Source organism: Cucurbita pepo, chromosome 16 (assembly GCF_057944985.1).
Source record: "Cucurbita pepo subsp. pepo isolate OVF chromosome 16, ASM5794498v1, whole genome shotgun sequence".
Lineage (NCBI taxonomy): Eukaryota > Viridiplantae > Streptophyta > Magnoliopsida > Cucurbitales > Cucurbitaceae > Cucurbita > Cucurbita pepo.
Genome location: NC_141813.1, coordinates 8,826,101 through 8,950,676, shown reverse-complemented (window position 1 = coordinate 8,950,676; position 124,576 = coordinate 8,826,101). Strand labels below are relative to the sequence as shown.

General features: G+C 40.1%; 60 non-coding genes and 1 pseudogene across 60 annotated transcripts; 27 read left to right on the top strand and 34 right to left on the bottom strand.

Annotated features, from left to right (window-relative positions):
- Nucleotides 1-19,547: 19,547 nt before the first annotated feature.
- Nucleotides 19,548-19,628, top strand: TRNAN-AUU (transfer RNA asparagine (anticodon AUU)). Its single transcript has one exon. It is a non-coding gene; the product is annotated as a tRNA-Asn (tRNA).
- Nucleotides 19,629-20,996: 1,368 nt separating this feature from the next.
- Nucleotides 20,997-21,082, bottom strand: TRNAL-CAA (transfer RNA leucine (anticodon CAA)). The gene has a single exon. It is a non-coding gene; the product is annotated as a tRNA-Leu (tRNA).
- Nucleotides 21,083-21,601: 519 nt separating this feature from the next.
- TRNAN-GUU (transfer RNA asparagine (anticodon GUU)) lies at nt 21,602-21,675 on the top strand. Its single transcript has one exon. It is a non-coding gene; the product is annotated as a tRNA-Asn (tRNA).
- Nucleotides 21,676-21,901: 226 nt separating this feature from the next.
- On the bottom strand, nt 21,902-21,985 carry TRNAL-UAA (transfer RNA leucine (anticodon UAA)). The gene has a single exon. It is a non-coding gene; the product is annotated as a tRNA-Leu (tRNA).
- Nucleotides 21,986-22,912: 927 nt separating this feature from the next.
- On the bottom strand, nt 22,913-22,996 carry TRNAL-CAA (transfer RNA leucine (anticodon CAA)). The gene has a single exon. It is a non-coding gene; the product is annotated as a tRNA-Leu (tRNA).
- A 520-nt stretch (nt 22,997-23,516) lies between these two features.
- Nucleotides 23,517-23,590, top strand: TRNAN-GUU (transfer RNA asparagine (anticodon GUU)). Its single transcript has one exon. It is a non-coding gene; the product is annotated as a tRNA-Asn (tRNA).
- Nucleotides 23,591-23,842: 252 nt separating this feature from the next.
- TRNAL-CAA (transfer RNA leucine (anticodon CAA)) lies at nt 23,843-23,926 on the bottom strand. The gene has a single exon. It is a non-coding gene; the product is annotated as a tRNA-Leu (tRNA).
- Nucleotides 23,927-24,791: 865 nt separating this feature from the next.
- On the bottom strand, nt 24,792-24,875 carry TRNAL-CAA (transfer RNA leucine (anticodon CAA)). The gene has a single exon. It is a non-coding gene; the product is annotated as a tRNA-Leu (tRNA).
- Nucleotides 24,876-25,395: 520 nt separating this feature from the next.
- On the top strand, nt 25,396-25,469 carry TRNAN-GUU (transfer RNA asparagine (anticodon GUU)). The gene has a single exon. It is a non-coding gene; the product is annotated as a tRNA-Asn (tRNA).
- Nucleotides 25,470-25,802: 333 nt separating this feature from the next.
- Nucleotides 25,803-25,886, bottom strand: TRNAL-CAA (transfer RNA leucine (anticodon CAA)). The gene has a single exon. It is a non-coding gene; the product is annotated as a tRNA-Leu (tRNA).
- A 520-nt stretch (nt 25,887-26,406) lies between these two features.
- TRNAN-GUU (transfer RNA asparagine (anticodon GUU)) lies at nt 26,407-26,480 on the top strand. The gene has a single exon. It is a non-coding gene; the product is annotated as a tRNA-Asn (tRNA).
- A 333-nt stretch (nt 26,481-26,813) lies between these two features.
- TRNAL-CAA (transfer RNA leucine (anticodon CAA)) lies at nt 26,814-26,897 on the bottom strand. The gene has a single exon. It is a non-coding gene; the product is annotated as a tRNA-Leu (tRNA).
- Nucleotides 26,898-27,417: 520 nt separating this feature from the next.
- Nucleotides 27,418-27,491, top strand: TRNAN-GUU (transfer RNA asparagine (anticodon GUU)). Its single transcript has one exon. It is a non-coding gene; the product is annotated as a tRNA-Asn (tRNA).
- Nucleotides 27,492-27,782: 291 nt separating this feature from the next.
- Nucleotides 27,783-27,866, bottom strand: TRNAL-CAA (transfer RNA leucine (anticodon CAA)). Its single transcript has one exon. It is a non-coding gene; the product is annotated as a tRNA-Leu (tRNA).
- Nucleotides 27,867-28,383: 517 nt separating this feature from the next.
- TRNAN-GUU (transfer RNA asparagine (anticodon GUU)) lies at nt 28,384-28,457 on the top strand. Its single transcript has one exon. It is a non-coding gene; the product is annotated as a tRNA-Asn (tRNA).
- A 446-nt stretch (nt 28,458-28,903) lies between these two features.
- TRNAL-CAA (transfer RNA leucine (anticodon CAA)) lies at nt 28,904-28,987 on the bottom strand. Its single transcript has one exon. It is a non-coding gene; the product is annotated as a tRNA-Leu (tRNA).
- A 520-nt stretch (nt 28,988-29,507) lies between these two features.
- TRNAN-GUU (transfer RNA asparagine (anticodon GUU)) lies at nt 29,508-29,581 on the top strand. The gene has a single exon. It is a non-coding gene; the product is annotated as a tRNA-Asn (tRNA).
- Nucleotides 29,582-30,068: 487 nt separating this feature from the next.
- On the bottom strand, nt 30,069-30,152 carry TRNAL-CAA (transfer RNA leucine (anticodon CAA)). Its single transcript has one exon. It is a non-coding gene; the product is annotated as a tRNA-Leu (tRNA).
- A 517-nt stretch (nt 30,153-30,669) lies between these two features.
- On the top strand, nt 30,670-30,743 carry TRNAN-GUU (transfer RNA asparagine (anticodon GUU)). Its single transcript has one exon. It is a non-coding gene; the product is annotated as a tRNA-Asn (tRNA).
- A 331-nt stretch (nt 30,744-31,074) lies between these two features.
- On the bottom strand, nt 31,075-31,158 carry TRNAL-CAA (transfer RNA leucine (anticodon CAA)). The gene has a single exon. It is a non-coding gene; the product is annotated as a tRNA-Leu (tRNA).
- A 520-nt stretch (nt 31,159-31,678) lies between these two features.
- Nucleotides 31,679-31,752, top strand: TRNAN-GUU (transfer RNA asparagine (anticodon GUU)). The gene has a single exon. It is a non-coding gene; the product is annotated as a tRNA-Asn (tRNA).
- Nucleotides 31,753-32,006: 254 nt separating this feature from the next.
- On the bottom strand, nt 32,007-32,090 carry TRNAL-CAA (transfer RNA leucine (anticodon CAA)). Its single transcript has one exon. It is a non-coding gene; the product is annotated as a tRNA-Leu (tRNA).
- Nucleotides 32,091-32,955: 865 nt separating this feature from the next.
- Nucleotides 32,956-33,039, bottom strand: TRNAL-CAA (transfer RNA leucine (anticodon CAA)). The gene has a single exon. It is a non-coding gene; the product is annotated as a tRNA-Leu (tRNA).
- A 520-nt stretch (nt 33,040-33,559) lies between these two features.
- On the top strand, nt 33,560-33,633 carry TRNAN-GUU (transfer RNA asparagine (anticodon GUU)). The gene has a single exon. It is a non-coding gene; the product is annotated as a tRNA-Asn (tRNA).
- Nucleotides 33,634-33,966: 333 nt separating this feature from the next.
- Nucleotides 33,967-34,050, bottom strand: TRNAL-CAA (transfer RNA leucine (anticodon CAA)). The gene has a single exon. It is a non-coding gene; the product is annotated as a tRNA-Leu (tRNA).
- Nucleotides 34,051-34,570: 520 nt separating this feature from the next.
- TRNAN-GUU (transfer RNA asparagine (anticodon GUU)) lies at nt 34,571-34,644 on the top strand. The gene has a single exon. It is a non-coding gene; the product is annotated as a tRNA-Asn (tRNA).
- A 252-nt stretch (nt 34,645-34,896) lies between these two features.
- Nucleotides 34,897-34,980, bottom strand: TRNAL-CAA (transfer RNA leucine (anticodon CAA)). The gene has a single exon. It is a non-coding gene; the product is annotated as a tRNA-Leu (tRNA).
- Nucleotides 34,981-35,845: 865 nt separating this feature from the next.
- On the bottom strand, nt 35,846-35,929 carry TRNAL-UAA (transfer RNA leucine (anticodon UAA)). The gene has a single exon. It is a non-coding gene; the product is annotated as a tRNA-Leu (tRNA).
- Nucleotides 35,930-36,449: 520 nt separating this feature from the next.
- TRNAN-GUU (transfer RNA asparagine (anticodon GUU)) lies at nt 36,450-36,523 on the top strand. The gene has a single exon. It is a non-coding gene; the product is annotated as a tRNA-Asn (tRNA).
- A 291-nt stretch (nt 36,524-36,814) lies between these two features.
- On the bottom strand, nt 36,815-36,898 carry TRNAL-CAA (transfer RNA leucine (anticodon CAA)). Its single transcript has one exon. It is a non-coding gene; the product is annotated as a tRNA-Leu (tRNA).
- Nucleotides 36,899-37,904: 1,006 nt separating this feature from the next.
- On the bottom strand, nt 37,905-37,988 carry TRNAL-CAA (transfer RNA leucine (anticodon CAA)). Its single transcript has one exon. It is a non-coding gene; the product is annotated as a tRNA-Leu (tRNA).
- Nucleotides 37,989-38,508: 520 nt separating this feature from the next.
- On the top strand, nt 38,509-38,582 carry TRNAN-GUU (transfer RNA asparagine (anticodon GUU)). Its single transcript has one exon. It is a non-coding gene; the product is annotated as a tRNA-Asn (tRNA).
- A 331-nt stretch (nt 38,583-38,913) lies between these two features.
- TRNAL-CAA (transfer RNA leucine (anticodon CAA)) lies at nt 38,914-38,997 on the bottom strand. The gene has a single exon. It is a non-coding gene; the product is annotated as a tRNA-Leu (tRNA).
- A 520-nt stretch (nt 38,998-39,517) lies between these two features.
- On the top strand, nt 39,518-39,591 carry TRNAN-GUU (transfer RNA asparagine (anticodon GUU)). The gene has a single exon. It is a non-coding gene; the product is annotated as a tRNA-Asn (tRNA).
- A 333-nt stretch (nt 39,592-39,924) lies between these two features.
- Nucleotides 39,925-40,008, bottom strand: TRNAL-CAA (transfer RNA leucine (anticodon CAA)). The gene has a single exon. It is a non-coding gene; the product is annotated as a tRNA-Leu (tRNA).
- A 520-nt stretch (nt 40,009-40,528) lies between these two features.
- On the top strand, nt 40,529-40,602 carry TRNAN-GUU (transfer RNA asparagine (anticodon GUU)). The gene has a single exon. It is a non-coding gene; the product is annotated as a tRNA-Asn (tRNA).
- Nucleotides 40,603-40,896: 294 nt separating this feature from the next.
- Nucleotides 40,897-40,980, bottom strand: TRNAL-CAA (transfer RNA leucine (anticodon CAA)). Its single transcript has one exon. It is a non-coding gene; the product is annotated as a tRNA-Leu (tRNA).
- A 520-nt stretch (nt 40,981-41,500) lies between these two features.
- On the top strand, nt 41,501-41,574 carry TRNAN-GUU (transfer RNA asparagine (anticodon GUU)). Its single transcript has one exon. It is a non-coding gene; the product is annotated as a tRNA-Asn (tRNA).
- A 291-nt stretch (nt 41,575-41,865) lies between these two features.
- TRNAL-CAA (transfer RNA leucine (anticodon CAA)) lies at nt 41,866-41,949 on the bottom strand. Its single transcript has one exon. It is a non-coding gene; the product is annotated as a tRNA-Leu (tRNA).
- A 517-nt stretch (nt 41,950-42,466) lies between these two features.
- TRNAN-GUU (transfer RNA asparagine (anticodon GUU)) lies at nt 42,467-42,540 on the top strand. The gene has a single exon. It is a non-coding gene; the product is annotated as a tRNA-Asn (tRNA).
- A 347-nt stretch (nt 42,541-42,887) lies between these two features.
- On the bottom strand, nt 42,888-42,971 carry TRNAL-CAA (transfer RNA leucine (anticodon CAA)). The gene has a single exon. It is a non-coding gene; the product is annotated as a tRNA-Leu (tRNA).
- A 520-nt stretch (nt 42,972-43,491) lies between these two features.
- TRNAN-GUU (transfer RNA asparagine (anticodon GUU)) lies at nt 43,492-43,565 on the top strand. Its single transcript has one exon. It is a non-coding gene; the product is annotated as a tRNA-Asn (tRNA).
- A 252-nt stretch (nt 43,566-43,817) lies between these two features.
- On the bottom strand, nt 43,818-43,901 carry TRNAL-CAA (transfer RNA leucine (anticodon CAA)). The gene has a single exon. It is a non-coding gene; the product is annotated as a tRNA-Leu (tRNA).
- Nucleotides 43,902-44,766: 865 nt separating this feature from the next.
- On the bottom strand, nt 44,767-44,850 carry TRNAL-CAA (transfer RNA leucine (anticodon CAA)). Its single transcript has one exon. It is a non-coding gene; the product is annotated as a tRNA-Leu (tRNA).
- A 520-nt stretch (nt 44,851-45,370) lies between these two features.
- TRNAN-GUU (transfer RNA asparagine (anticodon GUU)) lies at nt 45,371-45,444 on the top strand. Its single transcript has one exon. It is a non-coding gene; the product is annotated as a tRNA-Asn (tRNA).
- A 291-nt stretch (nt 45,445-45,735) lies between these two features.
- On the bottom strand, nt 45,736-45,819 carry TRNAL-CAA (transfer RNA leucine (anticodon CAA)). Its single transcript has one exon. It is a non-coding gene; the product is annotated as a tRNA-Leu (tRNA).
- A 517-nt stretch (nt 45,820-46,336) lies between these two features.
- On the top strand, nt 46,337-46,410 carry TRNAN-GUU (transfer RNA asparagine (anticodon GUU)). Its single transcript has one exon. It is a non-coding gene; the product is annotated as a tRNA-Asn (tRNA).
- A 333-nt stretch (nt 46,411-46,743) lies between these two features.
- On the bottom strand, nt 46,744-46,827 carry TRNAL-CAA (transfer RNA leucine (anticodon CAA)). The gene has a single exon. It is a non-coding gene; the product is annotated as a tRNA-Leu (tRNA).
- Nucleotides 46,828-47,347: 520 nt separating this feature from the next.
- TRNAN-GUU (transfer RNA asparagine (anticodon GUU)) lies at nt 47,348-47,421 on the top strand. The gene has a single exon. It is a non-coding gene; the product is annotated as a tRNA-Asn (tRNA).
- Nucleotides 47,422-47,752: 331 nt separating this feature from the next.
- TRNAL-CAA (transfer RNA leucine (anticodon CAA)) lies at nt 47,753-47,836 on the bottom strand. The gene has a single exon. It is a non-coding gene; the product is annotated as a tRNA-Leu (tRNA).
- A 520-nt stretch (nt 47,837-48,356) lies between these two features.
- Nucleotides 48,357-48,430, top strand: TRNAN-GUU (transfer RNA asparagine (anticodon GUU)). The gene has a single exon. It is a non-coding gene; the product is annotated as a tRNA-Asn (tRNA).
- A 333-nt stretch (nt 48,431-48,763) lies between these two features.
- Nucleotides 48,764-48,847, bottom strand: TRNAL-CAA (transfer RNA leucine (anticodon CAA)). The gene has a single exon. It is a non-coding gene; the product is annotated as a tRNA-Leu (tRNA).
- A 520-nt stretch (nt 48,848-49,367) lies between these two features.
- On the top strand, nt 49,368-49,441 carry TRNAN-GUU (transfer RNA asparagine (anticodon GUU)). Its single transcript has one exon. It is a non-coding gene; the product is annotated as a tRNA-Asn (tRNA).
- Nucleotides 49,442-49,735: 294 nt separating this feature from the next.
- On the bottom strand, nt 49,736-49,819 carry TRNAL-CAA (transfer RNA leucine (anticodon CAA)). Its single transcript has one exon. It is a non-coding gene; the product is annotated as a tRNA-Leu (tRNA).
- Nucleotides 49,820-50,339: 520 nt separating this feature from the next.
- Nucleotides 50,340-50,413, top strand: TRNAN-GUU (transfer RNA asparagine (anticodon GUU)). The gene has a single exon. It is a non-coding gene; the product is annotated as a tRNA-Asn (tRNA).
- Nucleotides 50,414-50,704: 291 nt separating this feature from the next.
- On the bottom strand, nt 50,705-50,788 carry TRNAL-CAA (transfer RNA leucine (anticodon CAA)). The gene has a single exon. It is a non-coding gene; the product is annotated as a tRNA-Leu (tRNA).
- A 517-nt stretch (nt 50,789-51,305) lies between these two features.
- TRNAN-GUU (transfer RNA asparagine (anticodon GUU)) lies at nt 51,306-51,379 on the top strand. The gene has a single exon. It is a non-coding gene; the product is annotated as a tRNA-Asn (tRNA).
- A 342-nt stretch (nt 51,380-51,721) lies between these two features.
- TRNAL-CAA (transfer RNA leucine (anticodon CAA)) lies at nt 51,722-51,805 on the bottom strand. The gene has a single exon. It is a non-coding gene; the product is annotated as a tRNA-Leu (tRNA).
- Nucleotides 51,806-80,551: 28,746 nt separating this feature from the next.
- Nucleotides 80,552-80,625, top strand: TRNAK-CUU (transfer RNA lysine (anticodon CUU)). Its single transcript has one exon. It is a non-coding gene; the product is annotated as a tRNA-Lys (tRNA).
- Nucleotides 80,626-89,064: 8,439 nt separating this feature from the next.
- Nucleotides 89,065-89,148, bottom strand: TRNAL-CAA (transfer RNA leucine (anticodon CAA)). The gene has a single exon. It is a non-coding gene; the product is annotated as a tRNA-Leu (tRNA).
- A 4,570-nt stretch (nt 89,149-93,718) lies between these two features.
- Nucleotides 93,719-96,735, bottom strand: LOC147789000 (beta-galactosidase-like; annotated as a pseudogene).
- Between the last annotated feature and the right edge of the window lie 27,841 nt (nt 96,736-124,576).

Here is a 124,576-nt window from a genome sequence, read left to right as displayed (position 1 = left end):
CTTATTGAGGATCACAAAAAATCAAATCTTTGGAATGAGATAATAATAACTTGGAAGTGGATGAAAAATCTTCAATTCTTTTTATTTAAGCTGGATTTTTTACTTCAAAGAATTTCCTTACCTTGGATATGGACAACTAAATCAGGGTTACAAATAGATTCATGTGAAACATTATTAATAGATTCATGTGAAACATTATTACCATATTCATCAACTATCGCATGCATAGATTCTTCAATTAAATTCTTTATTCAAAACTTTATAAACTTTCCTCGTACATGAATAACCAAAAAAAATATCAATATCAATCAAAATTTTCAAATTTTTACTTGTTCAAAGATAAAACATTTGCCACTAAAAACTTTAAAATATCTCATATTGAAAATTTTCTATGGAAAGAAATTCTAATTAGAGCTCTATTTAAAATATAACCTGCCCGTGCCCGTATTAATTCGCAAATTTTTAGGTAAATTATACTCCAATAACATTGATCTAACAAATTTGTATATAGTATGGTTCTTTCTTTCAACTACACTATCCAATTGTCTTTCTCGGTCACTTTTAATTTTAATAATTAGAAAAATCATTTTGAACTCTTTCTTACAAAATTGAAAAGACTTTTCAAAACATCATTATAATGTTTTAGGGTTAAAACCTAAGTAAATTTTAAAAAATCATCAACTATCATAGTTGTTTCTCCCAAAATTAACTATTTTAGAAGGGTCAAATAAGTAGATATGTAATAGTTGAAGATCTAGCAATAGAAATCACATTTTTAGATTGGGAGAGGACTATGTTTGCTTGCCCATTTGATAAACGTCACAAACTTTATCTTATTCAAATTTAAATTTAGAAAAACCTCTTACTAATGATTTTTTTAAAATATTTGAAATCAAGTGCATAATCGAATGTCCTAATCTTCTATGCCATAATCAAGAATTACACCTGCAAAGTCGAATATATTTATCATTTATAGGACAATCATTTAAATTAATAGCATGCACATTATTACTCTATTTCCAACAAATAAAATTTTTCTACCTCTACCGTTTTTAATTATGCAATTATTTTTATCCAATACAACTTTAAAACCTTTACCACATAATTGACTAGTGCTGAGTAAGTATGGAGCAACTAAAAGCACATTTTCAATGGGAGTAAAGATTCATTACCTAAAGTACTTTTACCAATTATTGTATACTTCCGTTATCACCAAAAGTTACTAAGTCACCCTTCTCGCAGAGATTCACAAATTTAGATTGGTTTTCCATCATGAGCAACCACTATGATTATATTAATAGTAAACATTGTTAATGTATAGTATACATATTTGTATCAAAAGAGTTTGTTGAGCTAGGGACGTGCCCTAGGTGCATGTTATATCCAGTGCTATCAAGTTGTTATACAAAAACACCTCATAGCAGTTTTAGGGCCTTCAAGACTAACATTTCTATATGATTTCTGTTGTCCCTTCCTTCTAATGGGTTTTGAATATAAAAAATAGTTTTTTAGTCCAACCTAAATAAATATTATGAACTGAATACAACAAATAAGAGTATCGTTCTTGTCTCAATTTTTTTCACGTTGTTCGAACAAAAATTGAATGTGTATCAATATGTTAATATTTGGTACATAGAGTCGCTATTTGACATACAGTCTATCTTCTATTTTTTTTTTTATAGATAGAAAACATCATATTTATAGAGATAGAATTTATTACCTCCAAGAAGTTCCTTATCTTATCGATCGATCTCTGTAGTCAAGAAGTTCCTTCGAGCTATTGCCTAAGATTCATGCAAATTGTTACCTCCATCGAGCAGTTCGACGACCTTAAGAACATGTTAGTTGAGAAGGTTTTTGTTCGTCTTAAGGTCAGACAATTTTTGGTTATGAATACAAAAAGGAGGAGAAACACCTCTTACTCACATGTATGGCGTGGCTCGCACAAACGAAAAGGAATGATGTGGTTGACTCTTCTTTTTCAAGTACGAGGGGATGTGGTAGCCATAACAAGAAAAACAAAGATCGTGGGAGTGGTCGTAGACATGGATGTGGACGTGGTGGCAAAGTCGGCTGTGACAATGGCTCATAAACCCACGATAATTTCAACCCTTAGAAGGACAATAGTATAATCAAGTGTTACTCTTGTAGAAAATATGGGCACTATGCAGTAGAGCGCCGCAAGAAGAAGCACGATGTGGAGGGAACCCTCACACTCACCAGGATCAACAGCCCGCACTGATGTTAGTCGAGAAGATGCCTAACATGTTGATGCTCAACGAAGAGAAGGTTACGGTGAACCTTCTCACAAAAGGAGAAGACCGAGTGGAGACCAACATGTGGTACCTTGACAATGGAGCAAGCAACCACTTGACCGGAGATCGAACAAAGTTCAAGGAGCCTGATGAGAAGTCATTGAAAATGTGAAGTTTGGCGATGGATCAATTGTACTGATCTAAGGAAAATGATCCATCTTGTCCCAGTGCAAGAATGATGACCAATGTTTACTGACCAAGGTATACTATATCCCAAACATGAAGAGTAAAATTATCAATCTTGGTCAGAGGACGGAAGGAGGAAGCAGAGTGGAGTTAGCTAGCTCGTCCCTCAAGATGTTCGACAGAAATGGAACCTTGTTGGTGAAGGTAATACGATCGCATAACCGCTTCTATAGGATACTATTGGAGATCAGCCAACCCACCTCTCTACTGATGAAACTTGCAGACCCAGCTTGGCTATGACTATGGGAGAGAAGAAGATGGTTATGGGGCTACCCAAAATCATACATCCGAACAAGCTATGTGCACGTTGCCTAGTCTCCAAAGAAGTAAGACCGTTTATCCCAACTCAAACAAGTTTCCGTACTGAGTGACCACTGCAACTGGTTCATGCAAATTTGTGTGGTTAAATCACCCCATCATCATTGGGGGTAATAAGTATTTTCTTGTACTTGTCGATGATTATAGTCGTTGGATGTGGATGTACATGCTCAGAGAAAAAGAAGAATCTATGTTAAAGAAATTCAAAAGATTCGTTGAAAAGGGGTATGATCTCAAGTTGAAAACCTTGCGCACAAACCGAGATGACGAGTTCTTATCCCAGAACTTCTCAAATTTTTGCGAGGAAGGTCTCAAATGTCAACTCACTGCTCTGTACACTCTACAACAAAACGATGTGGTCGAACGAAGAAATCGCACTATAATGAACATTGCAAGAAGCTTACTTAAGAGCCTGCAAGTCCTGGCGATTTTTTGGGGAGAGGCAATACGACATGTGGTTTATCTTCTAAATCATTTACCGACAAAGGCACTACACACTTGCATCCCCTAGAAGCATGGTTCGACAAGACACCTCACTTCGAGTACCTAAGATTCTTTGGTTGTATAACATATGTTAAGACTACAAAGCCATATATAAAAAAGCTTGATAACATAAGCCAAAAGATGGTGTACTTTGGCATAGAGAATGGAACCAAGACACATAGGTTATATGGTCCACAAAATGAGAAAATTCATGGAAGTAGAGATGTCGTATTCGAAGAAGAGAAGAAGTGGGATTGGTGCAGCGTTAGCGATAACAAGCAGACAGTTACAGAGTTCATTTCTCTCTTAGAAGAGGGAGACGCAACAAACCGAGAAAGTGCCCCTAAAGCAACACCATCAAATCTACACATGTCATCATTGGTGACATCTGCTATCTTTTGACTGAGCAGCTCGCCGCCGGTGAGAACAAGAAGAAAATAACAAAAAGCGCAAGAGAACGAAAACCTTGGATTTTGTTGTTGCTAAAACCGGTACATTTATTCTTCATTTGATTGCAATATTTAAATAACAAACCTAGACTAAAAATGGCAAAAGTGGCCAACTGAATTTACGTCACTCTACCCTCTAAAAATGGTCGAAGTGGCCAACTGATTTTTCGTCATTCCACTGGACAGGGGCAAGTTCTTCGCACAGGCTTTATTTAACAATCTCCTCCTAAAACCTGTGGTCTACCTTATTGTTTGAACTCCTATCTTTGAGTGTAGTTCCTCAAATTTCCCCCGCGCTAGAGACTTGGTCAGGATGTCTCCAAGCTGTTCCTCTGTTCGGATGAAGTCAATCTTGATAAGTCTTCGATCTGCAAACTCCCGGATGTAGTGGAATCTGATCTCTATGTGCTTTTTCCAGTCGTGCAAAATTGGGTTTTTGATCAAGGAAATCGTAGCCTTGTTGTCCACGTACAGTATTGGTGGATCGCCTTCTCTTTCGATCAGCTCCTCCACTAGCCGCGCAAGCCAGACCCCCTATGTCGCCGCCGTCGAAGCGGCGATGTACCCTTCTTCGCAAGAAGACAGAGCAACTACCTTCTGTTTAGTTGATTGCCAGCAAATCGCTGCCTGAGAGGAAGTAAATCATCCCACTGGTTCTCTTACAATCATCAACGTCATCGGCCATGTCACTATCACTGTAGCCGAGCAGCTCAAGCTTCTCTCTTCCTCAACCTGCACAATATCTCGCACCCCAGGCTCTTGTTCTGGCCACATAGCGCAAGATGCGCTTGATAGCCCCAAGATCCTCCTCCCTTAGTGCTTCCATAAACCTACTCACGTATCCAATGAAATAGGTGAAGTCAGGGCGTGTGTTTACCAGATAGCGCACAGACTCTCGACAATGCTGCGTAATTGGTGGTGTCGACCGCCGGCATAGTGCCGGCCTTCCTTAGCAGGAGTCAGGCCTCCATTGACGTCCTTCTAGGGTTACTATCTGCTAGCCCAGTTGTGTCCAGTAGCTTCTTCGCGTACGCACCTTGACAAATGGTGATGCCGGTAGTACTCTGCTGCACTTCGATGTCGAGGTAGTAGCTGAGGGCACCAAGGTCGCTCATCTTGAAGGTCTTTAACATCTCTCTCTTGAATCTTCCTAGAACTTCCATGTCGCCTCCAGTGATTATGAGATAGTCGACGTACACTCTGTTAGATAAAACCTGAGTCTGTGAGTTTTTCCTTATTCATACGATTTCATAATACCTCCGTTTGACCATTTGACAAACACGTCGAATGGATCACCAAAGTTTTAGATGACAATTTTGTAGGGAGTGGCACAAATGAAGATTTAATAACCTGATTTTAAGCGTAGTCAAAATTTCAGCCATTTTCTCTCTTTGTTAACGCATTTTATTTTTCTTCCAACAACCTCCTGTCGACGATTTCCTCTCACCGAAAAGAAAGGATTTCCCTGGCCGATTATCGAAAAACAACAAGGGGTATCAGAGCCAAGTTGAAGCCATCGGTGTATATCATTGCGGAGGAGCCAACCTATCAACAATCAAGTTGAATAGCTCAAGTGGTTAGAGTGTTGACCTAACAACACACAGGTCTCAGGTTTGAGTAGAAGAAAATGCAAAGCGCGAAAATAAACACATCGTGGGGTCCATCTCGAGCGGGCTCGCTCACTACTCCATGCCGCCGCCAAGTGCCGACATCTCCATCACCACCACGAAGAGGCCGACGCTGAGCGAGTGATCAGGGAGACAATGACCGCCGTCGTTCAGTATCCGATATTGACGAGGTCTCCAACTATAACGAGTGGACCTTGTTGATGCGCGTCAACCTACAGGAATGAATGCCACGTTGAGCGAGTGATCAGGGAGACAATGACCGCCGTCGTTCAGTATCCGATATTGACGAGGTCCAACTATAACGAGTGGACCTTGTTGATGCGCGTCAACCTACAGGAATGAATGAGAATTCCGAAGTGAAATTGCTTCTTTGCCTGTGGGAGGATCCGCTGGCGTTTGCCGCCATATTACGATCTGTGCCCCCACCAAGCGAACCGAAGTGAAATTGCTTCTTTGCCTGTGGGAGGATCCGCTGGCGTTCGCCGCCATATTACGATCTGTGCCCCCACCAAGCGAACCGCGCAATCGGCCTGGGAGGGAATCAAATCCCGTCGGGTCGGTGTACAGCGAGTGTGGGAATTCAACATCAAGCAGCTGCAAAAGGAAAGGAGCTCTCAGAGATCCGCTTTAAGGACGGCGAATCCGTCGATGATTTTTCAATGCAGATCACGGGGCTCGCCAACAGCATCACCACACTCGGTGGCAGCATCAGCGAGGTAGTTGAGCAAGTCGCGGTTTCAATCGAGACATTGCTTGACGTTTACGACCTAACGGTGGAAGAGGTGACCGGAAGACTGCGTAACGTAGAGCAGCGGAAGAAAAATACCGTTTCAGCTGTCGACAAGGAGGGTCGTCTACTCCTCACTGAGGAGGAATGGCTTGCACGCCTAAAGCTCCGTGACGGCACCGACGAGAGCAATGGGCCCTCCAGCCGCAAAGGCGGTAAGAAGCCATGTAAATCTCGCCGGCGCATGTACGGGAAAGAGGCGGATCAAAAGAAGGAGGAGCCAACTGATGACGGGCCAATCCAGTGCTCGTAGTGGGAAAAGAGGTCACCTGAGCAAGCTCAGGAACAAGGAGACGGCCGAGAAGGCCCATGTGGCTCAATCCGAGGAGGATGAACCGGCCATTTTCATGGTGACTGCATCAGTCCTACTTGATGTCCCTAATCCCGAGGAAGAGCTCCCCAAATCCACAAAGGTAATCGACAACGGCATAATTGTTCCAATTGTGCATAACAAAGGTACTGGCTGGGGAGCCAATTCAACTGAAGGAGGAGCGAGTGTTCGCTCAAATTAGTGAAAGAGGTGAGCAGCAAGAGCACCGACAATGGGTCCTCGACACGGGGGCAACAAACCATGTGATTGGGGCCAAGTCTGCGTTCTCCGAGCTTGGCTCGGGGATTTGCGGGACGGTGAAATTCGGCGACGGCTCCGTCGTCAAGATCGAAGGGCACGACACCATCCTGTTCGTCGGCAAGGGAGGCAAACATCACAAGCTGACCGGCGTCTACTTCATCCCGAGACTCAAGGCTAATATTGTGAGCCTAGGTCAACTCGATAAGGTCGGCTGCCACATTTCCATCTAGTGTGGGCTACTTAGGATCCGTGATGATCGACGACGGTTGCTCACGCAAGTTCGGTGCACGGGAAACCCCCTTTACATCCTAAAGTTGGAGATAGAGCAACCAGTCAACCTCTCGGCCAGGTACTGGAAGATGGAAGACCTATTAGGAAGAGGTGAACCACCTGGACTGGTGGCGCACCAACTCGAAGAAGAGGCGGCCAGGTACCAGAGGATGGAATACCTATGAGGAAGAGGTGAACCACGTGGGCTGGTGGCGCGCCAACTCGAAGAAGAGGCGGCCAGGTACGAGAGGATGGAAGACCTATTAGGAAGAGGTGAACCACCTGGACTGGCGGCGCGCCAACTCGAAGAAGAGGTGGCCGAACAAGACGTGGAGTCTGAGGACATGCCGCCAGGGACACCGAGCCATAGGGCTCAAATCGGAGTTCAAACAAAATAAGGTAGATATACCCCAGGTTTTAGGAGGAGAATGTTAGATAAAACCTGAGTTTTTGAGTTTTTCCTTATTTAGATTCACATGATTTCAGAATACCTATGTTTCCCCATTTGACAAACACGTCGAATACATTACCAAAGTTTTAGACGGCAATTTTGTAGGGGTGGCACAAATTTAGTTGGCCACTCTCGAGCCATTTTTAGGATAGGTTATATTTAGATAAGAAATCTGTTTAGAAGATTTAATAACGTGATTTGAAGGGCAGTCAAAATTTCAGCCATTCTCTCTCTTTTTTATTTTACTCATTTTATTTTTCTTCCAACAACCTCTTGTCGACGATTTCCTCTCACCGAAAAGAAAGGATTTCCCTGGCCGATTATCGAAAAACAACACACTCCCATGATCAGCCACTGCTCGCCGTGCTCGCGCGTCTACATCCTATGCTCTGAAGCACAACGCTTGAACTTTAGCGACAACAAGGTACTATTGAGCTTCTTTTTTTAGGGTCGTGGTGCTTGCCAAAGCCCATAGAATGCCTTGTGCAGATGCAGTACCTTGCTGAGGTTGTCGTTATCGATGAAGCCAAGTGGTTATGGGACGTAGACGGTCTCCTTCAGCTCTCTGTTGAGAAAAACGGATTTCACGTCCATGTGGTGGACCTCCTAGGAGTGATGTCCCACGATCGCCAGCAACAGGTCGATGGATTCCAACCTTGCTACTGGCGTGAACACCTCTTCGAAGTCCACCCCTTGCTTCTGGACGTAGCCCTTCGCCACCAGACGGGTCTTGTGCTTCCTAACTTCTCCCTCTTCGTTACGCTTCAGCTTGAACACCCATTTGAGCCCTATGGCTCGATGTCCTGACGACATATTCTCCAGACTCCACATCTTGTTGTCAGTGATGGATGTCATCTCTTCCTGCATTGCCTTCAGCCAGCACGGATTCTTCCCTACTTCAGGGAAAGAGTTCGGTTCATCCGCGCTGATGGCATGCAATTCGACACCTCTTCTTTGAACTCGCGCGCCGCTAAACCATCATCGTGATCGGCATCTAGTGGGAATCCACAGTATGCGGTGCTACGAACTCCACTAGTTCAGGGGGTGCATCAGGAGTTGCGGCCGGTGTTGGTGTAGGCGTGCCCAGTGCAGCTGTTGGCGGCGTTCAGAGTGCCCTGTGCTGTGCTCCTCCTTCTCTTGGCTCGGTGATGAAGTAGTCCATTGTGAATTGTTCTGGGTTCTGGTATACCTCGATCACGTCGTTCCACTACCAGAAGGTGTTCTCGTCGAAGACAACATCGCGCGACACGTGAGCTTGTTCACCCGCAGGATCATAGAGCTTGTATGTCCTTCTCCTGGGTTCGTAGCCGATGAAGACGACCTTCAGCCCCCTGGGATCGAGCTTGGCAAGGTGGGGATGCATGATCTTCATGTAAGCGATGCAGTTGAGCCTCGCAAAACAACGAAATCATGTCGATGATGTGTTGAAGTCCGGTCGAGATCACACGCATGCATGCGCCGAGGACAACACGACTGTCGACTCACAAACTCAGGTTATGGTTCGCGTGTATGGGTTGCATGACATTAAAGAAGATTGGACTGGACTGCAGATTGGGCTTGGTACTTGTGAGCCGAGGCTGATGTCGTGGGTTTGAAACATGAATATGAATCCAAATAACTGGCCCTTAACCCATCTTCTTCACCGGAAAACAGATTGAAAATCCTTGCGATTCCCTTCTCTTTTTTCGGCAAGAATACTAATGATTCCGATGACATTCTTCCATGCCTCCCTTCTGAAGGTACCCTTATGTTTTTAACCCACATTGAATACAAAGATCTTTGCGAAATAGAAATCCACGATTTTCTTCTCAAAACCCTCTTTGTTTTCTTTCTCGATCTCGGTTGAAAAGTACAGAAAGACAAAACGATCAAATGACAGTTGGGAGGTTTGAGCATAGAGAAATTTAAAGGGTTTGGGGATTAGTTTTGAATATAAAATAAATGCCTAGCCCAAAATCACATGATTTTAGGTGAGATTAAATGCTATTTTTTTTTCTCAAAAATCGAATTGTTACCGTCATAACTTCTCATAAAAACTCAGATCGGCTTGGTTCCTTCACCAAAATCGTAGATTTTTACTCATTCTATAAAAAGACATTTTTCTTATAATTTTAAATCAATCACATACAAATATATTCACAACTAAAATTGGACGGTTACATGTTCTTACCGTAACATGAGGCTCCACTGATACTCCAACTTTCAGCTTGAATCTTTTCAAAGTTTCTTCATAAAACTTGCATAGCATCACTTAAAGATCAACATATCAAAAAACTCAGACCGAAACACCCAAATAATCTCATAGATCTTTTAAAATATCGCAACTAAAAAGTTAGAAAACCTACCACATGTTCTTCCACGATTCTTGATTGTCTTAGACGATTCAAGAATCCAGAGTGCTTCTCCACAAGGTTCTGTGAAGATTTGGTAAAGAAAACCTAGCTAGAATCAGACTCCTCGAGGTTGAATAAGAATGTATCTAATAGTTACTTCTCTTTCTATCCTCGGTTTCCTTTTCTCCCATGTCCTTTATTTTTCTTTCAATTTCTTTGTTTCTTTTAATTTTTGCCAATTAACTCTATTATTTTATTTAGTTTAGGTTCCATAATGAGCTAGGCACATAATGACTAAAATATCCTTCAAAGTTGAATTTGATCACTTTTCTCATCTATTATTATTATTATTTATATCTTTTTGGAGTTTTTGAGATTTTTTTGGATACTCTCTTCTTCTCCACTATCTTGAAGTTCAGCCTCTAAAATTCTTAATAAAATCTTGGAAGTTTAATTTGAAAAGGATAAATTGAAAAACTCAACCCTCAGTTGAAACTTGAGTGTATTTAATAAACTTAATTTGGTGCATTTAATATTGTCGTGGGAAGGTGTGCCTCACTTTAGCAACTTTGTCAAGATTGACCAAGACAAGACTTTTGGGCTCAAATTGATCCTTTCAACTTTGTTTTTGTCTTTGTTTTTGTCTTAAAGCCTGGTAATAAATGTCTTATTGTTTAAAACTAATTGAATTATATTCTATTTAGAACTTTAGATTATTCCCTATTTGAATTGATTAGTGTTATGTTTTCACAACACAAATTTTGAGGCCTTGAAAATTCGAATGTGACGAAAAGATGAAAGAAAAAGCAAATAAAAAAACAAATAAAAGTACGGTAAATATTAAATTACGTTGCACCATACTCTTGAGGCAACCAGTATGAGTGAACTACCTATGTAGTTCTAAGTCCCGTTTTAGAACTTGCTTGCGGTGTCGCGAGCTTAACCTTTGACTCATCCCTACATTAGAAACACACATCTTAACAACTACCCGTGTAATCCCAAGTCTATTCCCAAGACCGGTTTACGGGATCGAAACATTAGTCTTGACCTATTTCTACACACAATAAAAGAGTTAACCTTTCGTGTAGTCTTAAATTCCTACTCACTACTTGTTTACAGAATTACGAGGTCACCTTTAACCCGTTTCTGCATGCAAAAGAAATACTCGAGTAGTCTTAGAGGTTTTCATGACGTCGTTCACATTACTATTAAGCCTGTTAGGCTTTCTTTGTAATCCTTTTCGTCAAGGTTTACTAGGTTCTTAAGGCATCTAGGTGGTTTAGATCTCAACTCACGTTTCTAGGATGCTCAAGACCAGCTTCTCAAGGCTAATTCAATATTTGGGGCTCTCAAGTCTAGACCTCTGATTGTCAAGAGTAAAGAAAACTCGTTTCTAAACTCGTGATTCGAATCACTCTACAAGAGGTTTGATCAATACCACTTGAATGACTCTAGCATGCAAGTTCTAAATACAAAAATACAAAAATTTGCAAAAAAAAATCTTATCTCTCATCAAAGCTAAAAAATAGAAATTCTATTCTTTTTTTAATTCCAAATTGTAATGTCTCTAATCAAATAGAAATTCTATTATTTTTTTAATTCCAACATAATGTAACGACCCGGGAAAGAAAGAAAAAATATATACATATATATATATATATATATTATTAATATATATATATATATATATATTATTAATATATATATATATATATATATATATATATAATAATAATAATAAATAAATAAATAAATGAAAACGAAAAAAAAAAAAAAAAAAAAAAAAACTCAGTCGCCGGAAAACCCGCGAGTTTTCCGGCGACCGCCGAGTTTCGCGGAACCCACGTGAAACAACGGCCACAGCACGCCCACCCTCAGCCCAGCATCTTCAGAACGCCTGCAAAGGGAGAAAAGAGAGAAAATTTCGAGAGAGAGAGAGTTCGGACAAACGTCGGCGAGTGTCCAGTTTCTCCGACGAGCCCTCAAACCACCCTTAAACCGACACCAAACGACCTGTTACTACCGTAAGAGAGATCCCTAACGAAAGCACAATAACTCAGGGTGCGTTTTGTGTTATTTCGTAAGCGTCGTCGTCGGTAACCGAGGTCGGAAAATCGATTCTTAGATCTATGGCTTTTAGGAGCTTTTAGGCCGCAAAACTCCCAAAAAGGAAAGAAGAACGACGAACAAAGAGGAAAAAGGAAGGAAGAGGACCGAAATCGGCAACGGAAACGCCGCGGGAAGGAGAGAGAAAGCTCGCCGGAAAATCGGCCAAAGTCGGGTAAGGAAGACGAGATCCACGGATCCGGGTCAACCCGAACCCAGAACCCGGGAGAGCCAGCCCGTTCCTCCCTTGGCCTCTGCCTTCGGCCCAGCCCAACTACAGCGGCCCAAACCTCAAACCGGCCCAGAAGCTACGGTTCAGCTGAACCAACCCAGACTAGACCCACGGTCCAACTGAGCCGGCCTGCAAACCAAACACTTGCGGCCCAGCCCAGTAAGCCGAGGCCCAACGTTTAGCCTTGGCCCAGTAGCCTTCCACAGCCCGCAACCCGAACCACGACCCGAACTGGACTCCGACCCGCGCTTCGACCCGACACTACCGCCCGACGTGGCTTTCTCTGCTGCTGCCACGTGTCACACAGCGGCGCGGCAGTCCTCGGCTCGGCTCGGCGCAAACGGCTCGGGCTCCCTCCGGTGACGCTCCGGCGGCTCCTCCGGCGGCTCCAGCGGCTGTTCGGCTCGGCTCACCTGTTTTCAGCCCGGTTTCCACTGTTTCGACCCTCCCGGATCTGTTTTCGGCCCCGATTAAGGTATCCGAGGCCGTTTTAGAGCCGTATTTCACATTTATTAAATTATAGGTAAATTAATTGTGAAATACTAACGGAAAGTGGTGAACGGCGTGATAGGAAACAAACCCAGCGAAGTAGGAAGCAGCTCTCACGGAACGGGAGCTTACGTTTAGCTATTTAGGGAGTACTTCGGCCGAGGCCAACCAAGTAAGTGGCCTTACTATAGGATAGGCTAAATAGATTGTATGATGCTTGATGATATGTGCCAGTTTATACATATTTTGTTGAGTGACGCTTAATATGTTTGACGCACGTTGTGGCATTATGATGAGCATGATGATTGCATGATTTTTACCCTAATATGATGATGTTTTCCATATTGAGCATGCTAGATGATGATGAGTGCCATATTGCATCATGTCGTTAGATCGACGTAGGACACAACCCTAAGAGCATGAAAATGATATTAATATAAATATCCACAATATGCGTTACCTAGAGTAACAAAGAGATGAGACTAGAGGGTTGTGTCAGAAGAGACATTACGATGGATTTAGAGGGACCTCATGCATTTTGTATGTTCATAAGCATAGGGCTACTTCCCCTAGAGATGATGAGTGCGGACGCGCACCTTATGATGAGCGCGAATGCGCACAGGTGCGAAAGCACACAGATGAGGGTGTTCATGAGGCGCATGACACTATGGGGTTCCGCTGACCTCCGGACGTCGCTACAGATTAGCTTGACCAGAGGGTCCAGGGGGTGTGCGAGCGCCCTGGGGACTCACACTCGCACGTGTGAGTCGTGTGTAGGGAAGTACTACACATCCAATTTGTCCGAGACTGGAGGCCACCCCTAAGATGATTAGAGATAGGTCCCTATTCATGATTGCATGTGTTTGCATTAGCATGGCCCCTATAGTGGGGTCACTTACTGAGTATTTCGAAAAATACTCAGGCCGTGTGCCATATTGTTTTTCAGGTAAAGGCAAGGCTCCCATGTACGGTTGACGGTGGCATCGTGATCAGAGACTGTGGCGTGTGCATAGGATAGTTGCATATTTTATTCCTAGTCTTGGTTAGGATAGGGCGTTTGCATTTCATTCATTTATTAATTAATTTGTAATCGTTTTATTGTATCTTTTTGAACTCCAGCACGATATTTGAAACACGTAAGTCCGGCAGTGTTTTCCAATGTTTTAATGTATTCTGAAGTTTTTAAATTTTTCCGCTAATAAAGATGAGCATGCTTAGATTTTTTTCTGCATTAGGGATGAGCATGAGACGTTAGTGGCGACTCTAGATATGTGGAAATTTAGGGTCGTTACATGATGTCTCTCCTTAAAGAAAATCAAAGAAGAGAAGGCTTTACAGAACCTTTGTCAATTAACTATGTGACACATAACTCCCCAATTAAATTGGCTATTAAATGAAAAATACCCATAACCTCCATATTAAAATTCCTACTTAACAGTCGGTTACAATATAACCTTTAACTCCTATATTAAAAACTAGCTTAAACATGACAAACAAATATATAAATTATAATTAAATAAGGCAATGAATCAAATGTGCTTATTAGTCATCCATGAACTAGTTCCATAAATTCATGAGTTCATGAAATGCAACTTAAAATGCATCTAATGCATCCCTTTCTTGAAGCTCAACTTTGCACAACATATAAGAGAGGTCTCCAACGTCTTTTAGAATTTTCTTTGATGAGTCCACCATAGCTTGAATATAAGTGTACAAGGTTTGTTGTAGCTTCTTGGCTCTCGTCCTTGTAATTGGACCTTAAGGTATGAAAATTCCTTGGTCGTGGTTCATATCATTCTCCCCCTTTTGAGAAGGATTCGTCCTCGAATCCCAACCATCACCTACATCAAAAGGACTCAAATCAACTACATTAAAAGTTGCACTAACACAATACTTACCTGGTAAATCAATTTTATAAGCATTGTCGTTGATACGCTCAAGAAGTTGAAAAGGTCCATCTCCTCGTGGTAAAAGCTTAGATTTTCTTTGAGTAGGAAATCTTTCTCTTCGAAAATGCACCCAAACCCAATCTCCTAGCTTGAAGATGACAATTTTGCGTCCTTTATTAATTCAGGTGGCAACCTTGAAATTTTGCTTCTCAATTTGTTCTTTTACTTGCTTGTGCAGTTTATGAACAAACTCAACATTGGTATTTGCATTGAAATTCACAAACTCTTTTGACGACATAGGTAACAAGTCAATGGGGGTTAAAGGATTAAACCCATAAACAATTTAAAAAGGTATGCATTTAGTAGTGCAATGGACAACCCTATTATGTGCAAATTTTATACATGATAAACAATCCTCCAAGTTTTAAGATTCTTATCAATAATAGCCCTAAGCATAGTAGTCATCGTTCTTTTAACAACTTCAGTTTGTCTATCCGTTTGAGAATGAGTAGTTGAATATACTAGCTTAGTTCCTAACTTACCCCATAAAACACGCCAAAAATGGCTTAAAAATTTTACATCACGATCACTAACAATGCTTTTAGGAATGCCATGCGATCGTACAACTTCCCTAAAGAACAAGTCAGCAATATGTTTTGCATCATCAGTTTTGTGACAAGGAATAAAATGAGCCATTTTACTAAATCGATCAACCACAACAAATATGGTATCATATCCTTTCCTAATCCTAGGTAAACCTAAAATAAAATTAATTAATATATCAATCCAAAGACCATTAGGAACATGTAATGCGTAGTATAAACCATGTGGTTGAAGCCTAGAATTAGCTTGCGTACATGCTATGCAACGAGCACAAACTTTATTAACATCATGTATCATTTTAGGCCAAAAAAAATGTTCAGAGAGCATATCATAAGATTTAGAAACTCCATGGTGTCCCATTAAACCACCTACATGAGCTTCCCTCACAAGTAGCTCACGTATGGAACAAGATGGTATGAAAGTTTGCCTTTTCAAAACAAAAATCCATCTAAAAAAAGTAATTATCCACAATGAGTCATTTTTCACAAGATTCAACAAAAGGAGCAAAGAACATGTCATGTTGAAACAACTCCTTTATGTGTTCAAAACCCAACAACTTAGCATTCAAAGTATTGAGGAGGACATACCTTCGTGATAAAGCATCTGCAACAATGTTTTCCTTACCTTGTTTATATTTGATGACATAAGGGAATGTTTTAATAAATTCTAACTACTTAGCATGTCGTCTACTGAATTTGTTTTGTGCTCTCAAATGCTTTAAACTTTCATGATTCGTATGAATAACGAACTCCTTAGGCCAAAGATAATGTTGCCATGTTTGCAATGCACGAACCAAAACATAAAACTCTTTGTCATAAGTTGGATACCTCAAAGATGCACCAGTCAACTTCTCACTAAAGAACATTAAAGGTCTTTGATTTTGCATTAATACAGCAACTATCTCGACTCCACTAGCATCACATTCAATTTCAAGTGTTAAAAGCAAGTTTTTTATCTTTTTCCCATATAAAGGATACATTTTACTTAACAAGTTCATTCAAGGGTGAAGCAATTGTACTAAAATTCTTAACGAACTACGATAGAAATTTTCAAGACCATGAAAACTTCTTACCTCACTTATACTTTTTGGTGTAGGCCAATCTTTTATAGCCTTCACTTTTCCCTCATCAACCTCAGCACCATTACATGAAACTACAAACCCAAGAAAGTTAACTTTTTCCATGCAAAAGCTACATTTCTTTAAATTTACATACAAACATTCATTTCCTAAAGTAGTCAAAACATTGCGTACATGGGTAATATGATCATCTAAATATTTAGAGTAAACAAGAATGTCATCAAAATAAACAACTACAAACTTACCTAAGTATTCTCGTAAGACATGGTTCATTAGTCTCATGAATGTACTGGTGCATTAGTTAATCCAGAAGGCATACCCAACCATTCATAAAGACCATACTTGGTTTTAAAAGTTGTTTTCCACTCATCCCCAATATGCATGTGAATTTGATGATAACCCGATTTTAAATCAATCTTAGTAAAAACACGACATCCATGCAACTCATCAAGCATATCATCTAATCTAGGAATTGGATATCTATACTTTATAGTATCTTGTTTATAGTCCTACAATCAACACACATTCGCAAGGAATCATCTTTCTTAGGTACAAGAATAACTAGAACACAACAAAGATTCAAACTTTCATGTACATACCCTTTTGCAAGGAGTTCACTTACTTTCCTTTGTATCTCTTCGGCCTCCTTTGGATTAGTCCTATATGCTGGTCGGTTTGGAATGGCTGAAGTCAATCTTGTGTTCAATCCCTCTAAATGGTGGTAAACTACTAGGCATCTCCTCAAAAAATAAATCTTCAAACTCTTGCAAAAGCACAACAAAATCACTAGGCAAAGAAGGATTAAGCGTGTTAGTAAAGTAACAAGACCCCTTGCACATAAGTACAAGAATAGTTCGGTTAGAGAGCAAAACATTCCTAGCCTCACTTGATCTAACATACAAGCTTACAGATTTGACTTTTCTCTCTTTTTTTTTTTCTCTAAGCTGAGCACTACTCTCTTGCTTTTCACTCAAGCTCTTTTTTTCACATGATTCTTTTTTAATCTCTGCTTTTGCATGAGCCTCTTGCCTTTTCTTTTCAAGTTTGCAATGAACAATAAATACATATTTTAGAGACAATGGAACAAAAGTAGTTTTTTTACCATTGTGAGTAAAAGAGTATCGATTTGCAGACCCATCATACATTACCCGACAATCAAATTGTCAAGGCCTCCTCAGTAGTATATCTCCAATATGCATGGATATAATATCACATAAAACATCATCAACATATTTTCCAATAGTAAAAGAAACAAGAGCTTGTTGAGTTACCCGTACTTCTCCATGATCACTTAACAATTGAAGCTTGTAGAGTCTTGGATGTGGTTGTGTCTTTAAATTAAGTCTTTTGACCAGAATGGAACTCACAACATTGGTGCAACTACCGCTATCAATGACAACACTACAAGGTACTGATTGAACAAGACACCGAGTTTGAAATAAGTTCTCTCGTTGGTCTAGGCCGTCCTCCTTAATGTGGGTGTTTAGAGCTCATCGAGTAACCAAAGATATATGTGTAGGGTCCTCTTCATTAAACTCCTCACTCTCATCCTTTTCCTCATTTATGTCGTCATGTGCCTCGTCTTCTGTAACAATTTCTTCCTCCTTGATGGTCATAATTCTTGCATTTGGGCAATCTCTACTATAGTGTCCTACCCCTTAAAATCTCCAACACTTTAAATCCCTGTTTCGAACATTAGACTTTTCTACTTTTTCTTTTCCTGCTCTAGATCTCTTGCCTTTTTCAAATTTAGCTTTAGGCTTCTCATTAATGTCTTGATTTTTATGCTTATAATCAATGTTCTTACTATCCTTTTTCCATGTAGAAGTAGAATTGAAAAATGTTTTAGAAGAATACCGTTGAGACCTTCGTTGGATTTGCCTCTCGACCTTAATTGCAATGTGCAACAACTCCTCGATATCAAGATGCTTATGCACGAAATTTTTGAACTCGTACAATGAATCAATTAGTGCTTCAAGATTTCTTCTCCTACTTGACATCAATTTATCCCACCAAATTTGAGCATATTGTTTAAATTGGGCAATTCAAAACAGTAACTCAGTACCTCTTTTCATCACTAAAATTATGACACTTGAACTTGGGATCGGTTTTGCCATAAAACTTGGGAAGTTTAAATTTGATGCTCCCCATGTTAGGATCAATTCTATCATCATAAGGAAACTTTTTGTGGTAAATTATGATAACTTCTTCCACGGCCTCTCCCTCGCATCAAGCCACGAAAACTTAAGATACCTTCTTCGAGGCCTCTCCCTCACATCATCAATCCATGACCAATAGCTTTTCAACTCACTTTTTGACTCACAATAATATGAGTTTTCAAAAGTGGGATTTGAACCCAAGCCCTCTTACAAGGACCAAAACTTAAGTCTGTTCAAGCCCTCTTATCATATTTTGACACTTTTTGCTTCTTCTCCCTCGTACAAATTTTCAATCAACTTCAACCAAATCATATTCTCCCTCGCAATCAACTTCAACTTCAACCAAATCATATATCATATTCTCCCTCGCACTCAACTTCAACTTCAACTTCAACCAAATCATATTTTGATTTCTTAACTTTGAAAAGTTGAAATCTACTAAGTTCAAATCGAATGATTCTTTCGACCAAAGCCCATCATCATCACATAGTTGTGATAGATATTATCCACTTTGGCACCCGTTTTGCCTAACAACAACATTTGGATGTCAGAAGGATTTGAGAACCCACGCCCTCTTACGAGGACCAAAACTTGAGTCTGGCGCCTGAGACCACTCGGCCATCTTGATTGCTTATTGTGCGTTCCAGGATTGTTTTGAGAGGGAATTTAGCATTTTGTATATGGGTGTGTAAACGTCAACCTAGTAGACGCGTTTTAAAACTGTGAGGCTGAAGACGATACTAACGGATTAAAATTGATAATATCTACTAGCTGTTGGAGAGAGGAAGGAAACAATCCTAATAAGGGTGCGAAAACCTCTCCCTAATAGGCACGTTTTTAAAAGTGTGAGGCTGATGGCAATACCCAATGACAAAAATGGACAATGTCTGCTAGCACTCGGCTTGGACTTTTACAAATAATATCAAAGCTAGTCACTAGGCGATGTGCCAGTGAGGACACTTGGCCCTCCGAAGGGGTCGATAGTGAGATCCCACATTGATTAGAGGGTGAAGAAACATTTCTTATAATGGTCTGAAAACCTCTCCTTAATAGATGTGGTTTCAAACCGTGAGGGAGATAATGGTTGGCTGGAATAGCTCAGTTGGTCTGAAAACCTCTCCTTAATAGATGTGGTTTCAAACCGTGAGGGAGATAATGGTTGGTTGGAATAGCTCAGTTGGTTAGAGCGTGTAATGTTTGGCTGGAATAGCTCAGTTGGTTAGAGCGTGTGGCTATTAACCACAAGGTCGGAGGTTCAATGAACCCCTCCTCCTTCTAGCGATGGGGACGAAGCATACCTTACAAGCGTGTGGCTATTAACCACAAGGTCGGAGGTTCAATGAACCCCTCCTCCTTCTAGCGATGGGGACGAAGCATACCTTACAATCCTGATTTTTAGTTCTTCTTCTCCCTAGTACAAATTTTCAATCAACTTCGGTTTGGTTCATGTTTTGTCACTTTTAATAAACACTAGTGAGTTCAATTGATATCCACCATGGTATGGTACGAAGTTCCATTTCTTGTTAAATTCTCATTTGATGATAAATCAACCACTTTGACACCGGTTTTGCCTAATAAAAACCTTTTGGATATCAGAAGTGGGATTTGAACCCAGGCCCTCTTACGAGGACCAGGACTTGAGTCTCGGCCTTAGACCACTCGGCCATCCTGACTGCTTATCGTGCGTTCCAAGATTGGTTTGAGAGAGGATTTAGCATTCCGTATATGGGTGTGTAAACGTCTCCCTAATTGACGCGTTTTAAAACTGTGAGGCTGAAGACAATACTAACGGATTAAAATAGATAATATCTACTAGCTGTTGGAGAGAGGAAGGAAACAATCCTAATAAGGGTGCGAAAACCTCTCCCTAATAGGCACGTTTTTAAAAGTGTGAGGCTGATGGCAATACCCAATGACAAAATGGACAATGTCTGCTAGCACTGGGCTTGGACTTATACAAATGATATCAGAGCTAGTCAATAGGCGATGTGCCAGTGAGGACACTTGGCCCTCCGAAGGGGTTGATAGTGAGATCCTACATCGATTAGATGGTGAAGAAACATTTATTATAAGGGTCTGAAAACCTCTCCCTAATAGATGTGGTTTCAAACCGTGAGGGAGATAACGAGACGTAACAAACGAAAGTAGACAATGTCAACTAATAGAGGTCTTGGATGGCAATAAAATGATTGGCTGGAATAGCTCAGTTTGTTAGAGCGTGTGGCTATTAACAACAAGGTTGGAGGCTCAACCCCTCCTTCTAGTGATGGGAACGAAGCATACCTTACAAGCCTGTATTTTTTTAGTGCTTCTTATCCCTAGTACAAACTTTCAATAAACTTCTGTTTGGTTTGTGATGGTCTTGTGTACGAGTACTAACCAAATACTGTTTTGACACTTTTAAAAAAAACTATTGAGTAAAATTGATATCCACCATGGTACGAAGTTCCACTTCTTAACATTGAAAAGTTGAAATCTACTAAGTTCAATTATCATTTGATGATAACGAATGATTCTTTCGACCCAAGCCCATCATCATCACATTGTTGTGATAGATATTATCCACTTTGGCACCGGTCCCATCATCATCACATTGTTGTGATAGATATTATCCACTTTGGCACCGGTTTTGCCTAACCAACATTTGGATGACAGAAGTGGGATTTGAACCCACGCCGTCTTACGAGGACCAGAACTTGAGTCTGGCGCCTTAGACCACACTCGGCCATCCTGACTGCTTATCGTGCGTTCTAGGATTGGTTTGAGAGGTGATTTAGTATTCTGTATATGGGTGTGTAAACGTCTCCCTAGTAGACACGTTTTAAAACTGTGAGGCTGAAGACGATACTAACGGATTAAAATAGTTATATCTACTAGCTGTTGGAGAGAGGAAGGAAACAATCCTAATAAGGGTGCGAAAACCTCCCCTTAATTGACACATTTTTAAAAGTGTGAGGCTGATGGAAATACCGAATGACAAAAATGGACAATGTCTGCTAGCACTAGGCTTGGACATTTACAAATGATATCAGAGCTAGTCAGTAAGCGATGTGCCAGTGAGGATACTTGGCCCTTCGAAGGGGTTGACAGTGAGATCCCACATCGATTAGATGGTGAAGAAACATTTATTATAAGGGTCTGAAAACCTCTCCCTAATAGATGTGGTTCCAAACCGTGAGGGAGATAACGAGACGTAACGAACGAAAGTAGACAATGTCACCTAATAGAGGTTTTGGATGGCAATAATATGATTGGCTGGAATAGCTCAGTTGGTTAGAGCGTGTGGCTGTTAACCACAAGGTCGGAGGTTCAACCCCTTCTTCTAGTGATGGGAACGAAGCATACCTTACAATCCAACTAACCACCACCAAATCATGTTTCGATACTTTTAAAAAACACTGATGAGTTCAATTGATATACACTCTTAACATTGAAATCTACTAAGTTCAATTATCATTTGATGATAACTAATAAGGACCCAAGCCCATCATCATCACATAGTTGTGATAGCTAATATCCACTTTGGCACCCGTGTTGCCTAACACACATTTGGATGTCAAAAGTGGGATTTGAACCCACACCCTCTTACGAGGACCAGAACTTAAGTCTGGCGCCTTAGACCACTCAGCCATCCTGATTGCTTATTGTGCGTTACAAGATTGGTTTGAGAGGGGATTTAGCATTCCGTATATGGGTGTGTAAATGTCTCGCTAGTAGATGCGTTTTAAAACTGTGAGGCTGAAGACGATACCAACGGATTAAAATAGATAATATCTACTCGCTGTTGGAGAGAGGAAGGAAACAATCCTAATACGGGTGCGAAAACCTCACCCTAATAGCCATGTTTTTAAAAGTGTGAGGCTAATGGCAATACCCAATGACAAAAATTGACAATGTCTGCAAGCACTGGGCTTGGACTTTTACATATGCTAACAGAGCTAGTCACTAGACGATGTGCCAGTGAGGACACTTGGCCCTCAGAAGGGGTCGATAGTGAGATCCCACATCGATTAGATGGTGAAGAAACATTTCTTATAAGGGTCTGAAAACCTCTCCCTAATAGATATGGCTTCAAACCGTGAGGATGATAACGAGACGTAACGAACCAAAGTAGACAATATCGACTAATAGAGGTCATGGATTGCGATAAAATGATTGGCTGGAATAACTAAGTTGGTTAGAGCGTGTGGCTGTTAACCACAAGGTTGGAGGTTTAACCCCTCCTTCTAGCGATGGGATTGAACCATACCTTACTACAATCCTGTTTTTAGTGCGTCTTCTCCCTAGTACAAATTTTCAATCAACTTCGGTTTGTGATGGTCTTGTGTACGAGAACTAACCAAATCATGTTTTGACGCTTCTAAAAAATACTGGTGACTTCAATTGATATCCACCATGATATGTTACGAAGTTCCATTTCGTAACTTTGAAAAGTTGAAATCTACTAAGTTCCATGATCATTATCATGATAACGAATGATTCTTTCGACCCAAGCCCATCATCATCAAAATAGTTGTGATGGATATTATACACTTTGGCACACGTTTTGCCAAATCACATTTGGATGTCAGAAGTGGGATTTGAACCCACGCCCTCTTACGAGGACCAGAACTTGAGTCTGGCGCCTTAGACCACTCGGCCATCCTGACTACTTATTGTGCATTCCAGGATTGGTTTGAGAGGGGATTTAGCATTCCGTATATGGGTGTGCAAATGTCTCGCTAGTAGACGCGTTTTAAAACTGTGAGGCTGAAGACGATACCAACGGATCAAAATAGATAATATCTACTCGCTGTTGGAGAGAGGAAGGAAACAATCCTAATACGGGTGCGAAAACCTCACCCTAATAGGCACGTTTTTAAAAGTGTGAGGCTGATGGCAATACCCAATGACAAAAATGGACAATGTCTGCAAGCACTGAGCTTGGACTTTTACAAATGCTAACAGAGCTAGTCACTAGACGATGTGCCAGTGAGGACACTTGGCCCTCAGAAGGGGTCGATAGTGAGATCCCACATCGATTAGATGGTGAAGAAACATTTCTTATAAGGGTCTGAAAACCTCTCCCTAATAGATGTGGTTTCAAACCGTGAGGATGATAACGAGACGTAACGAACCAAAGTAGACAATATCAACTAATAGAGGTCATGGATTGCGATAAAATGATCGGCTGGAATAGCTCAGTTGGTTAGAGCGTGTGGCTGTTAACCACAAGGTCGGAGGTTCAACCCCTCCTTCTAGCGATGGGATTGAACAATACCTTACTACAATCCTGTTTTTAGTGCGTCTTCTCCCTAGTACAAATTTTCAATCAACTTCGGTTTTGACGCTTCTAAAAAATACTGGTGGCTACAATTGATATCCACCATGATATGTTACGAAGTTCCATTTCGTAACTTTGAAAAGTTTAAATCTACTAAGTTCAATGGTCATTATCATGATAACGAATGATTCTTTCGACCAAAGCCCATCATCATCATGATAGTTGTGATGGATATTAGAAGTGGGATTTGAACGCACGCCCTCTTACGAGGACCAGAACTTGAGTCTGGCGCCTTAGACCACTCGGCCATCCTGACTACTCATTGTGCATTCCAGGATTGGTTTGAGAGGGGATTTAACATTCCGTATATGGGTGTGTAAATGTCTCGCTAGTAGGCGCGTTTTAAAACTGTGAGGCTGAAGACGATACCAACGAATTAAAATAGATACTATCTCGCTGTTGGAGAGAGGAAGGAAACAATCCTAATACGGGTGCGAAAACCTTACCCTAATAGGCATGTTTTTAAAAGTGTGAGGCTGATGGCAATACCCAATGACAAAAATGGACAATGTCTGCAAGCACTAGGCTTGGACTTTTACAAATGCTAACAGAGCTTGTCACTAGACGATGTGCAAGTGAGGACACTTGGCCCTCAGAAGGGGTCGATAGTGAGATCACACATCGATTAGATGGTGAAGAAACATTTCTTATAAGGGTCTGAAAACCTCTCCCTAATAGATGTGGTTTCAAACCGTGAGGATGATAACGAGACGTAACGAACCAAAGTAGACAATATCAACTAATAGAGGTCATGGATTGCGATAAAATGATTGGTTGGAATAGCTCAGTTAGTTAGAGTGTGTGGCTGTTAACCACAAGTTCGAAGGTTCAACCCCTCCTTCTAGCGATGGGGTTGAACAATACCTTACTACAATCCTGTTTTTAGTGCGTCTTACCAAATCATGTTTTGACGCTTCTAAAAAATACTGGTGACTTCAATTGATATCCACCATGATATGTTACGAAGTTCCATTTCGTAACTTTGAAAAGGTGAAATCTACTAAGTTCCATGATCATTATCATGATAACGAATGATTCTTTCGACCCAAGCCTATCATCATCAAAATAGTTGTGATGGATATTATCCACCTTGGCACACGTTTTGCCCAATCACATTTGGATTTCAGAAGTGGGATTTGAACCCACGCCCTCTTACGAGGACCAGAACTTGAGTCTGGCGCCTTAGACCACTCGGCCATCCTGACTACTTATTGTGCATTCCAGGATTGGTTTGAGAGGGGATTTAGCATTCCGTATATGGGTGTGCAAATGTCTCGCTAGTAGACGCGTTTTAAAACTGTGAGGCTGAAGACGATACCAACGGATCAAAATAGATAATATCTACTCGCTGTTGGAGAGAGGAAGGAAACAATCCTAATACGGGTGCGAAAACCTCACCCTAATAGGCACGTTTTTAAAAGTGTGAGGCTGATGGCAATACCCAATGACAAAAATGGACAATGTCTGCAAGCACTGGGCTTGGACTTTTACAAATGCTAACAGAGCTAGTCACTAGACGATGTGCCAGTGAGGACACTTGGCCCTCAGAAGGGGTCGATAGTGAGATCCCACATCGATTAGATGGTGAAGAAACATTTCTTATAAGGGTCTGAAAACCTCTCCCTAATAGATGTGGTTTCAAACCGTGAGGATGATAACGAGACGTAACGAACCAAAGTAGACAATATCAACTAATAGAGGTCATGGATTGCGATAAAATGATCGGCTGGAATAGCTCAGTTGGTTAGAGCGTGTGGCTGTTAACCATAAGGTCGGAGGTTCAACCCCTCCTTCTAGCGATGGGATTGAACAATACCTTACTACAATCCTGTTTTTAGTGCGTCTTCTCCCTAGTACAAATTTTCAATCAACTTCGGTTTGTGATGGTCTTGTGTACGAGAACTAACGAAATCATGTTTTGACGCTTCTAAAAAATACTGGTGACTTCAATTGATATCCACCATGATATGTTACGAAGTTCCATTTCGTAACTTTGAAAAGTTGAAATCTACTAAGTTCCATGATCATTATCATGATAACGAATGATTCTTTCGACCCAAGCCCATCATCATCAAAATAGTTGTGATGGATATTTTCCACTTTGGCACACGTTTTGCCCAATCACATTTGGATGTCAGAAGTGGGATTTGAACCCACGCCCTCTTACGAGGACCAGAACTTGAGTCTGGCGCCTTAGACCACTCGGCCATCCTGACTAGTTATTGTGCATTCCAGGATTGGTTTGAGAGGGGATTTAGCATTCCGTATATGGGTGTGCAAATGTCTCGCTAGTAGACGCGTTTTAAAACTGTGAGGCTGAAGACGATACCAACGGATCAAAATAGATAATATCTACTCGCTGTTGGAGAGAGGAAGGAAACAATCCTAATACGGGTGCGAAAACCTCACCCTAATAGGCACGTTTTTAAAAGTGTGAGGCTGATGGCAATACCCAATGACAAAAATGGACAATGTCTGCAAGCACTGGGCTTGGACTTTTACAAATGCTAACAGAGCTAGTCACTAGACGATGTGCCAGTGAGGACACTTGGCCCTCAGAAGGGGTCGATAGTGAGATCCCACATCGATTAGATGGTGAAGAAACATTTCTTATAAGGGTCTGAAAACCTCTCCCTAATAGATGTGGTTTCAAACCGTGAGGATGATAACGAGACGTAACGAACCAAAGTAGACAATATCAACTAACAGAGGTCATGGATTGCGATAAAATGATCGGCTGGAATAGCTCAGTTGGTTAGAGCGTGTGGCTGTTAACCACAAGGTCGGAGGTTCAACCCCTCCTTCTAGCGATGGGATTGAACAATACCTTACTACAATCCTGTTTTTAGTGCGTCTTCTCCCTAGTACAAATTTTCAATCAACTTCGGTTTGTGATGGTCTTGTGTACGAGAACTAACCAAATCATGTTTTGACGCTTCTAAAAAATACTGGTGACTTCAATTGATATCCACCATGATATGTTACGAAGTTCCATTTCGTAACTTTGAAAAGGTGAAATCTACTAAGTTCCATGATCATTATCATGATAACGAATGATTCTTTCGACCCAAGCCCATCATCATCAAAATAGTTGTGATGGATATTATCCACTTTGGCACACGTTTTGCCCAATCACATTTGGATGTCAGAAGTGGGATTTGAACCCACGCCCTCTTACGAGGACCAGAACTTGAGTCTGGCGCCTTAGACCACTCGGCCATCCTGACTACTTATTGTGCATTCGAGGATTGGTTTGAGAGGGGATTTAGCATTCCGTATATGGGTGTGCAAATGTCTCGCTAGTAGACGCGTTTTAAAACTGTGAGGCTGAAGACGATACCAACGGATCAAAATAGATAATATCTACTCGCTGTTGGAGAGAGGAAGGAAACAATCCTAATACGGGTGCGAAAACCTCACCCTAATAGGCACGTTTTTAAAAGTGTGAGGCTGATGGCAATACCCAATGACAAAAATGGACAATGTCTGCAAGCACTGGGCTTGGACTTTTACAAATGCTAACAGAGCTAGTCACTAGACGATGTGCCAGTGAGGACACTTGGCCCTCAGAAGGGGTCGATAGTGAGATCCCACATCGATTAGATGGTGAAGAAACATTTCTTATAAGGGTCTGAAAACCTCTCCCTAATAGATGTGGTTTCAAACCGTGAGGATGATAACGAGACGTAACGAACCAAAGTAGACAATATCAACTAATAGAGGTCATGGAGTGCGATAAAATGATCGGCTGGAATAGCTCAGTTGGTTAGAGCGTGTGGCTGTTAACCACGAGGTCGGAGGTTCAACCCCTCCTTCTAGCGATGGGATTGAACAATACCTTACTACAATCCTGTTTTTAGTGCGTCTTCTCCCTAGTACAAATTTTCAATCAACTTCGATTTGTGATGGTCTTGTATACGAGAACTAACCAAATCATGTTTTGACGCTTCTAAAAAATACTGGTGACTACAATTGATATCCACCATGATATGTTACGAAGTTCCATTTCGTAACTTTGAAAAGTTTAAATCTACTAAGTTCAATGGTCATTATCATGATAACGAATGATTCTTTCGACCAAAGCCCATCATCATCATGATAGTTGTGATGGATATTAGAAGTGGGATTTGAACGCACGCCCTCTTACGAGGACCAGAACTTGAGTCTGGCGCCTTAGACCACTCGGCCATCCTGACTACTCATTGTGCATTCCAGGATTGGTTTGAGAGGGGATTTAACATTCCATATATGGGTGTGTAAATGTCTCGCTAGTAGGCGCGTTTTAAAACTGTGAGGCTGAAGACGATACCAACGAATTAAAATAGATAATATCTCGCTGTTGGAGAGAGGAAGGAAACAATCCTAATACGGGTGCGTAAACCTTAACCTAATAGGCACGTTTTTAAAAGTGTGAGGCTGATGGCAATACCCAATGACAAAAATGGACAATGTCTGCAAGCACTGGGCTTGGACTTTTACAAATGCTAACAGAGCTTGTCACTAGACGATGTGCAAGTGAGGACACTTGGCCCTCAGAAGGGGTCGATCATGAGATCTCACATCGATTAGATGGTGAAGAAACATTTCTTATAAGGGTCTGAAAACCTCTCCCTAATAGATGTGGTTTCAAACCGTGAGGATGATAACGAGACGTAACGAACCAAAGTAGACAATATCAACTAATAGAGGTCATGGATTGCGATAAAATGATCGGCTGGAATAGCTCAGTTGGTTAGAGCGTGTAGCTGTTAACAACAAGGTCGGAGGTTCAACCCCTCCTTCTAGCGATGGGATTGAACAATACCTTACTACAATCCTGTTTTTAGTGCGTCTTCTCCCTAGTACAAATTTTCAATCAACTTCGGTTTGTGATGGTCTTGTGTACGAGAACTAACCAAATCATGTTTTGACGCTTCTAAAAAATACTGGTGACTTCAATTGATATCCACCATGATATGTTACGAAGTTCCATTTCGTAACTTTGAAAAGTTGAAATCTAGTAAGTTCCATGATCATGTTTTGACGCTTCTAAAAAATACTGGTGACTTCAATTGATATCCACCATGATATCTTACGAAGTTCCATTTCGTAACTTTGAAAAGTTGAAATCTACTAAGTTCCATGATCATTATCATGATAACGAATGATTCTTTCGACCCAAGCCCATCATCATCAAAATAGTTGTGATGGATATTATCCACTTTGGCACACGTTTTGCCCAATCACATTTGGATGTCAGAAGTGGGATTTGAACCCACGCCCTCTTACGGGGACCAGAACTTGAGTCTGGCGCCTTAGACCACTCGGCCATCCTGACTACTTATTGTGCATTCCAGGATTGGTTTGAGAGGGGATTTAGCATTCCGTATATGGGTGTGCAAATGTCTCGCTAGTAGACGCGTTTTAAAACTGTGAGGCTGAAGACGATACCAACGGATCAAAATAGATAATATCTACTCGCTGTTAGAGAGAGGAAGGAAACAATCCTAATACGGGTGCGAAAACCTCACCCTAATAGGCACGTTTTTAAAAGTGTGAGGCTGATGGCAATACCCAATGACAAAAATGGACAATGTCTGCAAGCACTGGGCTTGGACTTTTACAAATGCTAACAGAGCTAGTCACTAGACGATGTGCCAGTGAGGACACTTGGCCCTCAGAAGGGGTCGATAGTGAGATCCCACATCGATTAGATGGTGAAGAAACATTTCTTATAAGGGTCTGAAAACCTCTCCCTAATAGATGTGGTTTCAAACCGTGAGGATGATAACGAGACGTAACGAACCAAAGTAGACAATATCAACTAATAGAGGTCATGGATTGCGATAAAATGATCGGCTGGAATAGCTCAGTTGGTTAGAGCGTGTGGCTGTTAACCACAAGGTCGGAGGTTCAACCCCTCCTTCTAGCGATGGGATTGAACAATACCTTACTACAATCCTGTTTTTAGTGCGTCTTCTCCCTAGTACAAATTTTCAATCAACTTCGGTTTGTGATGGTCTTGTGTACGAGAACTAACCAAATCATGTTTTGACGCTTCTAAAAAATACTGGTGACTTCAATTGATATCCACCATGATATGTTACGAAGTTCCATTTCGTAACTTTGAAAAGTTGAAATCTACTAAGTTCAATCAACTTCGGTTTGTGATGGTCTTGTGTACGAGAACTAACCAAATCATGTTTTGACGCTTCTAAAAAATACTGGTGACTTCAATTGATATCCACCATGATATGTTACGAAGTTCCATTTCGTAACTTTGAAAAGTTGAAATCTACTAAGTTCCATGATCATTATCATGATAACGAATGATTCTTTCGACCCAAGCCCATCATCATCAAAATAGTTGTGATGGATATTATCCACTTTGGCACACGTTTTGCCCAATCACATTTGGATGTCAGAAGTGGGATTTGAACCCACGCCCTCTTACGAGGACCAGAACTTGAGTCTGTCGCCTTAGACCACTCGGCCATCCTGACTACTTATTGTGCATTCCAGGATTGGTTTGAGAGGGGATTTAGCATTCCGTATATGGGTGTGTAAATGTCTCGCTAGTAGGCACGTTTTAAAACTGTGAGGCTGAAGACGATACCAACGAATTAAAATAGATAATATCTCGCTGTTGGAGAGAGGAAGGAAACAATCCTAATACGGGTGCGTAAACCTTACCCTAATAGGCACGTTTTTAAAAGTGTGAGGCTGATGGCAATACCGAATGACAAAAATGGACAATGTTTGCAAGCACTGGGCTTGGACTTTTACAAATGCTAACAGAGCTAGTCACTAGACGATGTGCCAGTGAGGACACTTGGCCCTCAGAAGGGGTCGATAGTGAGATCCCACATCGATTAGATGGTGAAGAAACATTTCTTATAAGGGTCTGAAAACCTCTCCCTAATAGATGTGGTTTCAAACCGTGAGGATGATAACGAGACGTAACGAACCAAAGTAGACAATATCAACTAATAGAGGTCATGGATTGCGATAAAATGATTGGCTGGAATAGCTCAGTTGGTTAGAGCGTGTGGCTGTTAACCACAAGGTCGAAGGTTCAACCCCTCCTTCTAGCGATGGGATTGAACAATACCTTACTACAATCCTGTTTTTAGTGCGTCTTCTCCCTAGTACAAATTTTCAATCAACTTCGGTTTGTGATGGTCTTGTGTACGAGAACTAACCAAATCATGTTTTGACGCTTCTAAAAAATACTGGTGACTTCAATTGATATCCACCATGATATGTTACGAAGTTCCATTTCGTAACTTTGAAAAGTTGAAATCTACTAAGTTCAATGATCATTATCATGATAACGAATGACTCTTTCGACCCAAGCCCATCATCATCAAAGAGTTGTGATGAATATTATCCACTTGGCACACGTTTTGCCCAATCACATTTGGATGTCAGAAGTGGGATTTGAACCCACGCCCTCTTACGAGGACCAGAACTTGAGTCTGGCGCCTTAGACCACTCGGCCATCCTGACTACTTATTGTGCATTTCAGGATTGGTTTGAGAGGGGATTTAGCATTCCGTATATGGGTGTGCAAATGTCTCGCTAGTAGACGCGTTTTAAAACTGTGAGGCTGAAGACGATACCAACGGATCAAAATAGATAATATCTACTCGCTGTTGGAGAGAGGAAGGAAACAATCCTAATACGGGTGCGAAAACCTCACCCTAATAGGCACGTTTTTAAAAGTGTGAGGCTGATGGCAATACCCAATGACAAAAATGGACAATGTCTGCAAGCACTGAGCTTGGACTTTTACAAATGCTAACAGAGCTAGTCACTAGACGATGTGCCAGTGAGGACACTTGGCCCTCAGAAGGGGTCGATAGTGAGATCCCACAACGATTAGATGGTGAAGAAACATTTCTTATAAGGGTCTGAAAACCTCTCCCTAATAGATGTGGTTTCAAACCGTGAGGATGATAACGAGACGTAACGAACCAAAGTAGACAATATCAACTAATAGAGGTCATGGATTGCGATAAAATGATCGGCTGGAATAGCTCAGTTGGTTAGAGCGTGTGGCTGTTAACCACAAGGTCGGAGGTTTAACCCCTCCTTCTAGCGATGGGATTGAACAATACCTTACTACAATCCTGTTTTTAGTGCGTCTTCTCCCTAGTACAAATTTTCAATCAACTTCGGTTTTGACGCTTCTAAAAAATACTGGTGACTACAATTGATATCCACCATGATATGTTACGAAGTTCCATTTCGTAACTTTGAAAAGTTTAAATCTACTAAGTTCAATGGTCATTATCATGATAACGAATGATTCTTTCGACCAAAGCCCATCATCATCACATGATAGTTGTGATGGATATTAGAAGTGGGATTTGAACGCACGCCCTCTTACGAGGACCAGAACTTGAGTCTGGCGCCTTAGACCACTCGGCCATCCTGACTACTCATTGTGCATTCCAGGATTGGTTTGAGAGGGGATTTAACATTCCGTATATGGGTGTGTAAATGTCTCGCTAGTAGGCGCGTTTTAAAACTGTGAGGCTGAAGACGATACCAACGAATTAAAATAGATAATATCTCGCTGTTGGAGAGAGGAAGGAAACAATCCTAATACGGGTGCGAAAACCTTACCCTAATAGGCATGTTTTTAAAAGTGTGAGGCTGATGGCAATACCCAATGACAAAAATGGACAATGTCTGCAAGCACTGGGCTTGGACTTTTACAAATGCTAACAGAGCTTGTCACTAGACGATGTGCAAGTGAGGACACTTGGCCCTTAGAAGGGGTCGATCATGAGATCTCACATCGATTAGATGGTAAAGAAACATTTCTTATAAGGGTCTGAAAACCTCTCCCTAATAGATGTGGTTTCAAACCGTGAGGATGATAACGAGACGTAACGAACCAAAGTAGACAATATCAACTAATAGAGGTCATGGATTGCGATAAAATGATTGGTTGGAATAGCTCAGTTAGTTAGAGTGTGTGGCTGTTAACCACAAGTTCGAAGGTTCAACCCCTCCTTCTAGCGATGGGGTTGAACAATACCTTACTACAATCCTGTTTTTAGTGCGTCTTACCAAATCATGTTTTGACGCTTCTAAAAAATACTGGTGACTTCAATTGATATCCACCATGATATGTTACGAAGTTCCATTTCGTAACTTTGAAAAGGTGAAATCTACTAAGTTCCATGATCATTATCATGATAACGAATGATTCTTTCGACCCAAGCCCATCATCATCAAAATAGTTGTGATGGATATTATCCACCTTGGCACACGTTTTGCCCAATCACATTTGGATGTCAGAAGTGGGATTTGAACCCACGCCCTCTTACGAGGACCAGAACTTGAGTCTGGCGCCTTAGACCACTCGGCCATCCTGACTACTTATTGTGCATTCCAGGATTGGTTTGAGAGGGGATTTAGCATTCCGTATATGGGTGTGCAAATGTCTCGCTAGTAGACGCGTTTTAAAACTGTGAGGCTGAAGACGATACCAACGGATCAAAATAGATAATATCTACTCGCTGTTGGAGAGAGGAAGGAAACAATCCTAATACGGGTGCGAAAACCTCACCCTAATAGGCACGTTTTTAAAAGTGTGAGGCTGATGGCAATACCCAATGACAAAAATGGACAATGTCTGCAAGCACTGGGCTTGGACTTTTACAAATGCTAACAGAGCTAGTCACTAGACGATGTGCCAGTGAGGACACTTGGCCCTCAGAAGGGGTCGATAGTGAGATCCCACATCGATTAGATGGTGAAGAAACATTTCTTATAAGGGTCTGAAAACCTCTCCCTAATAGATGTGGTTTCAAACCGTGAGGATGATAACGAGACGTAACGAACCAAAGTAGACAATATCAACTAATAGAGGTCATGGATTGCGATAAAATGATCGGCTGGAATAGCTCAGTTGGTTAGAGCGTGTGGCTGTTAACCACAAGGTCGGAGGTTCAACCCCTCCTTCTAGCGATGGGATTGAACAATACCTTACTACAATCCTGTTTTTAGTGCGTCTTCTCCCTAGTACAAATTTTCAATCAACTTCGGTTTGTGATGGTCTTGTGTACGAGAACTAACGAAATCATGTTTTGACGCTTCTAAAAAATACTGGTGACTTCAATTGATATCCACCATGATATGTTACGAAGTTCCATTTCGTAACTTTGAAAAGTTGAAATCTACTAAGTTCCATGATCATTATCATGATAACGAATGATTCTTTCGACCCAAGCCCATCATCATCAAAATAGTTGTGATGGATATTATCCACCTTGGCACACGTTTTGCCCAATCACATTTGGATGTCAGAAGTGGGATTTGAACCCACGCCCTCTTACGAGGACCAAAACTTGAGTCTGGCGCCTTAGACCACTCGGCCATCCTGACTACTTATTGTGCATTCCAGGATTGGTTTGAGAGGGGATTTAGCATTCCGTATATGGGTGTGCAAATGTCTCGCTAGTAGACGCGTTTTAAAACTGTGAGGCTGAAGACGATACCAACGGATCAAAATAGATAATATCTACTCGCTGTTGGAGAGAGGAAGGAAACAATCCTAATACGGGTGCGAAAACCTCACCCTAATAGGCACGTTTTTAAAAGTGTGAGGCTGATGGCAATACCCAATGACAAAAATGGACAATGTCTGCAAGCACTGAGCTTGGACTTTTACAAATGCTAACAGAGCTAGTCACTAGACGATGTGCCAGTGAGGACACTTGGCCCTCAGAAGGGGTCGATAGTGAGATCCCACATCGATTAGATGGTGAAGAAACATTTCTTATAAGGGTCTGAAAACCTCTCCCTAATAGATGTGGTTTCAAACCGTGAGGATGATAACGAGACGTAACGAACCAAAGTAGACAATATCAACTAATAGAGGTCATGGATTGCGATAAAATGATCGGCTGGAATAGCTCAGTTGGTTAGAGCGTGTGGCTGTTAACCACAAGGTCGGAGGTTCAACCCCTCCTTCTAGCGATGGGATTGAACAATACCTTACTACAATCCTGTTTTTAGTGCGTCTTCTCCCTAGTACAAATTTTCAATCAACTTCGGTTTTGACGCTTCTAAAAAATACTGGTGACTACAATTGATATCCACCATGATATGTTACGAAGTTCCATTTCGTAACTTTGAAAAGTTTAAATCTACTAAGTTCAATGGTCATTATCATGATAACGAATGATTCTTTCGACCAAAGCCCATCATCATCATGATAGTTGTGATGGATATTAGAAGTGGGATTTGAACGCACGCCCTCTTACGAGGACCAGAACTTGAGTCTGGCGCCTTAGACCACTCGGCCATCCTGACTACTCATTGTGCATTCCAAGATTGGTTTGAGAGGGGATTTAACATTCCGTATATGGGTGTGTAAATGTCTCGCTAGTAGGCGCGTTTTAAAACTGTGAGGCTGAAGACGATACCAACGAATTAAAATAGATAATATCTCGCTGTTGGAGAGAGGAAGGAAACAATCCTAATACGGGTGCGAAAACCTTACCCTAATAGGCATGTTTTTAAAAGTGTGAGGCTGATGGCAATACCCAATGACAAAAATGGACAATGTCTGCAAGCACTGGGCTTGGACTTTTACAAATGCTAACAGAGCTTGTCACTAGACGATGTGCAAGTGAGGACACTTGGCCCTCAGAAGGGGTCGATCATGAGATCTCACATCGATTAGATGGTAAAGAAACATTTCTTATAAGGGTCTGAAAACCTCTCCCTAATAGATGTGGTTTCAAACCGTGAGGATGATAACGAGACGTAACGAACCAAAGTAGACAATATCAACTAATAGAGGTCATGGATTGCGATAAAATGATTGGTTGGAATAGCTCAGTTAGTTAGAGTGTGTGGCTGTTAACCACAAGTTCGAAGGTTCAACCCCTCCTTCTAGCGATGGGGTTGAACAATACCTTACTACAATCCTGTTTTTAGTGCGTCTTACCAAATCATGTTTTGACGCTTCTAAAAAATACTGGTGACTTCAATTGATATCCACCATGATATGTTACGAAGTTCCATTTCGTAACTTTGAAAAGGTGAAATCTACTAAGTTCCATGATCATTATCATGATAACGAATGATTCTTTCGACCCAAGCCCATCATCATCAAAATAGTTGTGATGGATATTATCCACCTTGGCACACGTTTTGCCCAATCACATTTGGATGTCAGAAGTGGGATTTGAACCCACGCCCTCTTACGAGGACCAGAACTTGAGTCTGGCGCCTTAGACCACTCGGCCATCCTGACTACTTATTGTGCATTCCAGGATTGGTTTGAGAGGGGATTTAGCATTCCGTATATGGGTGTGCAAATGTCTCGCTAGTAGACGCGTTTTAAAACTGTGAGGCTGAAGACGATACCAACGGATCAAAATAGATAATATCTACTCGCTGTTGGAGAGAGGAAGGAAACAATCCTAATACGGGTGCGAAAACCTCACCCTAATAGGCACGTTTTTAAAAGTGTGAGGCTGATGGCAATACCCAATGACAAAAATGGACAATGTCTGCAAGCACTGGGCTTGGACTTTTACAAATGCTAACAGAGCTAGTCACTAGACGATGTGCCAGTGAGGACACTTGGCCCTCAGAAGGGGTCGATAGTGAGATCCCACATCGATTAGATGGTGAAGAAACATTTCTTATAAGGGTCTGAAAACCTCTCCCTAATAGATGTGGTTTCAAACCGTGAGGATGATAACGAGACGTAACGAACCAAAGTAGACAATATCAACTAATAGAGGTCATGGATTGCGATAAAATGATCGGCTGGAATAGCTCAGTTGGTTAGAGCGTGTGGCTGTTAACCACAAGGTCGGAGGTTCAACCCCTCCTTCTAGCGATGGGATTGAACAATACCTTACTACAATCCTGTTTTTAGTGCGTCTTCTCCCTAGTACAAATTTTCAATCAACTTCGATTTGTGATGGTCTTGTATACGAGAACTAACCAAATCATGTTTTGACGCTTCTAAAAAATACTGGTGACTACAATTGATATCCACCATGATATGTTACGAAGTTCCATTTCGTAACTTTGAAAAGTTTAAATCTACTAAGTTCAATGGTCATTATCATGATAACGAATGATTCTTTCGACCAAAGCCCATCATCATCATGATAGTTGTGATGGATATTAGAAGTGGGATTTGAACGCACGCCCTCTTACGAGGACCAGAACTTGAGTCTGGCGCCTTAGACCACTCGGCCATCCTGACTACTCATTGTGCATTCCAGGATTGGTTTGAGAGGGGATTTAACATTCCATATATGGGTGTGTAAATGTCTCGCTAGTAGGCGCGTTTTAAAACTGTGAGGCTGAAGACGATACCAACGAATTAAAATAGATAATATCTCGCTGTTGGAGAGAGGAAGGAAACAATCCTAATACGGGTGCGTAAACCTTAACCTAATAGGCACGTTTTTAAAAGTGTGAGGCTGATGGCAATACCCAATGACAAAAATGGACAATGTCTGCAAGCACTGGGCTTGGACTTTTACAAATGCTAACAGAGCTTGTCACTAGACGATGTGCAAGTGAGGACACTTGGCCCTCAGAAGGGGTCGATCATGAGATCTCACATCGATTAGATGGTGAAGAAACATTTCTTATAAGGGTCTGAAAACCTCTCCCTAATAGATGTGGTTTCAAACCGTGAGGATGATAACGAGACGTAACGAACCAAAGTAGACAATATCAACTAATAGAGGTCATGGATTGTGATAAAATGATTGGTTGGAATAGCTCAGTTGGTTAGAGTGTGTGGCTGTTAACCACAAGTTCGGAGGTTCAACCCCTCCTTCTAGCGATGGGATTGAACAATACCTTACTACAATCCTGTTTTTAGTGCGTCTTCTCCCTAGTACAAATTTTCAATCAACTTCGGTTTGTGATGGTCTTGTGTACGAGAACTAACCAAATGTTTTTAGTGCGTCTTCTCCCTAGTACAAATTTTCAATCAACTTCGGTTTGTGATGGTCTTGTGTACGAGAACTAACCAAATCATGTTTTGACGCTTCTAAAAAATACTGGTGACTTCAATTGATATCCACCATGATATGTTACGAAGTTCCATTTTGTAACTTTGAAAAGTTGAAATCTACTAAGTTCCATGATCATTATCATGATAACGAATGATTCTTTCGACCCAAGCCCATCATCATCAAAATAGTTGTGATGGATATTATCCACTTTGGCACACGTTTTGCCCAATCACATTTGGATGTCAGAAGTGGGATTTGAACCCACGCCCTCTTACGAGGACCAGAACTTGAGTCTGGCGCCTTAGACCACTCGGCCATCCTGACTACTTATTGTGCATTCCAGGATTGGTTTGAGAGGGGATTTAGCATTCCGTATATGGGTGTGCAAATGTCTCGCTAGTAGACGCGTTTTAAAACTGTGAGGCTGAAGACGATACCAACGGATCAAAATAGATAATATCTACTCGCTGTTGGAGAGAGGAAGGAAACAATCCTAATACGGGTGCGAAAACCTCACCCTAATAGGCACGTTTTTAAAAGTGTGAGGCTGATGGCAATACCCAATGACAAAAATGGACAATGTCTGCAAGCACTGGGCTTGGACTTTTACAAATGCTAACAGAGCTAGTCACTAGACGATGTGCCAGTGAGGATACTTGGCCCTCAGAAGGGGTCGATCATGAGATCCCACATCGATTAGATGGTGAAGAAACATTTCTTATAAGGGTCTGAAAACCTCTCCCTAATAGATGTGGTTTCAAACCGTGAGGATGATAACGAGACGTAACGAACCAAAGTAGACAATATCAACTAATAGAGGTCATGGATTGCGATAAAATGATCGGCTGGAATAGCTCAGTTGGTTAGAGCGTGTGGCTGTTAACCACAAGGTCGGAGGTTCAACCCCTCCTTCTAGTGATGGGATTGAACAATACCTTACTACAATCCTGTTTTTAGTGCGTCTTCTCCCTAGTACAAATTTTCAATCAACTTCGGTTTGTGATGGTCTTGTGTACGAGAACTAACCAAATCATGTTTTGACGCTTCTAAAAAATACTGGTGACTACAATTGATATCCACCATGATATGTTACGAAGTTCCATTTCGTAACTTTGAAAAGTTGAAATCTACTAAGTTCAATGATCATTATCATGATAACGAATGATTCTTTCGACCCAAGCCCATCATCATCAAAGAGTTGTGATGAATATTATCCACTTGGCACACGTTTTGCCCAATCACATTTGGATGTCAGAAGTGGGATTTGAACCCACGCCCTCTTACGAGGACCTGAACTTGAGTCTGGCGCCTTAGACCACTCGGCCATCCTGACTACTTATTGTGCATTCCAGGATTGGTTTGAGAGGGGATTTAGCATTCCGTATATGGGTGTGCAAATGTCTCGCTAGTAGCCGCGTTTTAAAACTGTGAGGCTGAAGACGATACCAACGGATCAAAATAGATAATATCTACTCGCTGTTGGAGAGAGGAAGGAAACAATCCTAATACGGGTGCGAAAACCTCACCCTAATAGGCACGTTTTTAAAAGTGTGAGGCTGATGGCAATACCCAATGACAAAAATGGACAATGTCTGCAAGCACTAGGCTTGGACTTTTACAAATGCTAACAGAGCTAGTCACTAGACGATGTGCCAGTGAGGACACTTGGCCCTCAGAAGGGGTCGATAGTGAGATCCCACATCGATTAGATGGTGAAGAAACATTTCTTATAAGGGTCTGAAAACCTCTCCCTAATAGATGTGGTTTCAAACCGTGAGGATGATAACGAGACGTAACGAACCAAAGTAGACAATATCAACTAATAGAGGTCATGGATTGCGATAAAATGATTGGCTGGAATAGCTCAGTTGGTTAGAGCATGTGGCTGTTAACCACAAAGTCGGAGGTTCAACCCCTCCTTCTAGTGATGGGATTGAACAATACCTTACTACAATCCTGTTTTTAGTGCGTCTTCTCCCTAGTACAAATTTTCAATCAACTTCGGTTTGTGATGGTCTTGTGTCCGAGAACTAACCAAATCATGTTTTGACGCTTCTAAAAAATACTGGTGACTTCAATTGATATCCACCATGATATGTTACGAAGTTCCATTTCGTAACTTTGAAAAGTTGAAATCTACTAAGTTCCATGATCATTATCATGATAACGAATGATTCTTTCGACCCAAGCCCATCATCATCAAAATAGTTGTGATAGATATTATCCACTTTGGCACACGTTTTGCCCAATCACATTTGGATGTCAGAAGTGGGATTTGAACCCACGCCCTCTTACGAGGACCAGAACTTGAGTCTGGCGCCTTAGACCACTCGGCCATCCTGACTACTTATTGTGCATTCCAGGATTGGTTTGAGAGGGGATTTAGCATTCCGTATATGGGTGTGCAAATGTCTCGCTAGTAGACGCGTTTTAAAACTGTGAGGCTGAAGACGATACCAACGGATCAAAATAGATAATATCTACTCGCTGTTGGAGAGAGGAAGGAAACAATCCTAATACGGGTGCGAAAACCTCACCCTAATAGGCACGTTTTTAAAAGTGTGAGGCTGATGGCAATACCCAATGACAAAAATGGACAATGTCTGCAAGCACTGGGCTTGGACTTTTACAAATGCTAACAGAGCTAGTCACTAGACGATGTGCCAGTGAGGACACTTGGCCCTCAGAAGGGGTCGATAGTGAGATCCCACATCGATTAGATGGTGAAGAAACATTTCTTATAAGGGTCTGAAAACCTCTCCCTAATAGATGTGGTTTCAAACCGTGAGGATGATAACGAGACGTAACGAACCAAAGTAGACAATATCAACTAATAGAGGTCATGGATTGCAATAAAATGATCGGCTGGAATAGCTCAGTTGGTTAGAGCGTGTGGCTGTTAACCACAAGGTCGGAGGTTCAACCCCTCCTTCTAGCGATGGGATTGAACAATACCTTACTACAATCCTGTTTTTAGTGCGTCTTCTCCCTAGTACAAATTTTCAATCAACTTTGGTCTTGTGTACGAGAACACTAACCAAATCATGTTTTGACGCTTCTAAAAAATACTGGTGACTTCAATTGATATCCACCATGATATGTTACGAAGTTCCATTTCGTAACTTTGAAAAGTTGATAACGAATGATTCTTTCGACCCAAGCCCATCATCATCAAAATAGTTGTGATGGATATTATCCACTTTGGCACACGTTTTGCCCAATCACATTTGGATGTCAGAAGTGGGATTTGAACCCACGCCCTCTTACGAGGACCAGAACTTGAGTCTGGCGCCTTAGACCACTCGGCCATCCTGACTACTTATTGTGCATTCCAGGATTGGTTTGAGAGGGGATTTAGCATTCCGTATATGGGTGTGCAAATGTCTCGCTAGTAGCCGCGTTTTAAAACTGTGAGGCTGAAGACGATACCAACGGATCAAAATAGATAATATCTACTCGCTGTTGGAGAGAGGAAGGAAACAATCCTAATACGGGTGCGAAAACCTCACCCTAATAGGCACGTTTTTAAAAGTGTGAGGCTGATGGCAATACCGAATGACAAAAATGGACAATGTTTGCAAGCACTGGGCTTGGACTTTTACAAATGCTAACAGAGCTAGTCACTAGACGATGTGCCAGTGAGGACACTTGGCCCTCAGAAGGGGTCGATAGTGAGATCCCACATCGATTAGATGGTGAAGAAACATTTCTTATAAGGGTCTGAAAACCTCTCCCTAATAGATGTGGTTTCAAACCGTGAGGATGATAACGAGACGTAACGAACCAAAGTAGACAATATCAACTAATAGAGGTCATGGATTGCGATAAAATGATTGGCTGGAATAGCTCAGTTGGTTAGAGCGTGTGGCTGTTAACCACAAGGTCGAAGGTTCAACCCCTCCTTCTAGCGATGGGATTGAACAATACCTTACTACAATCCTGTTTTTAGTGCGTCTTCTCCCTAGTACAAATTTTCAATCAACTTCGGTTTGTGATGGTCTTGTGTACGAGAACTAACCAAATCATGTTTTGACGCTTCTAAAAAATACTGGTGACTACAATTGATATCCACCATGATATGTTACGAAGTTCCATTTCGTAACTTTGAAAAGTTTAAATCTACTAAGTTCAATGGTCATTATCATGATAACGAATGATTCTTTCGACCAAAGCCCATCATCATCATGATAGTTGTGATGGATATTAGAAGTGGGATTCGAACGCACGCCCTCTTACGAGGACCAGAACTTGAGTCTGGCGCCTTAGACCACTCGGCCATCCTGACTACTCATTGTGCATTCCAGGATTGGTTTGAGAGGGGATTTAGCATTCCGTATATGGGTGTGTAAATGTCTCGCTAGTAGGCGCGTTTTAAAACTGTGAGGCTGAAGACGATACCAACGAATTAAAATAGATAATATCTCGCTGTTGGAGAGAGGAAGGAAACAATCCTAATACGGGTGCGAAAACCTTACCCTAATAGGCACGTTTTTAAAAGTGTGAGGCTGATGGCAATACCCAATGACAAAAATGGACAATGTCTGCAAGCACTGGGCTTGGACTTTTACAAATGCTAACAGAGCTTGTCACTAGACGATGTGCAAGTGAGGACACTTGGCCCTCAGAAGGGGTCGATCATGAGATCTCACATCGATTAGATGGTGAAGAAACATTTCTTATAAGGGTCTGAAAACCTCTCCCTAATAGATGTGGTTTCAAACCGTGAGGATGATAACGAGACGTAACGAACCAAAGTAGACAATATCAACTAATAGAGGTCATGGATTGCGATAAAATGATTGGTTGGAATAGCTCAGTTGGTTAGAGTGTGTGGCTGTTAACCACAAGTTCGGAGGTTCAACCCCTCCTTCTAGCGATGGGATTGAACGAACAATACCTTACTACAATCCTGTTTTTAGTGTGTCTTCTCCCTAGTACAAATTTTCAATCAACTTCGGTTTGTGATGGTCTTGTGTACGAGAACTAACCAAATCATGTTTTGACGCTTCTAAAAAATACTAGTAACTTCAATTGATATCCACCATGATATGTTACGAAGTTCCATTTCGTAACTTTGAAAAGTTGAAATCTACTAAGTTCAATGGTCATTTTCATGAGAACGAATGATTCTTTTGACCCAAGCCCATCATCATCCCATCATCATCAAATAATGATGATGGATATTATCCACTTTGGCAAACGTTTTGCCCAATCACATTTGGATGTCAAAAGTGGGATTTGAACCCACGCCCTCTTACGAGGACCAGAACTTGAGTCTGGCGCCTTAGACCACTCGGCCATCCTGACTACTTATTGTGCATTCCAGGATTGGTTTGAGAGGGGATTTAGGATTCCGTATATAGGTGTGTAAATGTCTCGCTAGTAGGCACGTTTTAAAACTGTGAGGCTGAAGACGATACGAACGGATCAAAATAGATAATATCTACTCGCTGTTGGAGAGAGGAAGGAAACAATCCTAATACGGGTGCGAAAACCTCACCCTAATAGGCACGTTTTTAAAAGTGTGAGGCTGATGGCAATACCCAATGACAAAAATGGACAATGTCTGCAAGCACTGAGCTTGGACTTTTACAAATGCTAACAGAGCTAGTCACTAGACGATGTGCCAGTGAGGACACTTGGCCCTCAGAAGGGGTCGATAGTGAGATCCCACATCGATTAGATGGTGAAGAAACATTTCTTATAAGGGTCTGAAAACCTCTCCCTAATAGATGTGGTTTCAAACCGTGAGGATGATAACGAGACGTAACGAACCAAAGTAGACAATATCAACTAATAGAGGTCATGGATTGCGATAAAATGATCGGCTGGAATAGCTCAGTTGGTTAGAGCGTGTGGCTGTTAACCACAAGGTCGGAGGTTCAACCCCTCCTTCTAGCGATGGGATTGAACAATACCTTACTACAATCCTGTTTTTAGTGCGTCTTCTCCCTAGTACAAATTTTCAATCAACTTCGGTTTTGACGCTTCTAAAAAATACTGGTGACTACAATTGATATCCACCATGATATGTTACGAAGTTCCATTTCGTAACTTTGAAAAGTTTAAATCTACTAAGTTCAATGGTCATTATCATGATAACGAATGATTCTTTCGACCAAAGCCCATCATCATCATGATAGTTGTGATGGATATTAGAAGTGGGATTTGAACGCACGCCCTCTTACGAGGACCAGAACTTGAGTCTGGCGCCTTAGACCACTCGGCCATCCTGACTACTCATTGTGCATTCCAAGATTGGTTTGAGAGGGGATTTAACATTCCGTATATGGGTGTGTAAATGTCTCGCTAGTAGGCGCGTTTTAAAACTGTGAGGCTGAAGACGATACCAACGAATTAAAATAGATAATATCTCGCTGTTGGAGAGAGGAAGGAAACAATCCTAATACGGGTGCGAAAACCTTACCCTAATAGGCATGTTTTTAAAAGTGTGAGGCTGATGGCAATACCCAATGACAAAAATGGACAATGTCTGCAAGCACTGGGCTTGGACTTTTACAAATGCTAACAGAGCTTGTCACTAGACGATGTGCAAGTGAGGACACTTGGCCCTCAGAAGGGGTCGATCATGAGATCTCACATCGATTAGATGGTAAAGAAACATTTCTTATAAGGGTCTGAAAACCTCTCCCTAATAGATGTGGTTTCAAACCGTGAGGATGATAACGAGACGTAACGAACCAAAGTAGACAATATCAACTAATAGAGGTCATGGATTGCGATAAAATGATTGGTTGGAATAGCTCAGTTAGTTAGAGTGTGTGGCTGTTAACCACAAGTTCGAAGGTTCAACCCCTCCTTCTAGCGATGGGGTTGAACAATACCTTACTACAATCCTGTTTTTAGTGCGTCTTACCAAATCATGTTTTGACGCTTCTAAAAAATACTGGTGACTTCAATTGATATCCACCATGATATGTTACGAAGTTCCATTTCGTAACTTTGAAAAGGTGAAATCTACTAAGTTCCATGATCATTATCATGATAACGAATGATTCTTTCGACCCAAGCCCATCATCATCAAAATAGTTGTGATGGATATTATCCACCTTGGCACACGTTTTGCCCAATCACATTTGGATGTCAGAAGTGGGATTTGAACCCACGCCCTCTTACGAGGACCAGAACTTGAGTCTGGCGCCTTAGACCACTCGGCCATCCTGACTACTTATTGTGCATTCCAGGATTGGTTTGAGAGGGGATTTAGCATTCCGTATATGGGTGTGCAAATGTCTCGCTAGTAGACGCGTTTTAAAACTGTGAGGCTGAAGACGATACCAACGGATCAAAATAGATAATATCTACTCGCTGTTGGAGAGAGGAAGGAAACAATCCTAATACGGGTGCGAAAACCTCACCCTAATAGGCACGTTTTTAAAAGTGTGAGGCTGATGGCAATACCCAATGACAAAAATGGACAATGTCTGCAAGCACTGGGCTTGGACTTTTACAAATGCTAACAGAGCTAGTCACTAGACGATGTGCCAGTGAGGACACTTGGCCCTCAGAAGGGGTCGATAGTGAGATCCCACATCGATTAGATGGTGAAGAAACATTTCTTATAAGGGTCTGAAAACCTCTCCCTAATAGATGTGGTTTCAAACCGTGAGGATGATAACGAGACGTAACGAACCAAAGTAGACAATATCAACTAATAGAGGTCATGGATTGCGATAAAATGATCGGCTGGAATAGCTCAGTTGGTTAGAGCGTGTGGCTGTTAACCACAAGGTCGGAGGTTCAACCCCTCCTTCTAGCGATGGGATTGAACAATACCTTACTACAATCCTGTTTTTAATGCGTCTTCTCCCTAGTACAAATTTTCAATCAACTTCGATTTGTGATGGTCTTGTATACGAGAACTAACCAAATCATGTTTTGACGCTTCTAAAAAATACTGGTGACTACAATTGATATCCACCATGATATGTTACGAAGTTCCATTTCGTAACTTTGAAAAGTTTAAATCTACTAAGTTCAATGGTCATTATCATGATAACGAATGATTCTTTCGACCAAAGCCCATCATCATCATGATAGTTGTGATGGATATTAGAAGTGGGATTTGAACGCACGCCCTCTTACGAGGACCAGAACTTGAGTCTGGCGCCTTAGACCACTCGGCCATCCTGACTACTCATTGTGCATTCCAGGATTGGTTTGAGAGGGGATTTAACATTCCATATATGGGTGTGTAAATGTCTCGCTAGTAGGCGCGTTTTAAAACTGTGAGGCTGAAGACGATACCAACGAATTAAAATAGATAATATCTCGCTGTTGGAGAGAGGAAGGAAACAATCCTAATACGGGTGCGTAAACCTTAACCTAATAGGCACGTTTTTAAAAGTGTGAGGCTGATGGCAATACCCAATGACAAAAATGGACAATGTCTGCAAGCACTGGGCTTGGACTTTTACAAATGCTAACAGAGCTTGTCACTAGACGATGTGCAAGTGAGGACACTTGGCCCTCAGAAGGGGTCGATCATGAGATCTCACATCGATTAGATGGTGAAGAAACATTTCTTATAAGGGTCTGAAAACCTCTCCCTAATAGATGTGGTTTCAAACCGTGAGGATGATAACGAGACGTAACGAACCAAAGTAGACAATATCAACTAATAGAGGTCATGGATTGTGATAAAATGATTGGTTGGAATAGCTCAGTTGGTTAGAGTGTGTGGCTGTTAACCACAAGTTCGGAGGTTCAACCCCTCCTTCTAGCGATGGGATTGAACAATACCTTACTACAATCCTGTTTTTAGTGCGTCTTCTCCCTAGTACAAATTTTCAATCAACTTCGGTTTGTGATGGTCTTGTGTACGAGAACTAACCAAATCATGTTTTGACGCTTCTAAAAAATACTGGTGACTTCAATTGATATCCACCATGATATGTTACGAAGTTCCATTTTGTAACTTTGAAAAGTTGAAATCTACTAAGTTCCATGATCATTATCATGATAACGAATGATTCTTTCGACCCAAGCCCATCATCATCAAAATAGTTGTGATGGATATTATCCACTTTTGCACACGTTTTGCCCAATCACATTTGGATGTCAGAAGTGGGATTTGAACCCACGCCCTCTTACGAGGACCAGAACTTGAGTCTGGCGCCTTAGACCACTCGGCCATCCTGACTACTTATTGTGCATTCCAGGATTGGTTTGAGAGGGGATTTAGCATTCCGTATATGGGTGTGCAAATGTCTCGCTAGTAGACGCGTTTTAAAACTGTGAGGCTGAAGACGATACCAACGGATCAAAATAGATAATATCTACTCGCTGTTGGAGAGAGGAAGGAAACAATCCTAATACGGGTGCGAAAACCTCACCCTAATAGGCACGTTTTTAAAAGTGTGAGGCTGATGGCAATACCCAATGACAAAAATGGACAATGTCTGCAAGCACTGGGCTTGGACTTTTACAAATGCTAACAGAGCTAGTCACTAGACGATGTGCCAGTGAGGATACTTGGCCCTCAGAAGGGGTCGATCATGAGATCCCACATCGATTAGATGGTGAAGAAACATTTCTTATAAGGGTCTGAAAACCTCTCCCTAATAGATGTGGTTTCAAACCGTGAGGATGATAACGAGACGTAACGAACCAAAGTAGACAATATCAACTAATAGAGGTCATGGATTGCGATAAAATGATCGGCTGGAATAGCTCAGTTGGTTAGAGCGTGTGGCTGTTAACCACAAGGTCGGAGGTTCAACCCCTCCTTCTAGCGATGGGATTGAACAATACCTTACTACAATCCTGTTTTTAGTGCGTCTTCTCCCTAGTACAAATTTTCAATCAACTTCGGTTTGTGATGGTCTTGTGTACGAGAACTAACCAAATCATGTTTTGACGCTTCTAAAAAATACTGGTGACTACAATTGATATCCACCATGATATGTTACGAAGTTCCATTTCGTAACTTTGAAAAGTTGAAATCTACTAAGTTCAATGATCATTATCATGATAACGAATGATTCTTTCGACCCAAGCCCATCATCATCAAAGAGTTGTGATGAATATTATCCACTTGGCACACGTTTTGCCCAATCACATTTGGATGTCAGAAGTGGGATTTGAACCCACGCCCTCTTACGAGGACCTGAACTTGAGTCTGGCGCCTTAGACCACTCGGCCATCCTGACTACTTATTGTGCATTCCAGGATTGGTTTGAGAGGGGATTTAGCATTCCGTATATGGGTGTGCAAATGTCTCGCTAGTAGCCGCGTTTTAAAACTGTGAGGCTGAAGACGATACCAACGGATCAAAATAGATAATATCTACTCGCTGTTGGAGAGAGGAAGGAAACAATCCTAATACGGGTGCGAAAACCTCACCCTAATAGGCACGTTTTTAAAAGTGTGAGGCTGATGGCAATACCCAATGACAAAAATGGACAATGTCTGCAAGCACTAGGCTTGGACTTTTACAAATGCTAACAGAGCTAGTCACTAGACGATGTGCCAGTGAGGACACTTGGCCCTCAGAAGGGGTCGATAGTGAGATCCCACATCGATTAGATGGTGAAGAAACATTTCTTATAAGGGTCTGAAAACCTCTCCCTAATAGATGTGGTTTCAAACCGTGAGGATGATAACGAGACGTAACGAACCAAAGTAGACAATATCAACTAATAGAGGTCATGGATTGCGATAAAATGATTGGCTGGAATAGCTCAGTTGGTTAGAGCATGTGGCTGTTAACCACAAAGTCGGAGGTTCAACCCCTCCTTCTAGTGATGGGATTGAACAATACCTTACTACAATCCTGTTTTTAGTGCGTCTTCTCCCTAGTACAAATTTTCAATCAACTTCGGTTTGTGATGGTCTTGTGTCCGAGAACTAACCAAATCATGTTTTGACGCTTCTAAAAAATACTGGTGACTTCAATTGATATCCACCATGATATGTTACGAAGTTCCATTTCGTAACTTTGAAAAGTTGAAATCTACTAAGTTCCATGATCATTATCATGATAACGAATGATTCTTTCGACCCAAGCCCATCATCATCAAAATAGTTGTGATAGATATTATCCACTTTGGCACACGTTTTGCCCAATCACATTTGGATGTCAGAAGTGGGATTTGAACCCACGCCCTCTTACGAGGACCAGAACTTGAGTCTGGCGCCTTAGACCACTCGGCCATCCTGACTACTTATTGTGCATTCCAGGATTGGTTTGAGAGGGGATTTAGCATTCCGTATATGGGTGTGCAAATGTCTCGCTAGTAGACGCGTTTTAAAACTGTGAGGCTGAAGACGATACGAACGGATCAAAATAGATAATATCTACTCGCTGTTGGAGAGAGGAAGGAAACAATCCTAATACGGGTGCGAAAACCTCACCCTAATAGGCACGTTTTTAAAAGTGTGAGGCTGATGGCAATACCCAATGACAAAAATGGACAATGTCTGCAAGCACTGGGCTTGGACTTTTACAAATGCTAACAGAGCTAGTCACTAGACGATGTGCCAGTGAGGACACTTGGCCCTCAGAAGGGGTCGATAGTGAGATCCCACATCGATTAGATGGTGAAGAAACATTTCTTATAAGGGTCTGAAAACCTCTCCCTAATAGATGTGGTTTCAAACCGTGAGGATGATAACGAGACGTAACGAACCAAAGTAGACAATATCAACTAATAGAGGTCATGGATTGCAATAAAATGATCGGCTGGAATAGCTCAGTTGGTTAGAGCGTGTGGCTGTTAACCACAAGGTCGGAGGTTCAACCCCTCCTTCTAGCGATGGGATTGAACAATACCTTACTACAATCCTGTTTTTAGTGCGTCTTCTCCCTAGTACAAATTTTCAATCAACTTTGGTCTTGTGTACGAGAACACTAACCAAATCATGTTTTGACGCTTCTAAAAAATACTGGTGACTTCAATTGATATCCACCATGATATGTTACGAAGTTCCATTTCGTAACTTTGAAAAGTTGATAACGAATGATTCTTTCGACCCAAGCCCATCATCATCAAAATAGTTGTGATGGATATTATCCACTTTGGCACACGTTTTGCCCAATCACATTTGGATGTCAGAAGTGGGATTTGAACCCACGCCCTCTTACGAGGACCAGAACTTGAGTCTGGCGCCTTAGACCACTCGGCCATCCTGACTACTTATTGTGCATTCCAGGATTGGTTTGAGAGGGGATTTAGCATTCCGTATATGGGTGTGCAAATGTCTCGCTAGTAGCCGCGTTTTAAAACTGTGAGGCTGAAGACGATACCAACGGATCAAAATAGATAATATCTACTCGCTGTTGGAGAGAGGAAGGAAACAATCCTAATACGGGTGCGAAAACCTCACCCTAATAGGCACGTTTTTAAAAGTGTGAGGCTGATGGCAATACCGAATGACAAAAATGGACAATGTTTGCAAGCACTGGGCTTGGACTTTTACAAATGCTAACAGAGCTAGTCACTAGACGATGTGCCAGTGAGGACACTTGGCCCTCAGAAGGGGTCGATAGTGAGATCCCACATCGATTAGATGGTGAAGAAACATTTCTTATAAGGGTCTGAAAACCTCTCCCTAATAGATGTGGTTTCAAACCGTGAGGATGATAACGAGACGTAACGAACCAAAGTAGACAATATCAACTAATAGAGGTCATGGATTGCGATAAAATGATTGGCTGGAATAGCTCAGTTGGTTAGAGCGTGTGGCTGTTAACCACAAGGTCGAAGGTTCAACCCCTCCTTCTAGCGATGGGATTGAACAATACCTTACTACAATCCTGTTTTTAGTGCGTCTTCTCCCTAGTACAAATTTTCAATCAACTTCGGTTTGTGATGGTCTTGTGTACGAGAACTAACCAAATCATGTTTTGACGCTTCTAAAAAATACTGGTGACTACAATTGATATCCACCATGATATGTTACGAAGTTCCATTTCGTAACTTTGAAAAGTTTAAATCTACTAAGTTCAATGGTCATTATCATGATAACGAATGATTCTTTCGACCAAAGCCCATCATCATCATGATAGTTGTGATGGATATTAGAAGTGGGATTTGAACGCACGCCCTCTTACGAGGACCAGAACTTGAGTCTGGCGCCTTAGACCACTCGGCCATCCTGACTACTCATTGTGCATTCCAGGATTGGTTTGAGAGGGGATTTAGCATTCCGTATATGGGTGTGTAAATGTCTCGCTAGTAGGCGCGTTTTAAAACTGTGAGGCTGAAGACGATACCAACGAATTAAAATAGATAATATCTCGCTGTTGGAGAGAGGAAGGAAACAATCCTAATACGGGTGCGAAAACCTTACCCTAATAGGCACGTTTTTAAAAGTGTGAGGCTGATGGCAATACCCAATGACAAAAATGGACAATGTCTGCAAGCACTGGGCTTGGACTTTTACAAATGCTAACAGAGCTTGTCACTAGACGATGTGCAAGTGAGGACACTTGGCCCTCAGAAGGGGTCGATCATGAGATCTCACATCGATTAGATGGTGAAGAAACATTTCTTATAAGGGTCTGAAAACCTCTCCCTAATAGATGTGGTTTCAAACCGTGAGGATGATAACGAGACGTAACGAACCAAAGTAGACAATATCAACTAATAGAGGTCATGGATTGCGATAAAATGATTGGTTGGAATAGCTCAGTTGGTTAGAGTGTGTGGCTGTTAACCACAAGTTCGGAGGTTCAACCCCTCCTTCTAGCGATGGGATTGAACAATACCTTACTACAATCCTGTTTTTAGTGTGTCTTCTCCCTAGTACAAATTTTCAATCAACTTCGGTTTGTGATGGTCTTGTGTACGAGAACTAACCAAATCATGTTTTGACGCTTCTAAAAAATACTAGTGACTTCAATTGATATCCACCATGATATGTTACGAAGTTCCATTTCGTAACTTTGAAAAGTTGAAATCTACTAAGTTCAATGGTCATTTTCATGAGAACGAATGATTCTTTTGACCCAAGCCCATCATCATCCCATCATCATTATTGATGATGATGGATATTATCCACTTTGGCAAACGTTTTGCCCAATCACATTTGGATGTCAAAAGTGGGATTTGAACCCACGCCCTCTTACGAGGACCAGAACTTGAGTCTGGCGCCTTAGACCACTCGGCCATCCTGACTACTTATTGTGCATTCCAGGATTGGTTTGAGAGGGGATTTAGGATTCCGTATATAGGTGTGTAAATGTCTCGCTAGTAGGCACGTTTTAAAACTGTGAGGCTGAAGACGATACGAACGGATCAAAATAGATAATATCTACTCGCTGTTGGAGAGAGGAAGGAAACAATCCTAATACGGGTGCGAAAACCTCACCCTAATAGGTACGTTTTTAAAAGTGTGAGGCTGATGGCAATACCCAATGACAAAAATGGACAATGTCTGCAAGCACTAGGCTTGGACTTTTACAAATGCTAACAGAGCTAGTCACTAGACGATGTGCCAGTGAGGACACTTGGCCCTCAGAAGGGGTCGATAGTGAGATCCCACATCGATTAGATGGTGAAGAAACATTTCTTATAAGGGTCTGAAAACCTCTCCCTAATAGATGTGGTTTCAACCCGTGAGGATGATAACGAGACGTAACGAACCAAAGTAGACAATATCAACTAATAGAGGTCATGGATTGCAATAAAATGATTGGCTGGAATAGCTCAGTTGGTTAGAGCGTGTGGCTGTTAACCACAAGGTTGGGAGGTTCAACCCCTCCTTTTAGTGATGGGATTGAAGCATAACTTACTACAATCCTATGAGAAGTAACCACCAAATCATGTTTTGACACTTTTAAAAAACACTAGCCCCCCCCCCCCCATCATCATCACATAGTTGTGATAGATATTATCCACTTTGACACCCGTTTTTCCTAACAACATATGGATGTCAGAAGTGGGATTTGAACCCACGCCCTCGTCACAATTTGTCTTCCAACATATCATGTCTTCCAACATATCATATCATAAAGCATGTCACAATTTGTATTGTATTATCAATTATATTACATAATAACATATATCATATCATTCACATATCATTTTAAGAACATGCCTTCAAGCGTACTATATCATAGCATATATCATATCATTCACATATCATATTGTAAATATATTATTTTATAACCTTTCACATATAACAAGCATATGACACGTGCAAAGCCACAGGGCACGTGTCATCAAACATGATATAATTTATAACCGAAATGATAGTAAGGCCATGTACTTGGTTGGCCTCGGCCGACATTCTCCCTAAAATAATTACTTGAACACGTCTTTCAAATTTTATTTCTGAGCATCGTTGAGATATTTCCCATAGAACATTTGATCAATTATCTTAATAACTCTAATTTCATAATCTAAGATAACTTGAATTGAGAAATTTAGCATCCTAATGACCTTAGTCGCCTTCAGTAAGATCGAAATCAGCTTCATGATGGTTGAAAAGGTGAAAACAGTGAAAGTTTCCTTATAATGAGCCGAGAAGCTTTGTTTTGAGCTATCAGAGCCGTCGAGCCAAAGTCGAGTTAAGGCGACTGAGCTGCATAAGCATAAAGAGTCGGCGTTTACATGCGCAATATGTGTCGCTGGGAGAAGGTGACGCGTGTGCAGGTTGTCGAGTTAGCTACTGTAGGCATGCGGGTCGTGAGTTTGTTGGGCCAAATGTGCTGGGTGTCTGGACCAACGGTGTAGGCGTCTGGACTAAGACTGTAGGTGGTTGGTGTAGCGCCTGAGTTAAAAAAAAAAAATAGTCATTCTGCCCTACTATTACTTGAGGAGTCTAATTGGTTGGGTCATAAGAAGAAAGAGAAAGAAAGGAGAGAGGATAAAGAAGAAAGAAAAGAGATTAGGGTTTTGAGGTTACAGGAGAAGATCTGACCGAAAATCGACGTTGGAGGTCTAAGAATCCTCAACCTAGACCTTCAGTAGTCCGAGGCAAGATGCTCTCACGAATTGCACCTTTCTATTTTGTAAAAAATGTCCAAGAACTTAAGGTTAGTCCACAAATGTCTAGATCGAGATGTTTATTGAGATTTTCGTGTGTTAGCGGCGTTTTTGTGTTGATTCTTGGACTTTTACCCTCAGAAGTGTGATCTTCGCAATTTTCGGAGAGAAGGCGGCCAAGATTCGGGTTCGACTCAGAGTTTCAAGAAAACACGATTTTTAGTAAGAACTCATGTTTTTCTCCAAATTCGAACTCGAATATTATGACCAATGATTATAAAAAAAATAAGAAAAATCATATTGAGGGAGTAGAATATGAGATCTACAATGTTCGTGTTGATTTGGATTACAGATTGGAAGATAAAAAAATTCAAAGAAAATAGATCAAAAACGCGAAACACCTAACAATTTAGAAATTGAAGCACACGAAGGAGAGAGAAGAAACATCACCACGCGTCGGCTGGCATATGGAGGAGCGCGGCGGAATCGACGAGCGACACATGGCGACTACCAACTGCAGAGACGTGTCTCACACGCTAGCAGACACACAACAATGCGCGGATTCAGGTCAACCCGTGTCTGAACCAACGACCCGCGTCACGCGACCTGATACGTATTTGAAAACTCGCCCCGATGCGACTGGTCCGACCCGACCCTCAAGACTCACGACTGCGCAGGATTGTACACGTGGGAACGCACACGTGGAAACCACGCGTAGTAACGTGTTAGTCGCGCGTGTAGGCGCGTGAGTCATCATTTTTCCTTCCATTCGACCCCCATTTGCTTGTCTTCGACCCGATGTCGCTACTGACCCTATTATTATGTGAAATAGGACATGCTAAGGAAATTCTATAATTTTTGGAACCCTCTCCGTCAAGAAACTCATGCTTGGGAAGACACACATCAAACAAGTAAGTAGCCATTTCGATTCCTACGAGCAGTACTTGTAGGAACCGCTTGGAATAAGCATGCATGCTATCATACCTATAAATTTAGCTAGCCAACCTAGCATATTAGCATGGAAATCATAGAAATGAATTAATTAAAGAAATCAATGGAATCTAGATATGCATGACTATGAGATTTGTTTAGACTGAGAATGTGACATTGTAGGTATGCATCAGGAGGAAGGGAAAACTTGTGAAATCTGCGCTCCGAGTAAAGACGGACATTATCTTCCGTTGAACATGTTTGTTAATATTGCATGAACTATTGCATGTTAACTCTAGTGCATGATTCCTTGTGTTATCTTTCTTGCTGAATAGGGAGGAACTACTAGCTTAGAATAGGGCGCTTGAGACTATGTAGGCTAGACAGAACCCTAGATTGGGATACCTTTAGAATACCGTGCATATAGACCTGCGAAATGATTAACAGTAGATCCAGAACCCAAAATTCCAAACAACGACAAGTTTGTAAGACCTTGCACGTGAATCTTAGAGATGAATGAATCCAAGTCTAAGCCACCAAGAGTCCGCCCTAGAAAGACTAGTAGGACACCACGGTAACTATAGATAGCCTGATAGAGTTGAGTAGTGTGCATAGTGTCACTAGAACCTCCACTTCCCTCTCTGCTCCAATACCGTACCGTCGAGACAGAACTCCGATACTGAGATCGTCGAGCTAGGCAGATCCGGACAGGGAAGTGTGAGAGGTGCCCTAACCTAGTGGTGATAACTAAGGGGTCTTCTAAATAGGACTCTTGGTTCGTAGAAACCTATCCCTGAGTGGGGGAACATGGAACCACGTAGGATGAATAATAGCTGACCAGCTCACAGGGGATCACAACCCTCAATTTTAGTGGATGTATGGTCTTGTGGGAGGGTTGTCAGCTAACCTCCATGGATGATGTTCAGAAAGAGTTACTTATTCAGATTCAACCATATGATCCCCTTAGATTTACTTGTGAGGTCGCGCCTCACCTCAAGACACTAATCATTCCATTGGATAAGATGGGCAAGCCTCTTAAGATACAGAAAAGAGAGTTGCAGCTTAGTTTGCACTCACTAGAACCCTGAGATAAGACCATGGATACCTGCTAAGATAAGGATGCGGAAAGAGCCTACAAGTAGATTGCTTACTGAGTATATTTTTATACTCACCCCATTTTCCCCTTTTTTTTCAGGTACAAGTTGAGATGGGGAAGTGTTCAAGAGCTGCACTATCACAGAGGGGTGTCGTTTTGGAGCATCAGTCCGTTTGTATTTGGAGTCTTTTGTATTTTTTTTTTATATTTGTATTTATCATTTGAAGAGGAATTCTTAGGCCTTAGAAAGCACTGCTTGGTGGAAGGTCATGGGTCACTTTGTACATGATTAGAGTATTACCTAGCATTCTTGAGTTTCTTAGTTTGGGACCTTAGGTCCCTCATCCTTGAGTGGTACCTAGCATTCTTCTTACATAGGTAGTTGTAAAGCTTGTGTGGTGTTGTTCTTGGTTCTAAATCTTGTAAGTTTTTAAGGTCCATAATTTCTTGAGGTGTAAGTTGTAACTTTCATTTGTAACCATATGAACCCTTCTCAGCGTGAGTCGTTCTAGAAGGTCCTAGATTCCTAGGAGTTCTTTAGAGGGTTCTAGAAGAGTCTTGATTCTTGTTGTGTTTCTTGGGTCTTGACTTGGTTTAGGTTCCAAACATGCTCCAATCAACTTGAAGTCTCAAACATATCTTCATATCCTTAAGAATAGACCTTATAAGAATTATCAAATCAAGCATGTATAGACCTCGAATTATCATAAGTAGTCCTAGGGGCATTTTGGTCATTTTACCCCTAATTCTTGGTTTTGCTACTTAACGAGTTCCAATGGTTTTCAAACTTCACCACATCATCAAGAATCATAAATAAGATCAACTTCAGAGTTTCATAGTATTTGGAGGTCATCTAGGTCATCAACCATAGGTAGATATCCTTAGGGGCATTATGGTCATTTTTCACCATTTCTTGGTTTACCTACTTATCCTTATCCAATGACCACAAAATTTCATATATAGCCTCAACAATCTATAATATGCTAAGCATTAAAGTTTCATAGTCGGCGGAGTTCATTTAGTGGGTTATTTTAGTGTTACCTAATTCTAGAGCAATTTAATCAATTTAGGGCCTTAACTCCGGTTCTTTAAGTTTTTCTTTTATATATCCTTAATTCATACTTTTTTTAGGGTTCATATGGAAATCCAAGTGATTCCTACAAGTATTTCTTAACAAAAATTCCAAGGTGGCTACTTACCTCATCATCGACGTTTGGGACCTCCGTTCTTGAGCTTTCGGTATCTGAATTACCTCAAATTTCCTTACATAGACTCCTTATTGTGTCTAGTTTCTGGAACCATAAAGAGTTTTATGAGAACAGGTCCAAAAGTGGGTTAAAATTGAAAAAGATCGAGGACATGGCCGATTCAACTAAACCGGCCATGTCATCGTCTTCTTCCTTTAGACAGGAAGAAGACATGCGCAACATATAGCGCCCCTAAAACTCGCCCTCTACAGCAATGATCATGTTGTTTCTCCCCTCGATTTCTTCATGAAACTTAAAGATGGTGTTACAAGGAAGAGCTAGGAATTGATTTTATACATTCTCGTGGATTGTAGCCTAAGATATTCGCTTCCAAAGTTCGTCCAAAATATGATTTCTCGGCAAAGCAAAAACAGAGGATTTCTTATTGGGTATCCGATTCTAAGAGTTTTCAAGTCTCGATTTCTTCATGAAACCTCTTTCTTATTCTTTCCTCAAGCAACATGAATTGGTCTGGAGGAATGAAGTTGAGTGTGTGTCCCCAATTTTTGAGAATCGTCATCGGTTTCCAAGTTGGCCGAAACGCTAGAAAATCGATCTCTTGGAAGCCTTTTCTACGATGTTTCAGCTCTCGATTCCTTCAGCAAAGTTACTCAACTTCTTCCTTTGAAGCTAGAGGAATTCTTAATTTGGAGGAAAAGGGACCGTAGATAGGAATTTGAAACTTACCCCCGATTGGAGCTCAAAATGGATTTTCTTCAATTGGGCACGTTCCTGAGGTTATTTCTCTTCGTGGTCTTCTATGGAAACATTCCTTGAAGGTGCAAAAACTTATTGGGATCGTCGTTGCTCGATGAATTCTTGTGTATCCTCAGATCGGAATTTTGAGTTTTCCTTGAAGCTCTATAATGGCGGATTGGATTGGGGAAATGGTTTCTAGGCACTTTCAACACTTTATTTCTTCATAGAACTTGTGGGTAATCTTGATTAGAAATTATAGGAGTACGTTTGAAAGGAAATGGTGGGGAATTGCTCTCAAATTTAGAAAAAATCCGAGAGTAGGAGACCCAAAATCTAAACACTTATTGCCTACGATTGGGAGCTCCACCTTGCTCGATTCTTGCTCCAAACGATTCCCCAACCTCAAAATTTAGATGGGAAGCTTAAACCGACATTGAGAGCTCCAGAATCGTCGTGAATTGGAGGTTGGATTTTCTGAAAAATCCGTCAAAAAATGTCATCTCCGATCAGTGAGCTACCGACCTTGGTTTTGAATCCTAGCCGTTAGATGTGATGATCTGTGAGTGTTCTAGAATATATTTAATTTGGGAGGAGATCCAATGGCTAAGAGTTGCGATTTGATGGATTTTGTGCAGGTGGTCACTGTTGCCAGAACGACAGTTTTGTAGTTATCCATATCTTGAGGGGTAAATTATAGTATCTTAGCTATGATTCATGGTTATAGGCTTCCTAATCAAGTTATAATGTAAGTTCTTTTAAAGGCTAGTTAAATAATCTTTAATATGAATTTGTCTCGAAGGGAAGAGATCACATAGTATCATGTAGCTGATAAAGGCACTAGATCAATTCTGATATGATTATATTGATAGGTTAAATACATGTTATAGGTAGAGGGTAACAGATAAACTTTAATAGTAAACATTGTTAATGTATAGTATACATATTTTTATCGAAAGAGTTTGTTGAGCTAGGGACGTGCCCTAGGTGTATGCTATATCCAATGCTATCAAGTTGTTATACAAAAACACCTCATTGCAGTTTTAGAGCCTTCAAGACTAACATTTCTATATGATTTTTGTTGTCTCTTCCTTATAATGGGTTTTGAATATAAAAAATAGTTTTTTAGTCTAACCTAAATAAATATTATAAATTGAATACAACAAATAAGAGTATCGTTCTCGTCTCAATTTTTTTTCGCGTCGTTCGAACAAAAATTGAATGTGTATCAATATGTTAATATTTTGTACATAGAGTCGCTATTTGATATATAATCTTCCATTTTTTTTTTATAGATAGAAAAAACCTCATCTTATAGAGATGAATTTATTACCTCCAAGAAGTTCCTTATCTTATCGATCGATCTCCGTAGTCAAGAAGTTCCTTCAAGCTATTCTCCTAAGATTCATGCAAATTGTTACCTCCATCGAGCAGTTCGGCAACCTTAAGAACATGTTAGTTGAGAAGGTCTTTATTCATCTTAAGGTTCATGAGGAGACACTTTTTGGTTATGAAGACCGAGGAGGAGAAACACCTCTTACTCACATATGTGGAGTGGCTCGCACAGATGAAAAGGAATGATGTGGTTGACTCTTCTTTTTCAAGTACGAGGGGATGTGGTAGCTATAACAAGAAAAACAAAGGACGTGGACGTGGTCGTAGACATGGATGCGGATGTGGTGGCAGAGGAGGCCTTGACAATAGCTCACAAACCCATGATAATTCCAACCCTTAGAAGAACAATAGTATGATCAAGTGTTACTCTTGTGGAAAATGTGGGCACTATGTAGTAGAGTGTTGTACGAAGATGTGCGATGTGGAGGGAAACCTCTCACACTCACCCGGATCAAGAGCCCATACTGATGTTAGTTGAGAAGATGCCCAACCTGTTGATTCTCAATGAAGAGAAGTGTTAGGTTATGGAGTCTGCTCTCTTATTTATAGCTTGGTCAACGGCTATATTCGGTAAAGCTATATTTGGTAAAGCTATATCCGGTAAAACTATATATGGTAAATAGTTATATATAGTAGATAGTTAAATCTGGTAAAGCTATATATAGTAAACAACTATATATAGTAGATGGTTAAATCTGGTAAAGCTATATATAGTAAACTGAACTATATATATATCCCGTCCGGTAGAGCTTTGAAAATGTACTTTTTCGATTCTCTCTATTCTCTCTTATACATACTCATCAATACAAATTCTTTTAGCTAGAGTTCTTCTTGCAATTTTCTCTATCCTCTTCTTTGTGTTCATCTAGATCGAGTGTGGGCGTTGTTGTGCGATCCTAACAAGAAGGTTATGGTGAACCTTCTCACAAAAGAAGAAGATTGAGTGGAGACCAACATGTGGTACCTTGACAATGGAGCAAGCTACCACTTGACCAGAGATCGAACAAAATTCAAGGAGCTTGATGAGAAGTCATTGGAAATGTGAAGTTTGGCGATGGATCAATTGTATTGATCTATGACAAAGGATCCATCTTGTTCCAGTGTAAGAATGGTGACCAATGTTTACTGACCAAGGTATACTATATCCCAAACTTGAAGAGTAACATTATCAGTCTTAGTCAGAGGACGGAAGGAGGAAGCAAAGTGGAGTTAGCTGGCTCGTCCCTCAAGATGTTCGACAGAAATGGAACCTTGTTGATGAAGATAAAACGATTGCATAACCGCTTGTATAGGATGTTATTAGAGTCCAGCCAGCCCACCTCTCTATAGATGAAACTTGCAGACCCCAGCTTGGCATGCAAGACTTGGGCACGTGAACTTTCAAACGCTCAAAATGATGGGAAAGAAGAAGATGGCTATGAGGCTACCCAAAATCATACATCCAAACAAGCTATGTGAACGTTGCCTAGTCTCCAAACAAGTAAGACCATTTTTCCCAACTCAAACAAGTTTCTGTACTGAGTGACCGCTGCAATTGGTTCATGCAGATTTGTGTGGTCTGATCACCCCATCATCATTGGGGGTAATAAGTATTTTCTTTTACTTGTTGACGATTATAGTCATTGGATGTGGGTGTACATGCTCAAAGAAAAAGGAGAATCTTTGTTAAAGAAATTCAAAAGATTCGTTGAAAAGAGGTATGATCTCAAGTTGAAAACCTTGCGCACTAACCGAGATGGCGAGTTCTTATCCCAGAAGTTCTCAAATTTTTGCGAGGAGGAAGGTATCAAATGTCAACTCACTGCCCTGTACACTCTACAACAAAACGATGTGGTCGAACGAAGAAATCACACCATAATGAACACTGCAAGAAGCTTACTCAAGAGCGTGCAAGTCTTGGCAATTTTTTGGGCGAGGCAATACGAAATGCGGTTTATCTTCTAAATCGTTTACGGACAAAGGCACTGCACACTTGCATCCCCTATGAAGCATGGTTCGACAAGACACCTCACTTCGAGTACCTAAGATTCTTTGGTTGTAAAACATATGTTAAGTCTGCAAAGCCATATATAAAAAAGCTTGATAAAGAAAGCCAAAAGATGGTGTACTTTGGCGTAGAGAATGGAACCAAGACACATAGGTTATATGGTCCGCAAAATGAGAAAATTCATGGAAGTAGAGATGTCGTATTCGAAGAAGAGAAGAAGTGGGATTGGTGCAGCGTTAGCGATAACAAGCAGACTGTTACAGAGTTCATTACTCTGGGAAGAAGAGAGAGACACGACAGAGCTAGAAAGTGCCCCTAAAGCAACACCAAAAAATCTATACATGTTATCATCGGTGACATCTGCTATCTTTTGACTAAGCAGCTCGCTGCCGGTGAGAACAAGAAGAAAATAACAAAAAGCGCAAGAGAACGAAAACCTTGGACTTTGTTGTTGCTAAAAACCGGTACATTTATTCTTCAATTGATTGCAATATTTAAATAACAAACCTAGACTAAAAATGGCAGAAGTGGCTAACTGAATTTGCGTCACTTTACCCTCTAAAAATGGCCAAAGTGGCCAACTGAATTTTCGCCACTCCACTAGACGTGGGCAAGTTCTTCGCACAGGCTTTATCTAACAATCTTCTCTTAAAACCTGTGGTATATCCTACCTTATTGTTTGCACTCCTATCTTTGAGCGTAGTTCCTCAAATTTCACCCGCGTTAGAGACTTGGTGAGGTTGTCTCCAAGCTGTTCCTCTTTTCGGATGAAGTCAATCTTGACAAGCTCTTGATCTCCAAACTCCCGGATGTAGTGGAATCTGATCTCTATGTGCTTGCTCCGGTCGTGCAAAATTAGATTTTTTATTAAGGAAATCGTAGTCTTGTTGTCCACGTACAGTATTGGTGGATCGCTTTCTCTTCCGATTAGCTCCTCCACCAGCCGCGCAAGCTAGACCCCCTATGTGGCCTCCATCGAAGCGGCGATGTACTCTACTTTGCAAGATGACAGAGCAACTACCTTCTGTTGAGTTGATTGCCAGCAAATCGGCCCGCGTGAGAGGAAGTAAATCATCCCACTGGTTCTCTTACAATCATCAACATCATCGGCCATGTCACTATCACTGTAGCTGACCAGCTCAAGCTTCTTCCTTCCTCTCCCTGCACAATATCTCGCACCCCAGGCTCTTGTTCTGGCCACATAGCACAGGATGCGCTTGACAGCCCCAAGATCCTCCTCCCTTAGTGCGTCCATAAACCTACTCACGTATCCAATGGAATAGGCGAGGTTAGGACGTGTGTTTACCAAATAACACAGACTCCCGACAATGTTGCGGTAATTGGTGGTGTCGACCGCTGGCATAGTGCCGGCCTTCATTAGCTGGAGCCAGGCTTCCATTGATGTCCTCGTTGGGTTACTATCTGCTAGCCCAGTTGTGTCCAGTAGCTTCTTCGCGTACGCACCTTGACAATGGTGATGCCGGTAGTACTCTGCTACACTTTGATGTTGAGGTAGTAGCTGAGCGCGCCAAGGTCGCTCATCTTGAAGGTCTTTAACATCTCCCTCTTGAATCTTCCACAAACTTCTATATCGCCTCCAGTGATTATGAGATTGTCAATGTACACTCTCACGATCAGCCGCTGCTCGCCGTGGTCACGCTCTACATCCCATGCTCAGAGGCATAACGCTTGAACTTGAGTGACAACAAGGTACTATCGAGCTTCTTGTTCCAGGGTCGTGGTGCTTGCCGAAACCGGTAGAGCACCTTGTGTAGATGCAGTACCTTGTCAGGGTTGTTGTTATTGATGAAGCCAGATGGTTATCAGACGTAGACGGTCTCCTTCAGCTCTCCGTTGAGGAAAGCGAACTTCACATCCATGTGGTGGACCTCCCAAGAGTGATGTCCCGCGATCGCCAGCAACAGGCCGATGGATAACAACCTTGCCACCAGCGTGAACACCTCTTCGAAGTCCATCCCTTGCTTCTAGACGTAGCCCTTCGCCACCAGACGGGTCTTGTACTTCACAACTTCTCCCTCTTCATTACGCTTCAGCTTGAACACAAATTTGAGCCCTATGGCTCGATGTCCTGACGACATTTCCTCCAGACTCTACGTCTTGTTATCAGTGATGGATGTCATCTCTTCCTACATTGCCTTCAGCTAGCACAGGTTTTTCTTTGCTTCAGGGAGAGAGTTTAGTTCATTCGTTCTGATGGCGTGCAATTCGACACCTCTTCTTCGAGCTCGCGCGCCACTAGACCATCATCGTGATCGGCATCTAGCATCGAATCCACAGTATGCGGTGCTGTGAACTCCATGGGTTTAGGGGGCGCATCAGGAGTTGCGGCCGGTGTTGGTGTAGGCGTGCCTAGTGCAGCTGTTTGCGGTGTTGAGAGTGCCCGGTGCTGTGCTCCTTCTTCTCTTGTTTCGGTAATGAAGTACTCCACTGTGAATTGTTCTGGGTTCTGGTATGCCTCGACCATGTCGTTCCACTGCCAGAAGGTGTTCTCGTTGAAGACAACATCGAGCAACACGTGAGCTCGTTCACCCGTAGGATTATAGAGCTTGTATGTCCTTCTCTTGGGTTTGTAGCCGATGAAGACGACCTTCAGCCCCCTGAGATCGAGCTTGGCAAGGTGGGGATGCATGATCTTCATGTACGCGAAGTAGTTGAGCCTCGCAAAACAATGAAATCGAGTCGATGACATGTTGAAGTCCAGTCGGGAATCGTCGAGTCGAGTAAAGATTACACGCACGCATGCGCTGAGGACTACACGGCTGTCGAGTCATAAACTTAGGTTATGGTTCGCATGTATGGGTTGCGTGACATTAGACCAAAATAAATGGTTTTGTGTTTGGGCCGTAATTTCTAAGTGGATTGGAGTGGGCTGCAGACTGGGTTTGGTACTTGTAAGCCAAGGCTGGAGTCGTGGGTTTGAAACATGAATCTGAATCCAAATAACTGGCCCGTCAACCCATCTTCTTCACCTGAAAACAGATAAAAAATCCTTGCGATTCCCTTCTCTTTTTTTCGACGAGAATACTAATGATTCCAACGACATTCTTTCATGCCTCCATAAGGGTTTGCCTTCTGAAGGTTGGTACAACACTTTCGAAATACCCTTATGTTTTTAACCCAAAAAATCAACATTGAATACAAAGATCTTTGCGAAATAGAAACCCACGATTTTCTTCTCAAAACCCTCGCTGTTTTCTTTCTCGATCTCAGTTGAAAAGTACAGAAAACCAAAACGATCAAATGACTGTTAGGAGGTTTGATCATAGCGAAATTTAAAGGGTTTGGGGAATAGTTTTGAATATGAAATAAATGCCTAGTCGAAAATCGCATGATTTTCGGCGAGATTAAATGCTATTTTTTTTTCTTAAAATAGAATCGTTAACTGTCATAACTTCTCATAAAAACTCAGATCGGCTTGGTTTCTTCACCAAAATCGTAGAGTTTTACTCCGTCTATAAAAAGACATTTTTTTTCTTGTAATTTTAAATCAACCACATACAAATATATTTACAACTAAAATTGGACGGTTACATGTTCTTACCGTAACATGAGGCTCCACCGATACTCCAACTTTCAGCTTGAATCTTTTCAAAGTTTCTTCATAAAACTTGCATAGCATCACTTATAGATCAACATATCAAAAAACTCAGACCAAAACTTGTTGTGCGCCGAAAGCGGAACAAATGTACTCACAACACCAAAGTTACTCAAGACATACAATGTGACACCCAAAACTTGATGATTTCAACAGCAGAAAGAATGACATTATTTAGCCTTCTGCTAAACCTAAAAATATAAGCTAAACTAACAAGCCTAAAAATATTAGCAAGACCTTGAGAATAGGTCCTGGTCCTAAAGAATAGGACTTATGAACAGTGTACAACAATCTCCACCTTGTCATAAGATCTCCAAGTTGATAGCTGATTTGGTTGCTATCACGTCAACACATTATTCCTTCCTTCCGATGTTGATGAAATCCAAACAATGCCAGAACTTTTCACGAGCGATCACCTTTGTCAAATAAAGTGAAAACAGACATCAATATGTTTTGTACGAGCATGATGGACTTGATTTTTTGACAAGCAAATAAAGCTCTGGCTATCACAAAACACATCTATATGTTCCTGCAAAATACCTAAGTCATTGATCAAACCATGCATCCAAATAGCTTATTTAAAAGCTTCCATTACTGCCATATACTCTGCTTCGGTGGTAGACAATGCAACAGTAGACTGCAATGTTGAACGCCAACAAACAGGTCCACCAGCCATAGTAAATAAATAACCCGTAGTAGATCGTCGCCTATCCAAATCACCAGCATAATCAGAATCCACATAACTAGCTACACAATTGTCAAGATTAAACATTTCTTGTTTTTAAAACTTAATACCAACATCAATAGTGCCAAGAATGTACCTAAGAATCCATTTGACAGCCTGCCAATGCTCTTTACCAGGATTATTCATATAACGACTCACCATGCTTACTGCGTGTGAAAGATCAGGTCGAGTACACACCATAGCATACATCAACGCACCAACAGCATTTGTATAAGGAATATTCTCCATATACCTTTTGTCATCGTCAGAACTTGGACACATGGAAGCACTAAGCTTGAAATGAGGAGCAAGTGGAGTACTAACGAGTTTGGTTGAATTATTCAAACTAAATCTTGTTAATACCTTGCGTAGATATTGAGACTGAGTCAACCAGACTGTACCTTTTTTCCGATCTCGCTCTATCTCCATTCCAAGTATTTTCTTTGCATTGCCTAAGTCTTTCATTTCAAATGTTTTAGAAAGCTGATCTTTGAGCTTATAAATCTCCACCTGTCTCTTTGAAGCAATTAACATATCATCAACATATAAGAGCAAATAGATAAACGATCCATCATCGAGACACCGATAATACACACAATGGTCAAATTGACTATGAGTATACATATGCTCTACCATGAAATGATCCAACCTTTTATACCATTGACGAGGGGATTGTTTCAGCCCATACAAAAATTTCTTCAATCTGCATACTAAATGTTGCTGTCCAACTACTCGGAAACCAACCGGTTGCGCCATATATATTTCTTCTTCCAAATCTCCATACAAAAAAGCAGTTTTTACATCGAGTTGTGCAAGCTCAAGATTAAATTGAGCAACCAAAGCCAACAAAATTCGAATGGAAGAATGTTTTACCACAGGTGAGAAAATTTCATTGTAATCAATACCTTCCTTTTGTGCGTAGCCTTTAGCCACAAGTCGAGCCTTATAACGTATACCAGAAGAGTCTTCCTTTTTTGCAAAAACCCATTTACAACCAATTTCCTTCTTACCTTTTGGAAGTTGTACCAAATCTCAAGTTTGATTTATCTCCAATGATGCTATCTCCTGATTCACAGCCTCTTGCCAGTGTAAGCTATCCGGGCTCTGAATAGCATCTTTGTAGCTGTTAGGAACTCCATCAATCAAAGAGAAAGCATATGCTATCGTATCATCAAACCTTGCAAGGTTTCGAATTACCCTTCGTGGTCTATTCTTGGCGATAGACTGAGGTTCCTCCACTCTTTCATTTGCAAGGCTTTGCTCCTCAAGGCTTGTCTCTTTCTGTTCTAAGACATCAAAGTTATTATTTACCTGATCAATAGGTTCTTCGGTAGGAGCAACCATATCAGGAGAGAACACCACCTTCTCCACCTGCTTCAATGCCTCGTCATTATTTTCAATTTTCTGCAAAAACATTCCAGACTCATCGAATGTCACATCTCGACTATTAACAATCTTACTTGTTTCTGGACACCATAACCTATAGCCCTTCACATCTTTGCTAAAGCCCATAAACTTGGCTTTTTTTGCTCTAGGATCCAGCTTTGAGTCTATCACATGATAATAAGCAGGATACCCAAACACATGCAATTTATCGTAATCACTAACAGGACTACCTGACCATACCTCAAGCGGAGTTCTCCCACCATTTCCAGAAACAGGTAAACGATTCACCAAGTGAACTGCATAACTGAGAGCCTCAGCCCAAAATGCCTTACTCAATCCTGCTTGAGACAATATGCATCAAACCTTCTCTATTAATGTATGATTCATTCTCTCAGCAACTCCATTTTGTTGTGGCTTACCAGGAACAGTGAAGTGTCGAACGATCCCTTCATCTCGGCATACTTTAAGGAATGGATCATAAGTATATTCTCCCCCATTGTCTGATCTCAGCTTTTTGATTTTCTTGTCCGTCTGATTCTCTACCATTTTCTTCCACTCTAGGAAGATTTGGAGAACCTCATTTTTGTGCCTCATGGGATACATCCATACTCTCTTCGAGTAGTCGTCAATAAAGGTGACAAACCACCTCTTTCCTCCCAATGAGACATTCTTCGTGGGACCCCATACATCAGTGTGAACATAATCCAAAATACCCTTTGTTTGGTGTATAGCTGTACCAAACTTCACATTTTTTTGTTTACCAAATATACAAGGTTCACAAAAATCAATTTTACCAGTTGTGGGACCCTTAAGGACCCCTTGGTTCACCAATGTTTGAAGCGCTTTCTCACCAGCATGCCCGAGTCGCATGTGCCATAATTTTGATATGTCTTGTTCTTTCGAACTTGCCACAGCAGCATGCCCAATTATTGTGGTTACGTTGAGGTAGTATACGCTACCTCTTCTAGTTCCTGTAATTTTCACCAAAGCTCCACGAGCTACTTTCAAATTCCCTCCTTCCAAAATGATGAGATAACCACTCACATCCAAAACGCCAAGTGAAATCAAAGTTTTCTTCAAGTCAGGGACATACCTCACATCTTTGAGTTTTCGTATAACCCCATCAAACATCTTGATTTGTACTGAGCCGATTCCCATCATCTTGCAAGTACTATCATTGCCCATATAGACAACTCCACCATTGAACTTTTTGAAGTCCAAAAACATCTCTGTTGGGACACATATGATAGGAGCACCCAGAATCAAGAATCCATTCACTCGTTTGGCTGACTGATAGGGAGATTGTCAAGGCATCATCTGTATCAGTGTCGTCATCTCTAACCACATTGGACTTCGACCCCTTCTCTTTTAAGATCGAACAATCTTTCTTCCAGTGGCCTTTCTGTCGACAATATGCACACTCATTTTTATCAAGTTTTCTCCAATTATCAGATCTACCTCTCAACTTTAATTGGGACTCTCCACATTTGTTCCTTTTCCAAGTAGAAGTCCTTCCATGAGCAGTGAGAACATTTGAGCTAGAGCCTTGATATGTCTCCTTTTCCTTCTTTCGCATCTCATTGTTTATTAAGGCATTTGAAACATCTTCAAAATCAATATTAGTGATTCCGTGTAGTAGGGTCATTACTAAAAACTCGTAGGATTCCGGCAAAGAATTAATAACAACAACGCCTTGTCCTCGTCATCAATCTTAACATCAAGATTGAGCAAATCAGTGATGATTTTGTTAAAATCATCGAAATGCTTAGCCATTGAGATACCTTCCTTGTAGTCAAAACGAAAGAGTTTCTTCTTCAAATAGAGTTTATTTTTCATACTCTTCTTCATATATTTCGCCTCAAGCTTGTCCCATAATTCTTTAGCCATGGTAACCTTCATAAATGGATATTTTTTATCCTTGCCAAGACAGGATCGAATAATTCCACAGGCTTGCAGATTTAATTTCGTTCATTCTGCTTCTGTCATGTCTTCAGGCATCTCCTCTTGGAGAGAAACATCGAGGTCTTGCATGACCAGCAAATCGCTAACTTCGCCTCGCCAAACACCAAAATTATTGGTTCCATCAAATTTCTCTACTTCGAGGTTGGAACTCCACACTCTCGATCCACGTCGTGATGATTCTGCCATTTGCAATAATTAATCTGGATGTAACTAAAAACACAATTCTTGAAAATTGATTTTCAAGAGAATAAGCACGATTGTGAGCACGTCTTTTATGACAATGTGCAACAAAACTCCCAAATAATCTCATGGATCTTTTAAAGTACGAGACTAAAAAGTTAGAAAACCTACCACATGTTCTTTCATGATTCTTGATTGTCTTGGACGATTCAAGAATCCAGAGTGCTTCTCCACAAGGTTCTGTGAAGATTTGGTAAAGAAAACCTAGCTAGAATCGAACTCCTCGAGGTTGGATAAGAATGTGTCTAATAGTTACTTCTCTTTATGTCCTCGGTTTCCTTTTCTCCCATATCCTTTATTTTTCTTTCAATTTCTTTCTTTCATTTAATTTTTGCCAATTAACTCCATTATTTTATTTAGTATAGGTTCCATAATAAGCTAGGCATATAATGACTAAAATATCCTTCAGAGTTGAATTTGATCACTTTTCTAATTTATTATTATTATTATTATTTATATCTTTTTGGAGTTTTTGAGATTTTTCTCGGTACTCTCTTCTTCTTCACTATCTTGAAGTTCAGCCTCTAAAATTCTTAATAAAATCTCGGAAGTTTAATTTAAAAAGGATAAATTGAAAAACTCAACTGTTGTTGAAATTTGGGTGTATTTAATAAAACATCATAAGACTTAATTTGGTGCATCTAATATTGTCATTTGAAGGTATGCCTACTTTGTCAAGATTGACCGAGACTTTTGGGCTCAAATTGATCCTTTGAGCTTTGTTTTTGTGTTTAAGAATGGAAATCTAAATTCATATAGGGAGTAGTGTCTTAAAGCCTTGTAATAAATGTGTTATTGTTCCAAACTAATTGAATTATACTCTATTTAGAACTTTAGATTATTCTGTATTTGAATTGATTAGTATTATGTTTTTACAACACAAATTTTGAGGCCTTGAAAACTCGAATGGTGATGAAAATATGAAAGAAAAAGCAAATAAAAAACAAATAAAAGTACGGTAAATATTAAATTACGTTCCACCATACTCTTAGGGCAACCATTATGAGTGAATTACCTGTGTACAGTCCCGTTTCAGAACTTGCTTATGGTGTCGCGAACTTAACCTTTGACTCATCCCTACATTAGAAACACACATCCTAACAACTACCTGTGTAATCCCAAGTCTATTCCCAAGATCGGTTTACGGGATCGAAACGTTAGTCTTGACCTATTTCTACACACAATAAAAGAGCTAACCACTCGTGCAGTCTTAAGTTCCTACTCAATACTTGTTTACAGAATCACGAGGTCGCCTTTAAGCCGTTTCTGCACTCCAAAGAATACTCGAGTAGTCTTTGAGGTTTTCGTGACACCGTTCACATTACTATTAAGCTTGTTAGGCCTTCTTAGTAATCCTTTTCGTTGAGGTTTACTAGGTTCTTAAGGCATCTAGGTGGTTTAGATCTCAACTCACGTTTCTAGGATGCTCAAGACCAGCTTCTCAAGGATAATTCAATATTTGGGGCTCTCAAGTCTAGACCTCTGATCGTCAAGAGTAAAGAAAACTCATTTCTAAACTCGTGATTCGAATCACTCCACAAGAGGATTGATCAATACCACTTGAATGACTCTAGCATGCAAGTTCTAAATACAATAATTTACAAAGAAAATCTTATCTCTCATCAAAGCTAAAAAAAATAGAAATTCTATTATTTTTTTTTTAATTCCAAGGTGTGATGTCTCTCATTAAAGAAAATCAAAGCAAAAAAAGGCTTTATATAGCCTTTACAATCTTAACCTACGTGGCACATAACTCCAAAATTAAATTGGCTATTCAATAAAAAATATCCATAATCTCTCTATTAAAATGATTAGTTAACAGTGGGTCACAATATACCTTTAACTCCTATATTAAAAACTAGCTTAAGTATGACAAACAAATATTTAAATTATAATTAAACAGTGCAATGAATGAAATGTGCTAATTAGTCACCCTTGGACTAGTTCCATAAATTCATGAGTTCATGAAATGCAACTTAAAATGCATCTAATGCATCTCTTTTTTGAAGCTCAACTTTGTACAACATATAAAAGAGGTCTCCAATGTCTTTTCGAATTTTCTTTGATGAGCCCACCATAGCTTGAATATAAGTGTATAAGGTTTGTTGTAGCTTCTTGGTTCCCGTCCTCGTAATTGGACCTTGAGGTATGGAAATTCCTTGGTTGTGGTTCATATCATTCTCCCCCTTTTGAGAAGGATTCGTCCTCGAATCCCAGCCATCACCTACATCAAAAGGACTCAAATCAACTACATTAAAAGTTGCACTAACACCATACTTACCTGGTAAATCAATTTTTTAAGCATTGTCGTTGTTACGCTCAAGAAGTTGAAAAGGTTCATCTCCTCGTGGTAAAAGCTTAGATTTTCTTTAAGTATGAAATCTTTCTTTTCGAAAATGCACCCAAACCCAATCTCCTGGCTTGAAGATGACAATCTTGCATCCTTTATTAATTCAGGTGGCAACCTTGGAATTTTGCTTCTCAATTTGTTCTTTTACTTGCTTGTGCAGTTTATGAACAAACTCAACCTTGGCATTTGCATTGCAATTCACAAACTCTTTTGATGGCATAGGTAACAAGTCAATGGGGTTAAAGGATTAAAGCCATAAATAATTTCAAAAGGTATGCATTCAGTAGTGCTATGAACAATCCTATTATGTGCAAATTTTATAAATGACAAGCAATCCTCCAAGTCTTAAGATTCTTATCAATAATAGCCCTAAGCATAGTAGTCATGGTTCTGTTAACAACTTCAATTTGTCTACCCGTTTGAGGATGACAAGTAGTTGAATATACTAGCTTAGTTCCTAACTTACCCCCATAAAACACGCCAAAAATGGCTTAAAAATTTTACATCACGATCACTAACAATGCTTTTAGGAATGTCATGAAATCGTACAACTTCCCTAAAGAACAAGTCAGCAATATGTTTTGCATCATCAATTTTGTGACAAGGAATAAAATGAGTCATTTTACTAAATCGATCAACCACAACAAATATGGTATCATAACCTTTCCTAGTCCTAGGTAAACCTAAAATAAAATTCATTGATATATCAATCCAAGGACCTTTAGGAACATGTAATGCGTATAAACCATGTGGTTGAAGCCTAGACTTAGCTTGTGTACATGCTATGCAACAAGCACAAACTTTATTAACATCATGTATCATTTTAGGCCAAAAAAATGTTCAGAGAGCATATCTAAGATTTAGAAACTCCATGGTGTGCCATTAAACCACCTCCATGAGCTTCCCTCACAAGTAGCTCACGTATGGAATAAGATGGTATGCAAAGTTTTCCTTTCGGAACAAAAATCCATCTAACAAAAAGTAATTATTCACAATGAGTCATTTTTCACAAGATTCAACAAAAGGAGCAAAGAACATGTTATGTTGATACAACTCCTTTATGTGTTCAAAACCCAACAACTTAGCATTCAAAGTATTGAGGAGGACATACCTCCGTGATAAAGCATCTGCAATAATGTTCTCCTTACCTTGTTTATATTTGATGACGTAAGGGAATGTTTCAATAAATTCCAACCACTTAGCATGTTGTCTACTGAATTTGTTCTGTGCTCTCAAATGCTTTAAACTTTCATGATCCGTATAAATAACGAACTCCTTAGGCCAAAGATAATGTTGCCATGTTTGCAATGCACAAACCAAAGCATAAAGCTCTTTGTAATAAGTTGGATACCTCAAAGATGCACCAGTCAACGTCTCACTAAAGAATATTAAAGGTCTTTGGTTTTGCATTAATACAACACCTATCCCTACTCTACTAGCATCACATTCAATTTTAAAAGTTGACTCAAAATTAGGTAATGCAAGCAAAGGAGCAGAACTCAATTTTTCTTTCAAAGTGTTAAAAGCAGGTTTTTGATCTTTTTCCCATATAAAGGATACATTTTACTTATCAAGTTCATTCAAGGGTGAAGCAATTGTACTAAAATTCTTAACGAACCTTTGGTAGAAACTTGCAAGACCATCAAAACTTCTTACCTCACTTATACTTTGAGATGTAGGCCCATCTTTTATAGCCTTCACTTTTTCCTCATCAACCTCAACATCATTACATGAAACTACAAACCAAGAAAGTTAACTTTTTCCATGCAAAAGCTACATTTCTTTAAATTTACATACAAATATTCATTTCTTAAAGTAGTCAAAACATTGCGTACATGGGTAATATGATCATCTAAATATTTAGAGTAAATAAGGATGTCATCAAAATAAACAACTACAAACTTACCTAAGTATTCTCGTAGGACATGGTTCATTAGTCTCATGAATGTACTAGGTGCATTAGTTAATCCAAAAGGCATAACCAACTATTCATAAAGACCATACTTGGTTTTAAAAGTTGTTTTCCACTCATCCGTAATATACATGCGAACTTGATGATAACCAGATTTTAAATGAATCTTAGTAAAAAGATGACATCGATGCAACTCATCAAGCATATCATCTAATCTAGGAATTGGATGCCTATACTTTATAGTTATCTTGTTTATAGTCCTACAATCAACATACATACGCCAAGAATTATCTTAATTAGGTACAAAAATAACTAGAACAGAACAAAGACTCAAACTTTCACGTACATACCCTTTTGCAAGGAGTTCACTTACTTTCCTTTGTATCTCTTCGGCCTCCTTTGGATTAGTCCTATATGCTGGTCGGTTTGGTGGGTGCGCCAGGAATGAAGTTAATCATGTGTTCAATCCCTCTAAGTGGTGGCAAACTACTAGGCATCTCCTCGGAGAATAAATCTTCAAACTCTTGCAAAAGCACAACAAAATTACTAGGCAAAGAAGAATTAAGCCTGTTAGTAAAGTAACAAAGCCCCTTGCACATAAGTACAAGAATAGTGCGGTTAGAGAGTAAAACATTCCTAGCCTCACTTGATCAAAACATACAAGCTTACAGATTTGGCTTTTCTCTTTTTTTTCTCCAGGCTGAGCGCTACTCTCTTGCTTTTCACTCAAGCTCTTTTTTTCACTTGATTCTTTTTTAATCTCTGCTTTTGCATCAGCCTCTTGCCTTTTCTTTTCAAGTTTGCAATGATTAATAAATACATATTTTAGAGACAAGGGAACAAAAGTAGTTTTTTTACCATTGTGAGTAAAAGAGTATCGATTTACAGACCCATCATACATTACCCGACGATCAAATTGTCAAGGCCTCCCCAGTAGTAAATCTCCAACATGCATGGATACAATATCACATAAAACATCATCAACATATTTTCAAATAGTAAAAGAAACAAGACCTTGTTGAGTTACCCGTACTTCCCCACGATTACTGAACCACTGAAGCTTGTAGGGTCTTCGATGTGGTTGTGTCTTTAAATTAAGTCTTTTGACCAAAATGGAACTCACAACATTGGTGCAACTACCGCTATCAATGACAACACTACAAGGTACTGATTGAACAAGACACTGAGTTTGAAATAAGTTCTCTCGTTGGTCTAGGCCCTCCTCCTTAATGTGGGTTTTTAGAGCTGTCGAGTAACCAAAGATATATGTGTAGGGTCCTCTTCACTAAACTCCTCACTCTCATCATTTTCCTCATTTATGTAGTCATGTGCCTCATCATCCCTAACAATTTCTCCCTCCTTGATGGTCATAATTCTTGCATTTGGGCAATCTCTATTACAGTGTATTACCCCTTGAAATCTCCAACACTTTAAATCCCTATTTCAAACATTTGTGTCGTCATGTGCCTCGTCATCCGTAACAATTTCTCCCTCCTTGATGGTCATAATTCTGGCATTTGGGCAATCTCTACTATAATGTACTACCCCTTGAAATCTCAAACGACAGAGAAAAGGATTGATCAAATTCTATTGATTCTGACTCATAGTGAGAATTTCTCAAAGAATGACCCTCGTAACCCTATTCAGTCAGTCAAAGAGGAAAAGAGAGTGAGAGTAACCCTGCATTGGACTGAATTCGACTTAACTATTGAACCTGACCGACCCGGACCCGGAACAAAGAAAGCTGAAACGAATCATTAGACTGGTTATCAAATGATTGAACAACCGGGAGTAATTGACTTACGAGACTTAGTGGACATTCATCTTTAGCAGAAAGACGGACATTCCTTGCTCATTATTAGATAATCACTTATTCACAAACCTCGTGTGTGGCTAATAGTTTGTTTGTTTGAATTTTCCATCTCATGGAAAACCTTTTTCCCTCCGCTTAGCCCTATCCCCGGGGTATTTTAGTGATAGGTTCTATAGGAATGGGACGATCCATCCTATTTGGTAAAATACCTAGCGACAAACTCCTATCTTCCTTTCATTACAGGTATTTCTGAAAAGGTTCCTGGATAACAAGCCGAGCCTAAGGGTTTGATTATTGATGATAGTGGCGATATTGATGATAGTGACGATATCGATCGTGACCTTGAGGCTGGAGCTTCTAAGATGAATGCACTGTGGATATGATGCCGTAAATAGCCCTATTTTATATCACCCTGAAATTAGAATTAGCAAAAGCAATGTCTCCTTGCCTAATATGGATTCCAAAGATGAATGATCTGGATGTGAATGAGTCGAATTAATTATCCCTTCCTTGATCTATTAGTGAACTATCTCTCCAGGGATTGTGAAAGATGTTCCACCCACAGAATCTTTCGACTGGAACGAGAATCTCGATAACCTAAACAAAAATGCAGAAGTGAGCCTAGTCCTCTCTCCCCCTTTTTTAGCCAACACCATCCCCATTCATTTTTCACCTTGAATGAGAAAGCAAAAAAATAGAAGATAAATAGAAGGAAAGGAGATCAGAAAGATACGTGACTTGACTCTCTTATAGGTCGGATGTTTCGGTGAACAGTAAGCAGTGGATCTCCCCTGATTTTGGGAAAGCTGGTGGCCGCATGTGAATTCTCTTTCAAGGCAAGGGGCCTGATCAATATTCTTGTTTACTCTGATCCGGTCGAGGTGGTTTTTGTTTACCAGCGCGTAGGTGGTCTAAGTTCCTATGACCGAGTCTTTTTGACCCTTGTGAACATCTTTTCTTAATGTATTAAAGAGGGCCTCTCTAACCGGTGAAAAGTGGTGGGTGTCCACTAACGGCCATTCCTTGGCTCGGCTCTGATAATGCAATTCTGGGAGGAGTCGGTAGTTTGGCACTGGATCCCTTCGGACCTGGAGAACGTGGGACGCTGGGTCGGGGTTTGGTGAACCAACTGTCCTCTCCTTTACAGTCTCGCTGCTTCTCTCCTATTTATTCTTTATAGAGGTAAATAAATAGGTGTTTTCATCTATCGTCCTGGAATGATTGAACAAGGTAAAGCGTCTTCGCTCCTCTCCTGTCCTTTACAGTCGAGTGTCTTCGCTCCTCTAGTTTCAGTGTCGGCCCCTTTTTCGTTGCCTAGATTACACCTTTGGAATACCCGTGAAGGGAATTTTGCTCTACTTCCCTCAATCTTCACTTTACGCCACGCCGACTGCCCTTTCGTCATAAGGCATGGAATTAGACCAAGGAGAATCTCCATAGGAACTAGTCCCTCTGATTTCGCACGTAGGAGATCGAGACACTGCCCCAGGGCTATGGACAAGTAGATCGATCGCCCTATCTCGACAACTAGATGGAGGGTCTGACCTTGTATATATGTACTTTGATTTTGTTCCCCCCGTAAGATCAATATCACAACCAATATTCTCAGAAAGGGGATTTTTAGATATCGGTAGTTGTCCGGTCGTACCCAAACAGTAAGATTCCAGAGGAAAATGCACCCAAGATCAAATATTTCGAGCCGGCTTCTGTGGAAAATTCAGACTTTCTTTTGGATGTTGCCATCACATAAAAACTTAAACTTTGAGGCTCAATAGCTAAATACATGGAAATTGAATTATGAGTCGAGATCATAAAGAGCATACTGCGAGTAGGAACTGGAATTAATACAATGAATTCAAAAGCATCAACCCTCTCTTGTTCGAAAGAATCGAAACACATCGAATTGGTACCAGCCGTACTTAATAACAGAAGGATTTGACAGAAATATATCAATTGTCCCTCCTAAAAAGATTATTCCAGAATAAATGGGCAATAGTTAGGAGAGGTGCGCCAGCGGCAAGCAGAAGCAAGGTTATTAGATACCTCAGGAAAGCCCGGCCAGAACCACACGTGCAAGTTTTCCTGCATGTGGCTCGTCCGTGATAACTTCTTCAGATATGCGTGAACTAGCGGACCGATCACTCAGTGTTGATGCTCCCTACAGCATGAGCGAACCTTTTCAGAACTGCTTAGGAATGGGGGCCACGAGACCAGCCCGAATCCAGCCAGGTTCTCTTTCTTCTCATCTACCCTTCCCAACAATTGTACCATGTCTTGGGGCTTGGCTTTACGAGAGAAAGCCCGCAAAAAAGTCTCTCTTCCCTCTCTTGTCCTGGATCATATTCAGGTGTGTCCACAGAAGAGGAAATCACAATGCATCTTGCTCAGCAGGCGTAGCTTGGAGTGGGAGTGTATGTAGTAGGGTGGGTAATAAGGTAAGGAGGCCACCAGAGAGGAAGCCAAACGACCTATTAAGCGCAGCTAAGCTAGGAGAAAGCCAGGTGCTGGAGGTAAGCTCTATTCGGGCTGGAGCATAGGCTATCTCGAGATCTCAATTGCCTATCCTGTGTTCGAGAAGGTCCCGCAGTTCCTGGGCAGCACCTCGAGGTTTGTTTCTTGTCTTACATGAGACTCGAGATATTCCTCACTCCATGGCATGGCACCTTTCGCTCATCCATTCTGCCCGTGCAAATGCCCTTTTTCTTTCATTATCATCTACCGCCCTTTCTTTCCTCCTGGCTATTCATGCATGAGGCTCGTCGTATGTATGCTCGACTTCGTTTTCCGGTGCTATAGGTAGGAGTACATTATGGCAGGATCAGTCACCGAGGCCAACACCCCTCCTCCAAGAAGAACTGTGCTATGCCCCCCCGATCCCTATAGATGGAAGGAGCTGCCTGGTGATCCCTAGGTTGCAGCACGTCTGGTCGTTAACTCCTCGCGCTGCTGCCACCATTTCTAGGACCGACCGACGCCTCACCTGCACAAGTACCTACGTAGTGTAGTGCCAGTGGCACATTCAACATAGCGTTCGGACTCATGTGCCTTCCAGAACCAGGGGTCTTCGAGCCTACTGCGTATGATTAGCCAGCCTTGCGGTGGCAAAAGGATTAGAGGTCCCCCCATGCTACGGTTCCCTGCGGCCTGAACCTGGTGCCACATTAGGTTAGGGAGTTTGGCGATAATAGCTCCTCTGCGTCCCCGCGCTGCCCTCCTAAGCGCGCAACACTAAGTAATCCAAGTCAACCCACATTACTGACTAACGGTGGATAATCATATTTCTTAAAGGTACTAAATACAACTCCATCAATGAGCAAAATGAAAGTTCCATTAATGATAAAGGTCTCTGGGGAAACTGCTAAAAAAAGATTGAACATGTGGGTGGAAGGATCGCTTTAAATCCCTATACTTTTCTACTTTTTCTTTCCGTGCTCTAGAACTCTCACCTTTTTCAAATTTAGCTTGAGGCTAAAATCTCCCACCCTTTAAAGAACATTAGATCGAACATTAGACTTTTCTACTTTTTCTTTCCGTGCTCTAGAACTCTCACTTTTTTCAAATTTAGCTTGAGGCTAAAATCTCCCACCCTTTAAATCCCTATTTCGAACATTAGACTTTTCTACTTTTTCTTTCCGTGCTCTAGAACTCTCACCTTTTTCAAATTTAGCTTGAAGCTTCTCATTAATCTCTTGATTTTTGCAATGTGCAACAACTCCTCCATATCAAAACACTTCTTCATGGACTCTTTGAACTCGACCATGAATGAATTGGTGCTTCAAGATTTCTTCTCCTTTTGCAATGTGCAACAACTCCTATCAAAACACTTCTGCATGGACTCTTTGCACTCATACCATGAATGAATTGGTGCTTCAAGATTTCTTCTCCTACTTGGTGCTTCAAGATTTCTTCTCCTTTTGCAATGTGCAACAACTCCTATCAAAACACTTCTGCATGGACTCTTTGCACTCATACCATGAATGAATTGGTGCTTCAAGATTTCTTCTCCTACTTGACAATTTCTTCTCCCTCCTACACCGATCCATTATGATACAATCGCTTTTTGTCTCACAATAATATGAGTTTTCAAAAGTGGGATTTGAACCCAAGCTATGATACAATCGCTTTTTGTCTCACAATAATATGAGTTTTCAAAAGTGAGATTTGAACCCAAGCCCTCTTACAAGTACTAGAACTTAAGTCTAGCACCTTAGACAACTCGGCCATCTTGACTGCTTATTGTGCATTTCAGGATTGGTTTAAGAGGGAATTTCGCATTCTGTATATGGGTGTGTAAACGTCTCCCAAGTAGATGCATTTTAAAACTGTGAGGCTGACGACGATACGTAACAGATTAAAATAGATAATATCTACTAGCTGTTGGAGAGAGGAAGGAAACAATCCTAATAAGGGTGTGAAAACCTCTCCCTAATAGGCGCGTTATAAAATTGTGAGGCTGATGGCAATACCCAAATACAAAAATGGACAATGTATGCTAGCAGTGGCCTTGGACTTTTACAAATGACATCAGAGCTAGTCACTAGGCGATGTGCCAGTGAGGACACTTAGCACTCAGAAGAGATCAATAGTGAGATCCCACATCGATTAGAGAGGTGAAGAAACATTTCTTATAAGAATCTAAAAACCTCTCCCTAGTAGATGCGGTTTAAAACCGTGAGAGAGATACCAAGACGTAACGAACGAAAGTAGACAATATCAACAAATAGTGGTCTTGGATTGTAACAAAATGATTGGTTGGAATAGCTCAGTCAGTTAGAGCGTGTGGACCTTATAACCACAAGGTCAAAGGTTCAAGCCCACCTTCTAGCGATGTGAATGAAGCAAAATCGTGTTTATTGCTTCTTCTCCCTAGGACAAATTTTTAGTCGATAAACACTGGTGAGTTCGATCTTATCATTTGGTAAATAATGATTCTTTTGACCCGAGCCCATCATCAATCACATAATGGTAGTAGATATTATCCACTTTGGCTCGCTTTGCCTAACAATAATATGGATGTCAAAAGTGGGATTTGAGAACCCACACCCTCTTACAAGGACAAGAACTAGAGTCTGGCGCCTTAGACCACTCGGCCATCCTGATTGCTTATTGTGCATTCCAGGATTGGTTTGAGAGGGGATTTAGCATTCCGTATATGTGTGTGTAAACGTCTCCCTAGTAGACGCGTTTTACAACTATGAGGCTGACGACGATACGTAACGGATTAAAATAGATAATATCTACTAGCTGTTGGAGAGAGGAAGGAAACAATCTTAATAAGGGTGTAAAAACCTCTCCCTAATAGGCGCGTTTTAAAACTGTGAGGCTGATGGCAATACCCAATGACGAAATGATATCAGAGCTACTCAGTAGGCGATGTGCTAGTGAGGACACTTGGCCCTCAGAAGGGGTCGATAGTGAGATCCCACATCGATTAGAGAGGTGAAAGAACATTTCTTATAAGGATCTGAAAACCTCTCCCTAGTGGATGCGGTTTAAAACCGTGAGAGAGATACCGAGACGTAACGAACGAAAGTAGACAATATCAACGAACAGTGGTCTTGGATTGTAACAAAATGACTGGCTGGAATAGCTTAGTTGGTTAGAGCGTGTGGCTCTTAACCACAAGGTCGAAGGTTCAAGCCCACCTTCTAGCGATGTGAATGAAGCACACCTTATAATCGTGTTTATTGCTTCTTCTCCCTTAGTCGATAAACACTAGTGAGTTCAATTGATATCCACAATGGTACAAAAAGTTGAAATGTACGAAGGTACAAACCACAATGGTACAAAGGTCCTTACCAAGTTCTTATCATTTGGTAAATAATGATTCTTTTGACCCAAGCCCATCATCAATCACATAATTGTAGTCGATATTATCCACTTTGCTCGCAGTGGCTCGCGTTTTGCATAACAATAATATGGATGTCAAAAGTAGGATTTGAACCCACACCCTCTTTCGAGGACCAAAGCTTGAGTTTGACTCATTAGACCACTCGGCCATCCTGACTGCTAATTGTGCATTCCAGAATTAGTTTGAGAGGGGTTTTAGCATTCCGTATATGTGTGTGTAAACGTCTTAGACGCGTTTTACAACTATGAGTCTAACGACGATACGTAACGGATTAACATAGATAATATCTACTAGCTGTTGGAGAGAGGAAGGAAACAAAATTAATAAGGGTGCGAAAACCTCTCCTTAATAGGCGCGTTTTAAAACTGTGAGGCTGATGGCAATACCTAATGATGAAAATGGACAATGTCTGCTAGCAGTGGGCTTGGACTTTTACAAATGATATCAGAGCTACTCAGTAGGCGATGTGCTAGTGAGGACACTTGGCCCTCAGAAGGGGTCGATAGTGAGATCCCACATCGATTAGAGAGGTGAAAGAACATTTCTTATTAGTTTGAGAGGGGTTTTAGCATTCCGTATATGTGTGTGTAAACGTCTTAGACGCGTTTTACAACTATGAGTCTGACGACGATACGTAACGGATTAAAATAGATAATATCTACTAGCTGTTGGAGAGAGGAAGGAAACAAAATTAATAAGGGTGCGAAAACCTCTCCTTAATAGGCGCGTTTTAAAACTGTGAGGCTGATGGCAATACCCAATGATGAAAATGGACAATGTCTGCTAGCAGTGGGCTTGGACTTTTACAAATGATATCAGAGCTACTCAGTAGGCGATGTGCTAGTGAGGACACTTGGCCCTCAGAAGGGGTCGATAGTGAGATCCCACATCGATTAGAGAGGTGAAAGAACATTTCTTATAAGGATCTGAAAACCTCTCCCTAGTGGATGCGGTTTAAAATCGTGAGAGAGATACCGAGACGTAACGAACGAAAGAAGACAATATCAACGAATAGTGGTCTTGGATTGTAACAAAATGATTGGCTGGAATAACTCAGTTGGTTAGAGCGTGTGGCTGTTAACCACAAGGTCGAAGGTTCAAGGCCCACCTTTTAGCGATGTGAATGAAGCACACCTTATAATCGTGTTTTATTCCTTCTTCTCCCTAGGACAAATTTTTAGTCATATCCACAATCGTACAAAGTTCCATTTCTTAACTTTCAAAAGTTGAAATGTACGAAGTTATTATCATTTGGTAAATAATGATTCTTCAATCACATAATGGTATTAGATATTATCCACTCTGGCTCGCATTTTGCCTAACAATAATATAGATGTCAGAAGTCGGATTTGAACCCAACCACTCGGCCATCCTGACTGCTTATTGTGCATTCCAGGATTTGTTTGGGAGGGGATTTAGCATTCCGTATATGTGTGTGTAAACGTCTCCCTAGTAGACGCGTTTTACAACTGTGAGGCTGACGACTATACGTAACGTTTTAAAATAGATAATATCTACTAGCTGTTGGAGAGAGGAAGAAAACAATCTTAATAAGGGTGCGAAAACCTCTCCCTAATAGGCGCATTTTAAAACTGTGAGGCTGATGGCAATACCCAATGAAAAAAATGGACAATGTCTGCTAGCAGTGGCCTTGGACTTTTAGAAATGATATAAGAGCTTCTCAGTAGGCGATGTGCTAGTGAGTGTTAGGATCGATACAAGTTGTTAGCTCTGATACCAATTGTTAGGATCGCACAACAACGCACACACTCGATCTAAATGAACAACAAAGAATGGGATAGTGAAAATTGCGAGGAGAACTCTGGCTAAAAGAATTTTTTTTTATTGTTGACTTCAGGTTACAACAAGAGAGTACAGAGAATAGAAAAGTACATTTTCAAAGCTCTACCGGACCAGATATATATATGGTATAGTTTACTATATATAGCTTTACCAGATTTAGCCATCTACTATATATAGCTATTTACCATATATAGCTTTACCGAATATAGCTTTACCAAATATAGCTTTACCGGATATAACCGTTGACCAAGCTATAAATAAGTATCAGGCTCCATAACCTAACAATTCTACCACTTGGAGACTGATCTAGTCAACTAAGAATTTCACTCTCAAACGACCATGAGCATCTTCACTGCACCATACCAATTGAGGTTTTGCACAACCTCAATATTCCAACATCAACACATTTTGTCAACATGTTTGCTGGATTCTTTGCACCCTCTATCTTCTCAAAACACATCACCATCTTCAACTAACCTCCGAGTGAAATGGCATCGCCTTTTGTGTTTTGAATGATAGACCGGGTTCCTCGCCAACAGCATGAGTCTCAGGAGTTTCTTGAGTATCTGCTACAACATCACTATGTGAATCTTTTAGCAACTCAACCTCAACTCCCACTTGCTTCACCTCTGGTTTCTCAGCAAGAGTCTCAGGAGTTTCTTGAGTATCCGCTACAACATCACTCTGTGAATCTTTGAGCAACTCAACCTCAACTCCCACTTGCTTCACCTCTGGTGTTTCAGCAAGGGTCTCAGAAGTTTCTTGAGTATCCGCTACAACATCGCTCTGTGAATCTTTGAGCAACTCAACCTCAACTCCCACTTGCTTCACCTCTGGTTTCTCAACAAGAGTCTCAGGAGTTTCGTGAGTATCCGCTACAACATCACTCTGTGAATCTTTGAGCAACTCAACATCAACTCCCACTTGCTTCACCTTTGGTGTTTTAGCAAGAGTCTTCCGGCCCATGCAACCTCCTCTGGAGTTTCAGCGACGCTTCCAGCCGACGCAACCCCCTCTGGAGTTTCAGCGACGCTTTCGGTCGACGCAACCCCCTCTGGAGTTTCAGCGACGCTTCCAGCCGACACAACCCCCTCTGGAGTTTCAGCGACGCTTCTGGCCGACACAACCCCCTCTGGTGTTTCAGCGATGCTTCCGGTCGACACAACCCCCTCTGGAGTTTCAGCGACGCTTCCGGCCGACACAACCCCCTCTGGAGTTTCAGCGATGCTGCTTCTGGCCGACGCAACTTCCTCTGGAGTTTTAGCGACGCTTCCGGCCGACACAACCCCCTCTGGAGTTTCAGCGACGCTTTCGGTACTTTTCTTCAATTCTCTAACAGTCTTTGTGAAGCTAACTCGTTTATGTTTGCTCATAACGCAGTTCTCACAAGGACTCATAACAATCTCCGCATCAAATACACCTTGTTCATAGCCGACGATTTTTCATACATATTTGACAGCGCCTTCATTAGATCTGACGTTGTCTTCTCCTTGATGATGTTAAACGCCACGTTTCTGGATAGCGTCAACCAGATCATCCCTAAGGCTTGTCGATCCTTGAGCTTCCACTGTTCCGTGGTCATGGTATCCGGCTTCACCCCCAACAAAGGTTCGTGAAGATCTTTCTGGTCAGATAATCTTCAATCTGCATTTTCCAGAAATCGAAATCGAATCCATCGAACTTCTCAATTCCAATCTTTGAACTTTCCATCTTCACAGATCGTGGTGAGTTTCGCCTGACTCTAACTTCCGCCTGGCTCTGGTTTCCGCCTGGCTCTGGCTTCCGCCTGGCTCTGACTTCCGCCTGGCTCTGATACCAGTTGTTAGGATCGATACTAGTTGTTAGCTATGATACCAATTGTTAGGATCGCACAACAACGCACACGCTCGATCTAGATGAACAACAAAGAATGAGATAGTGAAAATTGCAAGGAGAACTCTAGCTAAAAGGATTTTTTTTTTATTGATGACTTCAGGTTACAACAAGAGAGAGTACAAAGAATAGAAAAGTACATTTTCAAAGCTCTACCGGATCAGATATATATATGGTATAGTTTACTATATATAGCTTTACCAGATTTAGCCATCTACTATATATAGCTATTTATCATATATAGCTTTACGGATATAACCGTTGACCAAGCTATAAATTAGTATCAGGCTTCATAACCTAACAGTGAGGACACTTGGCCCTCAGAAGGGGTCGATAGTGAGATCCCAATGAGATCCCACATCGAGTAGAGAGGTGAAAGAACATTTCTTATAAGGATCTGAAAACCTCTCCATAGTGGATGCGGTTTAAAACCGTGAGAGAGATACCGAGACGTAACGAACGAAAGAAGACAATATCAACGAATAGTGGTCTTGGATTGTAACAAAATGACTGGCTGGAATAGCTCAGTTGGTTAAAGCATGTGGCTGTTGATCACAAGGTTGAAGGTTCAAGCCCACCTTTTAGCATTATGAATGAAGTTAACCACAAGGTCGAAGGTTCAAGCACACCTTATAATCGTGTTTATTGCTTCTTCTATCAAACACTAGTGATGCTTCTTCTCCCTAGGACAAATTATTTTTAGGTGATTGATGCTTCTTCGACAAATTATTTTTAGGTGATTGATGCTTCTTTTTAGTTGATAAACACTGGTGATTGATGCTTTTTCTCCCTAGGACAAATTTTTAGTTGATAAACACTGGCGATTGATGCTTCTTCTCCCTAGGACAAATTTTTAGTTGATAAACAAAAAACACTGGCAAACAATGGTGATTGATGCTTCTTCTCCCTAGGACAAATTTTTAGTTGATAAACACTGGCGATTGATGCTTCTTCTCCCTAGGACAAATTTTTAGTTGATAAACACTGGCGATTGATGCTTCTTCTCCCTAGGACAAATTTTTAGTTGATAAACAAAAAACACTGGCGATTGATGCTTCTTCTCCCTAGGACAAATTTTTAGTTGATAAACACACACTGGTGATGATTGATGCTTCTTGTCCTAGGCGATTGATGCTTCTTCTCCCTAGGACAAATTTTTAGTTGATAAACAAAAAACACTGGCGATTGATGCTTCTTCTCCCTAGGACAAAGTTTTAGTTGATAAACACACACTGGTGATGATTGATGCTTCTTCTCCCTAGGACAAATTTTTAGTTGATAAACAAAAAACACTGGCGATTGATGCTTCTTCTCCCTAGGACAAAGTTTTAGTTGATAAACACACACTGGTGATGATTGATGCTTCTTCTCCCTAGGAAAAATTTTTAGTTGATAAACAAAAAACACTGGCGATTGATGCTTCTTCTCCCTAGGACAAAGTTTTAGTTGATAAACACACACTGGTGATGATTGATGCTTCTTCTCCCTAGGACAAATTTTTAGTTGATAAACAAAAAACACTGGCGATTGATGCTTCTTCTCCCTAGGACAAATTTTTAGTTGATAAACACACACTGGTGATGATTGATGCTTCTTCTCCCTAGGACAAATTTTTAGTTGATAAACACTGGTGATGCTCTTCTCCCTAGGTCAAATTTTTAGTTGATAAACACTGGTGATGCTTCTTCTCCCTAGGACAAATTTTTAGTTGATAAACACTGTTTATGCTTCTTCTCCATAGGACAAATTTTTAAGTTAACCACAAGGTCGAAGGTTCAAGCCCACCTTGATGTGAATAAAGCACACCTTATAATCGTGTTTATTGCTTCTTCTATCAAACACTGGTGATGCTTCTTCTCCCTAGGACAAATTTTTAGTTGATGGTGATGCTTCTTCTCCCTAGGACAAATTTTTAGTTGATGGTGATGCTTCTTCTCCTGCTTCTTCTCCCTAGGACAAATTTTTAGTTGATAAAAACTGTGATGCTTCTTCTCCTGCTTCTTCTCCCTAGGACAAATTTTTAGTTGATAAACACTGGTGATGCTTCTTTTTTAGTTGATAAACACTAGTGATACTTCATTTTAGTTGATTAAGACTGGTGACAAATTTTTAGTTGATAAAGACTGGTGACAAATTTTTAGTTGCATCTCTCCGCATCTCTCCTTCTTCTCCCTAGGAGACAAACAAATTTTTAGTTGCATCTCTCCTTCTTCTCCCTAGGAGACAAACAAATTTTTAGTTGCATCTCTCCTTCTTCTCCATAGTAGACAAACAAATTTTTAGTTGCATCTCTCCTTCTCCCCAGGAGACAAACAAATTTTTAGTTGCATCTCTCCTTCTCCCCAGGAGACAAACAAATTTTTAGTTGCATCTCTCCTTGCATCATCTTCTCCGAAATGCTTAAATTTTTAGTTGCATCTCTCCTTGCATCATCTTCTCCGAAATGCTTGAATTTTTAGTTGCATCTCTCCTTCTTCTCCCGAGGAGACAAACAAATCTCTCAAATGCTTCTTTTTTAGTTGATAAAGACTATTTTTAGTTGCATCTCTCCTTCTTCTCCCCAGGAGACAAACAAATTTTTAGCAACTGAACCTAATTCCTTTGGGAGGCCCTCGCGTCCCCGCTCCTTAATGCATCTCTCCTTGCATCATCTTCTCCGAAATGCCTAAATTTTTAGTTGCATCTCTCCTTCTTCTCCTTAGGAGACAAACAAATCTCTTAAATGCTTCTTTTTTAGTTGATAAAGACTGGTGACAAATCTTTAGTTGCATCTCTCCGCATCTCTCCTTCTTCTCCCTGGGAGACAAACAAATTTTTAGTTGCATCTAACAAATTTTTAGTTGCATCTCTCCCTGCATCATCTTCTCTGAAATTTTTAGTTGCATCTCTCCGCATCTCTCCTTCTAGGCAAACAAATTTTTAGTTTAGTTCTCCCTGGTAAGTTCAACTGATATCCATGATGGTATAAAGTTACAAATTTTTAGTTGCATCTCTCCTTCTTCTCCCTAGGAGACAAAAGACTGGTGACAATCTTCTCCCTAGGAGACAAACAAATCTCTGAAATGCTTCTCTATCTCTGAAATGCTTCTCTCCCTCTCTGAAATGCTTCTCTCCTTCTTCTCCCTAGGAGACAAACAAATCTCTGAAATGCTTCTTTTTTAGTTGATAAAGACCGGTGACAATCTTCTCCCTAGGAGACAAACAAATATCTGAAATGCTTCTTTTTTAGTTGATAAAGACTGGTGACAATGTTCTCCAACAACAATCTTCTCCCTAGGAGACAAACAAATCTCTGAAATGCTTCTTTTTTAGTTGATAAAGACCGGTGACAATATCTTCTCCCTAGGAGACAAACAAATCTCTGAAATGCTTGCGCTTCTTTTTTAGTTGCATCTCTCCGCACTGTTGCGCTTCTTTTTTAGTTGATAAAGATTGGTGCGCTTCTTTTTTAGTTGATAAAGACTGGTGAGACTGGTGCGCTTCTTTTTTAGTTGATAAAGACTGGTGCGCTTCTTTTTTAGTTGATAAAGACTGGTGCGCTTCTTTTTTAGTTGATAAAGACTGGTGCGCTTCTTTTTTAGTTGATAAAGACTGGTGCGCTAAGACTGGTGCGCTTCTTTTTTAGTTGATAAAGACGGGTGCGCTTCTTTTTTAGTTGATAAAGACGGGTGCGCTTCTTTTTTAGTTGATAAAGACTGGTGCTTTTCGAAATTTTTAGTTGATAAAGACTGGTGCTTTTCGAAATTTTTAGTTGCATCTCTACTTTTCTCCCTAGGAGAGACAAACTACAAAGTTCCAGTTCCATTTACATACTAAACATACAAAGTTCCAGTTCCATTTACATACTAAACATACAAAGTTCCAGTTCCATTTCTTAACTTTGAAAAGTTGAAATGTGATATCCATGATGGGACAAAGTGTACAAAGTTTCATTCTTTTGACCCACAAAGTTCCAGTTCCATTTCTTAACTTTGAAAAGTTGAAATGTGATATCCATGATGGTACAAAGTGTTCCATTTCTTAACTTTGAAAAGTTGAAATGTGATATCCATGATGGTACAAAGTGTACAAAGTTTGCATCTCTACTTTTCTCCCTAGGAGAGACAAACTACAAAGTTCCAGTTCCATTTACATACTAAACATACAAAGTTCCAGTTCCATTTCTTAACTTTGAAAAGTTGAAATGTGATATCCATGATGGTACAAAGTGTACAAAGTTTCATTCTTTTGACCCACAAAGTTCCAGTTCCATTTCTTAACTTTGAAAAGTTGAAATGTGATATCCATGATGGTACAAAGTGTACAAAGTTTCATTCTTTTGACCCATCACATCAATCACATAATGGTAGTAGATATTATCCACTTTGGATCGCGTTTTGCCTAACAATAATATGGATGTCAGAAGTGGGATTTGATTCCACGGCCTCCATTTCTTAACTTTGAAAAGTTGAAATGTGATATCCATGAGATGGTACAAAGTTTCATTCTTTTGACCCATCACATCAATCACATAATGGTTAATATGGATGTCAGAAGTGGGATTTGAACCCACGCCGGTTAATATGGATGTCAGAAGTGGGATTTGAACCCACGCCCTCTTACGAGGACCAAAACTTGAGTCTGGCGCCTTAGACCACTCGACCATCCTAACTGCTTATTGTGCATTCCAGGATTGGTTTGAGAGGGGATTTAGCATTCTGTATATGTGTGTGTAAACGTCTCCCTAGTAGACGCATTTTACAACTGTGAGGCTGACGACGATACGTAACGGATTAAAATAGATAATATCTACTAGCTGTTGGAGAGAGGAAGGAAACAATCTTAATAAGGGTGCGAAAACCTCTCCCTAATAGGCGCGTTTTAAAACTGTGAGGCTCATACCAATACCCAATGACAAAAATGGACAATGTCTGCTAGCAGTGACCTTGGACTTTTACAAATGACATCAGAGCTAGTCACTAGGCGATGTGCCAGTGAGGACACTTAGCCCTCAGAAGAGATCAATAGTGAGATCCCACATCGATTAGAGAGGTGAAGAAACATTTCTTATAAGAATCTGAAAACCTCTCCCTAGTGGATGTGGTTTAAAACCGTGAGAGAGATAACGAGACGCAACGAACGAAAGTAGACAATATCAACTAATAGTGGTCTTGGATTGCAACAAAATGATTGGTTGGAATAGCTCAGTTGGTTAGAGCATGTGGTTGTTAACCATAAGGTTGGAGGTTCAAGCCCACCTTCTAGCATGTGATTGTCTTGTGTACGAGAACTAACCAAAATCATGTTTTGACACTTTTAAAAAACACCGGTGAGTTCAATTTATATTCTTTCAACCCAAGCCCATCATCACATAATGGTTCTTCGGCTCACGTTTTGCCTAACAATAATATGGATGTTAGAAGTGGGATTTGAACCCACGCCCTCTTATGAGGACCAAAACTTGAGTCTTGCGCCTTAGAGCACTCAACCATCCTAACTACTTGCACAAAATCCATCGAATATCGACTCTTAGCCGTTGGATATCCTCCCAAGTTGGATATATTCTAGAACACTTATTGATTATCACATCCAACGACTAGGATTCAAAACCAAGGTCGGTAGCTCATTGATTGGAGATGATATTTCCGACCGATTTTACAAAAAATCTAACCTCCAATTCACAACGATTCTGGAGCTCTCAATGTTGGTTGAAGCTTCCCCTGTAAAGTTTGAAGTTGGGGAATAGTTTGGAACAAGAATCGAGCAAGTTCGAGCTCCAAATCGTAGGCAATAAGCATTTAGATTTTAGGTCTCCTACTCTCGGGTTTCTTCCAAATTAGAGAGCAATTCCCAACTATTTCCTTTCAAACCTATTCTTATAGTTTGTAAACATGATTACCCATAAGTTCTATGAAGGAATAGAGTGCTGAAAGTGCCTAGAAATCATTCCCCCAATCCAATCCGCCATTAAAGAGCTTTAAGGAAAACTAAAATATCCGATCCGAGGATACACAAGAATTCATCGAGTTAGGACGATCCCAGTAACTTTCTACACCTTCAAGGAATGTTTCTATAGAAGGCCTCAAAGAGAAATAACCTTAGGAACGTGCTCAATTGAAGAAAATCTATTTTGGTCTCAAATTGGGGGTAAGTTTCGAATTCTTATCTACGGTCCCTTTTCCTTCAAATTAAGAATTTCTTTAGATTCGAAAGATGAATTTGAGTAACTTTGATGAAGGAATCGAGTGCTGAAACGTTGTAGAACAAGCTACCCAAGAGATCGATTTTTTGGCATTTCGCTAACTTGCAGACTGAGGATTATTCTCCAAAATTGGGGACACACACTCAACTTGGTTCCTCCAAACTAATTCATGTTGCTTTTGGAAAGAATAAGGAAGAGGTTTCGTGAAGAAATCGAGCCTTGAAAATCCCTAGAATCGGATACTCAATAAGAAATCCTCTGTTTTCGCTTCGGCAAGAAATCATATTTTGGACGAACTTTGGAAGCGAATATCTTAGGCTACAATCTAGGAGAATGTATGAAATCATTCCTAGCTCTTCCTTATAATACCGTCTTTAAGTTTCATGAAGAAATTGAGGGGAGAAACTGTTGGGTTTTATGTCCTAAAACTCATAGTTTGTAAACAAAAACATATTCTATTTTCAATAAAGTTATTATTGATGTTTATTCAATAAAGATTGTTATTGAATAAAGTAAATTTTACGATCATTAATCAAAACCCAATAAACGAAGAACACTCTGGCTATAGTATGATTACTTGAACTATATGTAGAGACATAAGAGTAGATCAAGTTCAAGTTTATAGTCAAAATGATCTATAGTACAGGGATAAGGCTGAGTACCTTATTCTGGGGACACTATAGATGCGGCCTACTTTTATATATAATATAAACAATGTGATCACTAAATTGTACATGTGGAAACATGTGAGTGGGGGCGTCCTATGCAATGAGTGTTGCATAAGATCGAACCATGAAGAAAATCACTCTCACTTTATAATGTCGTTTACTGTTGTGACTGATTTTTTCATTCGATGACCTAAGTAACTCGATCTTAATCCTGAGCTAACTATGAACTCCTGTTTATTCGAAATTATCCTTAGATTTGCATGGGTGAGAGTGGCCCGAAATTATCCTTAGATTTGCATGGGTGAGAGTGGCCCGAGTTCGCCGATTCAATCAGCCTCCCATTTAAGGGGTAAGACTGGGTGAATAGCTGGGAACATAGGGTGCAAGATGGACTTCACTCCTACCCACTTTTAGGGATAGTAGAGAGGTTGTTCCCTTAAATACTGACTCTAGGTCTTGAACAAGGGACCCTACCCTCTCATTGGCCTGAGAGAGATTTGGTTTACTGGTTGGACCACAAACCAATTGTTCATTAGAGGATCAGTGGAACATAAGGAACAAGGAGTAACTTCAGGGGTAAAACGGTAAATTGACCCAGCTCTAGTTACGAACAACCTGTGAAGGATTGACTTACTAATCATGGTTATATCAAATGGACAGAACTATATCTATAGTGAGAGGGTGCAGCTATTAGGCTATAGTGGAGTGTTCTAGTAGTTAACGAATGTTGGTAACAAGGTTAATGAGTTTAGCCGGTTAATCTCGGATCGTTGGAGCCCATGATTTATAGGCCCATTAGGTCCCCCTACTAGCTCATATCGGACTAAAGCATACAATAGTATGACCAGTGAGTTCGAAGTGTTCAAATTCAAATTAGGGAATATGCGCTAAATATATACGATATATGTAACCACATTTTTTTGTTTTATTTAGGAATTAAACAAAAAGTGAGAATCAGAGATATTTATTTAAATAAGATTTAGATATTTTAATCAAAGTGTGTCGGAATTGATTGGGATTGACATTTGAATTAATGTTAAATATTAATTAAATTGTTTAATTAATCGTTTAATATTACTTTAATTTGAAATTAATTATTTAAACTAAATATTGAAGTAAAATGGAGAAAGTCAAAATGTTGACTTCACTTCATGGAAAAATTTATGTTTGAGTTAGTGAAATATTGAGTGTCAAAATTTGGTTTAACCAAACTTGCATGCTTGTCAAATAAACCCGACAAATTTGAGTGAAATTTTGTGTGTCAAAATTTGGTTAACTCAAACTTTATGCTTGCCACATAATCCCACACATTTGAGTGGAATCTTGAGTGTCAAAATTTGGTAATCTCAAAATTGCATGAACATGTCCATGTGACTCTATAAATAGAGTGATCAAGGTAAATGGAAAGTTTCTTTAAAAAACCTTGAGAAAAACCTCACAAACTCTCTGTTCACATATACTAAATCCTTTCCAAGTTTAGTCACTCACCAGATTCCATAGTCCCCGTCCCCGTTCTAAGGTCAGAGAATAGTAGGGAAGACATTAGTGATGGTTCGAAACCGGTTCGTGAGGAAAAAGGAATTTGAACTGTAAAAGGTTAGTACTCAAACTCCTTGAATTTTAATGCATATGAACATGCTAGCTAATTTACTATAATTGATGTACTTAGAGTGCCTAAAATCCAAATTGCTTCCGCATCTGTTATAACAACACCATCAAATGATGTGACTCTATTATGATCTGCCGGCTTGATGTGACTTTAGCAATGATGTGGGTTTAGTATGAATCTGCTGGCTTGACTCTATTATGAATCTGCTAGCTTAATGACGTGGCTGTGGCTTAATGATGTGGCTCTATTATGAATCTCTTAATGATGTGGCTTTAGTATGAATCTGGCTTAATGATGTGGCTCTATTATGAATTTGTTGGCTGGCTCAATTGCGAATGTGCTGGCTTAATGATGTGGAATTAATTGAACTGTTGGGTATGGGAGAAGAAGAAAGGGAAGAAGAAGAAAGAGGCCAGTGATGGAAGGAATGAACCATTAATCCTTTGAACAGACTAAATATTAACACGCCTAACATCCTAACCTTAAAACAATAGGAAATGTTGTATCAAATCTGAAGAACATAAAAGGGAAAATTATAACGAGTCTAAAAACCTAAACTACTATAACCTTTGAACAGAATAAATATTAACAAGCCTAACATCCTAAACCTAAAACAATATGGAAAGTCGTATCAAATTTGAAGAACACAAAAGTGAAAATGATATCAAGTCTAAAAACCTAAAAACCTAGAAAGCAAAATGTTCTAACAAGTAACTTGAACAGCGAGTCGCTTACGTTTCTTGCAACCAGTTGATCCAAGATTCTATTCTAAAACATCAATGGAGCATTCCCTTTGTCCAAGACATGCCTGTAATTTCAATCAAAATTCAAACAAATTCATTACAAAAAAACCCAAAATCCAGAGTGTCATCCATTTAACAAAAAGAGATTTATACCTTCTTGATGACTGATAAGGCAGTGGAGGACTCGCAGGAACCCTTCTGGAAATTGTCACAACTGCCATGGGGTTCCCAAAGCTCACAAAATTGATATTAGAGATGGTTCGATCATGGCACGATAGCTCCAACGTGCTTCTTGCATAAGGCATTGCACATACCTTTTTCATCCTCGTTGTTTGGATATCTATATCCAATGGCGTCCCACCAAACTCTTCAAATAAAATCAGTGTATTTTCTTTCCCATAATTCATGTAAGATCTTGGGATATGGTACCTGAAAGTTAAAAAAAAACCAGACATTCACTTACGCTAAAAGTTATAGGATGTTTAATAGAGAGTTCAAAATCTAAGAACTCCTCAAGAATATACCATCTTTGAGTAGGCTTTCCACAATTAGTAGCCCCACGGAAGTCACAATTTGAAGAGAAGTCATTCTCATTAGAAAAATAACTTGGCCAATACCTTCCAATGCTGAGTCCATTAACCCAAGCATGACCCTTCCCCATGTCCATCAAATCCACTATTACTACTTCACTTCCGCTCGGAGTTTGGAAAGTGGACTATACCAAACAACCAATCATAAACTTACGAACATTTCAAATCATTATACTAACAAGAACACTTCAAAATTAGAAACGATTCAGTACCTTATACCAAACAAAATTCTGATTCAATGGGAGATTGCCATAGTTCCAGGGCTCCCTTAATTGATAATTGAGATTGAAAAATTCAGACTTTTCACCATCCAAACCAACCTTGTAATGTCATTCACTTGACAAATTCCTTATTGTTTCTCCATCAACAATCAATTCAACTAGGCAATGAACTCCTGCGTCAATATTCTCAAAGTGCGCTCCATAATTCTGTTCATCAATTCAAAATCTCAGGTTGGCATGGAAGAGTTGGAGAAGGATAGTTCATGGAAGAGTTTGAGAAGGATAGTTTTCAAATTCCATTCAAATTTTCATGTACTTACAAGCAATCCAATGCGGCACTTAGTAGAGAAATTTGGTTGAATCCATACAATAGATCACTTATTTTCTTCTCAAATACGAAACTATATTTGTTCTTTTGAGCATGTTGTGATCCTGGAGTTGAATTATGAAGCAAATTGTCATGTCATTTGATGAACATAAATGATCTAAGAGTAGTGAGTTTACCAATATGTCTCCCGTTCAAGAATGCATGAAGTATGTGGCCGTTCAAGAATGCATGAAGTATGTGGCCATTGGTCTTAACACAAAGTTTTACATTCTTGCCAAAAAGGTGGATCAGATCTAGTAAGATGGAAGCGGAAGGTAGGATTAGTCTAATCAGTATGATTAAGATTAATGAAGAGGGATTAAAGAAAAGATAAAGAGTAAATTTACCTAGTAATGTACCACAAGTAATCACTGGAATCATCTATGAGAACCTTTTTGTCAAGAAGGCGATTGGCAGTCATCGGACATCCAGAAACTTCACCTTCACGTGATACGAATTCTATTTTTTCGTTTCTCCATTGCCATTGCAATGGCTCTTTGAAGTTTGCCACCTAGTTTGAAACCTTCTCCCTTATTGTTTCTTGAGTGTTCACCTAGTATTCATAGAAATGATATTAGAGATCATTATTAAGGGTAGAGATGAATGTCAGTGAATGAGATATTGACCTCAGCAGTGTTGTAAACTTCAGTTTTGCAATCAGGAAGAATGCTTACTGACCAACCACGAACTTTGTAGGTTCTGTTTCCATAGGTGATATCTTTGTCACCATTTTTTGCATTTTCAAAGAAACAACTTGATTCCCCTTGTAGGTGTAACTTGTTGCCTGTTACAAATGTTGTAAGTGACAATTAGATTAGAGATGTCCATTTAAGTTACAAGAATCTACCTCAAATGGAAGGAGAAATTTTCGTTTAAATGGAGAATGGGGAAGGGAGTTGGAAAGCTTCCCTATCCCGTATGTCTATTTCACCTATGGGAACCAGCCTCAAATAGAGGGTAAAATTCTCGTTTAAACGGAGAATGGAGACGAGAGTGAGAAAGCTTCGCTCTCCCTCTCCCGTCTTTCGCTCACCAAATGACATATATAGGGATGGAGAGAAAGATACTTACTATTGTCAAGTGGTCCTATTCAGTGTGATTGACATCACCATAGGTCAAAACTTCCTCCATAGACTTTACAAGATCATGAAGTTGCTTCAAATGTCCCCACTTTGGCCGGGCCATATTCCCTAACTAAACACAACTCATCATCACTAAACTCAACACACCAGATATCATACTCAAATTACGATCGGGATCAAAATCTAAACAAGTCGAGAATGTACCATATTCATCGGAGAGTTGCGTTGTAGTCATACGATGTGGTGATATAAGGACCTCCCGAAGTTCTACCAAAGTTCGTTCCACCATGATACTTTTGAAGGAACAAAATATAAGAATTTGCAAAAGAAAAACTTGTTATATGATAGCCGTAGGTGTGTACCATGTAGTAATTTTGCAGGATTCCACCATATTGGAAGAAACTTCCCACAGCAAATGCAAGATCCTCAGCGGTTCTCAATGGATCTCTTGAATCCCAAGCTTTGAACCTAATTATTTTAGGGTAAAAAACTTCATTTTCTTAAAATAAATCATTAAATTAATTAAATAAAAAAATTAAATACGAGCCATCCAATTCTCAATCCACATCTTAGGAATCCACATCTTAGGACTGTTTTTGCTATTGGGTTTGAACTGGTCACAGTAAAATAAATTCATACTATAGGCTTAGGAGCATTATCCTCTTGACACATGATCCAAGGAATGCTGACATTGTAAGAAAGTGCCAAATCAGCACACCACTTCACATATTCATTTCCAGCTTGTCCATATGATCTTTTTAAGTTTCCATATTCATTTCAATCTATTAAAAAAATTAATTAATGAAAAATAAAATAAAATTTGGGCAATATGATGGGTCCTCCTTAAAAATAATAATTTATTAAAAAAAAGAGTAATATCTATATGTAAATTATTTGTCCTTGTTGAAGCTCGTGAGCATTCCAAAACACAGGAGTGCTAGGAGGATAATGGATTGAACCGGTAGAAAATAAAAAAATTTGTTATGGAGGGCTTGAACATCTAACCTTCTGGTGTTAACCACATGCTCTAACCAACTAAGTTATTCCAAGCAATCATTTGTTACAATCCAAGCCCACCACAAGTTCATATTGTCCACTTTTGTTCATTACGTATCGCCGTCAGCCTCACGGTTTTTAAACCGCATGTACTAGGAAGAGGTTTTCAAACCCTCATAAGAAATGTTTCTTCCCCTCTCCAATAGATGTGGGATCTCACAATCTTCTTTCTGAAGGCCTAGCGTTCTCACTAGCACATCATCTGGTGACCAGCTCTAATATCATTTGTAAAAGTCTAAGCTCACTACCAGTAGACATTGTTCATTTTCGCCCATTAGGTATTTCTATTGGTCTCACAGTTTTAAAACGTGCCTAGTAGGAAGAGGTTTCCGTACCCTTATAAGGATTGTTTCATTCCTCTCTCCAACAGCTAGCGGATATTGTCTATTTTAGTCCGTTACGTATCGCTGTTAGCCTCACAGTTTTAAAACGTGTCTACTAGAGAGACGTTTACACGCCCTTGTAAGGAATGTTTCATTCCCCTCTCAAACCAATGTGATATCTAACAATAAGTAGTTAGGATGGCTGAGTGGTCTAAAGTGCTAGACTCAAGTTTTGGTTCTGGTAAGAGTGTGTGGTTTCATATCCCACTTCTGACAACTCATATTATTGTGAACTAATTTTTGCAATGCGGATCTACTAGATGATGTGTGTCATCTCTAGGTTTGCATTGTCAGAATAGTGAATAGGTTGGTGCACTACTAGGAAAGGGAATAGGAATGACAGCTATCACTACAGTTTAAATGGTTCTTAGGGTATCTAGGCAGTTTAAATCACATCTCATATTTCTACGTCGCTCAGGACTAGCTTTTTAAGGCTAATCCAATTCATGGGAACACAAAGGTCTCAGGACTAGCTTTTTAAGGCTAATCCAATTCATGGGAGCACAAAGGTCTACGTAACTAATTGTCGCTCACGATCGTAGAATGCTGGGTCTACTAAAAATATAGTGACCTAAGTCATGTGAAACAAGCCTAGCTCTTGTGCCCTATTCTAAACTAGCCTAGCTCTTTCCTATTTTTTAATGACATTGGGTGACAAAATTTGGTGTCGAAGGGAGATTGCTACTTTTTGGATTTCCTAAAAAAAACTATATAAAATGGATTTTTGAAACAATCATAAAGATTAAAAATGGAAAGAATGTGAAATGTGAATTAAAATTTTTAATAGTATTTTTTACTTTTTATATTGTTCTCGAGTTCTTAGGAATTTGCAAAGCATTTTTTCTTTCTATCTCATTTTGAAATTCAGTCTTTAAGACTCTCAATAAAATCTCACTTAAAAAAAAAATTAGAAAAATTAATTCCCATTAGAATTTTAGTCTTACAAAAATGATTTTAGGTTATTTTTATTTCTAAAAAGTACTCCATAAAATTCTACCGGTAGAGTCAATGATTTTTCTTGATTATTATCTCAATAAATTCATCTAGATGAGCACTATACTTTTGGTGAAGGCATCAAATAAGGATAGAATCGAGCTTGAAGATATGAAAAATGGAAATTGAAGGAAAGTGACACCTGAGACATCCATTTGTGAAAATGGAGGTTGAATAACAAGTGTTGTTGGTTGAATTGAATCGGACCCGTTGGATTACTTTTATCTATTTTGATTCACTTTAACATCTTTGTTTTACAATTTTTTGAGTTAAATGCAACTATTATAATTTTTTATTTTAGAAACTAATGGGAAGATTTTGAAAAATTTAAAAGAGGAAAATAGCTTGAAAAAAACTTAGATTGCGTAACTATTTGGATTTCTCCATTTAAGTATTGCTTATAGATTAAATACGTTTATGAATTGATATTTAATTTACATCTTATATGGTTGAATTGACCAATTTAACGTGTTAAAGCATGTTTAATTGCAAAGATTTTTGTATAAAGTTCATTGAAGTTTATGTTTGTGAAAATTCATTTATTTAAGTATGATAGTAACTATTAGCATATAGAACTATCCTAAACTAAGAGGGTTCATGTAATGATACTTGATATATAGTTGAACTAATTGATATTAATTTGATAAAGTACATTAGTGCTTGTAAGTAAGTGAAATATCAATGTATGATTGAATGATAGCATGAGATCCCACATCGTTAGAGAAGGGAACAAAGCTGTAAGGACCGGGTTGACTCGATGACTCTAAAAGATGGGTCAATTTTTCGCAAAATAAAACAAAGGAATTTAAAATATTATATTTACATTATATCAAAATAAAGTTTATACATAAGTATTTAAAACACAAAATAAGGAACATACACAAAATATTTTAAGACAAAAGGGTTGAGGACGACGGGTGAGATTAGTCTATGGCACCTGCTCCCGATCTCGACTAGCTTCTTATTACCTGAAAAAAAAAATGGAGAGTAAGGAATGAGTACAAAAACTTAGTAAGTAGCCTACTTGTAGGCTCTTAGTCGTGTCCTTGATATGCTAGGGTACCACATTCTTTGTTCTTGTCTTGTTTTTGTTCTTATTCTTGTTCTTGTGGTAAGTACATAGGCACTCTACTTCTTGTTCTTTACTTGGGGTTCTTATCATGATCTATCTGGAGGACCTTGGTCCCTAGATTTTGAAACCTTGGTTATCCTTTAAAGGCCTTAGTACCATGGTTCTTAGTTTTTGTCCTTAGAACTAGGATCTTGATCAATGTTCTAGCCCTTGATCTTTCTCTTATTCTTGGTACTTTCTTGGTTCTTGATTCGTTCTCCAAGACACTCCCCCTAGGATTTACGGCACTAGCCATGCACTTGACAATCCTGTGTCCAAGGCTTCATGCGTTCCAAGCGACACAGCGTTAACCTATGTCCAAGGCTTCATGCGTTCCAAGCGACACAGCCTTAACCTACGTCCAAGGCTTCATGTGTTCCAAGCGACGTAGTCTTAACCCGCATCTTAGGGCTTGCTCTTTGATACGGTCTTCTAACCTATGCCCAAGGCTTCATGTGTTCCAAGTGACATAGTCTGAAAACCTACATCCAAGGCATCTTACGTTCCAAGCGATGTAGTCTAATTTTACATCAAGGGCTTGCCCTATAATACATTCTGAATACCTACGCTCAAGGCTTCATGCGTTCCAAGCAGTGTAGTCTAAGTCATGAGCATGTTGTACCATGGGAGGTCTTAGGAGGTTCTTGATTCTTGGTTAAGGTAACTTACTCTCTTCTTGTTCCTCCGTGGCCCTAGACTACTCCCCATGATAGACCATAAAGGTCACATGGTTGGTGCATACATGAACATGGCATCCTGCAAATCTTTTGGGTACCCATAATATGGTGCAGGGCATCTCATCTAGGTGAAGGAAACTTGAGGCCAAACATGACATCCGGAAAAGAAAACATGGTGCAGGGCATCCCACCTAGAAGAGGAATTCTTGAGCCTTAGAAAGCACCGCTTGGTGGGAGGTCATGGTGACTTTGTACATGATTAGAGTATTACCTAGCATTCTTGAGTTTCTGAGTTTGGGGACCTTGATCCCTCGTCCTTGAGTGGTACCTAGTAAAGCTTGTGTGGTGTTGTTCTTGATTCTCAATCTTGTAAGTTTTTAAGGTCTATAATTCCTTGAGGCGTAAGTTGTAACTTTCATTTGTAACCATATGAACCCATCTTAGCGTGAGTAATTCTAGAAGGTCATAGATTCCTAGGAGTTCTTTAGAGGGTTCTAGAAGAGTCTTGATTCTTGTGGTGTTTCTTGGGTCCTGACTTGGTTTAGGTTCCAAACTTGCTCCAATCAACTTGAAATCTCAAACATATCTTCATGTCCTTAAGAATAGACCTTATAAGAAGTATCAAATCATTTGGAGCACGTATAGACCTTGAATTATCATAAGTAGTCCTATGGGCATTTTGGTCATTTTACCCCTAATTCTTGGTTTTGCTACTTAACAAGTTCCAATAGTTTTCAAACTTCACCACATCATCAAGCATCATAAAATAAGATCTACTTCAGAGTTTCATAGTATTTGGAAGTCATCTAGGTCATGAACCGTAGGTAGATATCCTTAAGGGCATTATGGTCATTTTGCACCGTTTCTTGGTTTACCTACTTATCCTTAATGACTATCAAATTTCATATATAACCTCAACATGCTATCATATGCTAATCATTAAAGTTTCATAGCACCAAAGTTATTTTAGTGTTACCTAATTCTCGAGCAATTTGATAAGTTTAGGACCTTAACTCACGGTTATTTGAGTTTTTCTTTCATATATCCTTAATTCATACTTGGTTTAGGGTTCATATGGAAATCCAAGTAATTCCTACAAGTATTTCTTAACAAAAAATCAAAGGTGGCTACTTACCTCATCATTGACGTTTGGGACCTCCGTTCTTGAGCTTCTGGTATCCGAATTACCTCAAATTTCCTTACACAGACTCCTTATTGTGTCTAGTTTCTGGAACCATAAAGATTTTTGTGAGAACTGGTCTGGAAGAGAGTTAAAATTGAGAAAGACCGAGAGAATATCGAGTTTTTGGTTGACATGGCCAGTTCAACGGAACCGGCACGTCATTGTCTTCTTCCTCCAAACAGGAAGAAGACGCGCGTGACATATAGCACCCCAGTCTGAAACTCACCCTGCATAGCTCTGATCACGTCATTGTTCCCTCAATTTCTTCATCAAACTTAAAGATGGTCTTATAAGGAAGAACTAGGAATTGATTTCATAAATTCTCGTGGATTGTAGCCTAAGATATTCGCTTCCAAAGTTCATCCAAAATATGATTTCTCGCCGAAACAAAAACAGAGGATTTCTTATTGGGTATCTGATTCTAGGGGTTTTCACGGCTCGATTTCTTCACGAAACCTCTTCTTATTCTTTCCTCAAACAACATGAATTGGTTTGTAGGAACGAAGTTGAGTGTGTGTCCCCAATTTTTGAGAATCGTCCTCGATCTACAAGTTAGCCGAAATGCCAGAAAATCGATCTCTTGGGTAGCATATTCTATGACGTTTTAGCTCTCGATTCCTTCATCAAAGTTACTCAACTTCTTCCTCTGAAGCTAAAGGAATCCTTAATTTGAAGGAAAAGGGACCGTAGATAGGAATTCGAAACTTACTCCTAATTTGAGCCCAAAACGGATTTTCTTCAATTGGGCACGTTCCTGAGGTTATTTCTCTTCATGGTCTTCTATGGAAACATTCCTTGAAGATACAGAAACTTATTGGGATCGCCCTTGCTCAACAAATTCTTGTGTATCCTCGGATTGGAATTTTGAATTTTCCTTGAAGCTCTTTAATGGCGGATAGGATTGGGGGAATGGTTTTTAGGCACTTTCAACACTCTATTCCTTCATAGAACTTGTAGGTAATCTTGTTTAGAAACTATAGGAACAAGTTTGAAAGGAAATGGTGGGAACTTGCTTTCAAATTTGGAAAAAACCTGAGAATAAGAAACCCAAAATCTAAATGCTTATTGCCAACGATTGGGAGCTTGACCTTTCTCGATTCTTGTTTCAAACTATTCCCCAACTTCAAACTTTATAGGAAAAGCTTAAACCGACATTGAGAGCTCAGAATAGTTGTGAATTGGAGGTTGGATTTTTTAGAAAATCCATCGGAAATATCATCTCAGATCAGCGAGCTACCGACCTTGGTTTTGAATCCTAGCCGTTGGATGTGATGATCTATGAGTGTTCTAGAATATATCCAATTTGGAAGGAGATGCAACGACTAAGAGTCGATATTCGATGGATTTTGTGCAGGTGGTCATTGTTGATAATCTGATTCTTGCCAGAATGGCAGTTTCATAATTATCAATACCTTGAAGGGTAAATTAAAGTATCCTAGCTATGATTCATGGTTATAGACTTCGTAACCAAGTTATAATGTAGGTTCTTTTAAGGGTTAGTTAAATAATCTTTAATATGAATTTGTCTCGAAGGGCAAGAGATCACGTAGTATCATGTAGCTGATAAAGGCACTAGATCACTTCCCATATGATTATATTGATAGGTTAAATACATGTTATTCGTAAAGGGTAACAGTTATTGTTAATGTATAGTATACATATTTGTATTAAAAGAGTTTGTTGAGTTAGGGACGTGCCCTAGGTGCATGTTATATCCAGTGGTATTAAGTAGTTATACAAAAACATCTCATAGCATTTTTAGGGCCTTCAAGACTAACATTTCTATATGATTTCTGTTGTTCCTTCCTTCTAATGGGTTTTGAATATAAAAAATATTTTTTTAGTCTAATCTAAATAAATATTATGAAATGAATACAACAAATAAGAGTATCGTTCTTGTCTCAATTTTTTTAATGTTGTTCGAACAAAAATTGAATGTGTATTAATATGTTAATATTTGGTACATAGAGTCGCTATTTGACAAACCGTCTATCTTCTATATTTTTATATATAGAAAACATCTCATCTTATAGAGATAGAATTTATTACCTCCAAGAAGTTCCTTATCTTATTCATTGATCTCCGTAGTTAAGAAGTTCCTTCGAGCTATTCCCGTAAGATTCATGCAAATTGTTACCTCCATCGAGCAGTTCGACGACCTTAAGAACATGTTCGTTGAGAAAGTTTTTGTTCGTCTTAAGGTCCATGAGGAGACAATTTTTGGTTATGAATACAAAAAGGAGGAGAAACACCTCTTACTCACATATGTGTAGTGGCTCGCACAGACGAAAAGGAATGATGTGGTTGACTCTTATTTTTCAAGTACGAGGAGATGTTGGTAGCCATAACAAGAAAAAGAAAGGTCGTGGGCGTGGTCGTAGACATGGATGCGGACGTGGTGGCAAAGGAGGTCGTGACAATAGCTCACAAACCCACAATAATTTCAACCTTTAGAAGGACAATAGTATGATCAAGTGTTACTCTTGTAGAAAATATGGGCACTATGCAGTAGAGTGCCGCAAAAAGAAGCGCAATGTGGAAGGAAACCTCACACTCACCAGGATCAAGAGGCTGCATTGATGTTAGTCAAGAAGATGCCTAACCTGTTGATTCTCAACGAAGAGAAGGTTATGGTGAACCTTCTCACAAAAGGAGAAGACCGAGTGGCGACCAACATGTGATACCTTGACAATGGAGCAAGCAACCACTTGACCGGAGATCAAATAAAGTTCAAGGAGCTTGATGAGAAGTTATTGGAAATGTGAAGTTTGGCGATGGATCAATTGTACTGATCCAAGGCAAAGGATCCATCTTGTTCCAATGCAAGAATGGTGACCAATGTTTACTGACCAAGGTATACTATATCCCAAACTTGAAGAGTAACATTATCAGTCTTGGTAAGAGGATGGAAGGAGGAAGCAGAGTGGAGTTAGCTAGCTCGTCCCTCAAGACGTTCGACAGAAATGGAACCTTGTTGATGAAGGTAAAACAATCGCATAACCGCTTGTACAGGATAGTATTGTAGACCAGCTAGCCCACCTCTCTACTGATAAAACTTGCAGAACCAGCTTGGCTATTACATGCAAGACTTCGGCATGTGAAGTTTCAGACGCTCAAAATAATGGGAGAGAAGAAGATGGCTACGGGGATATCCAAGATCATACATCCAAACAAGCTATGTGAACGTTGCCTAGTCTCTAAACAAGCAAGACCCTTGTTTCCAACTCAAACAAGTTTCCGTGCTGAGTGACCACTTCAACTAGTTCATGCAGATTTGTGTTGTTTGATCACCCCATCATCATTGGGGCTAATAAGTATTTTCTTTTACTTGTCGACGATTATAGTCGTTAGATGTGGGTGTACATGCTCAAAGAAAAAGGAGAATCTATGTTCAAGAAATTCAAAAGATTCGTTGAAAATGGGTATGATCACAAGTTGAAAACCTTGCGCATTAACCGAGATGGCGAGTTCTTATCTCTGAACTTCTCAAATTTTTGCAAGGAGGAAGGTATCAAACATCAACTCACTGCTTTGTACACTCTAAAACAAGACGGTGTAGTCTACCGAAGAAATCGCATCATAATGAACACTGCAAGAAGCTTACTCAAGAGCATGCAAGTCCTAGCATTTTTTTGGGGCAAGAAAATACGACATGCGGTTTATCTTCTAAATCATTTACTGCCAAAGGCGCTGGACACTTGCATCCCCTACGAAGCATAGTTCGACAAGACACCTCACTTCGAGTACCTAAGATTCTTTAGTTGTACAACATATGTTAAGACTGCAAAACCATATATAAAAAAGCAACAGAAGCCAAAAGATGGTGTACTTGGTGTAGAGGATGGAACCAAGGCCCATAGGTTATATGATCCGCGACATGAGAAAATTCATTGAAGTAGAGATGTCGTATTCGAAGAAGAGAAGAAGTGGGATTGGTGCAGCATTGCCGATAACAAGTAGACTGTTACAGAGTTCATTACTCTAGAAGAAGAGGGAGACGCAACAGGCCTAGAAAGTGCCCCTAAAGTAACACCAACAAATCCACACATGTCATCATCGGTGACATCTACTGTCTTTTGACTGAGCAGCTCACCGTCGGTGAGAACAAGAAGAAAATAACAGAAAGCGCAAGAGAACGAAAACCTTGGATTTTGTTGTTGCTAAAAACCAGTACATTTGTTCCTCATTTGATTGCAATATTTAAATAAAAAATTTAGACTAAAAATGGCAGAAGTGGCCAATTGAATTTGCACCCCTCTACCCTCTGAAAATGGCCGAAGTGGCCAACTGAATTTTCGCCGCTCCACTGGATGTGGGCAAGTTCTTTGCACAGGCTTTATTTAACAATCTCCTTCTAAAACATGTGGTATATCTACCTTATTGTTTGAACACGATCTTTGAGCGTAGTTCCTCAAATTTCACCCGCGTCAAAGACTTGATGAGGATGTCTCCAAGTTGTTCGTTTGTTCAGATGTCAATCTTGATAAGCCCCCAATCTTCACACTCCCAGATGTAGTGGAATCTGATCTCTATGTGCTTGCTCCAGTCGTGCAAAACTGGGTTTTTGATCAGGAAGATCATAGCCTTGTTGTCCATGTACAGTATTGGTGGATTGCCTTCTCTTCCGATCAGCTCCTCCACCAGCCGCACATGCCAAACCCCCTATGTGGCCGCCGTTCAAGCGGCGATGTACTCTGCTTCGCAAGAAGACAGAGAAACTACCTTCTATTTAGTTGATTGTCAGCAGATCATGTCGCCTGAGAGTTAGTAAATCATCCCATTGATTCTCTTATGAATCATCGATGTCATCGGCCATGTCACTATCATTGTGGCCGACCATCTCAAGCTTCTTCCTTCCTCTCCCTGCACAGTATCTCACACCCTAGCCTCTGGTTCTGGCCACATAACGTAAGATGCGCTTGATAGCTACAAGATCCTCCTCCCTTGGTGCGTCCATAAACCTACTCACGTATCTAATGGAATAGGCGAGGTTAAGGTGTGTGTTTACCAGATAGCACAGACTCTCGACGATGCTGCGATAATTTGTGGTGTCGACCGCCGGCGTAGTGCTGGCTTTCCTTAGCTAGAGTTGGCTTTCCTTGTAAAGTTACTATCTGCCAGCCCACCTATGTCTAGTAGCTTCGTCGCGTACACATCTTGACAGATGGTGATGCCGGTAGTACTTTGTTTCACTTCGATGCCGAGGTAGTAGCTGAGCGCGCCGAGGTCGCTCATCTTGAAGATCTTTGACATCTTCCTCTTGAATCTTCCAAGAACTTCCATGTCACCTCCAGTGATTATGAGATCATCGACGTACACTCCCACGATCAGCCGCTGCTCACCGTGGTCGCACGTCTACATCCCATGCTCAGAGGCACAACACTTGAACTTGAGCGATAACAGGGTACTGTCGAGCTTCTTGTTCCAGGCTCGTGGTGTTAGGGGTGTACATTCAACCCGGCAACCCGACAACCCAGACCAACCCAACCCAAACTACAAGGGTTGGGTTGGGTTAGATTAGCATTTCGAGTAGGGTTGGGTTCATTTTTCTGAATCCGAACTGAATCAGTTCGGTTTCGGGTTCGTGGGTAAAACCCTCGGGTTGACCAGAGCCAAATGCAAATATATAAAATATATAAAAAAAAAAATTCCATATTGGATTTGCCAGATGCAAATATATTTCAATACATTTTATGTTTCTTTTTTCCTTTTATATATATATTTCAATACATTTTATGTTTCTTTTTTCCTTTTATATATATATTTCAATGATCCATTTATATATATATATATTTCAATACATTTTATTTTGTTATACATCTTATTTCGTTAACAAGTAATTTTATTTTGGATTCTAATGTATTTATTTTCTATTTGTTATAATGTTACTATGTCACAATTTATGTATATATATTTTATTTTTTTAATAGTCGAGGACTCTCTATCTTCATCAAGATCACGTATAAGTAAGCATATATCAATTAAAACATTTTTATATATTTTTTTTATATACAATATCTCTAAATTAATCATTTTTGTTGTTTATTTAATTTCATGATATATCCTTATATCTTTTTTTACTTTAACCAATTTTCAAGAATGCGATATTTAGCGGTTTTTAGTTTTATGACAATATTGAACTATGTTAATATGCTACAATTTTTGCTCGTTGTTTTTTATTGAATTTTTTTTTTTTTTAATAATTATAGATTGATTTGTGTTTGTTTTTGAACTTTTAGTATATTTTATCTAATATTGTATGCGAATAATTATGAATTGTGGATAAATAAAACTTAAAAAAGAAATTTGATAACCCAACCCGAACCCAACCCGAAAATAGAGGGTTGGGTTGGGTTGGGTTGTAAAAAATTTTGGGTTGGGTTGGGTTACCAATCCAACCAACCCGAACTTTTGGGTTGGGTCAAAAAAATCGCTCAACCCAACCCAACCTGGACCATGTACACCCCTACGTGGTGCTCGTAGAAGTTGGTAGAGCGCCTTGTGCAAGTGCAGTACCTTATCGAGGTTTTCGTTATCGATGAAGCCAGGTGGTTGTCAGACGTAGATGGTCTCCTTCAGCTCTCCGTTGAGGAAAACGGACTTCACGTTCTTTTGGTGGACCTCCCAAGAGTGATGTCTCGCGATCGCCATGCAACAGGCAGGTGAAATCCATCCAACCTTGCCACTAGCGCCAACACCTCTTCGAAGTCCACCCCTTACATCTGCACGTAGCCCTTCGCCACCAGACGGGTCTTGTGCTTTACAATTTCTCCCTCTTCGTTACGCTTCAGCTTGAACACCCAGTTGAGACCTATGGCTCGATGTCCTGGCGGCATATCCTCCAGACTCCACATCTTGTTGTCAGTGATGGACGTCATCTCTTCCTACATTGCCTTCAGCCAGCGCAGGTTCTTCTCTGCTTTGGCCAAAGAGTTTGTTTCATTCGCGCTGATAACATGCAATTCGACACCTCTTCTTCGAGCTCGCGCGCCGCCAGTCCCGGTGGTTCACCTTCTCCTAGTAGGTCTTCAATAATCTGGTACCTGGCCACCAGAACATCATCATGATCGGCATCCAGCATCAAATCCGCAGTATGCGGTGTTGCGAACTCCACTGGTTCAGGGGGCACATCAGGAGTTGCGGCCAGTGTTGGTGTAGGCGTGCCAGTGCAGCTGTTGGCGGCAGTGAGAGTGCCCGGTGCTGCCCTCCTCCTTTTTTGGCTCGATGACGAAGTACTCCACTGTGAATTGTTCGGGGTTCTGATTCGCCTCGACCACATCGTTCTACTATCAAAAGGAGTTCTCGTCTAAGACAACGTCGCGCGACACGTGAGCTCGTTCTCCTATAGGATCATAGAGCCTTTATGTCTTGCTCCCAGGTTCGTAGCCGATAAAGACGACTTTTAGCCCCCTGGAATTGAGCTTGGCAAGGTGGGCATGCTTGATCTTCATGTACGCGGCGTAGTTGAGCCTCACGGAACAACGAAATTGAGTCGATGACGTGTTGAAGTCCAGCCGAGAATCGTTGAATCAGCTGTCGGGTCACAAACTCTGGTTCTCGGGTCGCATGTATGGGTTGTGTGACATTAAACCAAAACAAATGGTTTTGTGTTTGGGTCGTAATTTCTAGGCGGATTGGAGTGGGCTGCAGATTGGGCTTTGAACTTGTGGGCTGAGGATGGAGCCGTGGGTTTGAAACATGAATCCGAATCTGAATAACTGGCCCGTCAACCCATCTTCTTCACCCGAAAATAGATAAAAAAAAATCCTTGTGATTCCCTTCTCTTTTTTCTGGTGAGAATACTAATGATTCTGATGACATTCTTTCATGCCTCCACAAGGGTTTGCCTCTGGAGGTGAGTACTTTTAACCCCAAAAATCAACATCGAATACAAAGATCTTTGCGAAGTAGAAACCCACGATTTTCTTCTCAAAACCCTTTCTATTTTCTTTCTCGATCTCGATTGAAAAATACAGAAAAACAAAACGATCGAATGACGGTTGGGAGGTTTGAGAATAAAGAAATTTAAAGAGTTTGGGGAATAGGTTTGAATATGAAATAAATGCCTAGCTGAAAATATTTTTTTTCTGGCAAGATTAAATGCTATTTTTTTCTCCAAATTGAATGGTTATAATCATAACTTCTCATAAAAACTCTGATCCGCTTGGTTCCTTCACCAAAATCGTAGAGCTTTATTCCGTCTATAAAAATACATTTTTCTTATAATTTTAAATCAATTACATACAAATAGACGATTGCATATTCACAACTCCACTGGTACTCCAACTTTTCGCTTGAATCTTTTCAAAGTTTCTTCATAAAACTTGCTTAGCATCACTTCTAGATCAACATATCAAAAAACTCTCAAAACTTCTACATAATCTTATGGATCTTTTAAAATACCGAGACTAAAAAATTAGAAAACCTACCACATTTTCTTCCACGATTCTTGATTGTCTTGGACAATTCAAGAGTCTAGAGTGCTTCTCCACAAGGTTCTGTGAAGATTTCATAGGGAAAACCTAACTAGAATCTGACTCCTCGAGGTTGAATAAGAAAGTGTCTAATAGTTACTTCTCTTTATCTCTCGAGTTTCTTTTTCTCTCACATCCTTTATTTTTCTTTCAATTTCTTTCTTTCTTTTAATTTTTGTCAATTAACTCCATTATTTTTGTTATTATGAGTTCCTAGACTGAAATTGATCACTTTTCTAATTTATAATTATAATTGATCAGTTTTCTAATTTATAATTATTATTTTTTATATCTTTTTGAAGTTCTTCAGATTTTTTTCAGCACTCTTTTCTTCTTCACCATCTTGAAGGTCAACCTCTAAGATTCAAGTTTAATCTGAAAAAGATAAATTGAAAAACTCAATTCTGATTGAAACTTGGGTGTATTTAATAAAACATTATAAGACTTAATTTGGTGCATTTAATATTGTTTTTGAAGGTGTGCCTCAGCTATCAACTTTGTCAAGGTTGACCAATACAACACTTTTGGGCTCAAAATGATTATTTAAACTTTGTTTTTGTGTTTAAGAATAGAAATCAAAGTAATCCATATTGGGAGTAGTGTCTTAAAGACTTGTAATAAATGTGTTATTGTTTAAAACTAATTAAATTATATTCTATTTAGAACATTAGATTATTCCCTACTTAAAAATTCAAGTTATTAGTGTTATGTTTTCTCAACACAAATTTTGAGGCCTTGAAAACTCCAACTGTCACGAAAAGATAAGATGAAAGAAAAAGCAAATAAAAAAACAAATAAAAGTACGGTAAAATTTAAATTACATTTCTCTATACTTTTGGAACAACCATTATGAATCAACTACCTATGTAGTCCCAAGTCCCATTTCAGAACTTGCTTACGGTGTCGCGAGCTTAAACTTTGACTAATCCCTACATTAGAAACGCACATCCTAACAACTACGTGTGTAATCCCAAGTCTATTCCCAAGATCGGTTTACGGGATCAAAACGTTAGTCTTGACCTATTTCTACACACAATAAAAGAGTTAACCACTCGTGTAGTTTTAAGTTCCTCTTCAATACTTGTTTACAGAATCACGAGGTCACCTTTAACCCATTTATGCATGCAATAGAAATACTCGAGTAGTCTTGGAGGTTTTCGTGACACTGTTCACATTACTATTAAGCCTGATAGGCTTTCTAAGTAATCCTTTTCACCAAGGTTTACTAGGTTCCTAAGGCATCTAGGTGGTTTAGATCTCAACTCATGTTTCCAGGATGCTCAAGACCAGCTTCTCAAGGCTAATTCAATATTTGAGTGCTCTCAAGTCTAGACCTCTGATCGTCGCTCAGGATCCTAAGGTGCCTGGTATACTTGAAACGTACTATCCTAGGTCAACGTAAAAAATCGTTCTAGCTCTAATGTTCTAATCTTAACTTGGTTCACTCATGCATGTTTTATTAGAGAGATATTTCTATCAATCACTTAAACCACGAAATGCATATACTAAACATTCATGCAAGCTTATTTGGGGGATATTCCTATCAATCAACTAAGTTTGAAAAACACAGTCTAAATATTCAAGCGAGCTCAACCAAGAGATAACATCCTAAATAACGAGAACAACTAATTACAATGTCCATTCCTCCATTCTAGCACAGCCGAAAGCATTAACTTCAGAATACATCATAAATTCTCACTCTAGGGTTATTTCGATATTTTTTTAATATACATAACAATCATCCAGATTGCCTTTGGAGCTACTACACATGCCTAAAGGAGTCTTACGCACAACTACGCGCGCTTTGTGGCACAATCGCACTCTTACGGTAGTGGGATACCGATTGTGCGACACTTGTTCTAACCCAGAAAACAAGTCGGTCGTGTTAAATTCAAACTTTGCTGACAATATTGGTGTATGCTCGCGACACGGGTCACGTTTAAAAAAAAATATTTAGAAAACAGGAGTAAATAAATGTGTTGAAAACAATTTTAAAGAAATCAATGTTATAAGCTAAAAGCGAGTAGGCAACAACAACGACTTTGACAGCATATAACCCAAGTACGAAGAATTGAAACCTATTCAAATTCTCCTATAGTACATTTTGGGGCGTTTTAGCCCTACGGGTGTAGATATAATTTTGGTGACCGGTCATACACCCCCGTATTGACACAACGATTATGGTAAAGCCCTATAACATGAAAAAAGTAAAAAAGAGGTTTGGAATAGGCATACGCCCATGAACAAAAAGTCCTAGACAAGCATGACCAAGATATTTGACATGCGGCCATAGACAACACACCTTGAACAAGTATGACCGTGACATCCTCCCTCAATTAATTGGTTGACGTCTCCGACAATCGACTCTTAACAAACATAGTGTCGTAGGATGAGGTTGACTTCAAGTCCATGGATGCACTTCCCACTGATCTTAGTATTAATGATTCTCTTCCAATATGATAGGAACTATTGAAACTCACTTCTCGATTTGTTGACTCTTCGCGTCTTCTTAATTGGTGTCTGGTCTACTTTCATGGCAGGGAAATTTTTCATTTTTGCGTGAGGTCGTACCATCTCCTTGTTCTTGATGTCTTTTTGGTTGAGATAGTAACGTTTCAAGTTACTAACGTGGACAAAAGGGATAGTCCGCATCTATGGGAGTAGTTGAATCCTATATGAACCTTCTCAACCTTGTGGATAACTTTGACTAGTCCATAGTATTTTCGCACCAGTCTTTGGTTCTTGTTGCTTTGAACTTGAAGTTTTGTAACTCTACGAGTCAAGACGTGTTTAATAAGGATTGTGGTATTAATTATCGAGTCTTTGTAACTCCTGAAGTCATTTTTTACCTTATTTAAGGCATTTGAGATGGGGAAGACTCCTATTTATCAAATTTTAGTTAGTTTTAAGGTGTATATTGGAATTAATCGTCCTGTTTAGTTAGGTTAAAGATGTTTATATGACCTAAGAATGTCATATGAATTGATATATGCGAGAATTAAGCATTGGAATATAGCTTTTAGGTGACTATCGAATAATTAGTAATTTCAGCAAAGGCCAACCAAGTAAGTGACGTTACTGTTGTAGTTAGCTAATTGATTGATGTATGATGGTGCATGCCATGTGGCTCTTGCATGTACCATTTTAATTATGTGATGCATATATGTTCTTTGTATTGTCATTGATGCATGTCATGTCCATTACACTATACTATGAATGAAATGAAATGCCATGTGTGAAATGTTATGTCTTACCATGTAAAGTTATGTGATGGATTACGTGAAGTTTTTCATGTATACATGATGCATATACGAAACAAGAAAGGAAATGAAATAAATGTTATGTTATGAATGAAAATCATGGGATCTCATGCTTGTATGTATGTCATGTGCATCGAGATACCTCCCTATTATGTTATACTAGTATGGACGCGTATCTTCGATACTTATAGTTTTCATGAGATCATGCGGGCCTTCTCTTTTCTAATGTGTTCGGTGACGTGTAATGTGTTGTATTCGATCTAGTCGGCCCAGGGGATACGTATACGAGCATGCCTGGTGGGTTCATGTGTGCGTACGTGGGCCGTGTGTGGAGGAGCACCATGCATCCAACCCTGCCCGGAACTAAAAAGTGCCTAAGGTCATGTTACGTTTTTTAAATGATAGGTCTCGTTCATGTTTTGTGTGTGATTGTATTACTAACCTAAACAGTGAGGTGACTGTTAGGATCGATACCAGTTGTTAGGATCGCACAACAACGCACACGCTCGATCTAGATGAACACAAAGAAAAAAGGATAGAGAAAAGTTGCAAGGAGAACTCTGGCTAAAAGGATTTTGTATTGATGACTTCAGGTATGTACAACAAGAGAGAGAGTACAGAGAATAGAAAAGTACATTTTCAAAGCTCTACTGGACCAGATATATGGTATAGTTTACTATATATAGCTTTACCAGATTTAGCCATTTACTATATATAGCTATTTACCATATATAGCTTTACCGGATATAGCTTTACCATATATAGCTTTACTATATATAGCTTTACTAAGTATAGCTTTACCGGATATAACCGTTGACCAAGCTATAAATAAGTATCAGGCTCCATAAGCCTAACAATTCTCCCACTTGGAGACTGATCTAGTTAACCAAGAATTTCACTCTCAAACGACCATGAGCATCCACTGCACCATACCAATTGAGGTTTTGCACAACCTCAATATTCCAACATCAACACATTTTGTCAACATGTTTGTTGGATTCTTTGTACCCTCTATCTTCTCAAAACACATCACCATCTTCAACTAACCTCCGAGTGAAATGGTATCGCCTTCTGTGTTTTGAATGATAGACCGAGTTCCTCGCCAACAGCATGAGTCTCAGGAGTTTCTTGAGTATCTGCTACAACATCACTATGTGAATCTTTTAGCAACTCAACCTCAACTCCTACTTGCTTCACCTCTGGTTTCTCAGCAAGAGTCTCAGGAGTTTCTTGAGTATCCACTACAACATCACTCTGTGAATCTTTGAGCAACTCAACATCAACTCCCACTTGCTTCACCTCTGGTTTCTCAGCAAGAGTCTCAGGAGTTTCTTGAGTATCCGCTACAACATCACTCTGTGAATCTTTGAGCAATTCAACATCAACTCCCACTTGCTACACCTCTGGTATTTCAGCAAGAGTCTTCCAGCCCATGCAACCTCCTCTGGAGTTTCAGCGACGCTTCCAGCCGACGCAACCTCCTCTGGAGTTTCAGCGACGCTTCCAGCCGACGCAACCTCCTCTAGAGTTTCAGCGATGCTTCTGGCCGACGCAACCTCCTCTGGAGCTTCAGCGATGCTTCCGGACGACGCAACCCCCTCTGGAGCTTCAGCGACACTTCCGGACGACGCAACCCCCTCTGGAGCTTCAGCGACGCTTCCGGACGACGCAACCCCCTCTGGAGCTTCAGCGACGCTTCCGGACGACGCAACCCCCTCTGGAGCTTCAGCGACGCTTCCGGACGACGCAACCCCCTCTGGAGCTTCAGCGACGCTTCAGGCCGACGCAACCCCCTCTGGAGCTTCAGCGACGCTTCCGGCCGACGCAACCCCCTCAGGAGTTTCAGCGACGCTTTCGGCCGACGCAACCCCCTCTGGAGCTTCAGCGACGCTTCCGGCCGACGCAACCCCCTCTGGAGCTTCAGCGACGCTTCCGGCCGACGCAAACCCCTCTGGAGCTTCAGCGACGCTTCCGGCCGACGCAACCCCCTCTGGAGCTTCAGCGACGCTTCCGGCCGACGCAACCCCCTCTGGAGCTTCAGCGACGCTTTCGGCCGATGCAACCCCCTCTGGAGCTTCAGCGACGCTTCCGGACGACGCAACCCCCTCTGGAGCTTCAGCGACGCTTCCAGACGACGCAACCCCCTCTGGAGCATCAGCGACGCTTCCGGACGACGCAACCCCCTCTGGAGCTTCAGCGACGCTTCCGGCCGACGCAACCCCCTCTGGAGCTTCAGCGATGCTTCCGGACGACGCAACCCCCTCTAGAGCTTCAGCGACGCTTCTGGTACTTTTCTTCAATTCTCTAACAGTCTTTGTGAAGCTAACTCGTTTATGTTTGCTCATAACGCAGTTCTCACAAAGACTCATAACAATCTCCGCATCAAATACACCTTGTTCATAGCCGACGGTTTTTCGTACATATTCGACAGCGTCTTCAACAGACCTGACGTTGTCTTCTCCTTGATAATGTTGAACACCACGTTTCTGGATAGCGTCAACCAGATCAGCCCCAAGGCTTATCGATCCTTGAGCTTCCACTGTTTCATGGTCATGGTATCCGGCTTCACCCCCAACAGAGGTTCGTGAAGATCTTTCTGGTACAGATAATCTTCAATCTGCATCTTCCAGAAACCGAAATCGGATCCATCGAACTTCTCAATTCCAATCTTTGAACTTTCCATCTTCACAGATCGTGGTGAATTTTGCCTGGCTCTGACTTCCGCCTGGCTCTGACTTCCGCCTGGCTCTGATACCAGTTGTTAAGATCAATATCAGTCGTTAGCTCTGATACCAGTTGTTAGGATCGATACCAGTTGTTAGGATCGCACAACAACGCACACGCTCGATCTAGATGAACACAAAGAAAAAAGGATAGAGAAAAGTTGCAAGGAGAACTCTTGCTAAAAGAATTTTGTATTGATGACTTCAGGTATGTACAACAAGAGAGAGAGTACAGAGAATAGAAAAGTACATTTTCAAAGCTCTACCTGACCAGATATATATATGGTATAGTTTACTATATATAGCTTTACCAGATTTAGCCATCTACTATATATAGCTATTTACCATATATAGCTTTACCGGATATAGCTTTACCATATATAGCTTTACTATATATAGCTTTACTAAGTATAGCTTTACCGGATATAACCGTTGACCAAGCTATAAATAAGTATCAGGCTCCATAAGCCTAACAGTGACTTGTTGAATATTTCTCAAAATACTCAAGCCACGTGTTACCTTATATTTTTTTAGGTAAAGTTAAAGTTAAAGCTAAAGATCCCACGCATGAATAACCGTAAATGCTGAAAAAGCCATGAACATCAGGATATCATATAGAGTAGTAGTATTGAATTTAATTAGTAGATATTAAGTGTTTTTAATCCAATTTGTTTTAGGTTAAAAAACAATGTCATTTTAATTCTTGTTTTGAATTGAATAGGTAAGTTTATGACTATATTTTCAAAGTATTTATTATGAATTTTCGCATCCATGATTAAAACATGCATGGGTAACGTCACTAATTAGCCTAAAAGAATTAGAAGCGTTACATTATCCGTCAAACACATCTATTCACTAGTCTTCAATGTCTTGTTAAGTCATTTCAATCCTTTATTTTGTCATTTCTTTAGAGAAACCTTAAGGAATGAAAATTGGGTTGGAATCTTAGATTTCAGTTGCATATTGCATAAGTCATTTCCTTAATTACTTAATTTTGTTGATGTTACAAAATTATCACTATGATTGTATACACGAACATGTTTTGAGCTTTAAAGTGTATTCTTTTCAAAATTTTAGACCACCAATAAAATCACATGTGGATGATCTCCCGTAAATTTTAATTGTATCAATGCGCCACACTTTTGGCAGTGAGTGAAGAGACAGAAAAATCTTGGGAGTGACCATTTCCAGGAAGAATTAATTAATATGAACATTAAAATAAAATGGTAGAAGGGAAATGGAGGGACATTGGGGAACAAGCTTCTTATGCTACTATAAAAAAAACAAACTTATGACACAACAGTTCCAAATCTCTTATTTCAAGAGACAAAGAGAGAGAGCACATTCCTATAAATAGGAAGATTATCCAAAATCATCAAAGAAATGCCAATTAAAATGTCAATCAAGAAATTGAAAACAATCTTAGCAAATAGATTAAAACCAAAATGGTGAATCAACAAGTAAAAGATAGAATTCCATCACCCAAACACAATCACAACAAGCCAAAAAACTAGAAATGGAAACGGGCGCTACCATGGGGAAGTTAAAAAAATACGACTACTTGTAAGTTTTGATATATCTGCTACAAGTTGTTCATAGTTAGCCTTGAGCTTCTTGTTCAATTATTCAAGCTCTCTTTATGCACGTCTGTCCCTATTATTACAAGGAACGAAGAATCTTCGCAGATTGTGGTTGAGAAAGCTCATAACAATGCTAAAAAAATCGATGTTAACTATGCAACTTGCAATCTCTTCAATTTAATGATTGTTATACATTGAACCGATGCCAAACGAAAGTGATGTTGACTAAGTTAAGAGATTACTTTTATGATTAATCTTTATTGCACCTTTTATGAAGAAAATGAAACGAGAGAGAAGGCAATAAAGTTGAACCATTACTTCAAATGATCAATAAAGAGGGAATTGAAAGCGAGAGCGAGAGGTGAGTCGTAGTTAATATTGACAAGAGTAAAACCCTAATGGGAGAAATGGGATATTAGGGAATATTGTTGACAATAAAAGAGAAAAAGAAGGAGAAAAAAATAAGAAAGAATGAGAAATTTTATTGTGTTAAGAGATGGTTCGTGGAGTTGCTCAAATCTTGGAGATGCTCAAATAGAAAACGAAGCAAAATGATGGAGAAGATGAATAGAAAAGCTCGAACAACAGATGATCCTCTAAGTTGCTCAAACCATGGAGATACTCGAACAAACAAATGAAGATGAAGGGGAGAAGAAAGAAGAGAAGTTTGAATGAAAGGAAAAGAATGATGGAATTTGAACAATTTGTCCCTTTTTTGTGTTTTTTAGTCTTTTTGAACGCGCGCCCTGCTCATATTATTAAAAGCTCTCATTGGTAAAGACAAAGAAGAGAAGGGTTGGGATCCCTTTCTTTCTACTTTTTTTTTATAGATCTTTACATAAAATGTTATTATTAAAAGTTACTAAAAATGGTACTTGTTGTAGGGTTGGTTCTCAATCCTGAGTGGTGATGGGCCGGTAGATGCACGACGTGGATTGAGGTGAAGCTACGCAAGGCTAGATTGAAGTTTGGGCATGCGATGACACGTGTTGGGCTAAGAGAGTATCCCTCAAGCCCTCATGCTCTCATAACCTATGGATAGTTGTCAACCATGGAGATTTTAGAATTTATTGGAGCAGATTGAAATAGAAACAGGTTCTTGAAGCAAGGAGGCATCTTGGTAGGAAGGTCGACCACTACATAAGCCGCCATCCGTCCAGGATAGAAATAAGTGGGTCGTGGAAGCAGGCGTGTTTAAGGGCTAAAATACTAATGAGTTTGGATTTTCGAACCTGGCTTCAGATATGGACCTATGGTTTGGGTTCTACTAACTTCCGAGGCCGAGGTTTGGTTTTAAGCTCGAATTTCGACTAATTCAACATTTTCCTTTGTGTTTTGCATTTTCTTCTAATTTTTGGACCTATTTGTAGTCGATTTTGGCTAAGCTTTAATTATTGTTGCATGGTAATTTCCTAGAACATTAGCCAACTTTTATATTTAGTTTTTTTCATAATTATCCATATTTCTCTAAGCTCTAGATTGAAAATATAGTCAAATGATTAGAGTAGACAGGTCATAATTTTGATATTAAAGTTCTAATCCAAAGATCTAAATTCCTATAACAGGTAGATCGTGTTCCATAGTCAATTTCTAATCTTAAATTAACATCACATTAACACATGCTCAATTCTTGAAATTTTATTTTCTAATTTAAAACGTATTCGATTCGATATCAAATCTAAAAAAAATACATGGGATTTACACCGTTGACGAAGAGGAAGGTTTGAGATCAAGACTTTACTGCATTTGGGTTCTTTCATGTCGATCTGTTCCCCCTTGTGTTGAAACATTGCTGCTCATGACCCCCACATGGTCGGTCAACTATTCTAAATCATGCGATAAATGATTTTGTAATAAATGAAAATGTAGAATATTTACATAAATATGAGAAATGCACAAATATTTATGGACATGACATCCTAAATTGACAAGCATCGAGAGATATTGATAGACTTCCAGACACTTTGATACTTATGTTAGCCAAATTTATCTATGTGACGAAATTTTGTGTATAAAGATTTTTTGCACGTCATAATCTACCTCTATGTTATCTCCTATTTTCCTTCTTCCCCATTTGCTTCCCCACTTCTTCACTAAACCCTGTTACTTCTATTTTTTCAATAACATTGGGTGAAAAAAATTTGTGTGTAAAGAAGATGGCCACTATATCTAACCAAATCACTGCTTCATTCCCATCGCAGAAAGAGGGCTTGAACCTCTAACCTTGTTGTAACAATACAAACCCACCACTAGTAGATATTGTCAGCTTTTGTTTATTACGTATCATCGTCAGCCTCACGATTTTAAACCACATCTAATAGGGAGAGATTTTCAGACCCTTGTACGAAATGCTTCTTCCCCTCTCCAATCGATGTGGAATCTCACAATCAATCCCTTCTGAGGGCCCAGCATCTCACTGACACGTTGCTTGGTGACTATCACTGATATCATTTGTAAAAGTCCAAGCCCACTACTAGCAGACATTGTCCATTTTTTCCCATTACGTATTTTCATCAGCCTCACAGTTTTAAAACACGTCTATTACGAAGAGGTTTATCTTATAAGGATTGTTTTATTCCTCTCTCCAACCGCTAGTAGATATTGTCTATATTAGTCCGTTATGTAGCTCCATCGCCCTCACAGTATTAAAACGTATCTGCTAGGGAGACGTTTACACACCATTGTAAGGAATGCTTCATTCTCCTCAAACCAATGAAGGATCTCAGTGGATAATATCTACTAGTGTTGGAGGGCTTGGGTTGAAAGTATCATTAGTTTACCAATGATAAGAACTTCATAGATTTAAACTTTTCAAAGTTAAGTCATGGAAGAAAAGTACCATTGTGGATATCAATTGAACCAGAGTCATAGAGGTGTGAAAACATGAATTTTAAAACTTCAAATTTTGAGAATATCAAAGTTCCAGTTAGTTCTATTACACGCCACATCACAAAACCTAGTTGATTGAAAAATTCTACTAGGGAGAAGAACAAACATCGTTATAAGTTATGTTTCATTCCCATCACTAGAAGAAGGGTGTGACAACCTCCGACCTTGTGGTTAACAGGCACCTGAGCTATTCCAGCCAATCATTTGTTACAATCCAAGCCCACCACTAATTGATATTGTCTAATTTCATTCGTTACGTATCGCTGTCAACCTCACGATTTTAAACCGCATCTACTAAGGAGAGGTTTTCAGACCCTTGTAAGAAATGTTTCTTTACCTCTCCAATCGACGTGTGATATACTTATAAAATCCTTCGGAGAGCCAACCCTTCTAAGGGTCAAGCGTCCTCACTGGCACATCGCCTGGTGACTAGCTCTGATATCATTTGTAAAAGTCCAAGCGCACTGCTAGCAAACATTGTCCATTTTGGCCCATTAGGTATTGTCATCAACCTCACAGTTTATACATCCATATAAGGAATGCTTCATAACCTCTCAAACCAATACAGGATTGCACAATAAACAGTTAGGATGGCCGAGTGGTCTAAGGCGGCAGACTTAAGTTTTGGTCCTCATAAGAGGGCTTGGGTTGAAAGCATCATAAGTTTATCAAATGATAAGAACTCTGTACCATGCTGGATATAATTTGAACTCACTTGAACTTTTAAAACTGTCAAAACATGATTTTTAAAAATTAAAAATTTTTAAGAATATCTCGAAGTTCGAGTTAGTTGTCTTAAATACCACGTCAAAAACCAAAGTTGATTTAAAATTTCTACTAGGGAGAAGCACCAACACTTTTATAATGTATGCTTCAATCCCATCACTAGAAGGAGGGTTTGAACCACCTTGTGGTTAACAACCACACGCTCTAACAACCTAAGCTATTTCAGCCAATCATTTGTTACAATTCAAGCCCACTACTAGCAAACATTGTCCATTTTTGTCCATTAGGTATTGTCATCGGCCTCACAGTTTTAAAACGCACCTATTAGGGAGAGATTTTCGCACCCTTATTAGGATTGTCTCGTTCCTCTCTCTAATAGCTAGTAGATATTATCTATTTTAATCCGTTACGTATCGTCGTCAACCTCACAGTTTTAAAACGCGTCTACTAGGGAGACATTTACAACCCATATACGGAATGCTAAATTCCCCTCTCAAACCAATCCTGGAATACATAATAAGCAGTCAAGATGGCCGAGTGGTCTAAGGCGCTAGACTCAAGTTTTGGTCCTCGTAAGAAGATAATATCTACTATGGCTTGGGTCAAAAGCATCATTATTTAGCTTGGGTCGAAAGCATCATTATTTATCAAATGATAAGGAACTTAAATATCAATTGAACTCTTACACGCTACTTCACAAAGCGAACTTGATTGAAAAATTTAGGGAGAAGCACCAACACCATTATAAGGTATGCATCATTAGTTTTATCAAATGATAAGAACTTAAATATTAATTGAACTCACCATTCTAGTTAGTTATCTTACACGTTACGTCACAAAGCAAAGTTGATTGAAAAATTTAGGGAGAAGCACCAACACCAACTGAGTTATTCCAGCCAACCATTTGTTACAATCCAAGATCACCATTAGTTGATATTGTCTACTTTCATTCGTTACGTCTCATTATCTCCCTCACGGTTTTAAACCGTATCTACTAGGGAGAGGTTTTCAGACCCTTATAAGAAATGTTTCTTCATCTCTCTAATCAATGTGGGATCTCACTATCGGCCCCTTTGATGGTCAAGTGTCCTCACTGGCACATCGTCTATGTTGGGTTTTATGTCCTAAAACTCATAGTTTGTAAACAAAAACATATTCTATTTTCAATAAAGTTATTATTGTTGTTTATTCAGTAAAGATTGTTATTGAATAAAGTGAACTTTACGATCATTAATCTAAATCCAATAAACTAAGAACACTCTGGCTATAGTATGATTACTTGAACTATATGTAGAGACATAAGAGTGGATTAAGTTCAAGTATATATAATCAAAATGATCTATAGTATAAGGATAAGGCTGAGTACCTTATTCTGGGGACACTATGGATGCGGCCCACTTTTGTATATGATATAAACAATGTGATCACTAAATTGTACATGTGGAGACATGTGAGTGGGGGCGTTCTATGCAATGAGTATTGCATAAGATCGGACCATGAAAAAAACCACTCTCACTTTATAATGTCGTTTACTGTTGAGACTGATTTTCTTTTCATTCGATAACCTAGGTAACTCGGTTTTAATCCTGAGCTAACTATGAACTCCTGTTTATTCGGAATTATCCTTAGATTTGCATGGGTGAGAGTGGCTCTAGTTCGCCGACTCAATAGGCCTCCCATTTCAGGGGTAAGACTGGGTGAATGGCTGGGGACGTGGGGTGCAAGATGGAATTCACTCCTACCCACTTTTAGGGATAGAAGAGAGGTAGTTCCCTTAAGCACTAACTCCAGGTCTTGAACAAGGGGCCCTACCCTCTCATTAGCCTGAGAGGGATTCGGTTTACTGGTTGGACCACAAATCAATTGTTCATTAGAGGATCAGTGAGACATAAGGAACAAGAAGTAACTTTAGGGGCAAAACGGTAAATTGACCCAACTCTAGTTACGAACAACCTGTGAAGGATCGACTTACTAATCATGATTATATCAAATGGACAGAAATATATCTATAGTGAGGGGAGTGCAACTACTAGGCTATAGTAGAGTGTCCTAGTAGTTAACGAATGTTCGTTAACAAGGTTAATGAGTTTAACCGGTTAATCTTGGATCGTTGGAGCCCATGATCTATAGGTCCATTAGGTCCCTCTACTAGCTCATATCAGACTAAAGCATAGAACAGTGTGACGAGTGAGTTCGAAGTGTTCGAATTCAAATTAGAGAATATGCGCTACATATATACGATATATTTAACCGCATTTTTGTTTTATTTACGAATTAAACAAAAAGAGAGAATCTGAGATATTTAATAAGATTTAAATATCTTAATCAATTATGTGTCGAATTGATTGGGATTGACATTTGAATTAATATTAAATATTAATTAAATAGCTTTGATATCATTTGTAAAAGTCCAAGCGTAATGCTAACAAACATTGTCCATTTTTGCCCATTAGGTATTGTCATCAGCCTCACAGTTTTAAAGCACGCCTATTAGGAAGAGGTTTTAGCACCCTTATTAGGATTGTTTTCGTTCCTCTCTCCAACTGCTAGTAGATATTATCTTTTTAATCCGTTACGTATCGTCATCAGCCTCACAGTATTAAAACACGTCTACTAGGGAGACGTTTACACACCCATATACGGAATGCTAAATCCCCTCTCAAACCAATCCTGGAACGCTTAGAAAAGAGTCAGGATGCTCATGTGGTTTAAGGCACCAGACTCAAGTTTTGGTCCTTGTAAGATGGTGTGGGTTCAAATCCCACTTTTGACATCTCATATATATTATCGTTCATTACGTATCATTTGTTGAACACAACTCTCTGTGTGGGAACTCTCGCACACTTTATTAAGACCAACCTGTGTGGGAACTCTCGCACACTTTATTAAGACCAACCGTTGAACACAACTCTCTGTGGGAACTCTCGCACACTTTATTAAGACCAACCGTTGAACACAACTCTCTGTGGGAACTCTCGCACACTTTATTAAGACCAACCGTTGAACACAACTCTCTGTGGGAACTCTCGCACACTTTATTAAGACCAACCGTTGAACACAACTCTCTGTGGGAACTCTCGCACACTTTATTAAGACCAACCGTTGAACACAACTCTCTGTGGGAACTCTCGCACACTTTATTAAGACCAACCGTTGAACACAACTCTCTGTGGGAACTCTCGCACACTTTATTAAGACCAACCGTTGAACACAACTCTCTGTGGGAACTCTCACACACTTTATTAAGACCAACCGTTGAACACAACTCTCGCACACTTTATTAAGACCAACCGTTGAACACAACTCTCTGTGGGAACTCTCGCACACTTTATTAAGACCAACCGTTGAACACAACTCTCTGTGGGAACTCTCGCACACTTTATTGGTTGATATTGTCTACTTTCGTTCATTACGTATCATTTGTTGAACACAACTCTCTGTGGGAACTCTCGCACACTTTATTAAGACCAACCGTTGAACACAACTCTCTGTGGGAACTCTCGCACACTTTATTGGTTGATATTGTCTACTTTCGTTCATTACGTATCATTTGTTGAACACAA